A 144,179-nucleotide genomic window follows, 5' to 3' on the forward strand; every position below is an offset into this window, starting at 1 on the left:
ATAGTTTACATTAATTACTGTGTGTGTATAAAATAACTCATTAAGATACATGATTCCATAGTATTTCATTTAAAAGCAAAGAAAGAAATTGAAAATTGTGCCAATGAGTTGGAAGGACTTTGATGAAGAGACAGAAACCAAATGTCTCCAAGGAAAAGACTGCAGCATTAGACATCAACAAAGGAAAACTCAGGAACTGAAACTTGGAGCCATAATCAAACAGAAAAAAAATCTCCTTGTGCACAAAAAAGTATTTGCCTAGCATATAAAAGAGAAATCATTATCCTCCAGGTTATGCAAAGACTCTGCTAAGTAACGTATAATGAAACTAGTAAGGAACTGGAAAGAGGTAATCATCTGGTTCATGGGACGTGAGGGTCTACAGCTGGGAGACTTGGGGCCAAAGTTAAGTGAAAAAAATGTACAAACTGGCTAGAAATGGGTAAAGCTAAAATTAATGTCATGTTGAAATACTCTTAACCGCCATCTGAATGGAAACAAGGTTATGGAGTGTGCTATATCCAGAGTTGCCCAGGCTGTGAGAAAGGACAGTTCTTCCCTGTGCTGTGTGCATTGAGAGAATTTTTGTAGTACTCAGTCAACTAAAAACAAACCACCCTAAAAGCCTGATGGGCTTGTTTCTACAGTAAGAGTTTAGAAAATTCTGGGCTATGTGCACATGTAGATATGTGCAAAGAAGATTTCAAAGGAAAAGAGTAAACATAAAATTCTATAATAACAAGATAGAAAAGAGATGAAAGTGTTGTGTAAGAGAAAGTAGAAAACACTAAAAACTATGAAATCTATATTTAAATCTATAATAACTATATACCAAATGAGACTGGCTCTTAGTAATATTTTATTGAAATGAAAACTTGATGGTTTATGTTATTCTAATGCTTGCCATTGATGCATACGAAAACCAGAAAGAAACACTATGTATTGTTTACATCTAGGTTTGCATTTCAATAAGTGATATAGGTTAAAAACATAATTAATAAATGTTTGATTGGGATTACATATAAGAAAGGGGAAGAAACTTGAGCAGGTGTAGGAGATGTATTTTGTAGTGATGTATGAGTTACACACTGATCATGTAAAAGTGAGACAAATGTTACAAATGGTTATTCTGTAATTATTGTTTCCAGGGTCATTTTATATCATTTAGCCTGTTTACAGTTACTGTCACATTAAAACTTCCAAGAGATTGTGATTTAAGAAGAGAGATCAGTAATATGTTCATATTGTTAAGGGTTATTTAGAATATGTTGACTGAAAACTACAAAATATCCTATATTACTGATTTCTCACCGTGACTTAATGGCTTTTATTATTGTGTCCTTCAAATTTATCACCGCTAAGAACAGCAACATTGGAATATTATTACACGTGAAATTATTTTTATCTGTGTATTTCTTAAACCTTGTGTTTAAGGTTGTTAGCATAATTTTATTTCCTATTGTCTCTTTTAACTGCTTATAGGTTTTGCTTTATATAGTTTGATATGACATTATTTGGCACATAAAATTTCATAACTATCATATTAACATGCTGAATTTTACTTATTTGTATAAGCAACATTTTTCTCTCTTTAATGTTCCTACTGCCTCTAATTCAATTGTATCTGATGTTAGTATAGTCACTGTAGCCCATTTTTTCTTACAGGGTATTTTAATCTTAAAATGAATATATAATTTATGAATTAAAAAATATCTTAACAATGCAAGATGGGATGTCCAATTAACTTTATGAGCAGATATAAATCTGATTGAAACACTGACAGAAACCAGAAATTGATGACACTTTGGCTCCTGAAACCAGAAAAGATTTCCTATAGAAGAATGTCAAACATACAAAGCAAGAGGAGAAAATCATGATTTAGACTCATACAATACAAAGATGTTTCCCTAAAACTGAAAAGTAGAAATAATTACAAATGTAAAACATGATCTTAATAAGTCTGAAAAGCTATCACTTTTTAATTGAAAAAGACAAGGACTTCAGACTTCTCAGTATTTTCCACTTGCTTGTATGTTTCTTATGTGAAAGCTGTATTCAATTAATTGAAAAATATTAATATTTATGAACACAAGAGTCAGAATATCACTATTTCCCGGTTGCTCAAGTCTTACTAAAATACAGGTCAATGGAGTATTAATGGACATCTTAGTGATATTATATTCACTTCCACGAACAAAATGTATTTGTCATTTATTTAATTGTCAATTTTTATTGCAATTGTTTGAGGTCAGAATCTAAACCATCTGTCGGCTTACAACTCTATCACCATCACATGATTTTGGCACAATTTAAGGTTCTTTTATTTTCAATATTTCATTTTCGAACTGATTCTTTCCTAGAATACATAATTGACCTTTATGTATTAATTACTCATTCTACACACTTGTTATGTTCATTTGTTCTAATAACACCTCAGTAGTTTTTAGTAACTTTCTTAGGATTTAAATATATAGATTTGTAGCATTAAAGAGGATCTTATTTCTTGGATCATATATAAACCTTTAATTTTTTCCATTACTAAATAATGTGTTTAGAATTTTTGTTATTTTTACAACATTTATTCCTGTATAATATCTAATAAAAGCAGTGGGGATTAATTTATTTGCACTGTTTTCAGTTTGGGGAGAAAAGCTTTTACATTTTACCAATATGTTATTTACTTTCATCTTTCATAAAATAGATTCTTTCCACTCTTAGCATTCTGATATTTTTACAAATTAAGAATGTGTTTTTCATTTTTGAGTATTTTTCATGTGTTGAGAACATCACAATGTGACAGATGGCTTACTTTTTAACTTATTTTTCAAGATTGATTTTATCTGTATTAGAAAGTCATATATATAGAGAGGAGGAAAGACAGAGAGAGGAAGATCTTCCATCCATTGATTCACTCTGCAAGTGGCCACAACACCCAGAGCTAAGCCCATCTGAAGCCAGGAGCCAAGAGCCAGAGTCTCCCACGCGGATGCAGGGTCCCAAGGCTTTGGGCTGTCCTCAACTGCTTTCCCAGGTCACAAGCAGGAAGCTGGATGGGAAGTGGGGCCGCTGGGATTAGAACCGGCACCCAGATGAGATCCTGGCATCTAGGACTTTAGATGCTAGGCTACCGCACTGGGCCCAATTTTTATTTTTAATTTCGAACTCCATATTCCTTGGATAAAGTCCAATTGCTCATGATCTAAATGTTCGTTTCATGTGTTGCTTGATTCAAGTCAACTTTTTAAATCTATGCATCTGTGTTCATCTGAACTACTGAAGTCTGGTTTGCCTTTCATTTTTCTGTTATGTGGGACCAGCTTAGCAATGTTCATGCCACGTTAATGCTTCTTGTGGAAAAATGCAGATACTCTGCCTAATTTCAGTTTATTTTGGACATTAACATAATCATATATATATATATATATGGCTTTAAAATATTTTCTTTCCAACTATATGTTGTCTTTCTTTTTTAATTTGAATTGTATGGTACAATTCTATAGGGTCAGGAATTTCCCATTATGTTTATTTTCTAGGCAAGAATTTTTCATCTTAGTTATGATCATTTCAATTTAACACAATTTTAACTAGTACTTATGTTTTTCAGTTTTAGGGTGATAGTCGCTATTTGTACAAATAAATATTTGTTAATTTCAATTTCTCACCCACTTGGGTGAGAGAAGATGCTGTTTTTATATTGCTGTTTCACTGCCCAAATTCTACAACAGCCAGCAAAGAGCAAGCCAGCGTCAGGTATCTGGAACTCAGTCTGGGTCACCTGTGTGGGTGGCCAAGACCCGGTCACTTAAGCCATCATCTGCTTTGCAGGAATGGGACAGGAGTTACAAGCAGACTTAACTCTGTGAGAGGTGCCTACACTGTTCGCCTAGGTTTTCACTCTTAGAACCACTTTCCCTTATTCGTTTAGATAGGTCTTCCATTAATTGTTGACATTTATTTGTTTTTCTAACAAACTTCATACCGGGCACACATCAACACACCGTTTATTGCTCATATTCTCTTAGTTTTTGTTTTGCTTCTCATTTTTGTGAAGCCTACATTTTAGCAATACTATTATGTTCTTTTGAATGCTTATGTAAAAAATGAATCCCTAGGAGGTAGATACTGCACATATCCCTGAACAGCAGCACAATCTATGCCCTGCAGTAGGCGACAGCTGTAATAACGTCTACTGCATTCACGGAGTTTCTAGCAAGTGCATGGTAAGCCTTATCTTCTCTGAGATTCCTGTTTCCCTGACGTAGTGAAGCTTTAGGGAAAGATCTGGACTGAGTTTCCTTACCCATCTGGGAGCGGTCCTGTCTGTGACCCCTTGCATTTCGCGTTTTCCAGCTGCTTTTGCAGGTCTGAACTCTCCCCTCTGACTTTAGGAGAGGAAGATCTTAGCACGCTGCTCCTTCAGCTGACACCCAGTGAGAAGCAGATCTCATTCTGAGCAGGTCTGTCTTTCAAGAGTAGACTTGTTTTTTTGTATCTGCCTGAGCTTTTCCTGCCTGTTGAGGTCTCCAGTGTGCATGTGTAGTTTGAGCAGCGTATTTTTCAGGAAGAGTAATAGTTGTCCACATTTCTGAAACGCTCCCATTTCCAATGCTGTTTTGCTTACCTTGAGCTTTTCCGTAGCTCTAGCCAGGAAGGCTCCGATCTTCCACTGTTACAGAACTTTCTCAAAGAGTGCCTTTAGCAAGGAGTTTCTTTCTCACATTTAACTGTTTAGAAGGAGGTTGACAAGGCTTATGTGCATCTCCTTGGATTTTTTTTTCTGTTTTGTTATCATCGTAGTTAGACTTCTAATTATTCTGCTGTCCAAGCGAGTTGCTTTGACTCCAGCAATTACATTTGCTAAAGACCCAAATGACAGATTAAATACAGAAAGGTCCAATGAGCATTTCCAGCAGCAGCAGCTAACTGACTTCATGCCGCTTTTCTAGAGATGCTTTTGAAAACAAATTACCCCTGCTTACCCGTCACTGGACAGCAATTAGTCACACGACTCTAGCTCATCACAATGAAAGACGGGAAATTAGTCCAGCCATCTCTCTTTCCAGTGAAAAATCAACTTTTTGTTTTTACTAAAGAGCAACTAGTTGTCAGGAAAAACAGCTAGATCACAAAGTCTCTTAATAATTACAATAAAAAATCCTGATGCTTGGGAGCCAATGGGCAGATTAGAGATCAGAAAGCAATGATTGGGGATGGAATAGTCAGAAAGCTTGCCCCTAAGAACTCTCAGTAAACACAGATAATATAAGGATCAGCAATTACTAATGACCCCATAATGTCTGCCTGTTGAACAAATGACTTTCAGCACAGGTCCTGTGCATGCTCTAAAACATCTTGGTAGGCCTCATCATGGCTTGGGTGCCAGTGGTCATCTCTTTTTCTTTTCTCAATTTTCAAAGTACTCTTAAAGTTTTATCTTCCCAATGTATTCTAAGAATATAGGGTGCACCTGTCTAGGGTTTGGTGATTGGTTCTTGAGTTCTTATTCAATAATGAGCATTTCACACAGCAAGTCTCTGCAGGTGGCAATGCTTGCTGTGTGGTAGAAGCAGGAGGAACCGAATCTCTGATGTATAGAAACATGCGATTTATCTTCAGGACGAGGCCACATGCCAGAACAACAACAGCTTCAGATAAGTGGCTCAACCAGAAAGTTTGCTAAAATTATCTGGACCAAGAACTTTGGTGCAAAGACCATCTCCTAAAGAGAAAGCTGGTACCCTAGAAATCTCATTGCCATTTCTTTGCTTTTTTTTTTTAATCAGAGAAAGTTTCTTGCTGAGACAACACTCGTTGGAAATGTTTTCTGTTTATGCAAAATGAATAACCTGTTCCTCATTTCATCCTCTTGGGACGATCAGTGATATCCAGCCCATTAAATGTTGCAAGCAAAGAGTTCTGGTTGCCTAGACAAATACTGCGAAAAGAAGAACCTAAAAGAATCACTTCCTGTCTTTGTAAAGAAGGGGATTTTAGATTCTGTGTTTATACCATGTTCAGAGACATTTTGTCCAAGAACTAGAGCAACTCTAAACTCCGTTGTGAGGATTTTTAAAAATTTAATTATATTTATTAGTTTGGAAATAAATATTTAAAAACGAGCTGAATCTATGTTCAGGCTCTACAACATGATTTTGATGCATTTACTGTCAGTTAATAATATAAAGTGAACTTTTTAATAGTTCAGAATTCAGCTTTAAAAGCAACCTAGATTTAATTCCAGTTCTAACACTCATGAGTTCTGGGGTATTGACATCGCTTTGGTGTCCTAATCTCTAAAAAGAACATCAACTTCAAGCAAACTAATAGGGCTTTGGAAGGACAGTTAGAACATGACTGAGATGAAGTAAATGCCAGTAAACATTGGCAGGAGAATAAGCCTGTTATGAAAACACTCAGTGGCTACAGCCAAGCCTTGCAAGCACCAGGAATCCAAAATGGGCACCACGTCCCAGCTGCTCCACTTCCTATACAGCTCCCTGCTTGTGGCCTAGGAAAGCAGCAGAGGATGGTATAAAGCCTTGGGACCCCAGACTCATGTGGGAGACCCAGAAAATGCTTCTGCCTCCTGGCTTCTGGTCGGCTCAGCTCTAGACTGTTGCGGCCACTTGGGGAGTGAACCAACAGATGGAAGCTCTTGCTCTCTGTCTCTCCTTTTCTCAGTAAACCTACCTTGCCAATAAAAATAAACAAATCTTTGGAAAAAAAGTTGAACTTCATGGTCTTTTAGTTATGTCATGCTATAACAACAATGATTTCATGTTTGTTTTAAGATTTCAAAGAGTATTAAAATATCTTTAATGGTTGACTAAATCGCAACTAGAAAACCAGTATGTATATAAGTGGACATAAGCTTTTATAGATGTATGTATGCACCGGTCTATATTTGTATTTTGTGGAAAATAAAATACTATTATATATCTAGATAGACAGATGATAGATAAAATACTAATATACCTAGCGGCCTTCGGAACTTTTCTGAGTTTCCTTGCCAAGAATACTGGAAGATCTCTGTCATAATGAGCTTTGTGTGGTACCAAATCACACACCTGGGGATAGAAAACTTTCCCTCCAAAAGTGACAGTAAGCTTTTGCCTGTCTAAAAGCTTCATTCATGTTGGAGCTGATCTGGTCAGGATTTTCAAAGGAAGTTCCAAAATTCTACAGAGTAAGAAGGAGAGAAAAGAACCCCAACTTGAGAAAATGAGGTACAGACACACCAAAGGAGGAAGCATTATGCAGAGTGGATTCAGGTTCCTGAATTCACTTCTCCTCGTACTTTTGAGTTAAGTAATGTAGCTGTGTTAAGCTGCAGACCAAAGAGGAAGGATGGCTACACATCCTGGGGCTAGAATCTGTTTGATAGTGGAGGTGATGAAGAACATCAGAGCTGAGGGAGAAGAGGAGAAGCCAGCAAGCGAGGGTTGGCCAAGGCTCCTAGCTTCCACTTCTCTGCCCTTCAGCTCCATCAAGCTCTAGCTGCCTGGTTCATCTTCTTGCCTATCGCATTCGAGCCAGTTGATCAGGATTCCTTTCCCTATATGTTCTGAGTCTCCAAAATATTCATTTGCTGTCCGTTGTTTAACGACGAAGGAATTAGATACTCTTAATACACCCTTGTATATCAGCCACTCACCTTCTCAAATGTCCCTGCACAGTGACCCTAAGCTTCCTGACCCACAGATTACATCAGATCCACCATGATCTGGGTTCTATGGGACATCACGAGAACTGGAGACTTTGATATACGTGAGGAGGGCCTCTCTCTTTTCAGCTGTCTCACAAGTGTCTGGGTATGCCACACTCGTAGTCGGTGAAATGACATCAGTGCTAGCTCTTTTCATCTGCATTTGTATTTCAATAACCCAAACTGCACCATCACCTTTATCATTGCTGCCCTTTCTTTGCTCTTTATCTCCCAATGGTCATATTCCTTTAACTACCATCTGGTATACAATCTACCAGCAAATTCTATTAGCTGTATATACCTCTGTCTTCACAGTAGTTTCTGAACCTCTCATAGTTTATGGGCATTGAGTCTGGAGCACTAGGTTGGTGTACATAATGGATTCAGGGGGCAAAAGCTTTAAGGAGCAATTATCTGTCCGTGGTCCAAATGACCATTGTGATTAGTCAATCCACTCCACTGGGGACTCCCAGCTTCTTCTCTTCTCCCAAATTCCATGTCATTCACAAGCCTACAATTTCTGCTACTGAAACTGGACAAAACGAAGAGTTAGTAGCTCTGACCATCAAGTTTTTTTAAACCTGATTCGCAGCAGTTGCCAATCTTATTACTGTAATTGCTGCCTAAATGAACTATAATTGCATTAGGATGTAACTCTGAAATACGCGTGTGCTCTCTGTTAATTCTTAGAATATGTAGGAGAAGGGACTGGTTTACTGTGCTTAGAAGAGCAATTTAAAGATGCTGTCTCTGGGGTCTGACATTTGAAAGAATCCCTTCTGGGGAAAGTCAAGAAAAGACGCCCAAGAATTTAGGCAGTTTCTTGAAAACCGTCAGGCATCTCAAGGGGTTTCTCACAATATGGGTGATGGCAACAGCCACTCCGCAGCAGGAATGAAGCCCAAATTCAAGTCAGACTCTTCTTTAGTATTGAACACAAGATGTGAGCTTCACATTCTAGTAATCACTATTAAGAAGTGTACAGCAACTTTTCAAAAATATCCCTTCGAGACCCCCTGCAGTGCAATTAGACTCACTTGAGAAATGAACAGACAATGCTTTGGGGATGCTCAGTGCCTTGCTTGTGCAGGCTGGCTGATACTCAAGAAAATGGAGTCTCAAATCATGATTTCCTGAGTTCAAACCCATGGTCACTACAGACAGACTCAGAGTCTCATGAAAGGCATTTAATAAAAATACTTGCAGACATGGCAGAGGCCAGAGGAAAATGGGTTAGACTTATGTTGGGATAAATGCATGGTGGAAAAGAAAAGAGAAATTCTGTTCTAAAGAATATGCTCATCTACTATTTTGAATAATTAAATACGTCACGTAACCCACACTTTCGGTCTCCAGGACCACCTGCTTCTTTGCTAAAACCCCAAATTAAGGTTTGGGAATTCCTGACTTTTCATTATAGCTGGCTATTGGGCATTCTCATTCTTCCCTTTAATTGTAGTAATGATACTAATTTCCTCACTTGAAAAGCCAAAAGGGATAAAGTAGGCTAGACTGTGTGGGGAGGGAGGGGGGAACTAAACCCGAATATATGAGTCACAGTGAAAAATAACACAGTTAAACCAATTCCTATGTTCAAGGGACAGGAAACCTCGTGGGTGTGACACAGGACCAATAAATAAGAAAACAAATGAAAACTCTGACTTAAATATACTTTTCCATGGTAGCTACCACCCCCTAACTATGAGTACCTCCTTCCTTAATTCCAAAATAACACCCTTTGACAAAGTAATACTGGCTCCAGCTGAAGTATTGCAATTCAATCCTCCCTCGCAGCAATATGTGATCTAAGTTTATCAATATTTGACTAAGTTTTGATAAAATGAGATGTTAAATGATAATAGGAAAGCTGGATTCTTTATTATTTATTTGAGGGAAAGGGAAATGAAGGGGGAAAGAAAGAGAGAGACTCAATTCTGGTCTTCCACATAAGTGGGAATTTAATTACTTAAGTTATCACCTGCTGCCTCCAGGGATCCATATTACCAGGGAAACTGAATAAAAAAACTGGAGTCCAGAACTGAACCTAGGTACTCTGATGAACATCCTAACCAGAACCTCAGCATCTGTCTCCTTTGTTGCCCTGTTGTCAACGGAGTAGGTAGAAATCCTGGAAATGTAGAAACCAGCTTAAACTGTAAGGGGACTTTAAAGATGGAAAGTACAAGTGTCTAGAAATTATAGGTGTTTCCAAAAGTATACATATATACACATATATTCCCCATCTAGAATCATGAATCTATCTCCAAGTTTTTGGTGGCTGTATCCAGGATTCCATGTATAAGTCATGTGTTTGCATATCTCTGATTCTCTAAGAATCAGTTACGGGGCTTTATCTACCCATGGCAGGACAGCCTGTGGCAGAGAAACACTCTTAGGCAATGTGGAGCTGATTCTCTTGTGTAGACCGCTCAGCTTTACTCCTCCCTCAGGGCCAAACTCCAGCTGCATTCAACAGATCTCTATGGTGCCCTTATTCACACTCTTACCTGCTCTCCCCTGGTGCTCACTGGATCCACCTCCCCAAACTGCTAATACTCAAGCCCTGGTGTTGAGATTGAGTTTTGGAGAAGTTCAAGTTATGACGACTCTAGTAGCTAGTATGTATGTACAAGTACAAGCTCTAGTAGACCAAATAACTTCCTATTTGTCAAATGCAATTACTTTGCTTTGATATTCTCCCTCACACTTTCTTTAGAACTTGACTCTCTTGATTTTTCCTTCTCCAGTGAAATTAGTTTCTCTTGATTTCTTTTTAAAAAACATTTATTTATTTTTATTGGAAAGGCAAGTGTACAGAGAGGAGGAGAGACAGAGAAGAAGGTCTTCCATCTGATGGTTCACTCCCCAAGCAGCTGCAATGGGTGGAGCTAAGCCAATCAGAAGCCAGGAGCCAAGAGCTTCTTTCAGGTCTCCCACAGAGGTGCAGGGCCCCAAGGCTTTGGGTTGTTCTTGACTGCTTTCCTAGGCCATAAGCAGGGAACTGGATGGGAAGTGTGGCCTCCAATGCATACACACATCCATACATTTGGGCATGCACTGGGTGGATAAGTGCCTGAAGTCTGCTCCCATTCCATACTATTTACCCCACTCATGTTCTCTACAGCACCCTCTATGCCTGATTTTTGCTTTTCCTTGAACATAACTTACCCTTTTCTTCTTACAAATTGATCTGTCATCTCTTGTCGTTGGCATCTTCTATTCCAAACCCACCTATGTTCAAAAGTTGACATGAGCTGTTGGCCTCTCCATAGCACCTTCGTATTCTCCAACAGAAAATGATCAATGCTCTTGAGCAGAGCGCTGTCCTTGGGACCTTCTAACCATTGGAAAATATCCTTTTGACTCTGAGTGAGGCTTTTGTAAATATTTGTTAAAAGGGATTGAAACTAAAATTATTTCAAGTTTGCTTTTATCTTACCAATTTCTAGAGGGAGAGCTTTCCCCATTATTTACATTTCATAATTACTTGTAGGTAAATACTATTTTATTTATTAAAAATTGTTTTGAAGTATTACCACATAAGCCTCTCCTTCGTCCTTTCCAGGGTGAAACCTACTTTCATATAGAAATAGAAAATATCTCCTAGGAACTTGTTCTTTCTAGTCAAAGCAGAATAGCATCTAATGATAATTTTTTTATCCATGAAATAAAATGCAGAGTCAAGTTGCAAGAAAACAGATAGCAAATTTTTAGTCAAATAGTAGTAACATGTTTGCAAGAAAATAAGTTAAATGATTCAAAAGGTTAGAGGCAGAAAATCTCATATCTCCTTTCCCCTCTCTCTGTCTCATTTTTTAAATGAGTTGCTTATGTTATTCCTCAATGCACCATGTGTTTCTGGATTTTTTTGCTTAAATTGTACTTGGTGCAACACTTAAGATATTTCTTGGGATATTCCACAGCCCCTTTTGGAAGCTAAGAGTCTTAGTCCAGCCCCTTTCATTTGTAGCTATCTGACAATAGACATCCTGGGGGCAGAAGATCATGATGGTTCAAGTACTTGGGACCCAATCACTGACATGGAACACTTGGATTGAGTTATGAGCTCCCTGTTTTGTTCTGACCCAACCCGGAGAGTGAAAAAGAACATGAAAGGCATTCACCTGCCTGTCTGTCTCTGTATCTTTCAAAAAATAAGTAAATATTTTTAAAAAGAAATATGATTGACATGCTAAGAAATATTGAATAAAATATATTTTCAGTTAGATGTATCAGTAGATTAGCATGCTAAGAAATATTGGCTAAAATATTAGCTAAATATATCAGTTTTCTTTCAATTTAACCTTCCTTCTCCAATGTAATATAGACCTTCCAATTGAAATAGATTTAATGTCCTTGTTTCTGAGTTTGGGTCATGGTTAACTCAACGTCAGATCATCTGACTTATACTGCTGTGCCATGTCTTCCAGAGTTGATCATGGAGATGCTTGTCAACATGTCACAAAGACACTCACAGCTTCATCAAGAATGGTGTTCTCTGGAAGTCATTTAGTCACTGATCTGTCTGAAGATGTGACTCTTACAAACCCGTGGAGATTTCAAATTGGACTGACAGAAACATACTAGCTTTCACATTCTTATACATGAGTAAATATAATTCTATATAAAACTCACAAGACTGCCTCTTGCTGAGATGAAAAATATTCCTGGTAAAAAAAAATGGGGGGGCTGCTGTGTAAGCCATTTATGTTCCATTGCAATAGGTCCACATATGATTAATCAATCAATTAATCAGTCATTAATGCAGCTCACAGTTCATAAATTAACAGAGATGACAACAACTCAGATTATTCAGTATGATAGTTCCATTTAGTGGATGACGGCATCCACATTGATCTTATTTCCGATTGCATGGTTTTGGTAAATTTACTACAACTGTCCATGCATCAATTTCCTTTTCTGTGAAAGGAATATTTAGCTCACTGAGTTAAAAACAGAATTAAATGGTATTAATTATAGAATCCTTGGGGCAGTGCCTGGTACGTAGATAGGGCCATATTGTTAATCAAATTTAAATAAATATAAATAAATAATGTGTCCAGGGTCAGTTAATTGGTTCATGTTATTAAGGGCTTATTAAAGGTTTTATTGAATTAATCTGAAATACGGATAGATATCAATATTTAATAATCATTTAATTCTAAATAATTAATTAAAACTAGCCAACATGCAAAAATATCGGCATATTTTTATACTCGTCCATAAATGATAGCAATTGGGTAAAAGTTCTGATATAAAGTTCACCCAGAGAATCGTATTTCTTGATCTTACAACTCAAAGTGTGGTCTTGGGCAAGAGAGCTAATTTTTCCAAGATTCACTTTCTTCAAATATAAGCTGGAAATCACAATATTATTAATGATGATAACTATATCTGTGGCTGCTTTAAGATTAAGTGAAGAAGAAGCTTCACATTGAGTCAGGCTGAGTATGTAGATATTATTTGTAAATACCAACTGTGGCGAGATTCTAAGAAACACAAGAATTGAACACTTCCAAACATGTGCTCTGGTCTTTGTGTGTGCCCAACACAAGTGGCTGGAGACATTTCTCTGCAAACGATCACTCTTGAGCTTAACTGAAGAACTGCTCTCCAAGAACGGCAGAGGATGCAAGTTTATGCAAACAGTGGACTAAAACAAAAGTCCCTGTAAGCTGCCTGTCGGATTCTGTCAATCCATCTGAGCAAATGCATTATGGCTGAAGGCCAGCCTCTGGCTGAGGTCAATGCTTTGCCCAGTAATTCCCACCTTCACGAGGTATCTGGGGATGGTGCTGTTATCTTGATAAGAGGTAATGGAGAGATTTTCCTCATTAGCTCAGCCTGAAGAGGCATCATCCAGCCACCTGAAGTGTCAATAAACACTAGCCTTTAATGGTGTTGGCTTAGAGATAATGATACTGCCCATATCCGTTGGCCATGACGAGATTTAACGCCGGCTGATTCCCTCTGCATTGGTGCTCATTGTCGATAGAGGATCAGAGCCATTCACAATCCTTAGAATCACTCATTGCCTTCCTCCCAAGCAAGTATACCTCCTTAGCGATTGCTTTGTAAAAGAATAAATAATGTTTTTCTTATAGGCGTGCATATGAATTGTAAGACATTTAAAATGTGATGGCCTTCACCAACTCTAAGAGAGATGAATAAAACTGAAGCTGGACATTGCCAATGAAGGCAATGAAGGAGGCATAATAAAAATAGAAACTCGAAAGTGTAGCCAGAACAGTTGAAGATGACCAGATGGACACATGCTGGATGGAAATGAAAAATGCTTTGTTTCAGGGGACTGGCAGAGTTATTTGGACTGTTTTTAGAGGAAAACAATTCTATTTCCGTGAGTAAACTACGTTTTGACTGGGGTTCTGGCTGCCATTTTGTCACTACCTTTTAGCCACCTTACTGATATATAATTAACATGAATATAAAAACCACCGACTTGAGGGCATGTTTAGTAGTATAATAGCCTAACCCTCCTCCTGCTGGTACCAGCATCCGATATGGGCTTTCGTTCACATCCCTGCTACTCCACTTCCCAGTGCAGAGCTCCATACTGGACCTAGGAAAGAGGCAGAGGATTGCCTGAATCCTTGAGCCCCTGTACTCACATAGAAGACCAGGAAGAAGCTCCTGCTCCCAAGCCTCAGATCAGCTCAGCTCTGGAAGTGGCAGCCATTTGGAGAGTGAACCAGCAGATGGCAGATAACTGTCCCTTCCTCTCTCTCTCTAACTCTGACTTTATAAGTAAAATATATAATGTTTAAGAAAACTCTACTTTTAAGTATGCAGTTCCATGAATTTTAAGCTAATTTATGTATTTGTACAATGATCACTCGATGTTCAGAACATTTCCATTATCCAAACAACTTCAAGCTTCAGGAGACAATGATGTGCTTTTTGCTTATATAGATTTGCTTTTTTCCAGGTATTTCTTACAAATGAAATAGTGCAATATGTATTGTATGTCGATTTCTAACACTGGGCAGTTTGAAGTTAGTCTCTGTTGTAATGTGCATTAAGAGCTTATTCCTTTTTATTGCTAACATATAGATATCTAACATTTTGTCTTCATCTACCCAGTTCATGGACATTTTGATTATCTTCACTGCAGGACTATTTTGGACAATGTTGCTATAGATGTTCACTTACAAATATTTCAGTGGACATACCTTATATTTTTCTTGAGTATATATTTAAAAGTAGAATTACTGGGTTGTAGGTTGGGAGTGATTTTAGCTTGCAAATAGTTCCACCATGTTTTCAAAGTTGCTGTCAGTCATTTGGATTATAAACATTTTCACAGATCTGGAATAAGAGTTTCTCAGTGTCTAAAAATGTTGAGCATCTTTCAATGCACTTATTACAACTTTTTTTTGGTGAGGCAGCTATTCAACTTGTTCACTTATCTTAAAGTTTAGGATAATTCTCTTCTTTCCACTGTGCTATAACACTTCTTTGTGTGTTTTGCATGCGACCTTTATAGCATACATTTGTGATATGTACACATTTTGTCCCAGTCTCCAACTTGAAATTTCAATTCATTCATGCTGTCTTTTGAAGACCAAATTATTTTCATTTTGTTGATGCAGAGTTTGCAGTTTTTCGAATCATTTTTTCGATGTTTCATCTAAGGAATTTTTGCTTAACTCAGAGTCATAATATTTTTCTCCTGTATTTTGCTCAAGAAATGTAGTAACCATTTTTACCAAAATAGGTAATTAACGAAGATTTCAGAATTAGGAGCAAACCAATAAATAGTTGGTACTCAATAGGAGTTAAAAAGACAACATGGAATGAAGGATTGTGGTCCAACCCAAGAAACAAATTTTGGTGAAAATGCATCCTGTGTACAAGATGAAAATGAATATTACTTTAATATTTCTCCTGGGAGGGAAGGTTTCATGACTTTCTCCAAGGTATAAAGTGACTGTTCCTTCAAGGAGCTGCTAAATGCTAGCAGGACATGACTTGCAGTGTTTTGGCCCCTCTGCTGGTTTATGTGAAACATTAAAAACTGCTTTCTATCACAATGAATATGCACTTCTATGAATCGTGGATCAAGTTCACTGGAAACGGAGGACCCTGTACAGTAGATGTTTGAAGCTTTGTCCTGTATGTCTGCTGTTCCCATGTTGATGGACTGGAGATCCTGTCAATGATTTTACATCCAATGCTGTCAGTCTCTGCATTCCCCACGCAGAGTTAGAATCATCCCACAGTTACCTAATGACGATTAAAGCATCATGATGAAGGAAACAACCACAGTAACTGTAGTTGCCACTAGCTACTTTAGCAGTTCATGTCTAGCTTCACATTCCACCTTCACATCAGCTCTTTCTGAAGTCAAGAGAATTCAGAAATTGAGAGAACATATATATATATATATATATATATATATATATATAATTTTCCTTAATTTCCTCATCTCTAACACAGAGAGAGTTCCCGGCACAGTGGTCTAGTGGCTAAGGTCCTTGCCTTGCCGGGATCCCATACATACTGGGTCTAATCCCAACAGTGCTGCTTCCCATCCAGCTCCTTGTTTGTGGCCTGGCAAAGCAATCGAGAACGGCCCAAAGCCTTAGGGCCCTGCACCTGTGCGGGAGACCCGGAAGAAGTTCCTGGCTCCTGATTTCAGGTTGGCTCAGCTCTGACTGCTGTGGCCGCTTGGGGAGTGAATCATCGGACAGAAGATATTCCTTTTTTTCTCTCTTCCTTCTCTCTGTATATCTGCCTTTCCAGTAAAAAAAAATAAATTTAAAAAAAAGAAAAGCTTGACCATCTTAATAAGGTGCCTCCTACCAATTTGGACTTTAACCACATTGCTTTACATCTCATTAGATGAGATATCAAGCCTCATCAGTCTGACCCCATATGATCACAACTTCATTGATACGATTCCAGATTTTCCCCCTTCTCATAATCATCTAGCAGGGGTTTTGTCGAATTCAAAATAATGGTTTCTCTGTACATTTACACATACAAAAATATATAATACATCTAAAAAATAACCAGGAGGCTGGAGCATCTCAGAAAAATCCAGACCTAGAGCACAAGACCCCTCATGCAGGGGAAAACCAGGTAAAGCTGAAAGAATAGGTAAGTGATTTTATGAACAGAGACCAAACACTATAGCAAACATGAGAAGGGTTCAATTCAAACACACATGGTAGACACGCAGCACTTAGGAATTCATTATGCAACAATCAGATGATTATCTACTATTCCTAATGAGAAATCCCTCAACGTTGGGGCCCTGCTAGTCCTCTCTGATACTAGATTCCAGAACAAAGCCTCAGATCTAACATACATTAGGAACTCAAGCAATGACTACTGAATAAATAACAAATGCAAATAACAAATTCTCTAAATGTTGCACAAATCACAGGATAAACTGGAGACTCAAATTCTGGAACATGTGACTCTAAACTAAAATATAACAATTTCAGATGGGTTCTTAAGACCAGTCCATGCCCTAACCATTGTGAATACATCTAATGGTGTGTCCTATAGACATTCACTGGGTCATTATGGTTCACACATTGTACTGATCCATCCACATATTCATTCATTCCCTTAATCAATAAATAGAATCCCCAACACAAAGTGTTGTTTTAACTCTGGGGATAAAATAGTAAACGAAAGAAATTTCAGGGGGCTGGCACACTGTCTCAGTGGTTAAAATCCTTGCCTTGCACATGCCGGAAAACCTTATTGGCACCAGTTCATGTCCCAGCTGCTCCACTTCCCATCCAGCTCCCTGCTTGTGACCTGAAAAAGCAGTTGAGGACGGCCCAAAGCCTTGGGACCCTGTACCTGTGTGGGAGACCTGGTAGAAGCTCCTGGCTCCTGACTTCCGATTGGCTCAGCTCTAACCACTGCAGTCACTTGGGGAGTGAAGCAGCAGACAAAAGATCTTTCTCCTCCTCTGTGTATATCTGTCTTTCCAATAAATTAAATAAATCTTTTACAAAAATAGATTTTAGAGGCCTTGAATTCTGATAGGTAGAAAGGACAAAGAGACAGGTGAACAGATAAATTAGGGTCTAAATCAGTAACCAAGGATCAGACAGTAACAAAGACTACGCAGATGATGAAACTTACAAGTCCTATTTTTCTACTCTGAGAGACTGAGACAAGCTTTACTGACCCCATGCTTTTCCCTTGCATTTTCCAAAGCCTTTCTTTTCAAATCACAGTTGTGAAACTCCTCACACCTTTACACTCTATCTTGAAATTTGGGTATTGGACAAGCTATTCAATACCTAATTTTATTTAATTAAATAATGTCTTAAGTATTTTCATGTACTAATGGTCTTTACAAGTTTTTTCACTTAAGATAGATTCTATTCCTGGATACAGAAAGTATTTTTGAAAGGAACATGTGCTTTTGTTTTTTTCCTATTATACGCATATTTGATAAATCATCCTTGACAAACAGTTGACCAAGATATATTGAAATTTATGGCCTGGGTGATTTAGAGGCTTAAAGTGTTACAATCAGACAAGAAGATACAGGAAAATGATCAGTTTTAGGGCATGCCGGAAATGGAGGGCATGCTGAGTTCTGTTTGAGGGCAATATTTTCAACCTCAGTATTATCAGTAGGTGATTTTGTGATGTAAAGGGTTGTACTGGGCATGTAGGATGTTAAACAGCATCCCGACTCCGTTTAAAGCACATTAGCATGATCTCTACTCCAGTTGTTGTGAACAAAAAAGGTCTTCACATATTTTCAAATGTCCTTGGAGAGCAAAATCAGAGTTAAAACTGAGTGGTTTGCGGCATTTTGAGATTGAGGGGGCATAAAGGAAATGGCAACAGAAGTGTCCAGCAGAGTCAGCAGGGTGAGAATAGAGCAAAAATAAAAGTTAGGATGCAAAGATTAGGAGCCCTTGACATGGAAAAGATAGCTGAAGAACAGGAATCATAGGATCACTAAATGAGGACACTCAAGCAAGGTGGGGAACTTTACTCACACATGGGAAAAGAAGGCATAGAGGGAAGAATGAAAGAGGTGAGGCTGGGCAGTGATCAGAGGAGGAGGAGTGGGATTCAGGATGAAGCTGGGAAAGACAGGAGATTCCAATGATCATTTTATCTGTAGGTACTTGAAACAGTTCATGCAGGAGTGGAATTAAAGATAAGTTTATTGTTATATATAAGCAAATCAATTCAATAAAATGTTAAGCAAATGACAGTAGGAGAAACACAATACTATTTTATCTTTCAAGGAAATAAAGTCATATTTTTTTTCTTTTTTCAAAAATTCATATATATAGTTTTAAGAGCATAATGATGCTTCCCACTGTACCCTCCCTCCATCCTTCAGTCCCTCCTTTCTTCCTCCTCCTTTTTAATTTTTATAATGATATACTTTCAGTTTTCCTTGGGCTCACATGGAAGGCAACCCCCAACGACAAATATATGTCTTCCCTGAATTGTGGTAGTGACTATACAGAATAAAAGTCATGTGTGTATGAGCAAAATTGACATTCTGAGGTCTGATTATTGCATATTGCCCTTGTCTATACTCCTGAATTACGGTAGTTTTTCTATCTAATATTTGTTGAATTATTTATATAGTGGAGTGTTTAGCTTGTCATTATAAGCATAAGTTTACTTTTGTGCGAAAAAACTGAAAATCATACATAATATTTTTGTAATTTTGCATTTCCCCATGAAACGTTTAACGCTTTCTCATCTATTTTCAATTTGTTTAGAATATTGGAGTAAATGCCTCTACATTTGTCATTTTTTCAATATTCAGAAAAAAAAGTTATTAGCTATGATTTCAGTCCACGGCAATGGGTATATAGGTTCTGAAATGAATAGGGTTCTTTGGATTACAATAACAGAACACTAACATAGAAGTCAAACGAGTGGGAAGCTTGGTTTGCATAAATCAATGACAACTAAAAAGTTCAGGATATAGAAGGAACCAGAGCTGGCAGTTTGTCCCCCATCTCTAAGTATGTGTGTTTTTCTTGATTCTTAAATTGATATTCTTCTTTCACATTCTAGACTCTTTAATCCTCTAATAGCAACTCCATAAAACGGAAAATGGCTGCTACTCATAGGACACTAAATTTTCTTATTTTAACACAGCATCTGACAAATCTCTACCTTCTAAATGATGCGTTTGTACTTTAAAGGAAGGGTTTTGCCTGGCTTTATTGTCCTGGGTCAGGTGCCAATGAATTGTGGTGAGATATATATTCACAAGAAAGTACTTATGGTACCTGTCAATGGAGGCTATCGATTAGCACAGAAAGGAGAAGGGATGAGAGGAAATTGCAAAAAGAAGGACTGACATCATGTTCACAGTTGCTATGAAAGAGCTGAAGGGAAATAGAAAGTCACGGAAAAGTTTGCTCTACAGAATGTGTCAGGGGCATCCTAAAATTTGAGTTGATAGAATATTAGGCTAGAGATGACGTGCAATGTTAATGGAGAAGCAGATGTTGGTAATCCCAGGAGGAGGAGATGCAGGCATGGCTGTGGCTACTGGCAGTAACAGTGCAGAGGAAAGAATGACACTACAGAGGATGTGAATCGGAACAAGAACTCAGAGATGCCTCCAACATATCCAGGCTGAATGATTTGGAAAAAGAAGGTTGTTTGAAGCTAGTATCTGTATAGGGACCAAATCAACTGAAAGGGTGAAGGAATAAAGGTATTCAAAAAAAAAAACAATGGTTTTTAAAATGTGGAAATCCCAAATTAGCAAAACTTCCCATTTCAAACATGAATAATCATTATAATTTCTTCTGTGTAGTCAGACCTTACAGGTGCTTGAAAAGAACCTTGCACGTATCATCTGATTTAATGGTGAAAAAGAAGCAAACAAGACTCAGAAACATCAAATTACTTTGTCAAATTTAGAAAGCTGGTGAACACCAAACAAAACAACCAACACAGGATAATCTCACTCTAAGGCATCAGGTTACTTCTTGACAACACAACTATCCTGCCTAAAAACAAAGTTGGAGCCTGTCAGCTTGTTAATCCTAATAGTAGGTCTCTTGGGGAGAAAAGCTGGCTTTGAGAAGATGCTCTCTGTGTGTGAATGCTACTAAGTTTATACTTGGTGAGTCAGGCTGCTTGCTCCCCTGAGGGGTTCTGGATGTGCCACTGCAAAGCCATGACAAATGTGCTTATTTGTTTTAATTGTCAATTTGCGAAAAGGCAGCAGCCATGTGAGGACATGAGTATCCAGCCAAGTACATGGCCACGTGGAAAGGGAAGGGGTGGAAGATGTCCACAGGAATGCTAGCTGTTTCGCCTAAGACTCATAAATCTGTCTGCCTTGTGACTCCTTTGGCCTGGAGATCAGAGGTCTGCAGGTCCCTTCCAGACATCCCTAACTCTCTTTCTAGCTGGCCTCCAGGGCTGGGCTTGTCAAAGGATCTGATGGGGAAGCAGAGGAGCAGCAGGAGCATTGGCCTTGGCCAGTGTGTGGCAAGAGTCTAATAGCAGGCTTTGCTTCTTGTCACTTGGCTTCAGTGAATACTCAATCCTGAAAGTCTTCCAGGTCTGAAACAGTAGAAAACCACTCAAGCCCCAAAGGGGAGGTCAGTGGGAAATAGCCTCCTTGTGATTACATTAGGAATTGTGGCTTGCAGTGGAGGGGTTATGTTCTGTAGGCTGTCGTGCAGCCGAGATGGGCACAAGCACTGTCCTGTCTGTTGGTAGAAGCGTTGAAAAGAAGCACAGCTCTATTCCTGCTGCTGGGACACCCCAGGCTCAGTGGATGCCTCGTTCAACACACACACAGCACGCCCAATGCTGAATTTACCCATGTTCTCCATGCTCAGCCCAGCGGATGTCACTTTATTCAGCCAAGTTATGTCTGATGGATATATAACACACATCCTGAAAGGCACATCTTCAGTGTGTGGACTCACGAATTTTTGAGTAGGTATACGTCTTGTTATCCACCAAATCAAAATACAAACTGTTAGCCTTCATTCTCAATGTCTCCTCATGTGCTTTCATAGTCAATCCACTCTCCATACCCATGCTAGCCAATAAGTAGCATCGACAGTGCAACATGTTTCTTACTCTTGAAGACCACAAATAGAACTTAATACATGATGTGCTTTTTAAACTTATTTTATGCGGAATAATTTCACTGAGAATCAGCCATGCTGTGACATGTACCAGTAGTTTGTTCATTCTTACTACTAAATAGCAAACTACTACCAACATATGTAATAATTTACTTATTCCACTGCTGATGGACATAGGTGTCACTTTCTAGCTTCTGATGGATTACAGCTATGAGTGTTCTTGTATGTATCTTTGGAAGACACGCACAGTTCTCTTGGATTTATCTGCAATGTCTAGAAATTCTGGGACATAAAATCAGGGAGTAGGTTTAAGTTGAATAGATTTTTAGACACTCTCAAATGGTTCTCCAAGGTGATTTTTAAAAATGAAAGTTTCATTAGTAATGAGAGAGAATTAGAATTGCTTCTTATCTTACCAACATACAATATCGTTACAGATGTTAGCCACCAACAAGAGAGTATTCACAGCTTGAAGGAATCTCCTTGTAGCATTCTCTTCCTTCTTTATTTTCTGCAGGTCATTTGACTGCCTTTTTCTTTCTTGTTGGAAATTCGATGTTTAACTCATGCACAACTTATACATCTTCATCACTGAATAAAGTTTGATAAATGAAGAAATGCATCATTGATTAAACTGATACAGATATAACAGAGAAAAAAGAGTGTTTAATAATACCCTACTTAGCTGTACAAACCGATCATCAAAATTTTCCTCTGCAAAAAAAAAAAAGTACATATATATCCTCGCCTTTACGTCTGCTAAATATTCAATCAGATCAGTCCTTGACAAGTAAGCTCATTGTCTGTGAGCTCAGAAAAATAGATGAAAGTCGTAGCTTAAAAGCTTTTGCGTGTGCCGGCAACTCTGTTACATACTCTGCTCAAATTATTTTATTTAATTCCCTCAAAACTAAGTTTGGAATCATTTTCTTTGATTTAAGCAGAGGATGAGTATAAGTGACCTGCCAACAGTCATACAGGCACCATGAAACAGGACTGACCTCTGAACCTAAGTTTGACTAAAAAAGATTAAGAAACTTTAGCTTTTTCACAATGTAAATGTGACTAAAAGAGCAAGAGAGCGGAAAAGAAGGAAGCAGAAGAGAGCGAAGGAAGTGTACTATTATGTTATTCATGGTTGGAAATGAACTCACTATCCATCAAGTGGACATGTGATTTGGCACTTTGGATAGCTATATATTAAATCAGCCTCAGAAGAGTTTAGATCATTTCAGGGCAGTTGTAGCTAATACCATTAAATTACTTTGCATTGTAAATGGAGAAGTTGTCATTTCAATTCTGTTAAAAAGGCTATCATAACACCATGGATTGATTATATATAATTAAAATATACACAGTTATTTCAGTTATTTATTACAGTGGAACAAATCATCCTGAAACTTTGCAGCTCAAAATAAAAACCCAATTTGCTCTTGATTCTAGAAATCTGGATTGGGCTCAGCTGGGTGGCTTGTCTCTGCCCCCTGCGGTAGAGCTGGGCTGACTCATGTGCCTGCAATCAGTTGGCAGCTCTACTAGACCTAGATGATCCAAGATGGCTTCCATTCACAAGTTGGGTGTCTCAGGTTGAAGTGGCTCAACAGGCAGAGCCTGGATTGGTTTCTTCCTTTCTTGGTGGTCTTCAGTCCATCTGAATTTTCCTATTTTCGTCATTGTCCACATTCAAAAAGTCTATCCCAGGCTTCTCCACCAGGCATCTCACTCCTGCCTTATTTCAACACAACGCTCAGATGTACATGTGCAACACTTACAACAATCGCAAGATCTCACATTCTGCTTCATGGAGATGATCATATTTTTGTGTGTGTATCACTTTAGTGGTAATGGGTCTTTCAACAAAGAAAAGGTCCTGTCTTCATTTGCTAGCCATGTCATCAAAACAGGTGTACAAAGAGTTGCATGACTGTATCTCCCCCAGTCCTGTAACGATCCCCTATGCACATCACCATATGCAAGGTGATGACTGCATCTCTTCCTGTAATGTAATTACAACAGGTTCATCAGCAATGCAGTGATCCCAATTTCTGCCTAAAATACAATTGATAACATCATTATGGGCACTATAACCAGCATATCTCTACCATAAATGTAATTAACATATTGTCTTTTGCTCTCTAAAGATTGCATTTCTCCAGGAAATGCAATAATGGTCCTATCTGTACTGCAAGGATCCCATCTCTTTGTGCAAGTTAATTATCGCTTTTCCACTTGCCAAACCATAATGATAGGTATTCCTTGAGGGCAGTGATTGCATCTCTGCCCTCAGGGTAATGATCACATATGGGATGCAAGATAACAAAATTGTCTCTGGGCAATGACCAGGCTCCTTTGCACAGAGTAATAATAACATATCCACTTTAACCTAAAGATAACAGGCCTCTTGTCAATGCTGTGGTACCAGCTTCACCCACAGCAAGAACATCCTACCTCATGGATAAGGCTGGACTTCGCAAGCAGCCAGAATGCTAACATTCCCCAATTCCTCTCTCTCTCTCTCTCTCTCTCTCTCTCTCTCTCTCCCCCTTTCTCTTTACATATATGAGAATGTGCCTAAATCTCCAAATATCATTTTCTGACTCAGTTATTCCCCACTGGAATTTTTTTTTTTAACTTTCTGGGTTTGTTTGATTCTTTTTCGTTTGATTTTTTTTTTTCCCTTGGTGGCTATCATCTATATAGTTTAGATAGAAACCTGGTCATTGACTTCTTACCATGAGTAAGAAGTGTATTTCCAATCAACACTGCACATTGTTGCTCCCACCTCCATAATAATGTTCACTATTTTGCAGGCCTTCAAGCTATCCCCATTTGTACTGCCACAGCAAGGACATCAACATTTCTAGGAGTGGATCCTCAACCTTGAGTTATAGAAATGTTTTCTAATGGAAAAGAAACAGCTTAATATATTTGAATATATAAAAGTTTTAAAATGCCATTAAATCTTAAGTAGCTGAGATTAAAAAGGACAGAGTATTTATCAGGAAATTTTAAGATAAAGTATTATTATTATTGATAAAGAAGTTTTGCCAATATTATTGTATTAAATTCAATACAATATTATGAATGCTTCAATAGAAGATAGGAAGTTATACAAATGAACAATCAAATAAAACCTCATTAACTAATACACATAAAAGAATTTTAATACTTGTAATAATTAAAAGATGTTGATAGTAAAACACTCATGTTGGCTTATTATAGTTTAAATATAACATTTTAGAAACAAGGGACAACTGTTCAATAACTCCTTTATGACCGTAAATTCTTCTGTATCTGGGAAGATAGATTTCTGCATGAACATGCAGATTAAAGGATAAGTATAGATATAAACAAATATAAAAGTGACATACACAGCTTGATACATGGGAAGCAAAAAGTTTAAAAATTCTTAAAAAATATTAATAAGAATTGAGAGCCCGGCACCGTGGCCTAGCAGCTAAAGCCCTTGCCTTGTACACACAAGGATCCCATATGGGCACCAGGTCTAATCCCAGCAGCTCCGCTTCCCATCCAGCTCCCTGCTTGTGGCCTGGGAAAGCAGTGGAGGGGGGCCAAAGCCTTGGGACCCTGCACCCATGTGGGAGACCCAGAAGAGCTCCTGGCTCCTGGCTTTGGATCAGCACAGCTCTGGCCATTGTGGCCGCTTGGGGAGTGAATCATCGGACGGAAGATCTTCCTCTCTGTCTCTCCTCCTCTCTGTATATCTAACGTTGCAATAAAAATAAAATAAAAATAAAAAGAATTGTCATCTGCAGTATTCCAGAGAAAACACAAAAGAAACTGCAATAGTCAAATATTCAGAAACTCATGGTCCTTACATGTGGGGAAAAGAAATAATTAAGGAGAAAGCAGACTCAAAGATTAGCTTCCATAACTTGAATCTTAAATATCACTCTCCAATAAAATGTGAGAATAAAACAATAAATTAAATAGAACGATGTAATTATTTCCTTCCAAAAATAATTGATTTTAAGAGTAGGACATATACAAGATGAGTCTGAGACTTTTTTTTAGTGCTAGAAAATAAGAAAGGATTTCAAGAACGAAAAATGAGGGCCCGGCGGCATGGCCTAGCGGCTAAAGTCCTCGCCTTGAACGCACTGGGATCCCTTATGGGCGCCGGTTCTAATCCCGGCAGCTCCACTTCCCATCCAGCTCCCTGCTTGTGGCCTGGGAAAGCAGTTGAGGACGGCCCAAAGCTTTGGGACCCTGTACCCGCGTGGGAGACCTGGAGGAAGTTCCTGGCTCCTGGCTTCGGATCGGCACAGCACCAGCCGTTGCGCTCACTTGGGGAGTGAATCATCGGACGGAAGATCTTCCTCTCTGTCTCTCCTCCTCTCTGTATATCTGACTTCGTAATAAAAATAAATAAATCTTTAAAAAAAAGAACGAAAAATGAGACTGTTTCCAAGAGGTACAGAGAGCAACCTGAAAGGTCCCCAGTTACTGACACTGGAGCAGCTAAAGCAGCAAAATGATAACACTTGATTGTAATTCACTAGGTTAAAATACACCTCCATAAATCAAACTGAAATAAGTTGAATCACTGAATAGGTAAATACATGGATTTTAAAGACCAAGTGTTTCTTATAGGAGAGTTCTATGTAAAAGGATGAGGGGAATGAAACTTCACTGTGGGAATGCTACAGTGGTGATTGCTGGAGGCATACTTCATTGACAAATGCTAAAATCAGGGAGCAGCACACAAAGAACATTCTCTTTGCATTACCTCCAATTATTTCCTGCAAATTCTCTAATTGTTATGACAATTTTAACACCTGACTCAAAATTATTTGATACACTTCTTCCTAAGAAATGAAGCCTAATCTTTATTCCCAGCAGGTGGACTAAACTTAATGACTTTCTTGTAAGGGGCTAGCACAGAAACAGAAAGATAGTCTTTGCGTGGAGAAAGCTGGACATATTATTAACCAAGCACTTAAGTTAATATCGCTCACAATAAAATTATAGAGATAACAATTCCAGATAAAATGTAGCAAGAAGTGGGCATCACCTCTCTGATAATCTTATCCCCAAACCGGTCACTGTATTCATGATCAGTACTCATAAGTATCGAGTTTGCAGGAAACAAGGAAAGAAACTGGTCAACTGGAGGAGATACAGGAGACGTAGTTACTAAATTCAACCTAATGTCCTGGATTGGATCCAGGAACAGAAAAGGGAAGAAGTGATATCTGTAAAAGATTTCAGGCTAGTTCACAGCATGCATTAAGGCTGATTTCTTAATTCTTGTGCAACAAAGCTCCCTTCCTTAAAGAGAAAGGAGCGAGTTTTGTAACCTGCATCTCTAACTTTTCGCCCCGCACTCTTTATTATATGTATGTATATGTATATATTTTCCTTGCCTTTTATTTTATTTAGGCACTTTCCAGAGTTCATCTGTCGCTCAGGGCATCAAACTAATTTTCTCCTCAGCCATGATTGCCGAGCTGCATGCATAATGAACACAGTTATTGCTCTTGTTATTAAGTAGACTGTTGGGGACATGGATGGGAGGGAGGCCACCCTCAAAAGGTAACAGCTCTTCCTGGTGCTGCCTGCCCTCCCTCAGCGACTGAAACCTCTGAGCCAAGAGAAAAAAGCACAGAGAAAGAGAGGCAACCGATCCTGTTCCTCGATGGGAGGAAATGTCAGAGGTTTGCCTTGGCTCCAGGCACACTGGTTTTGTTATTTATTTAATGTAAAATAAAGTCATTTTTTATTGACCAGTTGAAAGGATTGCATAAAATGAGAAGCAGCACTGTGTTAACTGTTTGGGTGTTTGATGAGTGTTATTGCATCCTAAACAAGGCTATGAAGACGATGGTGTCATCATCTGTTCACAAACAGGAAACTGAGGAACGCTCAACGATCTGTCTCAAGCTTTCCACAAGTAGTAAAATCCCAAAAAGTGGCAGAATTCAGGTATCCCCAGGATAGGTCTGCATATTTCCATGATTTCCAGAAGCAGCAAGCTGGTTTCTCAAAATGAAAAAAAAAAAACAAAAAACAAACAAAAAAAAAAAAAACAGTGCTCCCAAATTTTGATGTGTTTATGAATAACTCAAGATCAGCTTAAACTGAGAATCCTTATGTAATGGGTATGAGATTGACACAGGTTCTTTTCGTGAACTCCAAGGTGGTGATGACTAGCACTCTTAAATGTTGTGTGAAGAAAGCACGGATAAAGAGCAAAGTTGGCATCTCATCATCAAGAAGCCATATCTTAGACTTTTTTTTTTAAATTTTGAATTTTATGGTACAATTTCATAGGGTTTGGGATTTCCCCACCCCCCCCTCCAATTCTCACCCTTTGACTGATTTTCTCCGTATTATTACGATATTATTGTCTTTCATAAGCAGTCCTAAGTCCTACAGTCTGTCATTCAGTGGGACAGTTTCTATTAAGCCCACACTATACATTCACTTGAACGAGAAGCCACGGAACAAAGTCAACAACAGATAGGAAGTTAAAACAAACAAACAAAAAATTTACAGCATCCTGGAGTCGAAAAACTCATCCTAGATTTAAGACAGAAAAATGGCAATTAGTGGTCAAGTTCAACTACAGTGGTTAGACCTCCTTTGCTGTTAAAACTATTGGGCTTCGTTATTTTGGATTTTACAGATGAGCCAACTTTCACCAGGGCATCCAATGTAGAGTAAGCATTGAAAGAAATGAGAAAGATAGAAAAGCATGCCTATGTATTCAGGGACAGACTGTTTGCATGTCTTCACAGTCTAGCAGGATACATGTCCACTCCCCTCCTCCATCAGTTTCCACTACAAAACTGTGTGAGACCAACCTGACTCCCTTCTTAGTAAGAGAAACACCCGGTTAATACTGGTGGGAAAGGTGGAGCTATTTCACTTAGGAAAGAGATTTTGATTTCTCTTACGCTTACGTTCTGATGATTTGCTTGTAGAAACCATAAGGAAAGGTTTAAATGTATTCAGCAGAATTTCAGATATGTAAGTATGCTGGTTTTACCCATTAAAGTGGTTTTAGATATATAGATATTATCTGTACTTTGCTACTTTGTCTTAGCATGCTTTGGTTCTTGATGTAACCAAGAATAGCATCACTGGAAATTTATTCCACTTTATTTTCAGCTATCACACAGAAAGCAATAGATTGCCACACACTGGCTTTATATTGTATATTTTTACTCAATTCATTTCTTAGGTTAGCATGTTTTAAAGTGTTACTGGGATTTTCTGGTAGAATGTCATCTCTCTTGCAATAAAAACAGCTATCACTTTTATCCCCTTCCCAATTGTTATGTCCTTAATCCAATTGTTGTTGCTGTTATACTGGCTGGGAACGGCAGGGGAATATTGAGTATAAATGCTGGAAAACAATCAGTGTTTCACCATTAAGAATGATGCATTTTCACATCTACATAGACTAAAGATTATCAATTTTTTTCCAATAGAAGTTAAATATTTAAATTTCCCTTTACTAGTGCTTTACTTTGAATTACACAAATATTTTCATATTTTTATTGTCAGTGAGTACAAAATATATTTTTTTTCTGCCTATAGTTACTTACTAGAATACATGTTGAAGTATATTACTTACATTTTAGATATTTGATTATCTTTTCAGAAATCTGTTTTTGCTTTATTTTAACATTGTGTTAGAGAACATATTTTGTAAATTTTCAAATCAGAAGCTTATTGTAAAATATCTAATGGACTCATATTAGGTGGAGTACTATTAGCATTGAAATGATATGTCTCCATTTTCATTCACGCTAAAACGTACTTAAATTTTTGAGATAATATCCTATTTGCACCATGGATCATACAGAAAAGACATCTGGGTACTTCCTAGCAATCTTTTTTGTTGATGATTACTCAATGTAATTTTGTTGTCACTAGAAAATATGCCTTAAAAATCTGAATTTTTCAAAATTTGAGGGTTTTTAAAATCTATTTGGTGAATGCTTAGAATACTACTAAAAATGTTTTTCTTACATTTTGGGAGCAATATTGTAGCAATGTCATCAAATTGTTTGGTTATATTGTTTGAGAGAGAGAGAGAAAGAAAGAAAGAGAGGAAGGAAGGAAAGAAAGGAAGAAAGAAAAGAAAAGAAAAGAAAGGAAAAGAAAAGAAAAGAGAAAGAAAAGAAAAGAAAAGAAAAGAAAAGAAAAGAAAAGAAAAGAAAAGAAAAGAGAAAGAGAGAGTGCTCTAGTTGTAACAAATTGAGTGGGAATCCAAGCAAGGCTTATTAGGATTTTTCTTGGCCTCTCTGTGCAGCATTCCCATCCCCTGGGTTTAGGGAAGGACACCTGATCCATGAGGATATCAGGAAAATGGATCAGAGTTCCTTCAGGAACTGCTCTCGCGGCAGGGTGTGGGGGATCACAGGGACCCATTTGTGTGAGCCCCTCCTAATCTCCTGCCATTTGGAGTCGTGTTTTCTGAGTCTGAACACCTGCAGCACTTGCAGATAAGCCATTACCAGCAGCAGCTGTATTCCTTTATAAACATTCACAACTCAGTTTCTCTTTCAAGTTTTTAATCGTTTTATTTCTCTCTGCCAGCCTTTTGGACAAACATTTAAGATGTTCATTTCTACCCATTAATTCCTTATTAATGTTAAAATTAAAATAAAAATAAGTTTTTATTTTACTCACAGAGGTTTTGTTTCAAAAATTGATCTTTTGTGTGAATATGTTTGTGCCTGTTTTCTTCTAAGCTTTTCCTTCCAAATTTTTTTTTTTTCTGTCAGGTTGTGGTGCTACAGGGCCATCTTGATTCTTTTTCAGATCTCATAAGTAGCTATCTACATTCTGTGCTTTTGAGAATTTCAACATATCGGGTTCTGTTTTTTCTTCTGCTCCTAGTTCAGGATGCTTGGCTTTCTGGTATATGGCTTTCCCATTTCAGGGACCTCATTGTTTTTACATCATCCAGTCCAGGTTTGACTTTCCTCCCAATAGAGAATACCCCCAAACCATAATTAGCCTGTTGACTGGGGACAAGAGTCCCGGGTCTTTTTGCTCACCTCAGTATTCCTCCAAAGTTTATTGCTAAGGGGATCTGAGTTAAGGGAATCCAGGTATTGGAGCCACCATCTGCTGCCTCCTAGGTGCGTTAGCAAGAAACCTGAATCTCAAGTGTAGCACAGATGAGGGCAGAGATACTCTGATAGGTGATGGGGTACCCCAAGTGGAAGCTTATGCTGTGACACAATGTTTGCCCTAGATTGTTTTTACAAAATCATATTTATTTGAAAGATGGCGTGTCAGAGAGAGAGAGATGAGGAAAGAAAGTGAGAGAGAGAGAGAGAGAGAGAGAGAGAGAGAGAGAGAGAGAGAGAGAGAGAGAGAGATCCTGCAACAGCTCAGATTGACTAGGTTGAAGCCAGGAACCCAGACCTGCATCTGGCAAGAACTAAAGCACCCGAGCCATCAGCTGGTGGTCTCTGGAGTGTGCATTTTTAAAGAAACTGGATCTGAAGAAGAAAGGAGACTTTTAATCCCTGACACTCCAAATTGGGATGTGAGCATCTTCATCACAGAGCTAAACACCACTCCTGTACCTATGATCATTCACACCCAATCAAATCAGATCTTTTTCTTTCCTTTCTTCTCGACAATATTAAGTGTACTGGGCCCTGGAAGCATATGTCATCTCGCCATCATTGCTACTACATGATATTTTTTAGTGAATGTGTATGCAAAATATCCCTGACACCTTCCAGCTTTAAGAGAGACACTGCATATGATTTTAATTTCCTGTGTAAGAACCTAACTTCCCTCTATTCTTTTCTTTGCACTCTCAGATGAAAGAGACTATCATTACCCAGCCATTCTCCTCTGTCAACAGCTATGATTATTTTTATTTCAAATCAAATGATGGAATAAATAATATCAGTTACTCAAATGATCTGGAAATATGCATTCCACCCAATGCCAGTTTTTGTCATTTCCATACACGAAAGAACCAAAGGAGCTTCACTCTTTGGGTTCTGACCTTGGAAACACACCCACAGCTCGTGCCATCTCCCAGAGCCACTCCTGCTGGGAACAGCCCATCAGAGTCCCCCAGACAGCTGCTAAAGCTCAGAATCAATTTACTTTGGGGTGAGGACTTGAGGGACACAGATGGGTTAATTACAGGTGTTCAGCTTAGTGGCAGACCCTGCTTGGCACAATTTACTATGTGCTCCAACCTGTTTCAGCTGCAGGGCAGCAAAGCTGTCACTCCTGGCCCTGGAGAGGGCTGGTGCGTTTTGGCTGGGGGCCATATGCAGTACTAGTTACAAGGTCAACTGTGTGTTTTTTGGTTTCTGGAAGCTTTTATAACTTGAGCTAGTCACTGACTATACCCTGAGCTTGAGTCAGGTTTCTGCCTTTAGATTTTAATTGAGAGATCAAAGTGACTATTAGTCACTTTCAGTTGTGCTGTGTAAGAACCTATTGCAATAGTCCCTGCTTCAAGTTGATGTCATACACACAATGTTTGCTAAGTTTATTTTTTTTCATTTTCTACTTATTTACAATTTCTAGTCCTTAAAGTGCACAATGTAATTCAGCTCCTCTGTTCCATCAAGAGTTTTCACACATTCTCTTGCTGCATAATTGCAAACTGATAAGAACACAGAAGATGAGAAAGTTGATCTATGAAAACTTGATCTATTCCTCCATGAATATCCCCAGTATGTAAGAATTCTAAAAATCAGAATCGCCTTGGAAATAGAGAAGCCATTTCAAAGGCAATGATGACCCAGGCCCTTGGATGGGATTCATTTCGCTAGAAGCATGTGAATTTATGGTTTGAAATCATGCCAGGAGTGCCCTGTCCAGGCCATACATGGCCTCTGAAAAATCATATCTCTCATTGCTAAGACCCAGCTTTCCGTAACTCTTTCTGATATGCTGCCAAAAACTCAGAGCAACTATTCCGATTATACTTTAATTGGTACTTTATATTCCACACATAAGAAAACTCACCATAAACAAAAGCTGTTCTTTTCTGAACTCTGTGAAGTTAAAGTATCTGGATCTTGTGTTAACTCTATAATATTTATGGAGTTCCGCATGGGGGTGAAGTCAGCCAAGGCCCATTTCTCCTCCTTATGGCCTTATATAATAAGGAATGCTTTATGTACAATGATTTTGAAGTAGCTTTGAAATCCCCAACTCTCAGAAATTCTTGCAATGGTAAAAAGTAGAAGGAATAATAACTAGTCAATTCAGCTGACCTTTTTTTTTCATTCTTTGAGAAATCAATACTAATGTAGTTGCCACTTATGTAATCAATCTTCTACCAAGAATCTCAAAACACACATAAACTCCCCTAGTTAGTTACTTTAAAGTAATCACTAGCCCTGAAACCATAAACCAGGGCACATATGGAACTGGTTGTGAGAGCAAAATGCCAGGACTTAAAATTTCTACCAGTGGTTCATGCAATCTTTTACTCCGTCCCATTCACCTACTCCCATGCTAATACATGAGGGCTATTAGGGAGTCTAAGGGAACAATGCAAGAAGTTTGTATTCATTCAAAAAATTCCTGGACATCTCCCTGCCAGAATCTGTGGGATGCACAAAGGACACAGTGATAAATAGTAAGTGGAAATTCAGTTTTGGGTGTGTTACAGTGATAACCAACACAGAGTGAGCACCTGCTTTCTTGTGTAAGTCCTTTATATTCATTTAACTCACTCGTCCTCACAGTCACTCCCAAAGTAGGGCCTTATATTACATCTGATAGACACCCTCCATCTGGACACCAAAATTCTAGCTTTGAACCTCAGTTGCCTCAATTTTTAAGCAGGTAAAGATTTTCAGATTTTGATCCTCATAGTACTGCTTCTTGGTCCAATTTCCTACCTTTTTCCCCAGAAGACAGCTGAACATCTAAAGTTGATGTATATAATTTCTGTTTCTTTAAAAAAAAATAAATTCACTACACATACCTATATAAGCAGTTTATTGTGTTATTTTGCTGTTCTGCGTGTTTTGATAATTTATACAAATAGCATAATTCTCAAACATCTATTCTTTAAGGATTTATTTATTTGTTTGAAAAGCAGATGTACACAGAGAGAGGGAGATAGAGAGAGATATTCTATCAGTTATTTCAGTCCCTAAGTGGCCCCTGGGGTTGGACCATGCTAAAGCCAGAACCCTGCAACTCTGTCTGGGTCTCCCATATGGAGACTCATCTTCAGCTGCCTTACCAGGCACGTTAGCAGGGAACTAGACTGGCACTACCAGGAAATCAGCTACTACATATATGTGATGCCTGTACTGAAGGTGGTAGTTTAACCCACTGTTCTGCATCATGCAGCCCTCTAATATTTTTTGTAGAATGATTTTCATTTTTAAAGACATTTCAATAATTTCTTCATTTGGAAACCAGTGTGACAGAAGGAGAGAGGGAGGGAGGGAAAGAGAGAGAGAGAGAGTTTTTCATCCACTGGTTCATGCCTTCAATGGCTGCTTTAGGAACAGGTCAAATCCAGGAGCCAGAAACTCCATCTGAGTCTCTTACAGAAGTGGTAGAAACTCAAGCACCTGAGCCATCACCAAGTGCCTCGTAGGTTTTACATGAGCAGAAAGCTGGAATCAAGACAGAAGCACTTTTTATGGGATGCGGGCATCCCAAGCTAATCTGTTGCACCACAACAGATATTTTGTATTTATATTTATATTCATTTTATCTGAAAGCAGAGGGACATGCAGAAAGATGGACAAGAATCTTCCATGCACTGCTTCATTTCCCAAATTCCCCCAAATTGCAGGACTGAGCTAGGAGGAAGTCAGGATGCTTGGTCTTCACCTGGGTCTCCAGGTGGAAGCAGCAATGACCTAAATAGTTGAATCATCCATTCTGCCTACCAGGGTGTGCACCAGCAGGCTGTTGTATCAGCAGTGGAGTCTCCCAGTCTCTCAGCACTCTGGACCAGATGCAAGAATCCCAAGCACCAACTTAGCTACTGAGCCAAATGTCCGTCTCTTTAATCTTCCTTTGCAGCTCAGCTTATGTTTCAGTCACATTTTTGCAATTTGTGACTGCTGAGTCATATAGAAGGGTATATTGATGATAAGTTACTCAGCATCTTCTCATAGGAATGTACACAATGCAGCACCTCATTTCCCCATTACTCACATCTACGTTGTTTTCAATTTTTCACTACCACATTAATGCTTCATTGAATTTCTTGGGTAATGTCATCATTTCAAGCAAGTTTCTAGCATTTCTTGTGTGCATCCTCCTTATATTTGTTTCTTATTTGAACTTTTTCTCCTTTCTTGGCCTATCTTTCAGGAGGATTCCTGTTTTGTTAGGAATTCTTGAAAATGACATTTTATTTTGGTGTCGTCCTTCATTGATGGTATTCTCATTTTAAAATTTCTATTCTTTTGTTATTAGTACTAATATCTGTATATTTAGAATTTAATCTATCTGTATTTTTGACTCCTTGAATTCAATCTTTCTTTTTGACTCATCCAACTCAACCCATTAAATTAATTGGTTATTTCTCTTATATCCAAAAGCATGAATGACAAATATGAATTATAAGAATTTCCTAGACAACCAAGAGACCATAACAAAATATTTACAGAAATTCCATTAAAATATGTCAGCCAATAGGGAATGTATCCTGAGAAAATACTACCAAAGTGCTTCCGTGGTATTTAAACAGAATACAATGTTTTGTTAAGGAGATAGGATGAGTATACTTTTTCTTTTGCATAGGCAGATTGGATGTCTGAAAAACCGAATAAGCATCTCAATTTTATAAAAGAATTGGTTGCAGGTTCAGGATTTAAAATTCTATGAGTGGCTGTAATTTTATTATTTTTGTTAACTTTCTGTTGCTTTTTCTCCTATTTTCTGTCTCAATAAAGGGATCAACAGGCGTTTGCACCTAGACAAAATGCATATTATTCTCTGGATCCTGCTTTATGAACAGGGTCCGAGCTGTCAGTGAAGGGGACAAAGAGTCTGAATACAGATTCTGTTAAGAGTGCTGATCTGACGGCCTCCTGCCCCACAGGGTGGCAGCTCCGAAGCCTGCACCCAAGCAGTAACAATGAAAGCTTTGTACCAAATTACCCTCCAGAAACCTTCAAAATTTTAAACCAGGTTAAATAACCAAAGATTTTATGCTCAGGATTCTAGCAAAAGCAAATAAATCTATTTTCTAGAGGAAGATAGCTTTAAAAAATGTTTAATATTAAATCAGTCTTGAAAAAACAATTCAGAGGAAGATATTAAGCTTAGGATTGAAGATACCAATTGGAGTGCCTGGGCTACAAGTCCTGTGTCAATTGAATGCTCTGATCTCCTACCAGGCATATTCGCCAAGGCAGCAGGTGATCTCAAAAGGAATCCTACACCTTGCACCCACGTGGGAGCCTGGATTTAGGTCCCAGTTTCTTCCTTTCGCCTGGCCCAAACCCAGCGCTTATTCCGTGCGTGTGGTGAGTGAACCAATAAATAGAGTTCTCTTTGTCTGTACCCCTTTGTACCTCTTTCCCTCTCAAACTATAAAATAAATGAAACATTCAAAAAATATATACAAAGATAACCAGAGAGTACATGCATGAAGAAATAATACCAGAAGAGAAAAAAATCATTAAAATAATACCATATAAGAACAGGTGCAAGATCAGTGGATAATTTTGCATAGTGTAACAGAAACTTTTTGACAAGCCTCCGGGATCCTTCTAGCGGGGACTTGGACTTGAGATATGACGTCTGCGCCAAGAAGAAATTTGGGACACAGGAGATTCAAAGGTGAGATGAACCAATGCACACTTTATTGTATTTTTCTGGGGCAACTTATACCAATTTTTTTTGCGGGGCAAGCAGGTAGATAAAAGTTACCATTTAATTAAGCAATAACATACAAGCTCCTCCAATGATAGATCACAAGGAATTTGGAAGCAATCACTAGGTCTCAGGCATAGTTCGTTTTAAGAAAACAACTGGAGAATTAAAGAAGGAAACCTATTAATTACCTGTTGCCATGATAAGCTGCACTATCATGGTAAGAATGTAGGCAGGAAAACTTCTGGAGCAGTGCCACAGGGAGGCAAATTGCCATTATTTCTGTGTTTTGTAGGAGTTGAGGTGATGGACTGTGCCGGGCCCTGTGCTTGCTAGAACATACAAGAAACTAGTCTGGGAATACCTCAAAGTTTCTTTGGAGATCTCCCCAATCGAACTGCCGGACTCAGAACTCTAATCAAGAAAAGACAGAAGACAGAGCAGATCAATCATTCATCTCAGCTATATGTTGGCAGCGAAATATGGGGCAAACGGAGACTTTATGATGGACCATATCAATCAGTGGACGACCTCATCGAGCGAAACTGGCAGCGATTCATAACTGGAGAACTATTAACACCACTCGAGCACATATCTCAGAGCATGCCCCACATCCGGGACTCGGGGTGGGCGGGAAACTGGGTGGGGCTTCTCCCTCAATATCCCCCTTTACCTCAGATACATGATGGAAACAATATGGACATAATAGTATTACCCACTTCCCTATCCCCTTGAACCTTTTTTTTTTCTTTTTCTTTCTTTAACTGTAATTAACTATGTAAAGATTGTCAACAACAATACAATAAAAAAAAAAGAAAAAAGAAAAAGCCACTTCTATGTGGTAGTACTCGATTATGTGAAAACTGACTACAAGTTGAAATTGGTTTGTTTGTGCGATTAACTTGTCCTCTGGGGCAAGAAGTACATGCCTCCCATAGAATATTGTAGAGGACTAGCAATAAGCTAATCAGCCTTAATACTAAAAAAAAATTTTTCCACAAATGGACTTAGGTATTCATTTGTTAACCAACACTGGCTCCATAAGGATAGGATTTCCCTAATTCTCTCCTTTTTTGAAAAAAATATTTTTTTCTTTGTTTGTTTGCAATAGCAAGCCAAGGGGTCCATCCCATAGACTTTGCCATCTCGGAAGTGTTGGGTTTTCAGGTATTTAGTTTGGTCATGGTGTGGCCTTTGCCGGTCTTGATTTGAGTTTTATGTAAGGAATTGGAAAGGTATGTCGAGAGCATTTCCTAATCATATGTCATTTTTCTTTAAATTATTTTTAAGTTTCATTTTCCACAAACTGTCAAAATGTTTAACTCCACTTAGAGAAAGTGCATGCTTTTAGAAGTGAAATTTGGATGGAATACAGTATTTGAGAAATTGTAGACCTTATGTGCTCCCATACGACTCAACCAGAGTTCCTATGGTAGCATCCGCTCCCAGCACTGTATGTGAAAAAAAGAAAAATCTCAAACATGTTGCAAAGTTGAAGAAACGTTGTGGGGAAAAGAGCCTTGTACCTACCATCTATATTTTATCCTACATTTAATCACACTTGCTTTACCACCTCTTTCTCTGTCCATCAATTATTTCATCAATTATGGGTGCATTTCCAAACAGACTACTGATCTCAGTCTACTTCCTGCTCAGTATGTGTGCAAAAAATAGATCATTATTTGGTTATATTTTCTTTTCTGTTTTAGACAAATTTCACACGTAATGAAACACAGAAATTGCAAGCAAGGGCATGCTCACTGCATTTTGCAAACAGCTTCCCAAGCTGCCCGGACACAGAGCCCCGTCACCACCCTTGAGCTCCTTCACCAAGGAGCAGTTTTAGGATATAATTATCTGATCAAGATCAAAGGGGCGGGTGTGGGGAGTGGTTTCCTTCAAAGAATCCCAGGTCCATCTCAGCCTCCCCACTCCCTGCTATGTGCTGGGAGACAGAGACATTTTTTCTTATAGTTGCTTAGATTTTTTGCCCTTTGGGCTCAGAATCTAGTGCTTGGGAGTGTGGCGGATAAAGAGCCAAATAGAGGCTGCAAAGGCTGTGTCATCATTAAAAATAAACAGAGACGCAAATATGTCAGAGGGCAGAGGCAGGCACTTCATTGTGCAAGTGATTTATAGGGGAAGCTAATTTTAAACACGCTGGGGCTGTGGGGTGCCTTGCAGCCAAACAAATAGGCAAGCATCCCTTGGACAGCAGACGAGGGCTGCGGAGCTCCTCCAGGAGCAATCTCATTTTCTTGGTAGCGTAAAAGGCAGTAAGTGGCTGTTTACAGACTAAGGAAGCCCTGGCTGAGTCATTGAAGCAGACCCTGTGAAATGCCAGACAGTAATGAGGATTATGACTAAGAGACAATGGCCTGCCCTTGGGGAGGCAAACCCACCAAACACGGACACATCAGCAACAAATACAGCTGGGGCTTTCCCTCCACTTATTCCACGGTCTACATTTTGCCCACATCCCCACCCAGTGGCATTAGGACAGCAGAGTACATGGTGCCCCTGCCTGGGTATTCCTGTGCATTCTGTCACACATATTAGGCAAGGGCTGATGAATTATACTTAAGGGATGGGGAGAAGGGGCCACATCCAGGTAGCATTTCCATGTAGCCAAGGAATAAAGAAACAGGGGAGGCAGGCTGGTAGAGGGGGCCCTGCAGTGCCTCACAAGGAAGTCTGTCCAGGGTTTACAGCATTCTATCTTAAGTCGGAGACCTTGGGTTATTAATTTCCTCTGCCTTCAAGTTTGCAGTTTTTCCAATGCAGAAAAAGCTGCAATTCCGCAGTCTGCCTCTGTCTGAATTCCTTGTGGCCAAGCAGACTTCGGGGTGTGTGTGTGTGTGTGTGAACTGAGAGTTCATAATATTTTTATGAATGAACATTTCCATGAAAGCTCAAGATGTATGGGGAGAGCCTTACCTGAGAGGCATTCGCAAAGACTGGGGTGGTGGATTCAAGGGAGAATTCCCTGAGAGAATGCATGGGAGTGTTTTCCCATGGCTACCCCCAAGAGGAACCATTGGGGAGAAATGACTCCCTTGCTTCCCAACTAGTGAGAGGTGAGAAAGATTTAATTAGGGAATAGGTGGCTTCCCAGGGAGGCAGCGAACAGGGCGGAGGTGCCAAAGGTTCCCAACGACCAGTGAGGCCTGTACACTCATAAATGACAACCAAAGCCAGCTGTGCGGTGGGAGCTGGCTTCTGCAGCGGTCAACTTTGCCAAGTATTCACTCTTAGGTTCCTGACTAGTGGGAGGTCTGGGAGCCCTGTAAGGAGCCTAGGAATCCCAGGGCAGGGACAGAAGTTTTTCGGGAAGCTCAGAGCAGAAGTTTGTGACCCGTTGTCACAGAAGCACACGGGCAAACACACAGCCAGTGTAGCCTGTGACTGCATACCCAACTCACTAATGGATCTGAACAGGAAGGGAATTGGGGAATATGGCTAGGGAGTGCCCTCAGTGCTGCCAAGCAATGGTAAAGGAACATGCTTTCCAGAGAGATGCCAGTCACACGAGCAGGAGAGAGAGGTCTTTAACACCTGAAGGTACTTTATCCCAGAAGGTTCTCTGCTGGTAAGATAAGAAAATAGCCAAGACAGGTGTGGTAGAGTTTTCATACCATAGCCTCTTTCAGCAGTCTTTTCCTATGGTGACCAATTTTCAGATTACTATCATCCAGGGCATATGTTAAATTCTTAGTACTATAAAAGAAGCTGATCATACACATATAAAATTCCTAATATATCAAGTAGCCTAATCTAGCATCAGTTCCAGTAATTGCTGTAAGGGTCATATTTTTAAAATGTTTGTTGATTTTTTTCTTGGAAATACAGATTTACATAGGAGAGACACAGAGAGACAGACCTTCCATCCATTGACACTCCCCAAATGGCTGCAATGACCAGAGCTGAGCCTGGTCAGAGAAAACCAGGAGCTTCTTCCAGGAGAAACCAGGAGCTTCTTCTAGGTCTCAAACTAGGGTGTAGGGTCCCAAGGCTTTGGTCCATCCCCTACTGCTTTTCCAAGCCATAAGCAGGGAGCTGGATGGGAAGTGGAGTAGTCAGGACATGAACTGGTACCCACCCATATGGTACACTGGCACTTAAAAGCGAAAGATCAGCCTGTTGAGCTATTGCATTGTCCCAAGTGTCATAAAATTTTGAAGCTCTGAGGAGTGTAAACATTTTGCAGTGGCTTCACTATTGCAATGTAATCTGAGCAATCTGTCATCTTGTTGGTGACAACATTACTAGTGCTGCCAATAAAACCGGGTCTGTAATGCAAAGACATGCTGAATTTCCATCTGAATTTTCACATTTATTAACAATGGACCTAGCGAGTTTTACTTAGAGGGTAATGACAACACACATATGGATTTCCTGTCCAAGTAGAAGGACTCTGCAGATGACTAACTGAGGCATACGGCTTCCTTGTAAGGACAGGTGAAGAGTACAAGAGTGCATCCAAAAACTTATGGTTTAATAGAAGTTCACCTCAATGAAAAAAAAAAATTAAGATTCCTGAGTGGTTTCAGAATATATTTCATGCATGAACTTTCTGGCCTTGTGTATGCAGAGATCACAAAAATTTTTACACCAAATAAATATCATCTAGCTCTACTTTCCATGAATTTTTGGAAATACCCTTGCATCTCACCTGAGTTAAAGACATGGAGGTGAAAATATCACCAAAACACCCCAGGAGAAAGAATCCAAAACAATCAACATGGGCAGAGGATCCCAAATATATATGGATTCTCACTGGCTAAGGCATCTTCAAGCCTGTTGGTTTTCTTCCCACCGATGCTATACCCAAAATGATCATACGCCAACACTAGGCTAAGGCAAGGGAAGGTGGAGCTTGCGGAATACAGAAGAAAGGTGTCCTCTGACCCCATCAGTGAATCTCCCACTGTGACAGGTTCAAGTGAGAGGAGGGGCTTTTCCTTGAGTGACGCTCAGAGTTTCCAATATTTGCTCTGAACTGGGAGTTTGTTCATCCCTGAATACAAGCTGTCTTTTTGAGTCAGGGGTCTCACCCCCTTAGTGAGCCTTGACCACCACTGGGTCAGCCTTGCGACATCCTGGATAAAAAATGTCATGAACCCACCAAGGTTCAAGATGAAACCTTCCAAGCTCTCTAAACGGAAGGTAGTTGTCAAACGTCACAGGCAGCTAAGGTCTTTCTAGTTGCTAAGGGAAGTGCTATACTTTAAATTCCAGCAGCAGCCAACAAAACAGCTGGTGGATACAACTGATGTGTGGATAAATGTTTCTGAAAGTTGTGGTGGTACCGAGGGATTATTGAGCTGGGGTCAAGCAATCTGAGACTTAAAATACCATTTAGCGCTCTTCAGCTGGGTGAAATTTAGTATGTTCCTAAAAGCGTATGAAACTTAGTTTCCTTGAAAACATGATGTAGATAGCCAATGCCTTCTTTGTGCCATTTCTGTGAGAATTACCATGAGATGAGGCATCGGTGTTCAGTTGGTGAGGTATATTCCCTTTACCTAACTCAAATGTTCCTGCAAATTTTGTTTCAACGGAGAGGAAGCTAAGCATGGCTCCATCTATGCCTTCAAACTTTGTGGATTCAGTTGTCCATGGCATTCTTCACTCTCTTCGGTATTTTTAACGTATATGAATTTCACACTAGAAAAGCAGACTAATTTAGCATCCCAAATCTTTGTATCACATCATTTTCCCTATTAGGAATTGGACGGTGGATCCAGTGGTTGTGTCACTAAAGGATGTGGACGGAGTCCCTGGGTTCTGATTTGAACCTGCTCTAATGCTGGATGGTGCAGATACCTACAGAGCGAAGCAGAGGATGTGAGATCTCTCTCGCTGTCTCTGCAATTCTCCCTGTCAATTAAAATAAGTAAATAAATATATAAATAAATTTCTGGCAACGCAACAATCTACCTTTGTTCCATATCCTTCAACCATTTTGTAAGCCTGAGAGCTCTGGGCTCTCTTCTTGATGGGATTTGCTGTAAAATTATATTAAAAAGGAAAGCAAACACAAGAAGAAGAAAATGAGCTCCATTTTTGCAGCCCACTGTCCATTCCCTGCCTCATCTCCATATTGGCTCTTGAAGGTATTTTCACAGAGACAGTTTCCTCTGTGGGAGAATTTATGGTGCTATGCTAGCTTTTCATATCACAAAGCCATTTACCCACTTTGTTAGAAAAACACGACTCAACTTCCTGCTAAAGAGAAAATCACAAAGATCACTCGATTTGTTCTCCTGTGCCCTGTTTCTGGACACAGCCTTAAGACTACGCGTTTAGGGCCTGGCACAGTAGTCTAAAGTACTTGCCTTTATGTACCGGGATCCCATATGGGTGCCAGTTCTAGTCCCAGTGGCCCTGATTCCCATCCAGCTCCCTGCCTGTGGCCTGCAAAAGTGGTCTGGGACAGTCCCAGGGCCTTGGGCCCTGCACCTGCATGGGAGACACGGAAGAGGCTCTGGGCTCTTGGCTTCAGAGGGGTGCAGCTCCAGTCACTGAGGCCACATGTGGAGTGAATCAACGAACAAAAGATCTCCTCTCTGTCTCTCTTCCTCTCTGTAAATACAACTTTCCAATACAAATAAACAAATCTAAAAAAGAAAAAAACAAGAGACTATTCCTTTAGTGGCCTAGATACTGCCTTCCCCTGAACAAAGGATAAATTGAGAAAAGTCCACGATACTTCCAAGATTGTGGAAAATGGAGTATCATTGTGCAGCCAGCTCCCAAGGATGGTTCGTGAGGTACAAAGTAATTATCTGTGGGTTGAAGCCAGACATGGCAGTACTTTGTAGAGTTGTGAAGAACTGTTGAAACACTTTATCTTCTTACCTCTCTTCACTGTCCCCTTGCTTGGGGATTAATATAAAAGTAAGTATTAAAGATTCAAAGCTATTAAGGTACCATTTGGGGCACAAGGGTCTATTAAAATTTTTCTATTAATATTGCATTTTCCCTGTTTAATAATTGAATTCAAGTGTTTTCCAAAAGAAAATTGTGTGAGGTATGGTCAGAAATAAATAAAACTAGTTTTTAAACCATAATAAATGCTTTTAGTGCATTTCGTGTAAACTATTTAAAAGTCTTTGCTAAAACAAAGATATACCTTGTGGCTTAAGAAATAATTTAAAGAGGATGTAGGCAAATTGGTCTTCTCACAGATAAAATATAGCAAACTTATAGAGAAACAATTTAGCTATAAACTATTCTGCTAAAAAAACTGGCCAGTAATTCATATTCTGTATAGAAATTAGAAATATATCTAAATATGTAAATAAGTTATATATGCACACACTATGCTCTGAAAAATAAATGTTATCATGAAATATGTTATTATGAAATAAGTTATTATCATGACACACAATTTAAATCTAACTTTTATTACAGAGAATAAATTACTCATAATTAGGGAGATATCATGAATTATACACCATGAATTTTCAAACATCTATTCATGCCTGCCTACTGTGAACCTGAAATTTCTTTCTCTTTTTTTAAAATTTATTTATTTTATTGAAAAATCAGATTTGCAGAGAAAAGGAGAGACAGAGAGAAAGAGCCTCCATCCTCTGGGTCACTCTCCAAGTAGCCACAATGGCCATAGCTGAGCCAATACAAAGCCAGGAGCCTCAAGCTTCTTCCAGGTCTCCCACGTGGGTGCAGGGTCCCAAGGCTTTGAGCCGTCCTCTACTGCTTTCCCAAGCTACAGACAGGCAGCTGGAAGGGAAGTAGAGCAGCCAGGATACTAATCGACACCCGTATGGGATATCAGACATGCAAGGCAAGGACTTTAGCCACTAGGCTACCGTGCCTAAGGTAAGGGATAGTTGTCAAAAATTGCTAAATCATTCTATGTCTTCATCATTCTTCATCTTATTTTCTTTTCATCATTTATTTGTTCTTTCATTCAAATCTCATTGAGTCCCTACTTTGTGTCAGAAACGATGTATTTTGGAGGAAGTATCTTAATCAGTCATTCTAATGCCTTAGATTAAGTTATTACTCCTACATTTTACAGATTTGGAAATAAATGTTTAGGAACCTTAAATAAATCTTCAAACTAGTAAGAAACCTAGCAAGGATGCAAGCTCATGACTTATAAACCCGAGTTTTCACATTGAACACATAGAAAATGAGCTCACACTTACACTGTGTGCACACACTTTGTTGTGTGTCAAACACACTATATGAAAACTAGAATCCCAAGCTTTCCTCAAATTAATAAGCTTTCTCCAGCGCTCATGTGTGATCATACAGAAAAAGACTCGTTTTTAATGAAAATGATAAACTGCTTTTCCAGACCATAAGCAGAGAGTGAATAAGATGTCTCATGGCAGAGGTCATACCATCACACCGAAGGTCTTCCTGAGCTTCCCTGGCAGTAATCTGGTTCTGTGTGCTATAGGCAAACTGATCACAGAGATAAAGAAGCAAAATCCTTCATCTTACTGACCTCAGCCAGTCTTAGCTCACACTTGCCCCAGCTAGACGCAAGATGTGGATGAAAGAGAGGCTAACTACATACCCCTCGCCAAAGGCAAAAATCGGGACAGTCTGAATAATCGAAGACAACCAAGTGCTGGGGAAGCGAACGGCAGGTACCTAAAGCAGCAGATTACAAGGGAAGAAAGGAGACAGGTTGAATATATACATCGTATATACGTCATAACTTTTAGTCTGGAGTCGGCACGACAAAACATTCTATAATCTGACCTCTGCATTTTCACGTGTTAGGTTTATGTGATTTCCCACAGATGTCGGCTCACAAACAAAAATTTACATTGGTTTTTATAACTTACAAGAAGGTCCCAGTTAGGGCATGGTGTTTGGCACAGGGACTAAATCACCATTTGGGATGTCCACATTCCATATTGGAGTGCCTGATTTGACTTGCAGATCCTCACTTGCTATTTAGCATCTCCCTACTGACTGTATAACCTGCAAAGCAGCAGATGCTGGCTCCTGTACTTGGGTCTCTGTAACCCACACTCAGGCTGAGTGCCAGGCTCCTGGCTCAGTGTGGCTCAGCCCTGGCTACTGGAGGCATATGAGGAGTGAACCAGCAAAGGAAAGGCCTCTATCTCTCTGCCTAAAAAATAAAAAAGAAGGGTACAGTTACTCTGTCTTCATATATGGGCATCCCAAGGTCTGTCTGCAGCTCTTTCTGATGAGCCGAGGTCCCTATTGTGTATATTGTCTCTCCATCTGTTTGCTGTATCCCACTGGACTTGCCGTGGCCCTTTCCCCCTTGCCTGCCTATGTGCCAGTTGCCAATGACTCTCTGTTAGTAACTCCCATCAAAGCACAAGAGTATATCCATGATCCTCATTTATAATATAAATAATAACATTTTACTTTTCAAGATCATAAGAGTGTCAGACACAGATATATGTATAAATTTCTTTCAAACAGCAGTAACACTGGACTGAACTGATTTATATGAAACCATTTTCATTATTAGGGGATTTTTAATGTGATCACTGATGTAGTAATAGAGTAGCACACTACTTCCTTGGGTTTACAAGAGATCATATAAAAAGGAATTGAGAGAGGAAGTATCACTATTAGCAATGGTAGAATATCCATGTGCGGTAAAAAGCAAAAAAAAAAAAAAAAAAACTTCTTACACTGTTAAAGGAAATGTCCTTGGAATAAGGAGAACACAGGTATTTATATAATCAATATTTAGAAACTGTGTTATAAGCACAAGGTCTAAAAGGCATGGGGGAGTCTACAGATGAGAACAGAAATTTGGCTGAAGTGGGCTCCTAAGGCACTTTTAGAAGGATGTGTGGAGGCTGTGTTTTCAGACTGTGGATCTCATTTTTTGGGCAAGAAGCCTCAGTAAACAGACCCTTCATGGGAACCTGGGAGGGTGGCTTGCCCTTTGGAATGAAGCTTCTATGGACAAAACGCTATTTCTCAGGATAAGATGTGGTTTTGAACATCCTGGAAAAATACACCTACACCTGATTCACTGGAACAGCTCTGGCCAAGATAGGGTTTCATCCTGGCTTGAACTTGCAGCCCAGATGTTCCCCCAGAACACAGCATATCCCCTTGGCTCTAAGGAGTCACTCACCATGCCCCATAATCCAAACAAAAGCTTCTTTGTGCAATGGGAAGGGAGCATCAGGTTGCGCTCCCAGCCCAGCTGCCAATTCCTCACAGCTTGGGACCTCTCCTACCCTCCCCTGGGCTCTATCAAAAGTTTAGCAGAAATATTTGCCTCTAGGCATTGACTGTGTCAGAGACCTGACAGCTTGTTTTTATATATATTTTGTTACATTCAACTATGGGCACTGTTTTAGCAGGGAGTAAAGATAGGAGATGAAAAGTCTGTTAGCTTTGCTCTGGGCATCTTTCTGTTGTTGCTGCTCCTGTTTTTTGTTTTGTTTTTTTATTGCCATTGTTTTGAGCCCTAGTTAACACATAACCTCTAAATGACCTTACTCCTCTTTCTAGAGTGATTTATTTGAGGGATAATTAATAGATCAATAGTAAAAATGTAGGTATGGTGGTCGACTTTGGTATCCAGAAGAAAAGAAGCAAAGCTTTGTGGTTGACCCAGACTCAAGAAATGTGAGAGGGAGTATCTGAACTCTGTCTCTGAGCTCCTTCCCTTCTCTTTGGGACTGATTAAACCAGACTCCAATGTGAGTTAGGTCATAGTGCTATATCATGGCAACACATGTGGCAGTATCTCTCCTTCTCTTTCTGGTTTCTGTGTCTTGCTTGGATTGCTTATACCCCGGGAAGTTTATCAGTTAGCTATCACTGCGTAACAAACTGAAAACAGACTCAGTGGCTTCAGAATACAGCATTTTCATCGATAAGTCTTTGGATACCCCAGATGGCGCTCTTGATGTCAATTCGGATCACTACCCATGGCCACCAGCAGACAACTCTGCTCACCATAGCTCTCCATGGTTGGGAATTCAGCTTGATGAAGCTGGTCCAGGATGACCAGTTGTTACTGAGCTCCTTTGTTGTGTCTCATCCTCCAGCAAGGTAGCCCAGGCTTCTTCCCAGGTAAGTCACAATTTTGAAACAGTGTGCAAGACAAGTGTAAGACTTCTTGGAGCCAAGATTTAGATCAGTCACTTCACACACACTTTATTGGTCAACTCAGAATATCAGGCTGGGCCGGAGGACCTCTGTGAGAAACATAACTGCAACGGTGTGGGAACAGGAAACTTGAAAAGCTGCAGTCACAATGTTTGTGTATGTGGCATTATAACAGAAGAATTCTACTTTCCACAGCCTGCCTTAGAGCTGAGTAAGTTCAAACTGGAGTGAGAGAGGAGGCCCAGCTTTCCTAGCACATGATGTATTTTGATTCACATTTGGCCTTAACGTTCTTTGATTAATTGGTTAGAACCCATTAACAGAACTGAGTGATTAGGCGCTTCCTAACCTCCAATACTTACAAAGAAAAATGAGGACAAACCTTCAGAGGAGATCAATGGTTCTTCAGGTACATTGGTACCATTCTCACCTGGATGAATGCCAAAGAACCGTATCAGATCCTCTGTTCTAGTCTTTGCCTACTCTGTTCGCTTAGTTGGCTCCCTCCTACTGAGCCTGGATTACTCAACCACAGCACTCATGCCATACTAACATGCCTATTTGGGACTGACCTGGTGCAGCAGGTGATGTCATTGCTTACACCAGCTTGAGTCTCATCTACTTTGCTTCTAATTCAGTTCCCTGCTAATGAGGCTGGGCTAGTAGTGTAAGAAAGCCCAGTGCTTGGGTACCTGCCTCCCACATGGGAGATCAGGACAGTGTTTTAGGCTGCTGACTTTGGTCTGGCTTAGCTCTGGCCATTGCAGCCACCTGAGAGTAAACCAGTAGATAATAGATCAGTCTATCTCTCTTGCTCTTACTCTGCTTTTAAATTTGAAAATCTTAAAAATAAATGCAGTGCCTGTTTACTTGTAACCATCTCCCACGCCCCCTCTACACACACACATCAGATCATAAGTTCTGTAAAGGCAGAGACTGCCTTGTTGGTTCAGCACTTTTTTCTCCAACAATTGGGAAAATGCCCACATGCCCTATCTTTTTTTTTAAAAAGATTTATTATTTTTATTACAAAGTCAGATATACAGAGAGGAGGAGAGACAGAGAGGAAGATCTTCCGTCCGATGATTCACTCCCCAAGTGAGCCGCAACGGGCCAATCCAAAGCTGGGAACCCTGGAACCTCCTCCTCCTCCGGTATCCCAATGCATTGGGCCGTCCTCGACTGCTTTCCCAGGCCACAAGCAGGGAGCTGGATGGGAAGTGGAGCTGCCAGGATTAGAACCGGCACCCATATGGGATCCCGGCGTGTTCAAGGCGAGGACTTTAGCCGCTAGGCCATGCCGCCGGGCCTGATCACATGCCCTATCTTAACTACAATGCACAAGAATGAACAGAGCGGTGAACAGATGACTAGTTCAAGTTGCTGTTCAACTTGATTACTTGATATCCCTCCAATGAAACTGAAAATTTAATCCATACAAGAAAGTCTAGATTCATGTTAAGAAACAAAAATTTCAAAAATCAAAAACAAAAGCTATACAAATTAAAGTGACAGTTCAGCAATACATGACAGTTCTAGTAGTGACATTTTGTATATAGATAATTGGTACCCATGACCTATGACCTGACTTCAGTGAAGATGGGCGCAGTGTGGAATATTTGGGAGTAAAGACGTCTCAGAGAAGTCTTGCTTAGAGTCCAGCATCACACTCCTATGAGGAAACTTAACACCAGTGAGGGAAAGAAATGTGTTTCTTCCTTCAGACAGTCAGTCCAACTTCTTGGTCCTTCCATGTCTCTCTGCCCGAACTGGTTCTCCCATTATCTCAAGGATTACCTTTCTATTACTATATTTTCATTCTGTGATAAGAAGACCAGCAAGTGTGTTTGAGATGATTCGTGTAAATCTTTCTGCAATGGTTGGTTCAGATCATTAGAAGACTTTTGGCTGCAGTTAATCTACTCAAAAATATTCCTGGTTTGCATGAATCCCTTGGTAAATGTCGAGAAAATAGGAAGACTCAGAATAGGTCTGAAATTTGTTCAGAGTGTAGAAAGTGACTTGATGCCAAGCCAGGTGCCATTGTTTCTGGCACTTGGATCTGCACGCACTGCATCTGAGCTGGCAATGTGAAGGGAGCTGCTAGAGCAATGGGTAAGCAGAAAGGAGGACAACTCAAGTCAACAAACTTGGCAATTTCCAAATTCCCAGTCTAGAAGTTCTGTTTTGCCAGAATTGGTCTAGACCAGGAATTGGCATTTTATCTGTTACCCAATAATTGTTGATGCTGTGACAACATGTTGAAAACTATTAATTATCTGATAGCTATTTTTTTATTTTGGTATTCTAAAGTAAAATGTTAGTTCCTTTAACAAGCAATCACAGAGAAACGTTAGCATCTTCCATAGATACCCCTTTGAATTGTAATTTAAACTTCATGTCTTTTCATTCATTTAGAAAATTAATGCAATCAAAACCCATTTTGATATATTGGACATTGTTAACTTTTTTTATTTATCCAAATTAAGTCAGGATGGCTGTATGCACAACATTCCTTAGCCTGGTAGTTGCCTTTCTTAACATTTCTGAAGGCATCATGTAGTTTCTCATACTCTTATTGGTCATGGACTCAAAAGAAAATTACAGAAATGGCTGATCCAGAGCGTGTGCTGCAACACAATGTACAGAAGGAATGGTACAGTTTGAATTGGCCTCTGACCTTGGTCATGGTTCAGTGACAACATCAGTGGTGAGAGGCTGGGGAAGATAATTCTGTGAGCATATCTTTAAGAGGAAACAAGAGATGGTTAGGGGCGCCTCTTTTGAAAAAAAATAAGGACTTGGTAATTTTTTTCTGGAAAAGATGATAGACAACTTTAAACTTACAACTGACTTCCAAGTCAATTCAGTTCAAACAGAGAAAGGAGGCAATGCGTGCTGCAGAGTGAAGGGATATTCAGCTGGGTGGAGTTTCTCAGGGATGGGGGAATCTCCCTGAGCGGCCCAAAGTCAGTGCTAAATTCACAGTCATCTGGTAAGAAGTGGAAAGCACTTATAAAGACCTAAGTTCTACTCCTTACCCTCAATATGCATTTTGAACATGAAAGATAGTTTAAGTTCCTATGGATGAAAGTGGAAAATGAGCTGAACATTTGCTAAAAAAAAAAAAATAAGTGAGTTACGATGTGGTCGAGGAGGGGAACAAGTCTAGATTCAGGCAACTTGGGTTTCTGCCTGTCAACAAGCTGTGTGATCCTGATGTCTCTCACTTCTCAAGTGTGTGGTAACTAGGGACTAACCAAGAGGAGCTGTACCGTTGTGCTTAGCACACAGGAAGCACATAGTCAATATTATCTCCGGTTGTAAGGAGCGGTGACATCAATGACCATAGGAATTCTGAGAGGAGGCACTGAAACAAACACCCTCACTTCCCTCCTTCCTCCCAGACAGGACAATCACGAATCCATTCTCTGTTTCTTTAGGATCCACCCTTTTATTTTGTATGTTTTTCATGTGAGGGCGATTATGTAGTATTCATTGTTCTGTGCCCAACTTATTTTACGTAGCATAATGTCTTCCAGACTCAACCATGTTGTAGCAGATGACAGTATTTCATTCTTTTTACAGATCGAATAGTACTTCATTGTGCGTATCTACCACATTTTCTTTGTCGCTTCACCTGATGACGCACATCTGGCTTGATTCCATATCTTGGATACTGTGACTTGTCCCAATAAATGTGGGTTTGCTGGTGTCTCTTCTCCATAATGATTTCATTTTCTCTGAAAATATATCCATGAGTGGGATTGCTGAACCATATTGTATTTCTTGAAATATTTTGAGGAGCCTCCCTACCTTATTCATGTTGGCTGTACTAGTTTCCATCAATAGTGCGTAGGCACTCCCTTTTCTAAAGATCCCTGTCAATATGTATGCCTTGTTTTAGAATAGCCATCCTAACATGAGTGATATGATATTTCACTGTGGTTTTTACGTGCCTTTTCTTGATAGTTAATGATGCTGAGTGTGTTTTATGTGCCCATTGGCCATTTGTTTGTCATGTTTTTAGAAATATACATTCAAGTGTCTTTGACAATTTCAAAAAAGTACTTTTTCTTGACATTGAGATATTTGAACTCTTAATATACTCTGGATATTAACTCCCTAGCAGGTGCATAGGTTGCAAACATTTTCTCCAAATCTGTAATTTGTGTCTTGACTTTACTGACTTCTGCTGTCACCCCCACCCCCTGTTTATGCAGCTTTATAGTTCTAGTTGTTTAATTTTGCCTTACATTTAAGATTTTTATTCATTTTGTGTGTGTGTGTTTACAGTGAAGCATAAGGATTTAATTTCCCCAAATCTGTGTTTCAGCCTAACACCATTTATTGAAGAGACAGTTCCTCACCTATGTGTATTCTTGATACCTTAGCTGAAAATTGATTGTATGTTACATGTGAACATATTTCTGGGCTCCCTGTTTCGCTCCGGCTTCCATGTTTCTTGGCAGGTAGCATCATGTATGTTGATTACAGTAGTTTTGTAGTGTATTTTGAAGTCATAAAGCATTATGCCTAGAGATCTATTCTTTTTATGAGAATCATACTTGATATTAGAACAGATATAGACTGGAAAGAATTTAAAATGTATGTACATTATTATTATTATTATTGAATCCATGGTGAAATTTTTGTGAGATTGGTTCATTCTTGTAGAAATATTGCTTGCAAATTAAATATAATTTGTTTACAGAAAGTAGCTATATAACAAGTCACACAGTTCTCGTTTTTTACTGATAGATAATATCTGTACAACGTTATGGGACACAATGTGTTGAAAGTTGTCCTAATGAAAGAATTCACCCAAATCAAAACTTGGCTTCATAGGCAACGTATGATTCCTGGACATAAGCTAAGTATTTGATGGCAAAAGAATGATTTAGTGAATAGTGGAATTTTCACTCACTGTAAAATTTCATGTCAACTAAATCTGTTCACTCAAAGACACTTGAAACACAGAAAAAAAAGTAAGCTTTAAAGTTAAAGGAAAAGGCAATAAAGTATAGGACATAAGTTTGCTTATAGCTATTTTAAATATATGTTTATACATGTATGAAATTAACAAAAAATAATAAGAATATGAAATTATTGCCATAATTATGTGATAGGCATTTTTCCTTTATAAAAAACCTTTAGCCTAGCAGCTAAACTTTAGCTTAGCAGCTAAAGCCCTCGCCTTGCACATGCCGGGATCCCATATGGCTGCCAGTTCTAATCCCGGCAGCCCCACTTCCCATCCAGCTCCCTGCTCGTAGCCTGGGAAAGCAGTTGAGGATGGCCCAAAGCCTGGGACCCTGCACCTGTGTGGGAGACCCAGAAGAAGCTCCTGGCTCCTGGCTTCGGATTGGCTCAGCTCCAGCCATTGCAGCTGCTTGGGGAGTGAACTACTGGGCAGATCTTCCTTTCTGTCTCTCTTCCTCTATATATATCTGCCTTTCCAATAAAAAGAAATAAATCTTTTAAAAATATATTGAATAGACTTCATGTTGACACTAAAAGTTGCAATTAATGATTAAAAAAAAAAACTAAAATCTTACCATTATGTGAACTAGCCATGGCTTGTGTTTATTAAAGAATATTCCCTGAGGCTGTGTTAACACAGGCTTCATTAAAGCAGAGACACCAAACTCCCTCTCTGGTTCTGATTCTGTCTCTCTTGAAATCAACATGGTCCTTTAGTCCCAAATTCCTTCTCTTTTTGGCTCAACAGCCAAGCCAGCCCAGGGCTGCCTCCACTGATACTGTGAAAATCCCCAACTCAGCTGTCAGCTGGAGAAATAACGAAAAATAAAAGATTCCCACCAGGGGCAAATTCCAATGTAAGGACAGGGATCCACAGCCAGGTTGTTGGGGAGAGCCCTTCACTCTGTTTTTCCAAGAGGAACAGTAGGCACTGGGCTTGCACAACTTGAGACTTGTAAGCAGATTCTATGCTGCCATCTGCAAGGCCTCAGGGAGTCTGCCTCCTGGGAACAGGATGGGGAGCCTTCCCATATGTGGATTTGTCTGCTTTCTTTATTCATGTCTGCATCTGTGTCTGTGTTGTTTTGTTTGCTTTCTGCTTGGTTTAAATGCTTCTTGTCTTTAAAGATCCAGGCCCCACCCCATAAAGCTTGCTCTGGATAGAGTCTTGGGGTTAGGAATCTCAGAGATTGGAGTCTATTCTTTTATTACAGAATCAATGGCTGGGATAAGGCATTTCCCACTGCCTACCAAAGATAAGAAATCTCACTGTGATTCCTTCATGGGTTGTTTTTTTTTTTTGATGGCTGACAATGTTCATGGCACTGTGCAACATTCCTTCAAGTGTTAGCATCCACTTAACTTGCTACCACTCAGATTTTCTCTTCATTATAACCTATGGGTTAGTTGACAGTGTAAATGGCTGTGACTTACAAGTGTTGTCCAAAGGGCTGTAGCCATGAATCAGGTTAAAAAAAAAAAAGAGGAGAAAAGAAAACACTCCTCAGATTAGCCTCACAGCCAGAGAAAACATAACACTAATAAAATATCCCAGGAGTAAAAATGTGTGGGTGAATTGGAGTTACTAGCAACCCAGCTTCTGGAAGAACCGACTCCTTCCTTGAAACTTGGTCCACTGGTGTTGAATGGGTTAATGCTGTTCCTGCTGCCCTGGAAAGGGGAGGGAGGCAGCTGGTGGGTGCTGGGCTTGGCACAAGACACCAGGCCTACATCTCCTCTCTCCTGGGGCTGCTGGATCCTTGCATTGCGGAGCAGCTGTTGCTTTCTGGCTGCCAGAACCACCTTTGGAAATCTAGCCCCCCAAGGAAGGAAGCAAGGCTGGCTGTTCCAGCCTAGGAAAGGTGAGCTGAGGAAGACCTGGGAATCGCACCTTCTGAGGAAGATGCAAAAACAAGATTTGTCACAGGCCTCTTAGGCCCTTAAGAACACAGTGCAGCCTTGGGAGGTCTGACAGGAAGATCACACCGGGTCTCCCGAGAGGTGAGAATGAGCCACATGTTAGGCACATTCTAAAATAAACTCAGAATAAGTTTACAGAGGCAGGGAACATCGAACAACAAACTCCTCCCTCCGCTGCTGGCTTCAACACAGAGGCGGGTGTGAGTGACCAGCTCAGATCCATCACAGCTCTGTGTCTGGCCAGCAGAATAACTATAAGAACAGACTCAGACCCAGGCCATGCAATTTGAATTTTGTTTCAAATATTGACCGACTTTGGGACCTTAGGTGAGTTACTGAACCTAGGTTACTCTCAGTTTCCTCACACATTAATTGGGAACAATAATCCTATTTGCCTCAAAGGATGATGATTGATTAAAGTCCTGAATGGGAATCCTTCCAAAACGTGTATTAGAATAAAGTGAGAGTTCTTCTCCGGAGCAAAGAGGGGGCTAAACTTCTGTCTCTTGGGCTGATTGTGCATTCTGAACTGACGGGAGGCCAACAGAGAGAAAGATGAATGCTGTGGTAGAGTGGGGCTTCTGGAAGTGGGCTGAGGAGACACATTACAATCTGCCCAGCCCCTTCCTCATGTGTGGGGTCGTTGTCTTGCCAACCTAAAATTGACCATAGTGGAAGTACTTACAGTATGCCATTGTGTCTTCCGGATTTTCTTTAAAAGCAGCCAATCATTGAACATTCTCCAGATGAAGGAATGATGGGTTCTAGGTCTCCCAGGAGAGTTTAGCTTTGTCTAATTTGGTTCTTACCTGAGCATCTCTGGCTTAAGGAATAATAAAAGCTCTAAGTTTGTACCACAGTAAAATGTGATGTTTCCCAACCACCTGTGGCCTGGACATTGCATAAATGGTTTGCATGCTTCACATCATTTAGTGATTACTTCCATCTTAGTGGTATTTCTATTGAGAAGAGAATTGAGCTGTCATTTGAAACCACTTTGTTTGTACCAATGGTTCTACAAGTGTAAATTCATTATTCACTCAGATTTTATTAAGCCGTGGCATCCAAGAATTCCATCCTGGACACACTCTTTATAATGGGATTATCATGATTTAAGGAAATACTTGCCACTTCTAAGATCTATTGAAACTAGGCTAATGTTATGTTGCTGGCATAAATCAATCATCCAATATTGGTATACCAAGACTTTTTCCATGTATACAATGCTATCCCAAGAACAGAGGTTATTATAAATAATAGTAAATAATAGACGTTATTAAAGAGAAACATAAGCAGGTTTCTCAGCACAGTGGTGCTTGAAAGGCTATTCCTATCCCAAGACAAGTGTTTCAGAAATCTTTGAAGTATTTGAAATCCCTGGGAGCCAAGGTGAGCAAGGAAACTGTTCAAATGTTTGATACTCATCTATGTAACAGGACCACAAACATAGCATTGGCTCATAGCTTTGTTGTGGGGGTCAAATGACATAGTGCACTTATAATCTTATTTCAGTTCCAGGCAAATAATAAGAACCTTGTAATTCATCAATTTTCACTGACATTCACCATTACTTTTGGAATTTTAATGACAGTTCAATAGGATGAGAAGTCTGTGGGGGTCTCTCATTTCACAGCAAAGACAAATATCCAACCATAGCAGAGAAAAACACGCTTGAGACAGCCCTTCATTGTTTCATCACTGTCTAAACTCGTCAGGAAACACAATCTAGGTCTAAGGAGCAAAATACGGTGCAATTCTGGCTCTGTGGCTTCACAGGCAGGACCTTACAGATTAGTTTTGAGTCTTCTCATAATAGCTACCAGTTGATCTTTCAAGACGCAAACCAGATGAAGTCATACATGTGATCAAACTCTCTCGTGGGTCTCCATTTCACCAGTACGAGGTCTTTATGCGGGATACCAAGGTCCCATTCTTTTTCTGGCTTACCTGGTTTGACTTTCTTTTCTACTACTCTGCCAATCCACCCTTTTATTCCAGACACATTAGCATCTGTCCTACAGGTGCTACCTCTGGGCAACTGCACTTGCTGTTCACTCTACTTTCTATCTCTTCCCAAGATACTCACGTGATTCTTTTCTTCATTTCCTTCAAGCTTCTCCTTAGCTTAGACCTTGCTGTCAATGAAATACGTATGGATCTCTATACAACTACAATCTATTTCCCCTGTCTACCATGTTGGTCAGATATCTAAGTAAATTTCACTACCACTTTTCATTATCCAATATTCTACAGAAGCCATCTAATTGTTACGGTAATTTTTTCTCACTGGAACATAATCTCCATGAGGGCAAATGCTCTTTGTTTTGTTAATGATATATATTACAAGTCCTAGCAATTGGCCAGAGCAGAGCAGACACTTGTAGGATAAACAGATGAATTCCTCCACCTACGTAAATCTCAATTACTACTTCTATAATACAGGAATTATACTCATTATAGAAGCTCAATATGAGAATTACATGAGGTGATATAAAGTAGTCACAGTGCTTGTTGCCTGATGAATGCAAACTAATTTTGATCATCCTTATTTATTTTTATTTTTTAATATCAGATATTATCACTACTTGTAAAGTAGCTCGTATCTTAGTAAAAGGTTGTTTTAACTAAAAGTGGAAGAGAATTAGTCAACATTGAGGCTGTTAGGATCAAGAATATGATCAAAGATAGAAAGCAAATTTTATCCAGTCCGTGAAGCAGTCAGCTTGAGTATCAGGAAGAGAATCTACTGCTTCCACTTCCTGGTTTCCACAGGTGTCTTTGGTCTACGATCTTCGCTAGACACTATCCTGTCCCTGCATTCCTCTGAGAAGGCTCACATGCCCTCTGGTTTGAGCGTTTTGAGGCCACTTTTTTGTAAGTGACCTATTGTCATCTTTTATCATTCTTGCAGGTTCTACAACACACACCACAGCATACACTCACTTCATGAATCCATTCTGAATTTTCAGGAGAAAATGCATGGCTTATCTTGGTTGAACAGTAGCCACCAGTGTGCCATTTGGACAGAGTGTTTGTGTATAGGCTTTGCTTTTCCTCCTCCTTGCTTTTGGGTTGTTGGGGAGTAGGCAGCACAGTGTGGAATGTATGGAAAGTAAGGGAGTGGTAACTGTCATAGCTGCCCTGACATCAGTGTAGCCTAGTACCCCAGGGTGGAGACTAGTTATCTGGCCTCATGCAAGTCTCTAAGCCAAACCAGATAACAAAGATCCTAATATCCTCCTGGAGTGACTTTGAAAGAAATGAGCTTATCTCTACAAGTGATCTTTAAAATAGAGGTATCTACATGAACATGATTCTAGAAAAACCAAAGAATACATCTGCAGTGACCAAACACACATAGTAGGTACTCAACATGTACCAACATGTGTAAGATGCGTGCTTTCTCTCTGCACTTTCTGCAAGGCACATCTAATGAATTCACAACCAGGTGTGAGCAACACCCCCCACTTTCTGCTGCTTTGAGAGATGAGCACACCTCCAAAAACCATCCCCTCGTAAGGGAAAAATCAGGCCCTTGAGTTGAACTCTATACATTTATTGGAAACTGCACGCTGGAACACCTCTACCATCAGCATCCCTCACAGATTACACAGTTCTTTTTCTAAATCACTGCCCTGTATCCCAGACCCGAGCCTCTCCTTCTGTCATAAAACTGAATAACTGTTCCTGAAGGCTATCAACTTCTCCCTCCATGCTACCCTGGCCAGCTGTTCCTGGAATGGTGAGTTCCCTGAACACCACTATCTACAAATTCTCATCCTGAAAGGAATTGCAGGTAAAACAACATCCATCCATCTATCCATCCATCCAAGCTTGCCTCATAACAGATGGCAAACAGCCCCCCATGGGTGTTTCTGTTGGCACAGGTGCACCTGTGACATACAAACCAGTTCATGGTGTTTCACAGAAGCCTTCAGCATCAACAGGTGGGTGTGGCGAGCTCCCTTGCTGAACTAACAGAGGTCAAGTCTGGCTACTCCAGTGACTGAGAAGGGATTGAGACACCCTGCTGCTGAGCCCGAGGCTGCAATTAATCAGAGCCAAATGCCGATTCAGGGTCTGGACATTCAACCAGACAGTTAAGCAAAGGGAGCAATTAGAAGTCAGAATCAGGGTACTGGGCCAGGACTGGAGGCATGGAGGTCAGGGCCTAGGGGAAGCACAGGCTAGAAATGGAATTCAAGGTCAGGAGTGTAAGAGAATGGAGTCTGGATGTCAATCAAAATGAAGAACACCTGGGAGCAGAGTGAACAAGGGCCACAGTGACAGCTGTTTGGTTCACAAGCTGTGAAAGTGCAGACCCAGAGAAACGAGGTCCCAGCCCCACCCCACCCCTGCCCGAATGGAAGAAGTTTCCCAGTGGCCTGTTGTCTCTTTTCCTAAGTCATCATCTTTCCCTCTGTTGTCTCTGGCTCCTCAGCACTTTAGTAGGGTCTGTTGCTCTGGATCTGCTTTAGCCCCTGCTCTATGAAGGGGCCACAGTGGTCAGATGTGGAATCCAAAAGCCTTGAGATTAAATCCTGCTTCCGCCCAATACTCACTGATTCACTTTGACAAGATACACAACCTCTCTGGGCCTCAGTTTCCCCAGGTGTTCCATGGACTCATAAAAGGGTGCAACTGTAGGGTTGCTGGAGGTATGTGAATTGTAGCCAACATCTGGAGAGTCCTTGGAAGAGTCTGGTGTCATATACGTGTTTGCTTATTATTATGGAAGAAATGCCTTGGACTGCAGAGAGGGTCATGAACAGGCTGTCTACACTATACCAAGACGGACAAAAGTTTCAGATTTGGGATATTATTATTATTACACATATAGAAGAGGGGGGATTGCATCTTTCCAAGATTTTGCCTGATTGTCCCAGAAAGAAAACATTTGTATTGTGTGGTCATTATTGGGAACACATGTGAACCACACCCCACTTAGCTCAGCCCGTTCCCGCCTTTGCTGTCTGTTTCCCTCTCCCTCACTCTCTGTTCCTAATTAGCAAGCAACCAAGTAGAATTTGGCCTTTACTTCCCAGCCATGGTAGGGAAGACTGTAGTGGATTAATGACCTCAAGTAGTTCTGGCTTCCCCAAGGAACAATCAGGGAGGGGGCATGGGGTCCAGTGGCTTGGGGAGGCATGACAAATTTAAATCTGCACTCGAAGGGAAAAGAAATTAATTTTAATAGGAGGCAGTGTGGTCTGAAATTTCGTGGAGGAGGATAAGTAATCAAAAGTTATGTTTTCTGTCTTAGCTCAACCACAAACTTCTTGTGAGACTTGGCTGCATTGGAGAATTGAGCTTGTGGGGGAAATAAATCTACCTTTCAGCCAGGGAGTGCTGATGGTGGGCAGAGACTACAGCAAACATTTAATGAGTTTGTTTTGAACAGTAGGCATGGTATTGATAGCTCTGATGTGTGTTTAGAGTAAATATAGTCTAGGATGTATTTGTATAGTTAAAATACATTTAAATGTATTCAAAGTAACCATGTTTAATGTGCTTATATTATATATACATTAGATATACTTTAATTAAACCTACTGTATATAAAATTCTCAGCGCAGGGCTGCAATTACCTTTATCTTAGAGAGGAACAATCAGAAACAGAAAATGTATGTGGCTATCCTAAGGACCATGACCTGGATGATTTCATCTTTTTTTTTTTAATTCACTTTATTATTATTCTTATTATTTTATAGTACAGTTTCATATTCCCTTATCCCCTCCCCAGTTCCCTTCCCCCCAGTTCCTCTATATCATTACTAACATATAGTTCTTCATACTCAGTCTTATGTCCATCATTGCAGGCCTGGACAATGGCAGAGAGTCCAGAATCCTATTGTCAAGAAATAGTAAACAGTTTCATTGTAAGTCCATCTTTGTCTGGAAGCAGAAATGCATACCACACTACATCCTCACATCTGAATGTTAGTCTCCATTTCACAGCTACTGTACATCCCCTTAAATGAAAAGTCATGTTTCAAAATCAACAATAGAAAGAAAAGAGGAAATTTACAATGCCATGAAGTTAAAGGACATGTTACTAGATATGATAGTCTCCATTACACAACTACTGTACATCCCCTTAAATGAAGAGTCGTGATACAAAATCAGCAAATAGAAATTTACAATGCCGGAAGTTAAATGACATGTTACTAGATATGACAGTCTCCATTACACAGCTACTATACATCCCCTTAAATGAAGAGCCACAAAACAAAATCAACAACAGGAAGAAAAAAGAAATTAACAACACCAAGAAGTTAAATAACATGCTATTAAATGACTAATGTGTAGCTGAAGAAATGAAAATCAAGAACCTTCTTGAAGAAAATGATGCCACTGTATGATATACGAGTCATTGAAAGATTTAATCAGAAGGAAGTGTTTTGAAGAGATGAAACTAACAGAGAATAACAAAACCCATGTGATACAGTTTCCGCTAATCTTTGTTGAAGTGTGTCTCCTCCAGACAATAAGCAGATGGGTTTTGTTTTATAATCCAGTCTACTACTCTATGATGTTTGATGAAGCTTAAGCCATTTACATTCAGAGTTTAATATACATGGGTGTGACGTTGGTCCTGTCATTTTAGGAATGGGTTGTTCATTGGTTTAGTTTTCTGTTGTCATTTTACTGGGATGTTCTTTCCGTTTGCCTTTGGTTTTGGTAGGTGCTATTCCTCTTCTCTGCCAAGAGAATATCTTGAAGTATCATTTGTAGGGCAGGTTTGGAAGAGGCAAATTCTTTTATCTTTTCTTTACCGTGGAAGAATTTTATTTCATTTTCAAAGACGAAAGAAAGCTTTGCTGGATATGTTATCCTGGGCTGACAATTTTTTTCTTTTAGAATCTGGAATATGTCACTCCATTCTCTTCTTGCCTGTAGAGTTTCCTGTGAGAGATCTCCTGTGAGCTTAATTGGCATTCCTTTATATGTCAATTGATTTTTTTCACGTGCACATTTAAGGATCTTTTCCTTATGTTCAATTGAAGAGAGCTTGATGATCATATGTCGTGGTGAAGATCGCTTTTGGTCAAGCCTGTTGGGAGTTCTGTGCCCCTCCTGGAACTTGTTTCCCAATTCTTCCTCTAGATTAGGGAAATTTTCCTTTATTATTTCATTAAATACATTTGCAAACTCAGCTTCTCTTTCTTCACCTTCTGGGACTCCCATAACTCTTAGATTTGGCCTCTTAATAGTGTCTTTCAATTCTTGAATACTTTTTTTGGCCTGATCCAGCTCTGCTTCCAGCTTTTTGTTTGCTTCCCCCTGGTGACAGGAAATACCTTCCAATTCTGAGATTCTTTCTTCTGCTTGCTTCATTCTATTTTGGAGACTCTCCACTGTACTCTTCATTTGCTCTACTGTGTTCTTAATTTCTGATATACCAGCCTTGATTTGCTTTATTGCTTCCTTAAATTCTTTGAACTCTTGCATGAGCTTCTCATTGTTGATCAGAATCTTTAAAATGAGTCTTATGGATTCTGTGTGCCCCATTTTCTTGATGTCTTCCTCCGTTAACTCTGAGATTGGAATAGGGTTTTGCTCCCTTGCAGGAGAGTTTTCGGCAATATTCATTGTGCCTTTGTCTCTTCTTTTGCTCTTGATCATTGTACTTCTGGTTAGCAGAGTCTTCTCCTTTTGGCAGGTTTCTAAGCGGTGTCACCCACAGGTCTACAATGCGATTTTACTTATTGCGGTTGGTACACAACTCTGCTTGCAGCCACTTGTGCCACAACCTCCACCAAGTTCCAGGTCTGGGTTCTTATGTCAGATTTCCACTGTGGTCTCCACAGCCCCAGCTCTTGGCTCACCACTCACCACCTCCTGTGATACCATGGTGAGGCTGCACCGTTGTCTCTGCAACCTTTCTCCCACTTCTGCTTGGAGCAGGTCCCAGGATTACAGAGACATCAGGTGTCCTATATAATTAGATTGTTGGTGGCGCTGATCTTGCTGGAACCTGTTGGACATTAGATCTGGGTGCCACACGGACCTATTTTGACCCGTACGATGTCACAGTCAATATTATTTTCCTGCGGGACCAGTGCAATCTCGGACCTCAGCAAGTTCTCGCAAGATCAGCATATACGCAGTTCACTGTTGTCCCCTGCAGTCTCAAAGCTATTGCCACAGTGCCCAAAATGGCGCCTGCCGTACAACCACTAAGGTTCTTGATTTGCTGGCCATCAGATCCACGGGCTATCCCAGACCTGCCCTGAGTGGAACTCGTAGAATGCCACGTCGTTGCAGTTCACCCAGACAGAAATGAGCTCACTCCCAGCTCAGCGCATGCTCATTCCTCTCCCTCACCCTTTCCTCCTCATGCAAAATGGCGCCCAATTCAGCTCTAGGGGGCTGATTGGACTGTGAAATCCACTCTGTTCTCGCACTGCCCGTCTGAGATCTGCTGCTCTGTCTCTGCTCCTGGTCAAATCAAACGGACCAGGCAGTTCTTTGTCTGGGTTCACCACCCGAGCTCCCAGTGAAAGTCCCTTTCCACCTGGGTGCTGGCGGAGTTCCGGCTGCTGTGGAGTTCAGATCGCCGTGCTGGAATATCAGTCTCTGCAACACCACACCGTTGTGTCCGCTGCTTTCCTGTGTCTGTCAGTCTCCAGGTACCCCTCTGCTGTTGTTCTGTCCTTTCCTATTTCCTGAAACATGTCCTCTCTGCTTCATCCTGGTTAAATGTTTTTCCGTCTGTATAAACGTGTCCTTACCCTATTCCGCCATCTTGATTCTGGATGATTTCATCTTGAGACTAAGATTTTAACTATTCTATCATATTGCATACCAGTGCAGGGTGGTGCAATTATAACTTTTAGACATAGTTAAGAAAATAAAACCAAGAGTTGCATTTGAAGGGTTAATGAGGTGATTCAGTTGGTTGCAAAGTCCAGTCTTCCAACAGTCCAATTACTCTCTGTTGCTCTACTAATTTACTTGGGAGATTATGTACTTGGCTTCAAGCTTTTAATAAATGTAACTAACCTTAAGAAAGCTTTTAGAAATCAGCAAGTTGCCTTCATTCCTAGGAATACAATATTTTTTCCCAGAAGGAAGATTGGAGGCCCATGCTTGGAGCAGGTTTTGAGCAAGAAGCCGATTGAAATTGGGATGGCAGCTGTAATGGAAGGCACAAGTAGACAATTCCAAGAGCCCTTCAGAATTCATAGGGTGAAGTCCCTACAGCAAAGCAGAGGCAGATGTCAGAGGGGCCATCCAGAGGAGGGGAGACATATAAGGGGTAGATTGGATGCCCACACATCACTGATTCCTTTAGTCCTAGGGTCCCTTCTAATTGGTCCTACTTTGTGTTCAAGTCCATGGCACAGTCCCTCTCCAGGGCTTGATTCCTAGAACATTGCAGTGGTGTGTCTTTGCGGCATCACTAGGCTCTGCACTCCATGGCCCACGGCTAGATTCATAGTCTCCTTAACCCTTTCTCTAAGGGTAACTCCCAGTTCATCCTTGCTTCAGGCCCTGGAGATAAGAATACCATATAGAGCCTCCTTTTTCCTCAACCTGCCCACTCATACACTCAGCAGAACGCAACAGAAAGTTGTTAAAGGATAAAGAATTCCCTGGGGACCCTGAGAGAAACAAGATAATTTCTTTACTGGAGGATATTGCACGCCCCCATTAAGCAGCAGTGAGAACCCCAGAGAAGAAAGTGTACTTAACAGTCTAAAACGCGGCTCCAAACAGAGGAGAAAGCAGCCTTGTTTCAATCATCTGCCCCTTGTTCTATAATAAAAATGTATTTTTTTTCCCTGAGAACAATTTAGTGTGGCCAATAAAAGCCCAGCTAATTTCTAAATCAGCATGGAGCCAAGTCAGCCACCCAGGAGCTCTCTCCTAGGGCAATATTTCTGAGGCGTGCGCAATCTATACTAAAGAGATCAACTTTCCTCCGTCCTGCCAAGGGGATGCGTTAGCAAAGCCCAAAATATGACAAGAGGAAATTTATGTGCAACTTTTACACATAATATCTCATTATGACTCTTCCCAATCTTTCAATTTTAAAAATAAACGGCCTTTGTAATGATTTTACCAAGAGAACACCTAAAGTAAGATTAAAAAGCAAAGAGGAAAATGGTCAGGCTGCTGTGATTTCAGCTTTTCTTTGGAGTTTCCTTTGCAGAAGCTCATTCTTTCTCTCTTCCTTTTTTTTTAAATTTTGCTTCCTCCACTCCTCATTTGCTCTGTCTTCTTTCCTCTCAACTTCCATTTCTTTTCCTTCCCTCTCTTCCTCTGTCAGGGTTAGGATTCAACTTCAGGTCTCTGACATGTCAATCTTCTCACACCTGCTTGCCACTGTCTTCCATATCAAGCAGCTTAATTCTGGGTTTTTCTTTTCATTACCTATATTGTCCCCTTGCCTTCTGTTGGCAGTTTGAATCCTGTTTGCTACGGGACATCTCTAAGCACAGTGAAGCCCTCCTTTTGCTGGCCGTCTTCACAAACACGCACTGAGTATATAGTGCATAGTAGGCTTTGGACACGGTGTTTTCACATGTGGCATGGCTTGAGTCCTCATACTGGATGTATGAAGTATATCTGGAGGCATGCCTCCACCACTCCATTAAGCAAAAGCAGAAATGACAATTCATAGAGTTCCGCTAACATGTTGAATATCACACACTGTAAATGATGAGCGCAAGACTTAACCCCCCACACACACACAGCTCCATTTCTGTAATGCTTGAGCAGATATGACCTTATTCAACATTGGCAGTCAGAACAAAAGGCATGTGAAAGAATGAACAAGTGTGTTTTAGGAAAGATTTGTCATTCAATGCAAAAGAAGTATAGATATTGAAATCAGTATTTCCGGGACTGTTTAAGACCCAGGCTCTGAGAAATTATAGGATCATGGAAAAATGGGTTTTCCCTTCTGCCTAACTGGTTGGGACACAGCCACAAGTATGCTCATGCCCAATCACTAACAAAAGCATAAAACTAAGTTTTGAGACCCATCTTTGTGCACTGATATCCATTTCCTAATTTAAACCTCCCAGTCTCCCTTCAAATAGAGAATTAATATGCTCATAGAAAGGATGAATTTAATCTGTCCATCATCACATAATAAGTAAGTGTCTGGCCAAGGTGGATGCCTTTCTAGTTTCAAGCCCACTGATTTCCTAATTACAGAATTAGAAATGCTTGCTTTCTTCATGAAATTAAGTGTAAGGCTTGAGGTCAGAAATCAAAGTCTAGGTGAGAGTTACCAGACAGTAAACTCTAGATCTGGGTTGGTCCTCAGTGCCAGAGGGCAGAAAAATGTCAACACATGTCATCGGGAAGTGAATTGCAGAATTGTACTTCACCATCTTACCAAGAGTGAATGGCAGAGTCAATATCCTCTGCTTTTTAAGAAACACTTCAAGTGAAAACACTCAGAGAGAAGGAGTTAACTGTCTGTTTTCCCACCCCTAAATATAAACACAGTGTTTTTTCCCCTCTCTTTAAGTGATAAATTGGAGTCTAAAACATGAAGTGAAGAACATTATGTAGACAGTGCTTATTTTCTTCTGATGTTTGAGAGGAATTAGAATTGGCAAAATCCAAACTGTTTCCCCTTTCATGCAGATTGTCACTTTTGTCAAACAAGAAGCTGATTAAGTTTCAATCAAAAGAACAAAAGGCTCCAAAACAATTCTTGTTGAAAAAAGCAGTGGCTTCGGAAATCAACCCATGGAAAATCAAGTCCCTTTGTCATCATTCTAAGGCTAGTGTAACCTTTCTGGTTAAATGGTGAGTGTTAAGAACAGGATGACCAGCTTCATTTGACCCAGACCCTAAGGGCTCTTGACTCAAAGTCTCTCATCATCATCATCATCAATTATGCATCAGACACACTGGGTAGATTCCTTTTTAGTGGGTGTATTTCATGCCAGTCATTATCAATGGACACAACAAGAGATGTGTTCAGTGAACAGAGGGGTGAAAGAAGACAATTATGGTGTATTGTAGAATGGACATACATTATTTCCCTCCCTCCCCAAAGCTCCCAATAGTGCTTTTCCACATTGTTTCTGAGTTACCCTGATGACTTGCTTTGACCAATGAGACCCAAAGCAGATGCTCAAAAAGTGAATGCATATTGAGCTGGCCCTCTCTGGACAGCATGCAGTAAATGTGCCCAAGCCAAGCTATTGGATGATGAGAGACACATGGCTAAATCATTCCCACAGCCCCATTTGACTTTGCAGCAACTACTAGATATACGAGTGACGTCATTCTAGACCACCCAGCCTCAGCCATGCCAACCCCTGACCACACCCCCCCATACACCCAGAGAGTCGTGCATTTCATGAGGCTCAGACGATCATGAGTGGTAATAAATGTGTACAGTAATAGAGGTTTGGATGTGGTCTCTTCTGCAGCAAAACAAACCAATTCAACACTTTCCTCTGTTCTGCATATTCCAGCCTCAGTCTGTTGGCCAGGACAGAGGGAGGGTCTAATCAGAATTTAGAATGCTCTAAGATATGCCATCAGCAGCTTTGGGGCAGAGTCTGTGTTTAGCCTTTCAGTAAGTTAACCACCTTGTTTACAGGCTTCTCCTCTTGCAACCCACATGCAGCTTTGACCTAAGATATAAATTCTGCATCACTAGCTATTAAACTCTCCCCTTTTCAGAAACCGTCTATTTGCTTCTGTGTGATTTTTTTGTTTGCTCTAACCCATCCAGTTTTCAAACTGCTACTGCCATCTGTAAGAGTCTGTCTGTTAGGAAGGTAGACGAGTGAAACATCAGGGTACCCAAGTCCCCTGTCTTGTATTTTCTCAGTCTTCCTTTCCTTTTCTTTCCCTCCCTCCAAGAAAAAAATCCCTTATTCAACGTTGAACCATGTGGAAGGAGCTGAAGATTCAAGCACTGGTGGACTCCAAAGTTCTTTAAGCTTCTCTTTCATCATCAGCAGAGGTTTGACTGATGGACACATCAGTCCATTATCTGGCCTCTTAAGGGAGTTTGACTTCAGAGAGATTACTTGATTCAGACTTGCATGGACAACCAGTCAAACCTGTGATCTTTTATTTTGCTTTATTTTAGGAGACCTACCAATCCTAATCAAGTGAATTCTCCTGAGATGTACCACCATTCATTTCAGAGTCATTTCTAGCATTGGGAAGTCCCCCCAAATTAAACATTCAACCAGCCTGGGAAAATCACCAAAACCACACAACTTTGAGAGGGCTATAAGTTCCAGAAATGTCCTGCATTTTCTGTGAAATCAGGAGAGGCTCCAAGTCTCAGTGCCAAACCAGATGAGCCCATTTTCCCATATTTACTGGGAGAACCAACACTTCTGTTTTTCCTGCCAGTGGTCTACGGCCCTAACTGGCCTCACTACAGATTACCTCCTATGGTTCAGTCAGGAAAATCTTCCAGCTCATGGCCTCATTTCATTTCTCACTTTTTTATTTTAAGAAAGTCGAACAAATGTAACCTGAGGTTCCACGCGGGATGTTTTATATTCTTGTTATTGTAAAACACGGAGTGCACCAGTAACATGGGGAGGACACCAGTATCATAATAGAAGGAATGATACCTTCTTACTAGTCTATTGGGAAGAAAAAGTAATGGGGTTCTGTGAGCATCAACAACTTCCGGCACTTATTTTTAGTAATGGGTATGTCATTGGATTGTTGGTTGTCTGTAACATAACAGTTCTAGAGATGTCTGGAAAGAGGGCAACCAAAGCATGGACCCAGACACCTAAGGCAGCAGGACTTAAGGTAGAGCCAACTTTGGAGGGCTCCCATTTGCCATGGTTATTTTAATTCTTCTACTAGATCATTTCCCAAAAGGCCTGAATCTTGAGGACTGAGGGTAGAATGGCTTTAGACGACAAATCATGTGGCCAAAGCCAAGAATGCAAAGCGCTCTGTACTTCTGCAGAAAAAAGCTTCCCCCTACCTATCTCCTCTGGAAACATGAAGACAATATTGTCAAGGCTAGAGTCTGATGAAGCCAGCTAGCGCCACTTGGTTCCACACCTTTACACATACACTTGCACACACATAGACACATGTAAAACATATATGTACACGTGCCAATATGTGCACATGGACATGAAACCAACAGATCCTCAGAGACAACCACTCTTCCAAGGTTTTAACACACACTGACTCCTTCAGTCATCACAACAACCCTATGAGGCAGGTACTGTTACTAGCCCATTTTAGAGATGGCGAACTGATGCTCACTGACTTGAATAAACTTACCCACTGTTACACACTGATAACGGGTAAAGTCAGGTTTGAATCCAGGTTTTTGGTTCCAAAGCCTGGGTTTTTAAATTCTATTAATACTGTCTCCTTTGAATCAGAACAGCAACTTCTCCTGTTTCATTGCATGTCCTCTGGTATTGCTTATGACAAAGATCTCACCTACTGTATGTACAGGGGACACTGACTACAGACAGGTGCACTGTACAACTTAAGTGCTTGGAAACTGTAAGCGTCAACTGTCTACCTCAGGATCTTTGTGAATACCCATTCTCTAAAAAAAAAAAAAAATTAACTGATTTATTTTAGTTGCAGGGTGTCCTAGGGAGGGAAAAGGAAGAAAGTAGGGAGGCAGAGGAAAGAAGAAAGGGGAAGGGGGAACAAAAGGAAGTGAGAGAGAGAGAGAGATTTTAGATTGAAATGACTACAACAGGCAGATCTGGGTTAGGCCAAAACGAGGAACTCAAACCTGCATTTGGATTCTCCACATGGGTGGGAGCACCCACACACTTGAACCACAACTGTTTTCTTCCCAGAACACATGAGCAGGAAGTTGGTTTGGGAATAGAATAGTCATGGCTTGAACTGGCTGTCCAACATGGGATGCCGGTGTGGCAAGTGGCAGCCTAACTCACTGTGCCAGAATACTAACCCTTGTAAAGATGCATTCGATGTAAATTTCTATATCTTTCTCAGGGAGAGGATGGGAGTAGAGCATGCACCTTGCCTCTCGCTCCACACCTTACTACTGGTCGCTGTGCTGTGCTGTGGAAAGGATTCCTGTGAGGAAGCCCACGGTCAGACTCTTTTTGTCAGCTCTCCCACACTCTCCCACTCACCTTCCGTTTCTGTCTCAGACTCTCAGCACAAGAGTAGTTAGCTTATCCTCACCCCCAATAGAGACACATGAGGTTCACCCCTCATCATTCCATGACTTTTTCACCCCATGGGTAGGTCCAAGTACCCCACCATGGATGCATTCATGTAAGTATCTTGTTGATCAACTTTCACAGTTGAAATATTACACTTGTCCAACTATAATTTGTCTATGAAAGCAAGAATTATGGTGCACTTTGTTTTGTTTTCTTTGCTGGTATTTTATCTTCAATACTCAACATAATATTTGACAGAAAGTACACAGTAAATAGATTTTGAACACATACAGGCATGACTAATTTGATTATTTTATACGCATAACCTTATCAAACCCTGCGTTTGTGAAGGACGCAGTAATTTGATAATACAAACAATGTGATAGGTGTCCCGATAGTAAGCAAATACACACATGCAGATATCCATATGATTTATACTAACAAACTTGAAGTAATATATGCACTCATAGACACATACACACAGTAATAATGCTGTTCAAACATTGATTGTTAGGACTCGAGAGACCTCAGGCCACATACGGTGAAAATGGGGCTTTCTCTCAAGCCTCCATACTAGTCAACAGGTTACTATTGATCTAATTTAGTGGTTCTCATCCAGGGCAAATTTCTCCCTTAAGGGACATTTAGCAATCGCTGGAGATGTTGTAATGGTCACACCAGGGTAGGGCTGTGCTACAAATATCTATTAGGTGCTATTCCGGAATGTTCCTAAGTACCTATACCTCACAGGGCAGCTGTGTATACCACAGAATCACACAGCCCTCAGGGCAACGACAGTGAGGTTGAGAATGCCTAAGCTCACACTGCCACAGCAATCCTGTTTATCCTTTTGTAGCCTCATGGTCAGCTGAAGGAGCCACATGACCCTAACCAGCAAGACTTCACACCAAAGTCATTTGTTGATCAAGAAATCAAGTTTAGTAGTGTTTGCATTTCCAGTAAAAGAGAAAATGCTTGATTCAGAGTACCTCTCCTCTTTTCATTTCACCCTAAACCCAGGCCTTCTGGCTGGAATGTCAGTAGGCATCCTGTGAAAAGGACTCAAAGAACTAAAAGAGTCTCTGTCACTCCGTAGTGCAGCTGCTAAATCAAGTCCAGCAACAACTTGTCTCAATTATTGTCAAATACTTTCACAAAATTCCATAAAAGGGGATTTTATTTGTTAAATGACCATAACAATTTTGGCTATCACTTCTAAATATATTTCTGATGTTTAATATGAAAGTGTGCATTCGTGTGCACGGGCACGTGTATGTGTGTGCAGAAGACAAGATATTCCTTCTTCATTCTCACAGCACACCCCGCCCTGAGTCTGCTTCCACTGTGAGCAGGTGTAAAAATGAATAATTCTACTTCCTTTCCAAATGAAAACAAAATATTAGGATCCAACATTGTGGTCCCTACAAGAAAGTTCGAAAGAGCATGTAAAAAAGTCGCATGCTGAGCTCAAGAGTCTGCAACTGAGGACGCTTGAGGGTAAGGAATTACATTAGGGAAAGCTGGATGTATTTGTTATACATTTGCTGGGACCCTGGATGGGGGGCACTGCTGGAGATCAGGAGAAGTGGGTGTTCAACTGAGGCATTATTAACAAATGAGAAAACTCATCCAATGATTGTGATCTTTGGTAATTCACAGTTCCTGGTTATCCAATGCCAATTGTGACATGATAGAACTGATATAACACTGCTTTTTGTAGGTGTGTGTGTGTGTGTGTGTGTGTGTGTCTTTGTGCTTGTGTATGTGCTTATACGTGCTGGCAGTGTATGTATGTGTTAGCTTTGAGAAGTGTAGGCTGCGGTAAGACACTGTGAGCTTTTTTAATAAGCAAAAATGATTCTGTCTTGCCAGTGTCCTCTTCACTGAGGTGTATGGAAGGGCTGGGGTGGAGCTGTCTGGAGTAACTCAGCAGGAAATTGTTATGAAAATATGGACTCCTACTGAGATTGCTTTTATTTCAAATTAATTCAAACAGCTGCAGTAACATCACTCATGAGTGTGAACTGAAAGGATACAATTTGCTGTCTTTTCCCTTGAAGAAGACACTAGCTTCTCCCAAGGGCTCTACAGGAAGAGATCCCTTGAACCATCCTGCAAAGTTGATACTTCGGCTTAAATTACTTTTTTTGTCTGCAGCAAATGCACCATGCTCCATAGCAGTGGATTTCTGCCAGTTGACGCATGTGTAGAATGAGGGTGTGCTGGAGGCTGGGGCTGGCCGCAAGATCCCAGATGTCCAACAGAGGGAAGTTGGAGGGGGTGGAACTTGTTTACTTCCTGCAGGGCTGTGTTGCTTACCACTTGTTTGCACTATGGGGTTGGAGTGCCTGTTAGCATTTCACTCCAGCTGCCCAAGGATGTGGCAACCAGCATCTCCCTCCTACTAAACCCCACCACTTCTGAGCTCTGTAAAAAGACCAGAATAGGAGTTGTTGTAGAACCAACCGTATGATAGGAAATCCCTTTTGATTATATTCAGTAACTGCTCCTCCCAAGGAGAGGTTGAGCCTGGTGTTCTTTCAGGAGAGAAAAAGAAAACCCAACCTAGTCACTCACTTATTTGTAATTATTTTAAGTGGACACACATGGCACAAAGCACCTGCTCTGTGGCAGTCGCTACACAAAGTGCTTTGTACACTTTTGCTCACCAATCCCCACCACCCTAGCATGAGCTCTAAACAGAGGAGACATGGGACACAAGAAGCTTGCCTGCTTTTCATGAATAAATCTTGAAGCCGGGCAATCTGGCTCCAGACACTGCACTGTGTAAAACTGTAGCATTTAGTCACCTGGTCAGCACGACATTAGCTTTGGAGAAATTCCAATTTTAACGTTCCCAGGGTATACCTAACGTTCACGCTGGAGTATAGAGTACTTTTTTTTTTAAAGCTGAATTGCTGGAAGAGGGAAATAAAAAATGTCTGCTTTGATTTGTATTAGTTATCGTAAAACACCCAGATGATTGTCCTTGTACAGGGCATAGGCAAAGAGAGCGCAGCTATTACAGAGACCTCCAAAAGCCAATTGCTGTTGGAAAAAATGGTGACACTGATTCTTCCGCTGTTGTTTTGCATCGGGTCTAACCATAACTTTGTGCAGACAGGACAGAGGCAGTGAAGTAAGTCTACACGGCCTTCCCTGGAGGTGACACAGATACTGTGGTCAGGGCAGATTGAATACAGAAGCATGTGCATCTCCCGCCCGAAAATACAAGAAAAAGAGATGCTCCCAATTGCCTCCCAAGAGGGAACTGGGGCAGTAGAGATCGGGGAGAACCGTGCAAATCAGCAAGTATGGAAGATCCTCATGTTGATTCCTTACTAACCTAATCCCCCCACTTGTCTGCAGTGGTTGATCCCTGCTCCTTCTTGAATAACTTAGCACATGAGGTAAAGAAGGGCCTCCTTGGGTTTTCTCCAACGCATTTCAATGCAACACAGGTGGAGCAACTAAAGGATGACTGTTGATTCGTTTTTCCTGCATTAGAAAGGAATAGCTCCCTCCACACTTCACTGAAAGACGCTGTTCATTCATAGATCCACCCGTCCATCCACCCGTCCATCCATCTGTCCATCTTCCAGCAAATGCTCACTCAACATTGGCTATGCAGACACCAGGATTGAGGCAGAGTACCTGCTTGCTCAGAGCATATACTCCTGGACACGAGACAGAATTAGTATCACATATAAAACAAGCAATGCAAACACCTGGTTGGGTTGAGAGGGACCTGAAAGCAAGTGGTGGGCTAATGAAGTTAGACCTTGTGAGCAGGCAAGGCCTCTCCTATGTGCAGCCACTATCCATGGTGGGATGGAAGTAGTTGTGAGGAACATAGTGAAGGGCATTCCAGGGGAGGACAGCTGCTTGCACCAAGGTGGACCCCGCCAATTAGGTTTACAGTATAAAAAGAAACCCGGTAGTCAGCAGTCTTCAGGGCCAAGTCAGAGCACACAGATACGAGATCAGAGCATAGACAGGAACAGAAATCACAAGGTTTTAAAAGTTCAACTGGGGCCCTGTGAGGTAACCTAGTGGCTAAAGTCCTGCCTTGCAAGCGCCTGAATCCTATATAGTCACTGGTTCGTGTTCCAGCAGCCCCACTTCCCATCCAGCTCTCTGGGTGTGGCCTGGAAAAGTCTTGGGACTGTGTGGGAGACCCAGAAGAAGCTCCATGCTCCTGGCTTCATATCAGCTTAGCTCCGGCTGTTGCAGCCTCTTGCAGAGTGAATCAGCAAGCAGAAGATCTTTCTCTGGGTCTCTCCTCCTCTCTGCATATTTGTCTTTCCAATGAAAATAAACAAATCTTTTTTTAAAAAAAAAAAGAAAGCTCAGCTGAGGAGGCTCACTTAGTTGTTTGCCTGGCTGGAGACTACTGGTGGATGTTAGCTGAGAATACCATGGCCTGTTAATGCCTCATAAAGATGACTGTGTCTGGGGTGCGGATGCATAAGAGGTGTAGAAGTCAGGTGATTAGTGAGCATGGCAGCTTAGGTTTGTGTAAGTCTGTCGAATTCAGGCAGGTGTCGACCTGGGTAAGTCATGGAGAAGCAGAGAACCAAAGAAGGAAGATGTGCTAAGTATATAGTGGACAGCATGAGCTCTTGTGTATCTTTTCCTTCTTCAAAAAAAAAAAGGTATTGAGCATCTAATTTACTATGCACCTGGAACGCAAATATCCTTGAGTTATAAATCCCTGACCTCAAGAAACTCCAAGTCCCAGTGGGGAAGATCAAAATACAAATAATTAGAATACATATTAATAAACACTGTAATTAAAGGGTATGCATGGGGGTTGGAAGAGCTCAAAGGGAAGAAAGATTAACTCTGTTTTAAAATTAAATGATGTCAGTCTTTTGATAGACATTATTTTTATTGCATTCTATCCATTAGTCCATTGGGTTAGATTAATATAAAAAACAAGCTCAATAAACTTCATGTCAGTCAAATGTAAACTGGATGTAAACTGATAACTATGCACTAATCACTTGTATTTCTCCACATATGAAGAAGAGTTTAAGCCATGATGGCCTCCATTTTAGCCAGAGACTTTTTAGTGGTCACAACCTGGCCTTCCCATCGCAGTGAGCCCTTGGGAAGGGAGAGAGCCTGTGGCAGTTAGTTGAGGTCAAGGTGATGGTGCTTTCTCATATTTTGTTTTGCTTGTTTGTTTGTGATCAACCTGAGGTTCATTCCTCTCTCTCTCGAATAAAATCCTAAGAGAAAATTCTGGGTCACGTGGTATGTGCACATATAACTTCAAAGAAATTATCATACTTTTCTAATAAGGTATTATTTTGCATCTCCAGTAGAAATTCATGAGTTCCAGTTGTGTTAGATTTCCATTTGTCTCATTATACATAAAATGACATTTTTCTTCTTTCTCTTTTGTTAATTTTCTTTGCCTGGTAACTTACAACTATGCTGTATTTTAAAATCTGATTGTGATCTCCACTTTTCATGATTATAATTCACCTATGTTTTTCCACTGAAGCTTGCTACACCATCTCCTTCATGCCCTCTGTGATAAACATCTTTGTATGCTTTAAGTTCCCGCCTCAACAGATTTCTGGAATTGCTGTAAGTCATGCCAAACATGAATTTGAAGATAATGCAGTTACTGAGTGGCTCCTGACATCCGTCCAGCTTCAGCTCTCAAGCAACAGTAGGTTAAAGTTCTCATCCTTTATAAGAAGTGGGTTGTGGTTAGGATGTGACTGCCTGTGATTGTTTGGGACTTTGTCAGCTCAGGCAAGTTTCAGTTATATAACATACACTTTTTTATATATGTATTTTCATGTATCATGTATGTATAGATTTTTAATTTTTAACAGATTCAAGATCTCATACCAGCATAATTTTAAGAATATAATGATATCACCTATACAGTTCTTCTAAGAACTTGCGTTACATATTTCTTTAAATTAAAACATTATGAACCTACATTTTATAACAGTTAAGTATTCTTATGAGTATACCTTTGCACCGCCTGTCTTTTCATTAGTCCCTCTCTATTATGAAGTCACCTTCATCAACACTTTCAATTCATTGAAGTCTCTCGTCTTACTGCAGTGAAATTTGAATGAGAATCCTGTTATCTGAGATTCGTTCTCATTCTTTGTCACCAGCAGACAGGTGGTACTATTCCCATGTGTAGAAAACTGTAGTTTCCATAAAGCAGAAAATAGTAGTTTTAGAGTAGAATAACCTGGTAAATGCCATCTTAAACAGGTGACAAAAGATAATACCATACTAGATGGGTGCGATGAATCCCCTGTGGTGTTCTATTCCAAACTCCATCACTTTTGTCTAATCAAGAAGAACGTCAGACAAATCCCTAACTAAGGGATATTCCATAATATATCTTACCAATGCTCCTCAAGATGGTTAACATGAAAAACAACTGGGGTGGTAAACTATCTATAGTAGTTTACAGACTATAGTAGATCTCAGAGATACAGTAAACAAACCAAACAACAACAACAACAACAATGTAGTACCCTGGCTGTGGTCCCAAAATAAAACAAAAAATACCTTCATTGGAAAACTAGTGGAATTCAACCAAAGCCTAGAGTTACAGCAAAGTACCAATGTCACTTCTTAGTATTAATGAATCAAACATACGAATACTTGATAATACTGCTGAAGCATGTTAGATAAGTGGTGTGTAGGTCTCATACTCTTTTTGCTTTTATTTTGCAAATTTTAAATCAGCCCAAAATGAAAAATTTATTCAAAGAAATCTTCCCATACTCTAAAGAGTGCAATTCACCTCTCCCAAGTGTTAAGCTAAATGTACTTCAATTACTAGCCATTTAGATCCAAATACCTGAAAAGAAAGTGTGCTGAAATCATATTTCTGCTGATACAAATCGGCATTGGGTGCCTACTATGTGCTTAATTTGCATGATGGCTCAATTTGAGTGTATAATTTGTTGTATGAGAAGGGGTAACCATTGTCACTGCTGAGGAAATAATTTCCTGGGGTCTATTTCTACTTGAGTTGATTTCCTCACATTCATACTTAAATTAATCTGGAACTTTGAACACTATATGGGGATTGCCTTTAGTCACTCTCCTTGGGCTTTGCTATTAACGCCTCAAGTAAACAAAATCTCCAGAATGAGTTCTCTGTGTAAAGATTCGGTTGTTGAAAGACCTAGGAATAGAACTGGAGGCTCATCTTCATCCCTGCTCTCCGTGAAGCCCGTGCCGGATGCTGAGTAGATCAACGGAAGATAGATACCATCACTTTCCTCACAGCAAAATGTGCAAGAAGTAGTGTTTCCTCTTCCCGCATAACATGATGGGAATTCAAGAATCAAGGATGTGCTGGGGGTGAGAGCAGAGGGGCTTTAGCTGAGCCAAGGGTCTTGCTCTCCTTGCTTTCTTCCTCTGCTGGGGCAGATGTAAAGGAAGGAAATGGGCTATTACCAACTATTTGTCCACTCCTGACAAATTTAAGATAATTCCCATCAATCTTGGTCCTTCTCATTGTCGGGTGGGCTGCTGGACAGTGGGAATACCCTCTCTGCCTTGGAAGAGGGAGGAGTAGATTTGGGCTGCAGCCAGATTCCCTCTGGATATCAAATTAAAGCAGAATTTTCTCTAGTAATCCAAAATTGGGTAGGAACTTGTGAATTTTCTTTATAACCAGGTATTTAAAAATTATATAAAGAAGCCTAGATCAATTGAAAAAGTTCTTACCAAAGAACATTATTTTCCAGAAAGAGAAAACATGAATTTGGTTAACATATCCCTAACCGTTATTTATTGGGAATCCTCTTGGGTGGGTGGGTGTTAGCAAAACTAAATTTCCAAAATTTTTACAAAGAAGGTACTCAGAAAAAAAACCTAGATGTTGATGATTGTAAGGATGCATTTTAAAATACAATACAGGTTTTTGATTGTGAGGTTAATGGTCACCATCTACCGGGTACGGGAAATGGAGATGAAGGAAGTCAGACTCAGAAATGAAGGACAGAACAGGTAAATTTTAAAATTATCCAACCAAAGGAATCAGAGCACCTATGCATCAATATTTATATAAGAAGCATGAGCTGAATACGTATGTCTTACCCGTGTAAGACAAACAGGTGTTGGAACTAAGTTCTAACTAAGCTCTATTATTACCTTATACATACACTCCCATGACTTGTAGGTCAGAGCAGATAATAAGTAGACACACAAATGGCACTAACAATCTTATTCTTGCATTGTGTATCAATAACCACAGGTTCCTGCAACAGAGGATGATTTTAAGATGCCTTTATTAAAATATTCAATGAGACAGAGTTTATATCCATAGTGATAGTGAGACATATTTGATGTCTTGAATGTTTTACTGTTTACTATTTCATTTTAGAATATAACTTTTATTTCTGAAACATTGTTTCTGGAATTTTATGTTGGGACAGAGGTTGTCTGGGCAATAAGTTCCTTTGAAGCGAGTCCAAATTTACATTTCTAACCAAAAAATGAACCAAAATAGAAAAAAAATTGAACTCAAAGCAGTGATTCCATTTTTCCTCTTTCCTATGCCAACAATCTTTTTATTGGTTGCATAAAAATTTCAGGATTGTACAAATATTAAGAAACAGCACATGGAGAAATATACCTGAAAGAAGAACACGGTAAAGGGGTCATTTTTCCCCCAATCTCTTGTGAAATCAACACAAGCCTAGGGAAATAGACACTTCATTTGGGTTCAAGAACAAACGTTCACATTTTATTGGTTCCTAGGAATTAAAGTAAAACACTCCAAGGGGGAAGCCCAGATAGTCTGATTAATGTTGAATAATATACAAGGGAGTGATGAAATCAAATTCAGTGAACATTATGTAAAACAATCTGAAATCAAGAAACACGGATTAAGGGGAAAATGAAAGGTACATTATTGTCCTGATTTCTGAATAAAGGGACCATGGTTACGTACGGAAAAATATGAATATCAGAAAATATCGAGAGAAATTCAAAAGCTTCTGAAGAGAATGTAAAACATAAATGAATACATTTTTACAAAGTCAAAAGAACTTTGAAACTTAAAAACCCATGATGATCACCCTAGTGGGATACTGATATGTACAAAACAGAATGTCCATATACATACGTGATATATATATACACAAATATACATGCATACATATATACACACATGCAAGCATGCACACATATATGTACTTAAGTATACAAGAGAAAGGTAAAAAGAACAAAATAGACAATACCAAATACAAAGTAAGGACATTAAATGAAGGAACAATGAAAGCATACATTCCTAAGAAAATTATCTCATCTGTCAGTTAAACTAGTTCATCAATCTTGCAAAAAATGAATAAAAACAAAATCAGAATCATGACTTAACCGGCTCCTATGTTAGTAATTCAAACATAAAGGATATATAGTAAATACAACTGGGAAAACGGTAAGTTGTTTAAAACATATTATACTTTATAGAAACTTCATATTTTTGATATCTGTCCTAACTAGCATCTGAAAAAAAAATCAGAAACTAGAGAATTTGAGAGGAAAAAATCATGACCCCAAATTCCATACCCAATTCTTCTGTGCAAGGGCAGACGGCAAAAAACATCCTCAGACAAGCAAGGGCTCAGGACAGAAGCAATCCGTGTTCTCTTGCGGAGAAAATTACACTAAGTCACTCTACCTGAGCAGAAGATAAATCAATATAAACAACTCAAGAACGAGGAAGTTGTGGTAATCCAGGATTGATGGTGTCCCTGTGGGCATTGTACTTCTTAGCCTCTATTGAGTTTTTTCCGCTGCTTGACTAATAGTGGGGTATATGGCATGTGGCAAGCTCTTCCTTTTAAGAGGGAAAGACATTGCACTTGTAAAACAGGACAAATGGTCTTGTCCCCTCCCACCGGCCCCAGAGGGAGAAACCAAAGGAGAACTCCATCAGAATACACTCAGCCTTTTCATCTGCTTGAACTGCGGTCAGCAAGGGTCTACTCAGAATCAGCCCCAGGAGTGAGCCCTCATCTGACTTTTTGCAGCAGGCCTCACAGGTCTGTCTGCATCACATTGACATGAGAAAGGAGAGGGCAAGGGGTGGATTTTCTATCTGTCATTCTATGTCTGCAATTATCATTTTGGATTTTTTTTTTCAATCAAAAAACACTCTCTCGGGGCTGTTTGGTACAGTGATTAAGATGCTAGTTGAGACACTGGCATCCCACATCACAGTGCTAGGGTTCAAGTCCCAGCACTGCCTGCAGAAATCCAGCTTCCTACCCCTGGACCCTCCGTGATACAGTGGGTGATGGCTCAAGTAGCTGGTTCCTTGGTACTCATGGAAGAGACTGGCATTTAGCTTCCAACTGCTGGCTTTGCCTGGACAAGTCCCTTATTTTTTAGTGGAATTTTGGGATGGGAATTTTCTTCTGTCTTTGACTCCCTCTGTCTTCCAAGTGCTAAATAATTAAAATGCAAAACAAAATAAAAACCAAAAAGAAAAAAATGGATACTGTCAGGACCATTTTTTCCCATTATCGTTCTCTTTTCTATATGTCATGAATGCGACAATGACCATTCGTATGAGAAGTCCATTGCTGTGTGTAATGGAGGCCTCCTAGACTGTGGCCCAGGTTTGCTTCTACAGAATTATTTCTAATCACTTAGAAGATTTCTCTGTAATAGGGAAATGCGTATTTTGGTTAAAAAAAAAAAAAAGCAAGAGCAACTGATCTTTCAAAGCAATGGTTCCTAATACATTCATGTTCCAGCTGGAATAAACTATGTTTTGAATGGTGCTAATGAATGTACAAGTATTCCTTTCTCAAGACACATGTCACAACCAGTCAGAGGCTGTAGAATAATCAGGAGACAGAGTTTACACAATGAGAAGGCAGAAGAAAGGTCCTTATGTAGTTAAAACGGGCTGGGGTAGTCAAGACTTCCCTTGGCCAATTGGAAAGGCGAGAGACTTTTCCTACGTTATGACTCTTCCATCAGCACTTATTCTGTAACATCTCATCATCATGGAATTTTGGCATTTTAATCTCATTCCTGGGGGAAAATGTAGATACTGGCATCAGGACAAGTATAACAGGACAAAAGGACAATTACCTTAGGCTTACACTCTCCTTCTTTCAGATTTCTAAGTATGAATTGAATTTCAAGGTTCATGGCAGAAAATTTTGCTATGGCTTCCTATGCAGGAACTTTCTCTCAAATAAAAGCTTAATAAGTCCATATGTTCAAAATTCAGTTTCTTCTCTGAGAAGTCTAACTCCCATTTATTCACTTTTGTAAAGTCTATACATGTGCTTTTGCATATCTTCTACGTGGCAGGCACAATTTGAGCACCTGCAGTATGCCAGGTGATCGTTGAGAAGCCGTGTGATACAGCAAGGAAAAAAGCAAGAATTGTGGGAGGACTCACGAGCTAGATTCAAATTCAGATTATCGTTTGCTACCCTGTTTGGTCTTGAATGTGTCCTTCAACTTCTTTGAGACTTATTTTTTCATTGATGAAATGAGGGGAAAAAAGCAGTATCAATTGATTGTGAGGCTTACATTATCATTGTTGATGCATTCCGTTCTCAGCAGCTGCACTTCACCATTCACATCCTCAAAGCACGCAGAATACCCCTATTTATCAGGTGTCAGAAGCCCATACAGAAATTACACTATTCAAAAGATGCCACTGTTGGATCTTCCAGAAATGACTCAGCTTCTCTCTTTAAGATGTCTCTAAACCAAAGCATCTCTCGTGTTGTCAAGATGGGCGGTTGTCACACATCAGCTGTAGTCTTCAGTCACTAATGCAGATATTGGCTCTAATAAGTACAGTAACCCAAGGATTGTAAACATTTATGAGGCAGTATTTAGAATGGCTCCAAGCCATCCCTCTACTTTGGCTGGGAATTCACTTACAGTGTCAGCATTAAACAGTTGGCTTAAACCATGTGCATAAAAGAGACTACGACAATTCAATTCACAGCCAACTGAACACCAAAATTGCTTAACAAATCTCTGTTGCATTTTTTAAAGACCTATGTCACTCACTTTCAAATTGATATTTAAAGATTTCTCAAATACCTATCTGTTTTGCTTTTTGTTATCTTGGAAGAACATATTTAATGTAATATTTCTATGAACAATGCAATGCCTTTGTCGGGAGCTTAATTCAGGTGGAATGGGGACTATAAATAGCAGGATATGGGGGTTGGTATTGGAGCAACCAAATTGTTTAATATTCAAAATTTTTGTAACCTGGTTGTTGAAGTTTGTTAGCTTGAAACTCATTATAGTAGGAAACTTTGTATAAAAAAAATCAGCGAATGGTAAAAAATAAGTGGTCTCTAGCCTTCCCCTGCCCTCACTCTGTAGTCCCCACAAGCCACCTCCTAGCAAGTAGTTTCAACTTATAAACATGTCGTTGAACTTGAGTTTCTCTCCCTTGGAAAAGTTCTAAAGTAGGGTATGTATCAAAAATTTATGAGGATTTTTTTTTGCCTAAAATATACAATCTTGGCTCCTACACACATTCTAATGAATGATAATCTCTCCTTTTGATCTGGAATGTGTATTTTGGAAAGGAAAGGAAAAGCCACTACAAACTGGAATACACATTGTAAAAGAATTCCTGCAAACAAAACATGTACATCAAAGATTTTATGAGGACGATAATGAGAGCGAAAAGGTGGGGCTAAAATCAAATTGTAAGCAGTGACACGATGTAGGAATCTAGCTGAGATGCTAAAACAAAGATTAGTGTTTAAAAAAATTGTATCCTTTGACCATCAGGCATTAGCCAAGGAATAGGAAGTTGTATTGAGGAAATTTCACTGTAATGTAGAATGCATGTAAACATGCTGATGCCACTGAGGGAAAGCCATGTCTTCTCAGGCTCCATAATTCCCAATACACTGACACAGAGAAAGTTCTCCAGTTACATTTTGAGGATATGATAGGGTGACTGAATAGGAGGAATGACTTTAGTCATTTGGTACAATATTTTGCATCCTAGCTACCCATAAAATGATTTCAGATTAAGCAATAGATGGTCTTGCTGCTTTGTTTGGAACCCTTCCTCTATTTCCCAACTTGCTCAGAATCACAAAGGCTGACTCCAGCCTCCATCCTGAGCAGGCACCCACGTGATTTTCACCCCTCATTCTTTGCCTCTCCCTCACCAGGCTGTGTCTCCCTCAGCTAACTTCAAAGTCTCCTTCCTTGTTCAGACTCAGTGATGTGACCTACAGTGTTACATTCTTCCTCTTGACACCTACTTCTCTTCATGCATGTCCCTGTTCACATGACACCTTCTTAGGGATAATCAAATTTCCACCACCATCTCAACGATGTAGGGTCTCTTGAATCTGTTTAATTGTTCTATGTAACATCACTTTCTAAAATTTGCTAGTGCAACAAGTTGTAATTGTCTCCATCTCTATGTGGATTGAAACTATGAGGCCAGAGTCTTTCTCCACTTTATCTTCTGCAGTTCCTTGGTACTAAATATTGAACAAAACAACAGTGTCATTTCTTGTAAGCATTGGAATCCCATATGGATGTTGGTTCATGTCCTGGCAGTTCCACTTCCTTTCCAGCTCCCTGCTTATGGCCTGGGAAAGCAGCAGAGGAAGGCTCAAAGCTTTAGACCCCTGCACACACATGGGAGACCCAGAAGAAGCTCCTGGCTCCTTGCATCAAATCAGCTCAGCCACAGCTGTTGCAGCCATTTGGAGAGTGAACCAGCTTCCTTCTTGGTATATGATAAATTCTTCCCCAAGTCCCACCATTGCCTCAAATGGGAAGCCTGTCCTGGGAATAAGAAGCTTACTGAATTGCCTCTTCTTGATGATCCTTTGGAAATATTACAGAAATTCCTACTTCTAGAACACTTTCTTTTGAAAAAAATCTAAGATAAGTGTTCATCTCCAGGGTATGCATAGTTAACCCCTGTCACTGGACTGGCTAAGTGTGTAAGAAAACGCTTGGCAAATGCTGAGAAGAGAGGTCCAAAGGCCTAATTAATTTTTCAACACTGAAGTATGAGCTTTACAATTGGTCCCTTTTTATGGTAATAAATTCCTCTACAAACAATCAAGGCTGATGATCAGACAAGAGGCCAGAAATTCTCTCCTGGCATGTTTTAGTGACTCACGCTATGTGTATTTGAAGAACATCATTACAGGTCAAGTGTCAATTCTGGCCCATTCCCTTCAGATAGAAGCAAAGAACTTGTCTGTGATTTCTGATAGGAAACATCCATAGACATCTCTATGGCTCTTATCCCATTCTCCAGAAGCATTTTGGACATCACTATACTCTAGGGTCTTCAGATTCAGTTGACCGCCTTGTAGAGTTAGTGATTTGGGAGAAACCTTGAAAGTTATTTATTTACCTATTAAAATAGTTATTTACTTATTCCATTGTCACCATGACTTTTCTTTCGTCTAGCATTTGTGCTTCCCCACACATCTTTTCCTGGAAGTCCTTATGGGCCTCTTGACCTTGGCAATGTCCTCATTGCGGAGGTGTTACAGAGTACAGGGAAGAATTTGGAAAGACAGACAAAGCAGGAATATCAGAGATATGTTGGTCAGATTGAAGTACACTGATTGTATCTCCAGTATGGTGTGATGACACGAAAGGGTTTTAGGTCAGATCTAATGTGAACAGATGTGTTGGGAGGTGAATGAGCGGATGTGAAGAAATCAGTGCAGACTGTGTGAGTTCAGGTGAGAGATATCAGCAGCTTAAACTAGCGAGATGTCTAGGGTATAGGAAGGAGACCTCGCTCACTGCTGATGACCAACTAGACACAGTTCAACTAACTCTCCTCTCTCACGTGGCTCATTAGGGTATTTTTGATCCTCTGTTTATCTTGCCTCTTCTCCTCTTCACTGTCTGATGGCAAAGTGCCCTGGCATAGTTACTGGCATACAGTGGGCAATTAATAGCTGCTCATGAATTAAATAACATGTATTAACACAATAAATCGCATCATTAGATTCAGCCACCTCGGTTGGGAAGCCCACTGCTACACTTGTTCCTCCTGTCCTGGTCCATTCAGCGGACATCTGACCCAAGGGGACTCAGTTTTCTATTGTCCTTCCTCCCTCTCAGGCTCCAAGGCCATAAGTACTGACCGTTGAATCGAAAGTGAAGTTCTTTCCTCTCAGATCCTCTAGCCTTTAGGTTAATGATCAAGACTGAACAAGCCTTATCATGCTTCTGATTAAGCCAATATTATTAATTAATATTTATTATTGTCTTCTCCAGTCTTGGAGACAACCAGGAAACTCTGGTATTCCATCTTCTCTTCTCTCCTCTCCCAGTATTGGTGCAACCTAAGTCTCTCCTGGACCAATTCAGCAGTGCAAGAGCAAAGAAGCTTCCATGACTCCCAGATGCCCCAGAACAGAGCACTATCTTTAATAGATCTTTGCTCCCCAAATCTCCCGTGAGGCTTGATGCTTCTGTTTGAAATGCTTCCAATTTCCCCTGATCGATCTTCAATTTGACTATTGTTCTCTGCTGGGAGTGTCCTGTGAAAATGACTTCACTTGTGGGTTTAATTGACTTCGCTTGGATTTTGGTGTCTGTCCTGTGAGAAGACAAGCCAGTTGTTCCTGCACCACACCCTCCTCCTTGAAATGAGTGTCAAGGGAACTATTTGTGTTTTGTTACTAAGACTGTTGTGGACCTCAGGCTCCAGCAAGAGCAAGATCCTCTTGAGTCTTGGCTGCCAAATCCCACAAGACCTCACTCTGTTGGTTTAGTCCTTTCAGTCCTGGTCCCTTGTGGACAGTTTGCAAAACTTAGGATATTAAGAAAACAGAGACCAAAAAAGATCTGAGAAATGCTTAGTAAGGAAGATTCCCTTCATGGGGATGGAACCTCAACAGCAACTTTGCCCAGGGAATTTGAACTGTAGGTACCTAAATGAGGTTCTAGAGCTGATTCTCCTCTCTTCCTTCTCTCGCTCTCCCACTCTTCCTGAAAAACATAGTAGATGTAAAATGAAGGTTAATTTATTTTTCTTGGTCTAAAGCAGAGGAAAACACTCTCAGATTCAAAATAGCAATTTCTGGATAAACACACTGCACATGGGATGGGAGCGCAGATGGGGCGCTGATCTGTAGTTTGCTTTTTTTTTTCTTTTTTCTGCAATATTCCTTGGACTCCTGCATCTTCCCCCAACCCTTCCTTCTTTGGATCCCTGTATTTCATCTTCCTAATCCCAGAAGTAAGATGGATGTTGTTCAAATGAAGTGGCAGATCCTTCCTTTGTTGGCACTAATATGATCCTCTCCTCCTTACGAGAAAGATCACACTTGTAAACATTTTACCAGCACATTTATTTGAAAAGGAGGAACCATTTTAAGGAAAGATGATGAAATTCTGGTTCTTATTTTCTCTATGAATGTTCTGAGTCAGCCCAAAGGCTACCTACACCCAATGGGCAGCCAGAATGGGAAAGAAAGGAATTCCACATAAACTTGTGTGAGACAAAAAACAAAGACAGGCTGTATCTTCAGTGTGACCACAACTTTCACTTTAAATCAGTTTTACTTAAATCACGTTGTTTGAAATGCACATCCAGGATCTGACAGGCATTAAGACTTTCTGCTTTTACAGGAAGATAGCTCCCTCTTGACCGCCTCACGAGGTACAAAGGAAGGCATCTGGGTACCATGTGAGGCATAAACACCCTTTAATGTCACCACTCCCATGCAGAGAAGCCAGCCCTGTACTCTGGCATGGGTCTCAGCACCACCTCTGGGGTATCTACTTAAAGACCTAGGGGACAGGGCCTGGCACGGTAGCCTAGTGGCTAGTCTTTGCCTTTTATGTGCCAAGATCCTATAGGGATGCAGGTTCATGCTCTTGTCGCTCAACTTCCCTTCCAGCTCCCTGCTTGTGGCCTGGGAAAGCAGTGCAGGATGGCCCAAAGCCGTGGGACCCTATACTTTTGTGGGAGACCTGGAGGAAGCTCCTGGCTCCTGGCTTTGGATTGGCTTAACCCCGGCAATTGTGGCTACATGGGGAATGAACCAGCAGACTGAAGATCACTTTCTCTGTCTCTCCTTATTTCTGTAAAATCTGCCTTTCCAGTAAAAATGAATAAATCTTAAAAAAATTTATAAAACCTAGTGGCCATAAACTGTGGCTTCCAAATGACAATGAATTTATGAGGTGTGCAGTTGTATCTTATTCAGTCTTGCCGTCAATGCTTACAGGCAAAGGACAAAGACACAGAGAGAGGGTGAGGAGGGAGACCCTGCAGAACATTCTTCTATAAAGGAAATCAAATAAGAAAGAATGGAAAAAATTCATAAAATCCACCAAATTCCCAGTAATGCTCATTCCCTTCATTAAGCAAACTAGCACAGCTCAGCAGGTGCTGAGGCTTACAAAGCCGCGGGGATTGGCTCCTGTATCCTTGTCACCAGGGCTATCCTGACATCAGGGATGAGCCACCACAGCATCACCACCTCCCCACTCCAGGGACAGGAGCCTGAGAGCTGTGAACCTGCTACTAAGAGAAAGAAAGCAATGGAGAGAAGTGATAATGATGTATGAAACACAATTATCCATTTATTGAACACATTAGACTCCGCCAATTTTATGAAGTTTTGCAACTTTTGCTGCGAGCTGAAGCTGAGAGATTTAGTTGATGTTTTATATGTCATGTTCACATGAACTTTCATCATATGAAGAAACATCATTATGCTGTGTTACAGAAATGTCTTCGGGTTCATATTAGGATTTTGGATGGAAACACTCAATCACATAATATCTCCACAGTGGAAGACTGCAATTGAGCTTCTGGAATATAATACACAGTTTCAGAGTTTTAGGGACCAGATGCTCTTAAAAAAAACTATAAATTATGTGACATGTTCGGCAAACTTATTTCACCGACTTATATTCAACTTTCAGATAAGAAAATAGAGACTCAAAAGTTTGAATAATTTCTCTAAGATCATGGAGTCATCTTCCGACAAAGCTAGTATATAAGATTAGATCTGTCTGCATTTGAAGCCCATTCTTACCATCATATCACTCAGTCAACATATGGAGTCCCATAGAACTTAATCAGAGTGTGTTTCTAGATGCCCCTATTGAGACAAAGGTAAATGTTCTGGGGCTGAGAAAGTGTGAGAGGTCCCTAAAATGTTGATCCTCCCTAAACTACTGATGTTACACTTACAGGCTCACCCTGAGCTCAGTGTTGACAAACAAAAGGTATGCTGGGAAACTAGTATTCTTCTGAGTAAAATTAGGGAAACTACCCATGGAAAACCATGCGTAGAAACAATCTTAAATGCCAGAGGATAATGAGAGGCAAATAATGGTCTCCTCCCCCTACCCGTTTCCCTCTCTGTCTTTTCTTATTCTTTCCCTCCTTCCTCTCCAGTTCTCCCTCCTTGTTTGTTTACTTCCTGCTCTTCTGTCACTACTTCTCTCTGTGTCTCTGGATTCCACCTGAATTGCTGACACTCTCTCCTGCTAACCTCCTCCATGGAAAGCCCCAGACACTACACTCTCTCCTTTCCCCCTCAGTGTCTTACTAAGCATGTCACAGTCTGGTCACAGGACTGCCATAACAGAAGACAGAGGCACCTTCCGTCTTCCTGGATCAAGATGTTGTATCTTTTGGGATTTTCACAGCTCATCCCACAAGCTAATCACTATGGATAAGGTCCATGACTGGCAGCTCATTCTTACGTTCAGTTGGATGGGAAAATGTCACCTGCTTTCCTTAGCAGAGCCACAAGGAATAGAAGAGGAAGTGGTCAGAAGGAAGGGGAGGCTGCCACGAAAAGGGAGAAGTAAGATGAAAAGATTCGTGCAGATACATTGTGGGCTTAGCTTTATATTGATTTCTAAAATAATTCCTATTTAGAAACCATTCCCTGTGATTCCTTTTTAAAATGTAATCTGATAATCAATGCTACAATGCAATATACCAACTATCTAGGAAAGAATGAATATCTCTTATGGTAGGATCAAAGCTAGTGATGATAATGATGCATGTGATAACAGCTAGCATTCACCAAGTACCCATCGTCTGATTATGAATTTGTACGCTGAAGACACAGATTAAAAAGCCCTGGTTTGGAATCAAAACCTTCCCCATCCCCCCAACACACAAATTGTGGGATTTTATCACTGACTTTCAGGTTCTTGATTTGCAATATGGGATAGGGACTGATAACAGCATGTGCCTCAGAGGTCTTTAATAACAGTTTATTGAGAATTAAGGTTATGCCAACTAAAATTTGTGGGACTCAATGTTTGGCATATATAAAATACACCATTACACTATGGATACTTTTTTATATCTCAGTCACTGCTATAGACATTTATTTGACCCTCAAAACTGGATGGATTGCCCAATTTTCTTTCATAGGTGGCAAAGAAGAATCTGAAGAGGCGTTGAATAATTCATTCAAACACTTGAGGCTCATCAGTAGCAACCTGGGATCTGAAGGCAACTCTTCCACTTCAAAGCCCTAACCTTTCAGCCACCAAAGGTTGGCTGTCATCTTTGAATGTAAGTTATGTCATCATGTACTAAGTAATGAAGCATATGAAACTGGTTCCACGCTGGCACATCCAATGTGCCTAGAAATCTAACTGGAGTCTGTGACTCTCTTTCTGTCTCCACTACACTCTCTCCTTTCCCCCTCAGTGTCTTACTAAGCATGTCACAATCTGCTCACAGAGTGTTAGCGCTCCAAGGCTCCTGGAAAGTCATGGAGTCACTAACTGGTGCGATTTCTGCATAATCGCATGTGCTTATTAAGGTATTTTGTTTGAAATGCAAATAGGCAGAGGCAGACAGAGAAGTCTCTTTCATTGACTCACTCCCTCAAAGGTCTACAATAGCCAGGGTTGGGTCAGCCCGCAGCTAGCAGTCAGCAAGTCAATCTGGGTTCTCCATGAGGGTGGCAGTGGTCCAGGTTCTTGAGAGACCATCCTGTGCTTTCCCAGGCTGTGCGTAAGCAGGTAGCTGGAACTGGAACACAGCCAGGACTCAAATTCAGGCACTCCAATGATGGGGTATTCCAAGGGGTGACTGTAACAAATGCCCTCTTCATTCTTTCATGCACATTGCACATCCGATAGGGTGAACTAATTGAGACCAGGACCTGTGCCAGAGATGTGCCCATCCCTGTCAGAGCTGTTTCTCAGGGTTACCCAGCTGAGGGCAAGGATCCTATGAGAAAGCAGTGTTGGCTAGTGAGGGCTTGAGAATGGGCCACGCTGCCTCTGTCTGCCTTTGACTGCTGCTCCTCTGTGTGCCCAGGCTAAGTGTTCCCATCTGTGTTATTCTATTAACTGAGAAGGAAGGAATTCGTGCATGAACTTGTCACATCTTGTGACCTGTTGCATGCTGAGATGGAGGTCATGGCAGAACAAGCAGCATTCCTGATTTCAGCACCTTCCAGACTCACTGAGGAAAACAGGAGGGGCGCCTCCAACACCACGAAACACACAGCACCTTCCCTCCATGCTGCCCCATGTGCAGAGCTGAGGGGAAGGACGGCAGAACCTCAAAGGAAATTTCCCCTCTCTGCCAAGCTCCAGATGGAAGACCTTCCCATGGAAATACTGGCAGGAGGTGCTTTCTTGGCATAGAGCGCTGCCAGGGAAAGGGGCCTCTGGTGGGACTGCCTTTGCCCTTTCTCACTTGGGAATGCAAAGCTGAGAAGGTGGGAATGGCGTGCAAACAACCCATTTGGGAAGGATCCAGTTGGAAGGCCCTCACCCAGTGCTCAGGGAAAAGCGCCTGACATTCAGCTGATAGCTCTGGCTTGGTTCTTGATGCCCGTTCCTTTTTGGAGGCAACAGGACAACCCATCACAGGGGCCTTTGATCCTTGCTTCCTTTTAACAAGGCCTCTACAGGCATCCAACCTTCACTAGGGCTTGGATGCACACTTACAGCAAGAATACACATGGGGATGAAATGTTCAGGAGAATTGGGCTCCATCTCCAGGTTTCTGATGGCGCCGGTTTGTACCTGTTTGCCTTGGCAGCAACTCAGTGAGGAAATGAGAGAAAGACAGAAAAAAAAAAAACATAGAAAGAAGAAAAGAAATTCTTTTTTTTGTAATTTCAACTAAAATATACCCCCTGGTTCTCTCTGTCACCAGGGGTAGCAGGAGATAAGATTCATGTTCTGAGTGTGTTGTTCAAAACTGGGAATGGGCTTCCTAAGCCTCCCAGTTTTGCCCAGAAGAGGGGGCACCCTGCCAAGAGGCATTGTCTGCTTCCAACTTCCCATGCCCTCTCTGAAAAGAAACACTTTGCTCCATGAAGACAAACACTGACTCCAGGATTTCACAGTCCCAAGCCCATGTCATGACCTTCAGAAATAATTTGCATCAGCAACTATTCACATAGTCTTGTTTCCCCTTTATTTCCGCTGTTTTGAGAATTGTACAGCATATCCAGGGAGTCATTACTGAGGTAGTTCCAGGCAAGCTCTTCTCTCCCTCCCCCCTTATCAATAAACTGCATGGTGGGAGTTAGGGCTGAGGCCACGGACCTGAATTCCAGTAGCATCTGGGCCACCAAGTATGCTACAAAAGCTCTGCTCTGCACCAGTTTGCACAGAGATTCCACTTAGCTCTGAATCTATGGATAATCCCACCAAGCCAAGCTGTTCTCCTGTAAAACAAGGATGTATTGGTGATGGGGTGGTGGTGGTGGTGGTGGTATGGTTGCACATCATGCTAAGCCTTTCCTTGCGATACTGGATTCCCACTGGGCATCGGTTCATGTCCTGGTTGTTCCACTTCTGATCCAGCTCTCTGTTAATGGCCTGAAAACACAGTGGAGACTGGCCTAAAGACCTGCACCCCTGCACTCACACAGGAGGCCAGGAATTAACTCCTAGCTCCAAGCTACAGATTGGTCCAGCTCTGGTTATTGCAGCCATCTGGGGAGTGAACCAGTAAATGGAAGAGTTTCTCCCTATCTGTGACTATCAAGTATAATAAGTATTTTTTTTTTAAAAAAAAGGATATATTGGACCCTATTGTTAAATATCTAGTAAACCCTTGTCTAACTCTGATTTCCAAATATAGAATACAGTCAACTGTACAAAATTGATGCTGTTGATGTTCACTTTCTACCCACAAGGAAACTGAACTCAGAGAGGCTGGGTCATTTGTTCCCAAGCATCCTGCCGGGAAGCGATGCTGTCCTGACACTGTCCAGGGCACCTGTTCTTTAAATGTTGCTCCATTTGTGTCTATGAGGAACTAGTGGAGGCGTAAAAAAAAAATCTACCCAGAACTGATTTCACAGGCATCCTTTTCCTTTATTTATTACTTGGCACCCACAAATCCATGACCTTGTCTTCTGCCTGCCTTCCACATTGCCCTGTCCTACTTGTACAGCTCACAGCATCCATACGTCCAAAGATATCAAGGAGGCAAAAAAAAAAATTCCCAATCTATCTCAATCTGGACTGATTTAACTTTTCCTCTCAATTTTTCTTTCCTCTTAGAATGTGTAGTCAAACACAAAACTTAGTCTTCTCCTTGCAAAGGAAAATAGAGGCTACTATGTGTGGCTTGGTTCCAGTGTAAATGAACACAGATCATAAGCTGGGAGTCAATAAAAGGCATGGCAAATCTTCCAGTGAAAGACACGTTTCCCACTTATAACTGAAATAGAATCATCCTCCATATATCTATTCATTTCAGATCTTTTTCATCAACTGGACATATAAGAGATACCTCAAAAAGCCCATGGAAATGGAATTGAAGGATTAGTTGATTTTGCTGCATTTTTTTTTGCTAAATCTTGCATATGAGGGGTCTGCAAAGAGTTAATGAAAAATATGTGTTGTGCAAAATTACGCATGGATTTGAAAATCATTTCACACCCACATAAACTTACCTTTAATTTCATTGTCCATGAAAAATCTTACCTGCCTCCATATTACTGTTTGAGGGCAAGACTAAGATTATTGTCATCACACACTCAGTACACTCCTGTTAAATGTTTTATATGTATCACTGTGTTGGTAAGTCAGTTTCTGTGGCAGGCATTTGGTACAGCAGTTAAGATGGTGCCTGGGATACAAGTTTGATTCCAGCAGTAGAACTTGCATGTCCTGGGGCTGGAGGTAGATAGGGAAAGTCGGTGGGCTCGTATGTGTTGCAGTTGAGGGTGACCTGTCTGTAACATCTGCTGCCCTGTTTATCCCTAGGGTTGTTTATCTTGATCTGGCTGGCCAGGTGTGTGTCCTCTTCCCTCTCTATGTGCATCCCTTCACAAACTGTTCTCCAATCAAGGGTAAAGGAGAAGCTGTCCTCCCCTACTAGAACCTCCTAGCCAGTTCTTCAGGCAATTTAAAAATATCATTTACGATTTTTGTGAAGATTAATGTGTTTACAGTTGTACTGACTAGGGAAAAACTGCAAAAACCTCTTTATATTAAAAAGTTGGTGAATTTCAAAAAGAAACCAAATGAATGAGAGACAATCTCAAATATAACTTATTACTCTGGAAACATTTTGCATGGAGTCATATCCCTCACAGTACGAAGTCTGAACTTCTTAGTGTGGCTCAACAGAATGCTTCTCCTACCCTCTTCTGAAGTATGCAGGCCTGCAATCCGCCATTAAGATTCTAAATATATGCAAATAGCCAAAGTTATCCCAAAGAATAAAAATCAAGCTGGAGGAGTCACAATTCCACACCTCAAAACATACTACAAGGTAACAGTCCTCAAACAGTCTGCTACTGATAGAAGATCAAAGAAACAGAATAGTAACCCCACATAAATATAGTCAGCGAACCCTTGATAAGAGAACTGAAAATAACCCTGGTCTCTTCAACAACTGCTGTTGGGACAAATCGTTAGCAGCCAGCAGAGGCGAGAAACAAGATTCCTGTCTGTCACCTCATACAAGAAAATCATATTGAAATGGATCAAGGACCTAAATCTGCACCTAGAAACTATCAGGTTATTAAAGGAAAACCTAGGAAGCACTCTCCAAGATACAGAAAGAGGGAAAGACTTCTTAGAAAAGTCATCAAAAGCACCGACAATCAAAACCAAAATAAACAAATGGGACTATATCAAACTAAAAAGCTTCTGAATAGCAAAGGAAACAATCAAAAAAAGTGAAGATGCAACCAACCGAATGGGCAAAAAACCTTTGTACACTACACAAGTGATAGGGGACTCATATCCAGGATTTACAAAGAGCTTCAGAAACTCAACAACAGCAAATCAAACAACCCTGTGAAGAAATGGGCAAAGGAAATGAACAGATATTTTTCAAAAGAACTCATTCAAATGGCTAATAGACAAGCAAAAAAATGCGTAGGCTCCCTAGCTGAAAACCACACTGAGGTTCCACCTAACTCCAGTGAAGTTGGCCTTCTTGCCAACGAGGAACAACAGCGATGGCCTAAGCGAATTGGGTCCTGCCACCCATGTGGGAGAAATGGATTGTTCTGGTCCATAGTTTCAGTTCTATCCCACTCGTAACTGTGGAGGACATTAGGGCAGTGAACCAACTCATAAGAACTCTCTCTGTCTCTTGCCTCTTAAAATAAATAATGAAGCAAAAATAAATTCATGGGCCTAGTGCTATGGCCTAGTGCCTAAAGTCCTCACCTTGCATGCACTGGGATCTCCTGTGGGTGCCAGTTCATCTCCCAGCTGCTCTACTTCCCTTCCAACTCCCTGCTTGCAGCCTGGGAAAGTGGTACAGGATGGCTCAAAGCCTTGGGATCCTGTACCCATGTAAGAGACCCAGAGGAAATTCCTGGCTCCTGGCTTTGAACTGGCTTAGCTCCAGCCATTGCAGCCACTTGGGGAATGAATCAGCAGATGGAAGATCTTTCTCTTTGTCTCTCCTTGTCTCTGTATATCTGCCTTTCTAATACAAATAAATAAAGCTTCAAAAAAATAGAAAGAATTAAAAAAATTAATTCATAGCATCACTGGCTTTCTGACCAAGGGAGCATATTGCATCAAGAGAAGTAGAGACAAGGCCATAAAATCAGACTGAAATCTTTCTATTTGACCCTTGAGGGGAGGTGATAAGGAAAATGAACTTGCCCTATTAATTTCATGCTGACAGATCCTACAAAACAATGGATTTTTCTCCTGTTCACATTTGCCTTCTTTTAACTGTGTGTGTGTGTGTTTTAAGGTTTACTTGTTTTTATTGAAAAGTCAGACACACAGAGATGAGGATAAACAAAGAGGAAGATCCTCTGTCCGTGATTCACTTCCCAAGTGGCCGCAACGGCCTGAGCTGCGCCAGTTTCAGACCAGGAGCCTGGAGCCTCTTCCGGGTCTCCCACGCAGGTACAGGGTCCCAAAACTTTGGGCCATCCTCGACTGCTTTCCTAGGCCACAAGCACGGAGCTGGATGGGAAGCGGGGCCTAGAACTGGCACACCCAATGGGATCTAGGCACATGCAAGGCAAGGACCCTAGCCACTAGGCTACTGCTCTGGGCCAATTTACCTGTGTTTTATCCTAACAGGTTTTAGTTTCTTTTTGTTCTGTTCTTCTCTAGTAGTGTCATTCTTTCATTCTAGCTCAGCATGGATCCAAGTATAGGAAGGTAAGGACTAAGTAGGTTAGCACGGGGTCCCAGGAAGTGTGGAAAGGAGGTGAGGAGCTCTCTTTTGTTCTGCTAGGTAGAGAACTTCCTCCCTTCCCACACTTATAGACTATAATATCAAACCGGAGAAGGGCAATGCTCCAAGTCTAACAGGGACCTGGAGTGGGAGTCCAAACCATGTACATCCTGAGTACTCAGACATGTCCGGGAATGCCAGGAGGGTCAGCCAGGCAGGCAGGATGTGAGCCAAAGATTCACATGGGTGGGATTCCGACCTATCTGATGATCCTCTCCCCTGTTTGGCCCACAGCCTTGTTAGCATAACTGTACTCTTCTGATGCAGTTTGAAACTTGTCTGTTGGTTCCTTACCTAGTCATATTCACTCAGGTCTCTAAGCTTGTCTACTTCAGGCACTACTTAGGGTAGCACGGTGGTGTTCATCCAAATCCCCAGAGATTCCAAATCACACAACACACACGATCGAGATAAATGACAGGGAACAGAAAGCTGACATGCTTGTTCCAAGGAAACTAGCTTTCTTTATGAAGAAGATATCTTGATTAAAACAAGCATGATGAATTATTCAAATGATGTGCTGGCCACTCTTGCCCTGAAGAGCTTGTGCAAAGTATTGCAAAAAAACATTTTTTTTTTATTAGGGCAAAAAACCTCATGAAGCTCTATAATCAAGGACATCATTGAATATCACCTCAGATTTATTCCCACAACCATGTGGGAAGGAAGCACAGAAAAGATTCATTCTTTAGCTGGGTGATTATTTGAGGACACTGAAAAAAGAGAAGTAAGAAGCTATTACCATATTACTTTGCAGAAGGGAACGTCCCTGAAATGACCTGGGAACCCATGTAATTAGCGATTGGGAAGTAGTCTACATGGTGGATCCTAGAGAATAAAGAAGAAAAGGTTTCCTACAATGAAAATAATTCTTAAAATACCTGCCCTACTCTGCACTTGATCCATAACCTAAGCCACAAGACTCACTCTATTCATCAGTAACTTGGAAACTTTAATTGTATCTTCCTTAAACACTATCGTAATGTAAAATTACATTCTATGTGTCAAGCATTCTGCGTGATTGCCAGTGTATGATAATCACAGAACACAAGATGGTTGTAAAAATGGTGATGGGAATAGGAGGTGGTGAGCATGTTGCAAAGTGTATCGGAACATCTTCATGGTGATCAGAGTTGGAAAGACTTAAATAGGCTTATTACAGTTCTGGTATATGGGTAATGAGCCATGGGGGTGGGGGAGCTCCTCTGTAGTATTAGAATCCAAGGGTGTTTTCACATTATTGTGGACAGAAGAAAAAATCAACTTTGCATTTTAAGAGCTTATGCAGATGTACTGAGTACTACTCCTGATGCTAGAGCCAACTTGTCATTTGTAAACAAAGATACAGAGACACTAAAAAGATACTACTGTGAGAGATGACACTGTGTGCCTTCACGGTGACACCCAGGGAAGGAATGCCTCCAAAAACCTGTGCAAATATTAACTACTGAAAACTGTTGAATAGAACAAGGTGTTGAAAGGGAGTTTTTTTAAGCTAATATCCCCAAGATGGAAACCTAGGGAACCCGTGAATCTCCAGAACCCCATCAAAATCCTATAAGTAGAGTGGAAGATTTTTCTAGAACAGGCTAGATCCTCGCATGGGACAACACATTGTCGGAGCTCGGTCCAGAATGTCACCAGAGAGAAATGACTATTTGGTAAGACAGGAGAGAGAGAAACAATTTTATAGCCTTTAAAAGCATAGGTCCAAGCAAATGAGAGCATTCTTGGGAGAGTTCACTTCAATCCAGATGTAAAAACACATACAAAAAAAAAAAAAAACAACAGTGAAATGAGTACACTATGCAGTGTACATAACGGGTATATTTTATCATATTTCTAGAGCTTCAGTGTGCTTATCTACTTTTGCCTATTTGATCTCTCTGGTGGAAAATAATATGAAAAAAAATCTCAAAATTGTTCCTTTGGTTTCCCAAAATGTTCTATCTATGTATTACTACTATGAAAGTAGCAAAGTGTTGCATGTGTATTTTTCCATAATAGATCATAGCCTCAAATCAATTAAATCCTGTCCTGTTTGCGTCTTCCTGTTGACCCCCAAATCTACTCTGAGGTTTACACTGAAACATCCATTTTCATATTAGATACTTGTTATACACAAACTATTATGCATAAACTTTGTAAAACAACTTTAAAAGAATTTTGGTTTCCCAGATGTGTATTTTTGTTATTCACCTGAACAGACAATTCATAAAAACTAAAACTATTACATTTACTTTTATTATCATAGAGATACCTGCATTTCCTTCTATGATTTCGTTTGCCATTTTCTGGCTTTTCTGCTTTTTTTTCACCATTTCCCCTATTTCCTGTCTTTTGCTACATGAACTCTGCTTTGAATTCTTTAATCACCAGCAGTAATTTTGGCGGAATCATCCTGTTTTTTATTTGTATTGAACTTTGTAAAATAACATAGTTGATACAATATTCCTGTAATTATCAAGGTCAAGATGAAACAATAGCTTTTGACTCAGCCTTGTTTTAGTTGATAAAATTAGTGACTATTTTTTCACTTCTTCAATTTCCTAGTATTTCATAGTACAACGTGTGATTTTGGACAACTGTTTTTTTTTTTTTTTTTTGTCAAAGCAGTTTATATTCCAAAACATATTTATTTGGAAATTTCGAAAATCGCCTCTTCCATTTCTTTCAGAAAAATTCTTGGCCTTGTGTTCATTAATTTCCCCATCGTTCTGATTCAAATTTTTGTTTTCATTGGCCTTTTAGGAACCTCTAAGGCGGCTGTTTTTCCAAAACTCAGTATTTTTTTCTTGTGAGATTTTATTTGTTTTTATTAGAAAGGCAGATATACAGAGAAGAAGAGAGACAGAGAGGAAGATCTTCTGTCTGATGGTTCACTCCCCAAGTGGCCACGTTGGCCAGAGCTGAGCTGATCTAAAGCCAGGAGCCAGGAGTTTCTTCTGGGTTTCCCACGCTGGTGCACAGCCCCAAAGTCTTGGGACATCTTCGACTGCTTTCCCAGGCCACAAGCAGGGAGCTGGATGGGAAGTGGGGCTGCCACGATTAGAACCGGCACCCATATGGGATCCTGGCGTGTTCAAGGCGAGGACTTTAACCACTATGCTATCGCGCCAGGCCCAAAACTCAGCATTAGTGTCCTGGGGCTCTGCCTATTCCTTTCTGCCTCTTACTCACTGAAATCCCTGGCTACTGAGTGTGTTCATCATCACCACGCTTGAGCCTATCCAATGTCTAGGTTCAGAGCAAACTTCTAACCTGGCAGCAAGACGGGCATAACTAACCACCTTTAATATCTCAGAGATACATCAAAGGACAGAGTTACAGAAACACAGATGTCTAACTTTTTTGTTCCTATTTCTGATACCGTGTGGAGAGCAAGCCATTCCTGAGGAGGACCTGTGAAGTCCATTTGTGCCACTTTATTTTTTAATCGATCCATATTCATTGACAAGTTCTGCAGTTTCCATAGAGGTACCCACTCGGGAAAGACTTGAATGCTTAATTCAAGAGTGAGGACATTCAGTTCTGACAAAGTTAAGACTCAGGGTGGAAACTGAAAGGCAGACATTACCTTTACCTCTGTGACCTGATTTCCTTTCTTGATGAGAAAGAGTTTCGTTTTTACATCCACACCTGTCCTTTAGGGTTGCTTACTCCTTCCTGAGGCGGCCTGACTTCATCAGCTCCCAGTGACCGGGAGAGCATCTAACTGATGCTAAGTGGGACTGGGGGCCTGTCCCAGACTCCTCAGTTGTCAGGACCTGGAGTTCGAAGAATGGTACCCTGCAGGCTTCTGAGAGACGTGCCGATACTGTTTTACTCCCAGTCTTTACCATTTGATCTCCGACGCTGGGTGGAATAGAAAAGTTTATTGAATATGGACTTCAGGCAATGCTTCCGGTGCCATGCGGGAGCTGCTGGTTGGACTTCTGGTGTGTGCTTCCACATTTCCCGTTTAGTTTCTGGTCTCTGGCACTTCAGGCCAGCCTAAGACGCAGGATGTCACGATTACGGATCTCAAAGAGCTTCCATGTCAATGGACCACACGAGCAGAACTTTCCTTTTTTTTTAATTAATTAATTTTTTAAATGATCTTACTTAGTTGATTAGGGTACAAAGGGTCAAGGACTACAGGAAAATGGGTGATACAATTGTTTCCATACTAATATCATTTTTTTCCCCTGTATCTGGGGTCGGGGGAGAAACAAAGGGAAAGCCCCGCCCAGCCTCCCACCCATCCCAGGTCCCCGATGTGAGGCAGGAGGAACGGAAGTTTCCTGTACCTGTGTTTCAGACAGCACAAAGTGCCTACATTCCCGTAGCCCACTTGGCAGACCAAGGCAAACAGACTGTCCTTTGAATGTCTCCAGAGCTCTTTTTTTTTTTTATAATGCCAAATGCAATATTTTTTTGAAAAGGCACCAGAAGTTTCCCAGCTGAGAAAACAGGCTTGTGAAAAATGGTTTCAGAAAACGTAATAAACCATGCAAAAGTTGTTCAGAGTGTGTTTGAAATGAACATCTGGATGTGAGCTGCTAAATTACCTCCTTCCCACTCCTCCTTTGGCTCACAGCTGTTTGAAAGAGTCCTGAGGGCAGGGAAACAGGTCAGTGGACCGAATTGCACCTTTTTGCCCTTCCTGGTCTTTATTGCACCTTTGCAAGGAACTCTCTCTCACATGTGTGTCCAATAAGCAGGCACAAATGCAAGGAAAAAAAAATATCCCTATTCCATTTGACTCTCTTCAGCAACACCAAAGGAAAAAAAAATAAACTCTGGATTTTAAAATTTCCCCAATGAAACTTGTGTTTCTCATAAAACGTTGCTTTAAAGTTGAAATTTGTGTATCAAAAACTGAGTAAACTGCTTATTTCTCTCTGTTTCTTCAGCATGAAGAGTAATGACGTCACACCTTGCTCAAAGTCAAGAAAATTTAGTTCGCAACATTTTGCTTTTTAACTTATCAAGGTTCTGTATTTTCTTACAGAATGCATCATTTGTATGTGTTTATTACAACTGCTTCCATGACCGCACTGCCACACACACACAACCCCCTAGGGAAGGCATCTACTACTAGTTAAGTTAGTCAGAAAAGAACAAGCTGACATTTAATAGATCTTCATGAGGCTATCATAGTCCACAACTAATGCAGCAAATATGAAATAATTACTTCATATCTGAAGAACATGTAGGCAAGTCCTTGGGGAGATATGATAGATGTTTTCACATAAAAGGAGACGGCTGCATTAATTCTGTGCTGTTAGAAGCCAAAGTGGGTCTGACAAGGGGAAGGAATCAGGGCTTGACACAAGGTTTGCGCCTCGACTTCCAGCATTAGTTTAATCTTTTGGCCTGTCTGCTCCTCTAGGACAGGACACCAGTCCTATTCATCTCTAGTTCATAGCCCTCAGTCTGTTGTGCATGCTCATTTCAGGGACAAATGACTGAATTCAATTCCTCACATAGATTTTTTCCAATAACTGGAAAACTTAGAAATGAATAAATCCCCATAAGGAATTTAGAGAAGTGCAGGAGATTACTTGGATTAGATAGTCTCCAAGTCCATGCCATAATTTGAAGTGTGAAATTGTAAGTCTTCCTTCCTAATCGTTTGGAAGGAGATTCTTCTCCCCGTGCCAGCATCATGGCTTGGATCATGTCCATCCCCATGCTATTTGCATTGACGCATTTGAGTTCTTCCTATGAGCATTGCAGACTCAGAGCTGCATTGTCCAGTCTCCTGGTCTTCTTTTGTTTTGGAACTCCTACCCTGTGACAAGCACCATGCACAGCAGGTGCACAGCACATGCCAGGGTGTTGAGCTGCATGGTAGAAATTGCGTAGTCCCAGAGAGCAGATGAATGTCCTAGCATGGTTTCCGTGGACTGCCCACTGCAATCCTTAATCCCTGCTTGCTACCACAGAATCCTGTCTGTTAGACAGTCTGCTCTAGAACCGCTTCAAGGCTTCTAGGCAAAAGCGATATGTGAGGACCACAACAATGAACTAGATGAAGAAAGCATCAAGGAAGAAAACAGTTCAGTAGGAAAGAAAATCATGTGTGTTATTGTTGAGTTGAAACTGCATGGAAGGTTAGGAGTTACTACAACTAACTGGAGCTGGAAAGTGGAGCACAAGAGACAGAACTGTGCCATGAAAAGAAAAGAAGCTGTGACTGGGGAGTTCACATATGGCACATGGGGACATGTGAACTTCACAACAGTTTAGCCCCGAAGGATTATCTGAGAATTCAGACTCACTGTATACTCCTCAGGCCCAGGCCATCCTTCAGACCATTTCCTCTTCCAGACCTAATCTCTTAATTTCTATTTTTGTAACTTTTTTTTTTTTTTGCCTATCAAAATCAACCTCTTGAGGCCACCTCCTCCAAGAAATCTTTGGTGATTGTCTCAAGGTGTTGCATCTTATTGTACCTGTTTGTCAAGGCCACCTCCACATGCAGCATGAAATGTTCCATGTAGATTGCACTTGTGGTATTCCACCCATGGAGACTGTTTCATGACAGAGAGGTCATCCTGTCGCTGTCCCGCAGCGATGGACTTGGTGCACGGAACTGATAATAACACGCGTGGACTCTGATTGATGGTCGAAAGCCGAGGTTTATTAGAGGCATCAGACTTTAAACACCAAGGGTCATATAGGATAAGGGAGAAGGCAAAGAGCTCATCAACTGTTTCTATACTTTTGTTTGGAACTCCTTTTGTTTTGTATATTCCACCAAGTGTTCTTATTCACATGGCGTCCACTCAACTGCTTTCATACAAATGATATCCAATCAGTCACACAAATGGCATTCATTCAGTTGTTCTCACACAAGTATTATCCAATCAATTATAATCCTGTGCTCCCCGATGGGTCCTTGCGTTCTCTCTTTCCTCGAGACCAGGTAAGTATTTCCTAATGAACTATTCATAGTGGTCCATTCAGAATAGAGTATTTATCAGGAGATCCACGGGACAGACTTTCTAAATTAACATCACAGCCCTACCCTCTGTTCTATGTGGAATGTCGGATCCATGGGACAGACTTTCTAAATTGACATCACAGCCCTACCCTCTGTTCTATGTGGAATGTCGGGGCAGTTGCTTTATCTCTTCCACTGTTACTTTGTTCACCTGGAAAATGACGTGTGTAATTATGTTTATTGCTACACTTTGCGTTCCCCCAAGGTTTGTGTATTGGGAACCTAAGCACCAAGTTCATGCATTGGTGATCGCATCTGTGATCCTTGGGAAGTAATTAGGGTTAAGGGAGTTCATGAGGGTAGGGTTCCTAGAACTGGATTAGTGATGTTTTAAGGGGAGGAAGTCTGAATGTTCCCTGGACTCACAATGGGATTTCGCCTGCCAAATTATGACACAGAAAAGGCCTCCCCATATGCCAACACCATGCTATTGAACTTCCAAGCCTCCCAAACTGTGAAAAATACCCTTCCTTTTTTTAAAAAAAAATGAGATATCACAATCTATGGAATTGCATTGTCACAGCAGGAAACAAGGTATGACACTACATCCTAGGGCTTGTATGAGTATTCAGAATAATACTTGTGATTGTCTCGGCCAAATACCCAAAAGAATGCTTGTTATTGCCGACACTGGGGTAAGGATTAGGAAGACAGTGTTAAGCCAGTGGAGGCAAAATCTTCAAAAGACTGTGTCTGAATGCAATTTGAGGGAGCACATTAAGAGAAGAAAGGAGAATCCCAGGCTTTTGATTCCACACCTATCAGGGGCAGAGGGAAGCACAGGCCATGGAAACTGCTGCCTTCCTTAACGGTCAAGGATGTGTAAGGAATTAGAGGATCTTTCTTGATCCCATTCTTCCTCCAGGTCTGTTTCCTCTTACACCTGAAACTGGGCCTTCCCAGTACCTGTTTTGTCCCCATTTGATTATGACCCATCCTGTTTTTCCTACTGTGGAGCAAACAGGAGGGGCGGATGCTTTTGGTTATCCAAGCCAACACACTATTTGGGGGGAAATGGTACTCTGATAAACATTGCACAGTGACCACAGGTACAAACTGGACAATCAGTCACAATTCAAACTGGCTATCTGAGACAAGGACAGCGATCTTGCTGACCTGCTCAGGCTGCTTTCAGTATCATTCAAGTTTCTTTAGCTACCATTCAAGAGGCTCTGTCTCTGATCCAATTTATTTTTAATTGTATCAAGCCGGTTTAAACTCAGTGTCACACATAAGTTTCCTGGAAGGTCATATCAATATATTGTGAAATCTTTGGGTATCTGGATGTTGGAATATAATGAGCAATTTTCATCCCAAATCTTTAGAGTGATGTAGATAAACCGATTGGTTTCGATTCGGGGAACTTAACTGCCAGTTTCAATTAGCCAGCCTTCTTTAATATATTCTTTCTCAAACGTAGTAGGCAAATTCAATAAATTATTATTTATAGAGTACTTATTAAAATGCCACAGGGAAATCATTCCTGGAAACATCTCACTGTAACTGTAAATGATCAAGCCCTTGCTTGCTGATTGAGTGGCTGAGGACTTGAGTCAGATCACAGGATCACAGAAATTCATGTCTTCATAACACCTACAGCCATATTCAGGCCAGAGACCCATTTCATCTCAAAGCATTCAACGACATCTGTGTCATGGAGGTACCCAGGAAAAACCTGACGTGTCCATGTCAGAGGGACTCATTCCTGCCCAAAGTGCCTTTGTCTTGCTGAATGTCTTCATCAAATAAGATCTGGTTCCTGATTTCAAGCAGAAATCTCTCAAACTTCCATGCATTGAGTCCCAATCCTTAATGTCAATGGCACTCCGATAAAATCAATCTCTTGATCCCTTTGCTGTCAGTCCTTGCAAGGCAGTCACCAGCATCAGCTGAGCTGGCGAGAAAGAAATATGGACCAGATGGTGACAGCGGTACAAAGGGACTTATCCTGTGGACTAGAGACAAAGGCCTTGAGTTTGAAACCTGGCACCACATGGAGGCTCTTAGAATCATAATGGAAAATATTACTGGTACTTCGGGACACTAAAAGGATATAGAAGGAAATGTGTATAAAGAGCTTAAGCTAGTGTCTCCTGGAACATGCAGACACTGCAGAAATCATCACATAAAATCCAACAATTATAATCCGAAAATTGTCCTCATATTATAAGTGGGCAGCAGGCACAGCTAGACAGTTCTGTGCACTATGTAACACACCTGGCCTGTTCAAGACACCTGCCCATCATTCCAAGTTTACTTTCTGGAGGAAATCAATCCCAATCATTAAAAGTTAGAGCTTAAGAAACTCTACTCAATTCTAGACATACATCGCATTTATTGGACTTTTTCTTTGTTAAAATCATGACATTAGAATTCCTGAGAAGTTAAAAAAAGGTATTTTCTGAAAGTTGCTCAAAAAATTTTTGCGTGCAACCAGATTAAGAACGGGGCCAGTGCTGTGGTAGAAAGGGTTAAAATGTTGCCATCATATATGAGCACCGACTTGAGTTCTGGCTGCTCCTCTCCCAATCCAGCCCCTTGCTAATATGCCTTGGTAAGCAGTGGGATGTGGTCCAAGTATGTAGGCCACTGCCAGCCATGTGGGAATCCCAGAAGGAGTTCCAGCCCTAAGCTGTTTTCGGGTTTATTTAGCTGAATAGTTCTTGTTGGGAACACAGCACTTGATATTTGTCTTGTAGGGGTCCTGGGGACCAGTGCCCTACTTAGTCACAGACAAAGCATTGACTTAATGCACAGTCTCTGGTTGATATTCCTCTTCCTATAATTTTACACTCTATGGGTCTGTGATCTTCAGGAGACCAAGGACTGCTGAGTCTAAATTAACATAGAGACAAAGATGAACCTGACTTTGGGTATTCCAGGTTTTGCTAAAGGGGCTCTAAGGCCAAGTCAGAGAAAAGTTTATTCAATTATCCACTCCTGTATCATCATGACACACATAAAAAAGATCCCTCATTTCACCAGATTTCAAATAACAGAGGAAAGATGAAAAGAGAGAGTGTGCAGTGCAACGGTTAAGATGCTGCGGCATCCACAGCCCAGACAGAGTAGCTGGAGTCAAATCTTTTTTTTTTTTATTAATTTCATTGCATTATGTGACACATTTTTTTTTTATGCACTGGGATTCCCCCCGCCCCTCCCCAAACCTCCCCCCCCCCCCCCACGGTGGATTGCTCCACCTTGTTGCATTTCCATAGTTCAAATTCAGTTGAGATTCTTTCATTGGAGGTTTTGACCAATCATAAAGTCCAGCATCTTATTGTCCTGGTAAGTTCAATGGCTTCTTGGTGAGACCATCTCTGGTCTGAAGGTAGAACCAGCAGAGTATCATCCCAATCAGGCTGGATTCAAATCTTAACTCATCCACCGTGCTGCTAATGGACAGGCTGGGAGGCAGCAGGTGAAGGCTCACGTCCCTGGGTCACTGCCACCTATGTGGGAGACGCGGATGGAGCTCTGGTATCCTGGCTTGTGCTTACTGCAGCCTTGATGTTATGGACATTTGCAAAGCAAATCGGTGAATGAGGAAGCTCTCTCTATCTTGCTATTTCTTTCTCTCTTTCAATAAAATGAAAATACTTTTTAAAATGTACTTTTTAAAACTCTTTCGAAAATGAAGGGAATGAATTAAATATAGAGTCCTAAGGTCCAACAAATATCTGTTGCCTTTACACACGTGTGCAAAGACAGGTTCAAGTCCTAGGAGAATGGATACAACGGAGACAGGCTTGCTCAAGCAGCGCCAAAACCGAAGGGTGGAGAGAGTTAACCAGGCCAAGGTGGGTGTGACAGGAAGAGGAGGCCCAGCTGGTGCTGAAGTCCTGTGACCAGGAGAATGGGTGCCTTTTTGAGGAACTGAAACATGTGTGGAGTGAGTGAAGTCCAGATGAAGGAGGGGGAGAAGAACTTCAAGCTGAATAAGCTGGGGTGGTGGTGGAGAAGCAGGTCCTCACCCTAAGAGCCTATGAAGCTGTGACAGGTTTGCTGCAGGGAGCACCAGGGCTGCCTCTGTGTCTTGGAGAGGGCAACCTTACCGCCACCTGCAAACATACTGGAGGGGACTGAGAGGACGGGAGGAACTGAATTGCAGGGGTTGCACTACCATCTCCCGAGGTGAAAGGCATGGTGTATACATCGTAAAGGTATTGGTGGTACTGGGAAGAGGTGGAAAATTCCAAGAGATGGGAATAGGACAAAGGGAGATATGGGACAAAAGGAGACGACAAATAATTTGTCTAACTGCCTGGTATTGGTCCCTTCACCGAAGTAGAAAGCTCTGGACAAATGTGAAGCAGATGGGGTGGTTGGGGTTTTCATGAGGTAGATTACAGCTACTTGGAGTTGGAGGTCTTTCTTGAGCAGCCACAGACACTCAGGTCTGGAGTCTGATCAGAGTTCGAGGCTAGTGAAAGACCATTTAGCAATGATGGCTTTGAAAGTAGAACTGCTAAAATTACTGATCATTAGTAGCTACTCTGTGCCAAGGCTGTCTACCGTTTAGTGCATCCAGGACTCTGTAGGAAAGCACCAATTATTCCCAGGTTACAGATGAGGAACAAGAGGCCCAGAGAGAGCCTCTAGTTCCAGCTTTTAACCACTGTGTCACACTGCCCCCTGCTGAGCTCCTACTAAGTGCCAAGTTCCTATAAAACAATGATACTTAACACACAGCCTGTCAATTAGTAAGGTATGTTCATTGGCTTGTATGTGTTTTCCAAATTGAAGTGCAAGGTGAATAGGGAGAAGCCATGGTGTAGGAAGCTCTGTTCTTTGCCCCTTAAGCTGCCTCTTATCCACGAGTCCATTTCTACTGACATAAACACACACAAGGACCAAGGAGTACTCGTGCACAGTCTCACCCATTCTCCTTGCTTTTTGACTTCAGGACAATTGTTTTCTTCCTCTGATCTCTAGTTTCACGTTACTCAGGGGCAGTAGGTTAAGCAAGAAAACTGTATGTATTCAATCCACTCCATCAGCCTTCAGTTCCAAGGTTTCAGATGTAGAGGAAGGTTGGGAGCACAACCCGTCTCCCCTTCTGAAGGGTCAACTAAGACTCTGGCCAGTGGACAGCTTCCCGAGTCACTCGTTGGAGGGACAGCAGGAGTGCCGCTGCTGCAACAGGCTATGGGCCACACAGACTACTGTTGCAGCAAATGCCACAAGAACATTCACACAAATGAATCACTTTCAGAAAGTTCCACCTTGGCCTAGACACCGAACATAAATATGGAAGACTTTCACTGCTCCCATTACTCAGAAGAGTTTGAATTCTGAAAAACTTCCCATATTTACATAGAGCAAAACATGTGATTGGTCTTAAGAACATAACTCATTCTTAAACCCTTGTTTCTTATAATTTCAGTAAAAAAAAATCACATTGAAAGATCCATAAAGTATGCTTGTTTGTCTATATATGTGTGGATATAAGGTATAGAGAAATACATTTAAAGTGCCCTACTTTGGGCCCTGCATGGTAGTCTAGTGGCTAAAGTCCTCACCTTGCACATGCCAGGATCCCATATGTGTTCCAGTTTGTATCCCAGCAGCCCCGCTTCCCATCCAGCTCCCTGCTTGTGGCCTGGAAAGCGGTAGAGTATGGCCCAAAGCCTTGGGACCCTGCACCTGACTCCGGGTACCTGACTTCGGATTGGCTCAGCTCTGGTCATCACAGCCACTTGGGGAGTGAATCAGTGGACAGAAGATCTTCCTCTCTGCCTCTCTTCCTCTCTGTATATCTTTCCAATTAAATAATATATATATTTTTAAAAAGTGCTCTACTTTGGAGTTAGCTAAAATTGAGTTCTATCCAAGGCCTGACATCATGGTACAGATCCACAGTCTAGTGTCTTTTTCTCTGGCTGGCATCAATAAATCTGCTATCTAAAAGAAAAAAACCCTCTTTGTAGGATCAGTGAGAGTGATGATGAGCACCAAATTTTAACGGGAAGGGAAAGGTCTCGAGCAGTTGAATCCAGCGTGATTTTCATCAGTGGATACCCTAAAGATTGCCTTCCTTGTACTTACTCATGCTCTGACCGCATTTAAATTTTCCTTTAGTATAAACAAACCAACGTTAGGATGACCAACCCAGTGTTAGATAAGTCAGATCAACACCACCTTGGACCAGATCATTACTGCACCCTGGGGGTATTTACCTTTAGCAAAAATGAACAGCAATATGCAAGCCTAAACTCAAGCATATTGTTTTGAACATAGATTCCCAGGGATAATGTTATGATTTATGTTACTCAAAGCAGAGTTCATTATAACTCACACATACACAAACTGTATAGGAGTCCTCATTTGCATGCACTTGCAATGATAGGAGTACTAAAAAACTGAGTTTCCAACTGAAACCCGTTCCATCATCCTGTTGCTTCAGCAACAACTATGCACTCTTGCTACAGTGGATTCTTGAAAACAAACAAACAAACAAAACCCTACCCAAATCATTTTATAAACCCCTTGGATTTTACCCTAACTTTTTCTCCGTCCCCACTTTGAACAGTAACATCCGCTGAGGACTGGTCTACACTGCTATGTCCAAAAATTGCACTGCCTCCTCCACATGTGCCAAATTTGATTTTCTTTACTGTTCCACCAAGAAATAATCTCCTGTCAATACTGTGTCATTAAATAAAGTGGGCACATTTCAATCTTTTTTGTGTGCATTTGTTCATTCATTCAGTAAATATCTATTGAGTATTTGCCACATACCCAAATTCTTCATCACACATCAAAAACAAGTATTTAAAAATCAGCGTTGGGCCTGGTGTGGTAGCCTAGCAGCTAAAGTGCTCGCCTTGCACGTGCTAGAATCCCATATGGATATCAGTTCCCTTCCAGCTCCCTGCTTGTGGCCTGGGAAAACAGTCGAGGACGCCCAAAGACTCAGAACCCTGCAACCATGTGGGAGACACGGAGGGGGCTTATGGCTCCTGGCTTCGGATTGGCGCAGCTCCAGCTGTTATAGCCACTTGAAGAGTGAATCATCTGACGGAAGATCTTCCATCCTATCTCTCCTCCTCTCTGTATATCTGACTTTTCAATAAAAATAAATAAAATCTTTTTTAAAAAAATAAAAACCAGTCCGTGCTACACCCACCGAGCCCCAGTTAGATTTCATATAACATCTTTCTTTTCAACTCCACCTGCGCCAAAATACATAGTGAAATGGAGCTTACTAGGTTTCCTTAGGAATCAATTTATTTCCTCCTTGTGATAGACTGCTAGCACCAGGAAGATCAAGCACTTTACACAATTATGATGACAGCACTGCTTTTAAGTTTGGCACACCGAATCTACAAAGAGTCTGAACCCTTCCGCATAACTTCCTGATGATATTCCTTTTCTTCCCGATGTGTTGGCTACCTCAATCCATGTAAGAATTTGCCATGCATAAAAAGATGTGCCTTTGCTGGTACTTGTTTAACAAAAATCTAGAACCAAACATCTACAAACATTTGTCCAGACCAGACACTACTTCCTAAGAGCCCCAATCCAGCCTCCTTTCAACCTCTCTTTGGAAGAGACTGTAAAATCAAGTTTGTCTCCAAACACAAGAAAAAGCTCCATGTAAGAGAAACGTATGCAGAGAATACGGGGTGAGAAAAGGTCCCCTAGACACGCTGCTGGCAGAAATCCCATGATCATATTACCAGGAATATTTACATTAGCATATATCTCCAACTTGACCAACAGCTCAGAGGTCAAGATCAAAATCCTGCCTGGGAGTTCTGCAGTTTTATTACCGTTTGGCAGCTCAGTCTTTGGCAGTGATTTCTCTCCCTTTTGAGGCAGGAAGCAAACAGGGCAGTGGAACGTGGAACCGGCAGCCCTGATGATGTGTGGCAAGCATGAGGGGCTTCTGAGAGTTTTCTGTAGGAAGTGTCCAGTTGTGGGATTGGTCTTTTTAATGTATGAAGAAATCCCCCCAAAGGTGAGGAGGGCAGAATCTTGCCTTTTCTTCTGGGCCCTACTTGTGGAGATAAACTAATGTGGTCACATTTCCCAAATGCCTGGGAGCCCCCCAGAGGCCCTACCAGCTTTGGGAGTGAAAGAGGGAAAGATATATAGAGTTTCCATAATAATTATAGCTCTGGGTTTTAGTAGTAGGTTACTACTCAGTCTTTTTTTTTATTTATTTATTTTATTTTTATTGGAAAGGCAGATTTAGAGGAGGAGAGAAAGATCTTCCATCCACTGGTTCATTTTTCCAAGTGCCTGCAACAGCCAGAGCTGAGCTGAGCTGATCCGAAGCCAGGAGGCTGGAACCTCTTCCGGGTCTCCCACACTGGTGCAGGGTCCCAAGGCTTTGGGCTGTCCTTTGCTGCTTTGCCAGGCCACAAGCAGGGAGCTGCATGGGAAGTCGAGCAGCCATGACATCAACTGGTATCTATATGGGATCCTGGCACTTGCAAGGGGAGGATTAACCAATTGGGCCATTGTGCTGGGTCCATACTCAATCTTAAATACTTCATCCTAGGGCCAATATTACTAAACATTGTTCAAGGAAACAGGTAAAACATAATCTCACTATTAATATTATTTTGTTTTAGAATAACTTATAGATCTTTGATTACTGAAAAATTAAAGAATACCAGTTTCGATCTTTCAAGTAGCACCACCTATCAGAACAATTCTGTGGGAGTCATATGACAAAGAAGAAGATGAGACTCATATAGGTTTCAAATCAGGAAATGCTATCACACAACACACAGCTCGAGTTCATGTGTCACTCACATCCCTGGTCCTAGCGCTGACTGTCCTGCCCCAGACCAGGCTTCACATTGCACTCAGTACAGCTCTGTTTTCCTGCTGCTTCGCTTTTTCACCAGTACTGACCGTCCTTTGCAATTTGTGGCTACAACCACATATGTTCTTTCTTTGTGTTTCATGCAGATCCACTCTCCAGATTACAGAACCTCTCTTCATCTATGTCTGTTCCAGGATTTTATTTAGTCATCAAGGATTGTAAAAGTACTCACATTCTCCTAGAAGTATTCCCTGCCCCTATTGTTTCTGATGCCATATTTTCATTGCATTATCAATTAGATTATTCTTCAATTATATTGTAATTAATGTTATTAGGTGGACCTTTAAAGACTGTCATAGGATGTTCACTCCTTGAGGTTACTGATTCGTGTATGTAGGTATGAGTCTATCGGCTCACTGGCTTCCTTCCTCCATTCAATCCCACCTGTCAGCACTCCTAAGGGGGCGCATGTTCCATCTAGACAGTAATAAGGATAGGAAAAGCAACCAACATGCAGGCAGAAGGCTGCCCAGGGCCTCCAATTCCAAGCTCACAATCCCGTGGAAGGCAATTTCTTTTGCATTTCACTATTTCACAATTCCTTCTGGTCAGTCAGCCACATGGGTGAATGTGGATGCGTACATTTCTAATGAATTATCTACAAACTTCTCAGATAGCACAGAGGCAGCTAATAAATACCAGGATCTAGAAGTTCTTTTAAGTTCCCACCCCAGATCAACTCTTTTTTTCACTGTTTACCATTTTACTTACGTAAGGTGAGCACATTTCATGTATTTCACAGTATTGATTTAGGAGCATAGTGATACTTCCCCTCACACCCTCCTTCTTGCTTCTGCTCCCACACTCCCTCCTGCACCCTTATTTTTTTAAGTCTTCCTTATTTTTTTTGTTAATCTTTACATTGTTTCGGTTCACTTCACAATCACAGGCTTAGCCCTCCATAAGATGAGGAATTCAACACGTGGCAGCTAGGACGGTACTGTCCTTCAAGTGTACAGACGACAACAAGCAAATCTCCAAATGTCGAGGTCGCCCACCAAGACTGCACTTCTGTACTCAAGTTACTGCAAATCAGAGAAAACAAGCGGTAGTTGTCTTTTTCAGGGACTTGTTTATTTCACTAAACATGATGGTTTCAATTCTTTTTTTTTTTTTACTGTATTTATTATTATTATTTTGCAATGCAGTTCCATAGGTTCTGGGGTCTCCCCTTCCCTCTCCTCCTCACTGATTTCCCCCATATGATGGCAGCAGTATAGTCCTTCATAAACAGTCACATGTCCATCATTCTGCTACTTAAGTATAACCTTGTATTTTAGGTATGGATAATGGCAGAGAGTCTAGCATCCTATTGTCAAGATATATGTAACAGTTTCTTTGGGAGTTCATCTGGTTTGGAAGTAGAGATGCAAACTGCACTACATCTTCACAACTGGTTATGATGGTTTCCATTGCTATACACAGAAATCATGATTTCACTGTGGGAATCACAACCTTTTCCTTGGCACAGCCCCTAGGGGGCGCTCACCAGACTGCAGGTGACTCGAGAAGAAGAAATCTGTGAATCGGGGCATCGTGAATTGCAATTCCTGTGGGTCGCTCTGCTGTTTTTGACCAAACTTCAAGTGTGATCTTGACTCATTTCATTCTCGAAGGTTCAGGCATAAACATTTCCTCTCTTTATTCTGTCTTGAGTGACTTACAGAAACTCCATTGTCTCCAAACATGGAGGAAACAAAGGCTTAGAACAGTAGGAAAAGCTTTCCCCAGATCACACACGGAAGGGAACCTGAGCCTGAACCCTCTCCTTGCTGATCCCAGACAGCTGATCTCAGCAGCGAAAGTGAGAGGGCCCGGATTCACAAGTCTTCACACTGGCTCAGAAGCTTTTCCCAAACGGAATTTAGGCCAAGCTGGCTTTTTAAAAAATGTCTTTTGTGCAGTCTTAAAAATTCTCATGAGCTTTGTATTACACTTCATACAATTCTTCGCTAGTTTCAAAATGAAGGTGAGATTGTTGTAATGCATTCCCTAGGTTTTTATTTTGATTACCTTCCTCCCTTTGTTGAAGCCTTGTCAGGCTCTCCATGAAGATCCTGCGCTTCTTCCTCTTCCTACGTCACTGCTGATGGCATGTGTCTAAATCAAGAACAAGCTGCACCTGGATGGGGTGATAGCTGAGGATGCTTCAAAACATTAACGGAAGTGGAATTTAAAGTGAAGCTCATCTTGGTACAGATAGTTTTGAAAGCAAAGCAGCTTTCACATAAGATGCATTTTCCATGAATTTCTGGAAAAAACCCTTGTAGTCTTAGGTCACAGATAATTTTGTCTCAACTTAGACTTATCATTTCATTCCATTTTCCATGAACTTTTTCAAGTCCCTTCATACGTCCTGGACAGATTGCACTGTGGAAATTCCCAATCAGAACGGCCCAACTCCCTCTCATCTCCATCTCATTGCCGGATGCAGATGTCCGTCGCAAGCTCGTCAATCACACAGTGCAGACGACTGAGCTTCAGTCAGTAGAATTCTCACGGAACTGAACGTCCAGCTTCACCTGCCACTGCTGGACGGGCTCCGCAAGAGAACGATGCAAATGACTCCTTTGCTAAGGGCACTGAGATTTTACGATGTATCTCAGGTAACCACTGACTTTGCTATGTCTCATTCCAGGTCAGGTCTTTCGGTTGGAATATGACCAAGCCTCAAGCTGTGCTCCAAGGGACGAATGTGTTAGCACTACTTCCTTTACTAATTTCCAGTGGGTAACGTAACAAATTACTGCAAATCGGGAGTCTTAATACAAATCTGTTCCCTCACGGTTGCAGAGGGTAGAAGACTAACATCGGTTATACTCAGCTAACATTAAGATATTAGCAGGCATGACCTATTCCATGTGTTTCACAGCTTTTGGTGACTTTTTAGCCTGGCTTGGCCTCTGGCTGCATCACTCACAGTTCTGCCTCCATCTTTTCATAGCCTGCTCCTACGTGTTTATTAACTGTTCTCTGCTCCTCTCCAAAGAAGACATCTGTGCTTAGATTCGTGACCCCCTTGATAACAAAGTGTTTTCTCTAAGATCCTTTAGGTGATCGCCTAAGTATAAAGGCATTTTTCCCTTACAAGGTAACATTAGCAGGTCTTCAGGATGTAGAACTGATGCTGCTGGGGAGCCTCTATTAGATTTCTATTCTGCCTAAAAAGGTTTGAATGGAGCACCAGAAGAAAAGGAGAAGCAGGAAGAAGACGCTCTTGAAAATGGGAAGATGCTGGGTTGGACAACAATAAAATCTTTTTTCAGTGAGGATGAGGAAATAGATTTTCCATACACATCTGCACACTTCGAGATTTCAGGAACTCTTCAGAGGAGACCTAACTCAAACCAATAACGCCACAATGACCTGACCTAGAGAATATCCTTACTAGGGAGCAAACTCAGGCTCAACTGTATCTCATTGCACTTACTAAATCAACACACATACTTAGGACCTATTATTAATCAGAGACTGTTCTCTGTGCTGGGCTCCATCAACAAACATGATGCAGAGTCCCTGTCCTGCTGGTGCTACGGTCCAACCAGGATGGGAAACGAACAATACACTTAATGAATAACTAAAGCGCACATACATAAAAGCATCAATTTCCAGTTCCCTAGAGTCTCTCCTATTTCCTTGGCCCCCTCAAATATTGAAAACAGAAATCAGAAATCATTAAATCACGTCTTGGATTCCCTCTTTCGCCGTCCTTCACTATACCTGTGTTTAAAATAACCGGTTCTTCCCCAAGCATTTTCCAAGGATGTTTGCTTTGGGTAGTTTTTGAAGCACATAGCAGACTGTTGTATAATTTCTTATTAAATTTGTAGGTTGGAAAAAACTTTTTAGCTGTATGTCAGACAGCATTAGGTACATGACTTTGTATTTTAGCACTTAACATGTTTGTTCATCTTTTCTTTCATCATCCACTCTCCCTTAGCCCCCTCCCTCGTCTCTCCCACGTCTGCTCAAACTGAGCTGAACAGGCAGCTCAGAGACAGACAACCTATCACCACCCCACTGAAACCCCAGCCACTCCCGCGTGGCCCTGCTCTCAGCACAAACTGATGAAAAGATGTCGCTGCAGCCAAGCGTTTAACCTCCTCACCTCTCCCCTTTGACCTCTGCCTTGTCCGGGCAGCAGTGGGAGAAGGTGGGAGTGAGAGAAGCGATTAAATCAGGTGGCTGAAAGCTAACACTGTCGCCCAGCAACTCTCAAAGTGAGCTCAGGAATTTAAACTGTAATATCACTCCCTAGGAAAAAAAAAAGGAGCAATAAAATGAAAAAATCAGTGTTTTCCTGGGATCTGTGTTGAGATGTCCAGGCAAAACGGGTGACAAGACTGGGACAGCAGCCTGGAGAGAGGAGAGAAAGACAGTGCCTGTGCAGGTATCCATGTGGGAGCAATCAGGACCTTGCTCCCAAGCCTCCAGGCTCAGCAGCTCCAAACACACACGGAAAGATGGCCTTTGTTTTCTTTTTGCCCCAGCTGAGAAATGCTGCCCGTTGTGTTTCCATGGGAGGCTTTTGTGGCTAATTTTGAAAAATGAAGTGAGCAGGTAAACTGGAGCTAATGGCCTCAAGCCCGGGGCAGACATCTGGGACCGTGTTGACTTTGTTGCCAGAGAGCCAGCTGCCCTTTGCTCTGCTCTGCCCCTGCAGCCCTACTCTCTGCCGGCCTCCAGGGGGGCTCCAGTGCCTAATAAGCCAACCGCAGAGGCCCTGACGCCACTGCATGGGCTCAGGCTGCAACTTCATAAATGTGCTTTATAAATGAGTGTGTGCTTGGCACACCTCGAAGATGCCTCTCCTTTATCCCGAGGGGTGATGTCTTTCCAACCGTCCTTCCCTCCTAATCTCTGATCTAGCAGAGATCCAAAGAGAGAGTGACACATCGTTCAAGAATCTCTCTTAGTGACCAAGACATGGGGAACAATCTACCTCCTAGTTTCCAGGCACAGCTCTGGCTGGGTGTTCATCACAGCTCAGCCGATAGAAACCATGAGACACAGAATTTTGTTTTCTTAAATTTACACACGAAAATACAGACTGGAGATTTGGCATGTGACACAATGAATAACCGCAAAGTCAATTAGAGCTGAAGTGTGACATGAACCCAGGCTTAGGTATTTGATGCAATATTTAAGTGTGTTATTCGGGAGACCGACTCCCTGGCTTCACTTCCCCCTCTCATTGGTTTGCTGAGTAACCCCAGCAAAGTTAATTTACTTCTCTGGACTTTATTTCCCTTGTGTGTTAAATAAGAAGATCACAGTGCCTGCTTGTTAGGTTGCTATGATCATTACAGAGTAGATGTAGATTTTTAAAAACTGCCCCATGCCAATAAAGCCTCAAAATGAATGTTATTGATGTTGCAAAGTCACGGGCCTTTCCTCACAATTGCAGATTTTTTTCCCAGTGGTTAGAGAAAGGAGAGGCTTTTAATTAATACTGGAGAGCACTAAACGATGCATTGCCTCTGGCTGACCAGGTTTACATGAATTCCACTGGGTAGGGCAACTGAAAACTTAGCCTAAGTGTGGGTGTGTGTGAGAGAGAGAGAGAGAGAGAAAGAGAGAGAGAAAGAGAGCGAGCGCTGAGGGGAAAGAAACTTGCCACTTACGGGATGAAGAGTGAGGTCAGTTTCCCTATACCACCTTATTTATGGTTATCCATCTCTGCATCTGAGGTCACCAGCGGATCACCTTCCCAGGATTTGCCAGGATATGTCCCATCAATACCTGGCAGTCTACAAGGAATTCCAGAATGAAATCCTCCATTGCCACTCCCTTATCTTTTCCCTCCAACTTTTGCCAAGGACAGAAAATAAAGTGAAAGTAAGTCCTTTCATCCTGCCCCATCTTTAGGCCATTCATTCGGTAATTCATTCAAGATATTTTGTTAATACTCACCATATACCAACCATGGAGCTGCACAGCAAAGAGAGGGGAAAGAGGCATGAGCATGGTTGGACATTTGACCTGGTGGTCAAGATGTCCTTATCCTGTATCAAAGTGCCTGAGTTTGACTCCCAGCTGCAACTGCACATTCTGGCTTCCTAACAATGCAGTCCTTGGAAGGCAGCGGCAACAGCTGTCACCCACGTGGGAGGCCTCAACTGAGTTGAGCTTCATTCCTGGCCCATACCCAGTCCTGGTCATTGTGGGCATTTGAGAGGATGAATCAGCAGATGGGGCTATATTCTAAGTCTCTCTCTCTCTCTCTCTCTCTCTCTCTCTCTCTCTCTCTCTCTCTCTCTCTCTCATTTAGAAACCATTTACAATGTCACATGTATGTATGTCTTTTACAAAGGAAGCACTCAGCCCCTTCACAACTTTGTCGTGTCTCTGTGGACATATGTGTAGCAGTTTGAATGCACATACTCACAAAAACACACAAGAAGCAAAGAGCCGTAGGAAGCGCCCTCCTTGTCTGGATGTCAGTAACAACGCTGTTATTTGCACACAGAAAAACTGCATGTGTTTTCCCTTGGACTCCCAGTTTCCCCCATCTCCAATACTTTCCTGCTTTGATTCAATCATATTCCCCTGACTCCAAGTGTGAACTTGCAAATCCACCATGAGGAGCCCAACGTTGAACCTCATGCTTTCACAAAGAGCATTAAAGAAGAGCATGTTCTTCATCCAGAACATCAGACTGCTGTCTCCCCAAGACCCCTGATATCCGTGTTGCCATCTCGTTAATGACTTTCTGGGAAAGGTTTTGTTAGGTATCAGGGCAGATGTGAGCCAACACAGGAGAATGCATATCTTCTTGCCTGCATGACCACAGGGTAAGAACTACGCTGACCTTTCTGTGTATCTTTTCAAGTCTCCAGCATGAATCCGCTGGGTTTCTATCTTGCGTCCCCCATTTGTTCATGAGTCTGGGAGAGCCAAGATGGCACCATTGCTTGGCTGGAGTGGAAGAAGTTGATGGTTCAGTCTCAAAGCGTCCTACAAACCCATGTGAGGTTAGAGCTTCAGTCCTTCTTGCTGAGTGAGGGGTTACAGCACAGTTAACAATGCCACAGTGTCTGGCAAAGCAAAGGCCTCGTTGGCACAGCTTCCAGGCAGCATTATCTGGTGGCTGTGGAATGAGTCCCCACTCAGCCATAGGCGGATGCTCAATGAAAGTCAGTTGGGATGAGGGCATCAATGAGTGAATGAATGAATGAATGAGTGATGGGAGAGATGTGGCAGTCCCCACATGATGGCAGTTTGGAAGGCAGGGTAGAATGCACCAAAGACTCAGTCAACCCAAGTCCAACTGAGTTCTTAGGTCCTTCAAAAAGGAGCAGGGCAAGTTTCCCATCATTGTAGGGTGACTACAGCATCAGGCCAGTCATTATCCTAAGCACAAGTACCCGGGTGGAGTAAAAGAAATAGCAATAATCGCTAAAATGAGCGTAACTGGTTTCTGTTTATTCTTCGTAAGGGTGGGTAGATGGTTAGAATGGCTACATCCCACAGTGGAGGGGCGGGGTTTAATTTCAGGCTCCAGCCCTTGATTCTAGTTTCCTGCTAACTGGATTCCGAGAGAGTGTGGTGATAGTCCAGGTAACTGAGTTCTTGCTACTCAGTTTCAGCCCTGGCCCAGCCCTGGTCACTGTGGGCATTTTGGTAATGAACCAGGACACGGGAGTTTTCTGTTTGTATCTGGTTTTCTGTCTCTGCCATTCTCTCTTTCCACCTCAAGAAGATAAGGGTGGGGGCCTATGTGCAGTGTTGTTGCTGACTAATCCTCCACCTGTAGTGCCGGCATCCCACGTGACGACATTCAGAATCTGGCTGCTCCATTTTTGGTCCAGCTCTCTGCTAATGGCTAGGAAAAGTAGCAGAGGATGGCCCAAAACATTGGGGTCCTGAGCCCATGTGGGAGACCCAAAAAAGGCTTCTGGCTTCTGAGTTTGGATCAGCTCGGTTTGGGTAAATGCAGCTATTTAGAGAGCGAACCAGAGGATGGAAGGTCTCTCTTTCCTCTCCACAATGCTGCCTTTCAAATAAAAATAAACAAATCCTCTAAAAAATTTAAAAGGCTGTAACAGGCTTAAAAAAAAACCAAAAAAATCAATTCTTCAATGTTTTAAGTGGTGAGAATTAAACCCAAGCAATCTGATTCCACAGGCTACATTTTTAAAGACTGATTTATTTTTATTGGAAAGGCAGATTTATAGAGAGAGGGAGAGACAAAAATATCCTCTATCCACTGGTTCACTCCCCAAGTGGCTGCAACAGCCAGAGTTGAAACAATTCAAAGCCAAGAGCCAGGAGTTTCTACTGGGTCTCCTACGCAGGTGCAGGGTCCCAAGGCTTTGGGCCATCCTCGACTGCTTTCCCAAGTTGCAGCAGGGAACTGGATGGGAAGTGTAACTGCCAGGACACAAACTGGTGGCATACGAGATCCTAGTGCATATAAGGTAAGGACCTAGCCGCTCAACCATGGCGCCAGGCCCAGAAGCTACATGCTGAAGACAACTAATAGGGCAGAAAAACAATTCAATTCAATGAGTAGAAGAGTGGGGTCTTGGGCCTGGTGCGGTAGCCTAACAGCTAAAGTCCTTGCCTTGCACATGCCGGGACCCCATATGGGCACCAGTTCTAGCCCTGGCAGCCCCACTTTCCATCCAGCTCCCTGCTTGTGGCCTGGGAAAGCAGTGGAGGATGGTCCAAAGCCTTGGGACCCTGTACTGTGTGGGAGACCTGGAAGAGGCTCCTGACATCGGATCGGCTCAGCTCAGCTCATTGTTACGCCTGCCTGGGGAGTGAATCAACGGAGGAAAGATCGTCCTCTCTGTATATCTGACTTTACAATGAAAATAAAAATAAATCTTAAAAAAAAAAAAGAGTGGGGTCTCTCAAGCCAACAGACATGACTGTGTCCAAACTTAACCTGGGGGGGGGGGGTGCCAGATCAAGGAAAGGACAGAGATGTAACTGCAGTTAGCCATCCTTCAGGGATGTGAAAAGGACTGCTAAATCAAGTTGTGGACAATGAGCAAGAGGATGCCCAGGAGCTTGCTCTGCCTGCCTCTCTAGTCTCTCCGCTCACGGCAGATCTCCGTTCTCTGCAGATGCCCCAAACCACATCTCCTCTCCTCAGTTGCCTTCTACTCTATCTCCACTGCACATTTTCAGATTCTTTCTGCCGACAGATCAAATTAAACTCATGGTCAGTAACTGGACTTAATCTTGCCCGCACCTCCAAGTGTCCACCTTCCTCACTTCCTTTCATCTGTCCATGACCATAATTCCCTTTTGGCTTCTAGGGATTCGAACCTTTGTCTCAGGACCTACTCTTTTCCTTTGCACACAGAAATCACTTAAGAATATGCAGTAATCCCCCCCCTTTTTGCCCATAAAAATTATGATTACAGAGGGGTTTTTTTTAATCCTGGCAACTACCTTTTAATCTGCATCTCCGTGCTTCTGTTTCCCCAGGAGTTCAACTGCTCCTTTTTTTTTTAAAATCATGCATAGTTATTGGTTGAGTCTGACCTCCAGTTTCTCTCCTTGGTTTCATGCCCCACATCCTGCCAAACCAATCTCTGTGAAGTGCATTTCCGAACATGTCACTCCACTGAGCAAGAAGCTTCAACAGCTGCCCATTGTCTGCCAAATAACATCCAGATTCTGCATCCTGGCTTTTCACATCCACTTAGATCTGGTCTCAGCCCAGTGCACATTTATTGAGCCCTACTTAGTGCCAGGTCTTGCACTAGGTGTCGTTCATGCAAAAAAGAACCTGGGATGTGTCCTGCCTTCAAGAAGGAAAGAATGAAGAAAAGTTGCTCCCCACATCTCTTGACAGTACTTCTTCCTACTCCTGCCTCTGCTGCTAAGGTTACAAGACTACATTTGCTGTTCTCCAAAAACTTGCTCAGTCCTTGCTAGCCGGAAGAGTCAGAACATCCCTTACTTCAATCTTCAACACCCTCTTCTGCTTTAATATTTCTTCCTTGGTAAAGCAACCACAAGTCTATCAGAATATTCCTCAGTGTCACCTTCGACCTTTTCCTGATGAGTCATGATTTATGAATATCACAATTTTATATCCACCTGATATGCCTTCCAGATTATCATTCCTCAAATGTATGCACAAAGAATGCTATCCCACAGAGTAGCAACTGATGCATATTCTTAAAAAGAAAAGCCAATGGAGTGTGGTACTGTTGCATTCAACCAATTAAAAAAAAATTCTCTTCTGCATGCCTTCCTAGAGGCTTTGCAGATTGCATGATATATATACACTTAAAAACATCTCCAGAAAAAAATGGCAATGAGAGTTTTTAAAATATACTAAAATATGGGATTGTTTTCTCATTCTCAAAATGTAGTAAAATATGAGATACTCTCTTTGTAAGTTTTAATGCATTTTTCATAAGGTCAATTGACTTTTCCTGGAAATTATATTACACATAAAAAAACAGTTCAGGAAATACTTGCCTGGAAAGTAAGGCCTCTGAAGCAAAATGATTAAAATAATCTTAAGAAAAGTCATTGTTTAATGAGCGTTTACTCTGTGCGTCCATTGCATCACACATCTTTGCATTCAGACTTTTATCTAATTTTTACAATTCAGTATGTATGTACTCACATGTATGTGTACTCCATTTTGTAGGTAAGGAAACAGGGACTTCGAGTAACTCACGAAGCGTTCCCAAGGTCAATATCATCAGGGAGGTAGTTAAATTATACTGTGAACTCAACCTATCTCACCCCACAGCCTGTGCTCTCTGAGGAGGGTATGTGCTTTTAAAATATCTGTGATGCTATCCCTCAAATACACACACACACACACACACACACACACACACACACACACACACACACACACTAGCCTGTGGTTCTTGAACACACTAGTGACCTGGGTTTTGCAGCCTGATTTTGCACATGGGCTTTGATGCTATGCAGCACAGGGAGGGGAAAGAACATTGCTACCCTGCTCCTAGGCTCATGAGACCTGAGTTTATGACCCCGAATCTGCCTTTAATTAACCATGTGTCATTAGGCAAAGAATTTCTCCCCTCTGGGGCTCAGTTTCCTCAGCTGTAAAATGAAGCGAGGTTGGACTTGTTGATATCTGAGGTCCTTTCCCCTTCTGTTACCATGCTCTTCACTTTGCCAAGTTGCTATGATTAATAGAATTAGATGAGCCCTTTGTTACCCATTGTGTCTGCCCCTGAAAGAGTTGGAACTGTTCCTCAAAGCAATCCACGACACGGCCAGTGCACTGTGTCAACTGTGAGGCCACGTCAGTGACCCATGGTAACTCCAAGAGGGGCAAAAGAACTCATCTTTCACCACATACGTTCTACCGTTATGATACAATTTTTTAAAAAAACTATAGAATATCAAATAAATTTCAAATTTTCATTTGGATAACATAAGTATAAAAGAAAAATAAATAACACAGATGGGATACATTTCTCTTGCTATATATATATATATGTATATATATATATGATTCAAAATTGAAAAGAAAACTTTGTAGAAAATATGGTTTGTATTTCCTGAACCAAAAGCTCTTTTAGAATAGTTTGAGACTTGCAAAGGACCAAAATGCAGCTGCTTTGGCCATCCTTCAATGAACCATCAAACCCCCAGTTGTCTTGGAAACCCGCCTGCATCCTGGGATGTGTTCTCCAGCAAGCAACTAAAATGGCTTAAAGTCTTCCAGGATAACATGGTTTGACTGTAGCTCACCCCTGGGGAACCTTCATAAAAACAAGATGTCTATCTCCTGACCCAAGAGCCGTAAGTGGCATGGCTTAAAGAAATAAAACAACAATAGACACTAATATTAGTTTGAAGATTTTTTTTTCTGAAGCAAAGCACAGGATTTCTGAAATGGAAAATTCAGTCTCCAGAAATGGTTCTCATTTAATTATTCCCACCCAGAGAATTCAGAGTGGAAAGCTAGCCCAAACCTCCATAGGAGTTCAGAGCAGAAGAACAAGCAATAAGAAACCTGAAGATTCTCCTGTAGATTAAAGTCCTCTGAGTACGGGCTGTGGACATTAGTACAAGTTCTGCACTAGTTGTAACAATGGGAATATTACCATAATTATGACAGGGAATATGCACCGAGCACTGATGCTTGGTGACATCTTTAAACCTGCATCGGTTTACACACCTTCTTAATATCCGCAGCGCAGTCTGCAGTGGCACCTTGGCCCTTTCCAAGGGTCAACATGAGCATCAAAACAGCCTGCATTTCTTGACCACTGGCTAACCTCTGGCCACAGGAGAGCTCTGGCTCACTTTGCTGGGCAACCAGAAACCACAAAGGGTTAATCCCAACAGGACAAACTCCCTCCTTGTCAGAGGCAGATTTGGGCAAATCAACAACTCAGCTTTGCTGTCCCAGAGTGAAGCATTTCTGAGGTGTGTCCTGCACGGGTTTTCCCTGGGTGTCCCCCACCCCCGGCAGCTGACCACTGGTTCCCACAGAGGTCACACATTCATTAACACACGTTTGAAGGCTTTCCTTCTCTTCTCTCATGTCCCCAGCCCCTCACTGCGCTTCCTGGGGCCACATCCCAGGTAAACCGCTCTGCCTGAAATCCTGCTCTCATAATTGGCTTTTAGGGACCATGGCATTAACACATCCAATTCGCAACAGTAGAAAGTGCGGTAGAGTGAGGTTCAGTGGCTTGGTCCAGGAGCGCTCAGTTGAGAGTTTTTCTGGAGAGAAGCTGGGAACTGAGTCATTCTGGCCTGAGCATCATGTAGATTGGAGCTGGGAGACTACCTGCTTTCTCCTTCTCAGCTTGGTGAGCTCTCCCTGTAGGTCTGTGTGTCTAAAGAGACCACGGAGAAAAACCTCAGTGCCTTGGAAGAGGCTTAGAAGGGCTGGGGTTTCACATCAGTTGCAGTCAGGGACTGCACTTCGGATGGAAGAAGAAGCAGAAGAAGAAGAAGAAGAGGAAGAAATTAAACCTAGCACTTTCATTGGCTAAAAAATAAAATTTTATTTTACGTTCTAATTCTAAACATGCATATCCTACAAAACCGAAAATAATTTGCTTAGAACAATGCCTGCCACAGCGTCAATATTCAACAAAGCTTAGCAACTGTTGTTTTCAAAATATTCCAAACCTTCTTGTGCAATTCATAAGATGCCCAATTTTGTCTTTAACATTGTCTTTTGAAATGTTAAAGCATATATATATATATATATAACCTATATAACCTATATATATATATGTTAAAGCATATATAAGCATATATATATATATAACCTATATAACCTATATATATATATATATGTTAAAGCATATATAATACATGCTTACCCATATTTCAACAGAAACAAATGAATAATCTCAGAATAAATTGTTTTTAATGTTTTACAGGTAAGATATGATGAAACTCATGTTTGCTGTGCTGTGATTTTTTTCTCTTGCTATTACTTACCATTTGTAAACCTAAAAAATATGATTAAACCTTTGCTACTTCCATGTTTGCTGTCTTTGTTCTTTTTTCATCATTTCTTTCCAGTTCATAATTAGAGGTAAAACCATGAAAACCAAAGGGACCAGTATTTGTCTCCTTTTTGACAATAAAGCACAGGGGAGCGGAGTTGTTCTGGGTCACTTCGCTCTGCACCGCTGGGAACTTGCTCTAATGATCATCTGCTATCCCATTTGCTTTTAAAATTCATCTCCCACAGCACCCTTTCCAAAGATTCTCTACCACAAAGTCAAAGAGTTCCCAATCTATGGAGAAAGATTTCTTTCAAATTTCACACCTCACACAGCAGCAAAGAGTAGACTACCTGATTTACCAAACAACTCTGAAATCTGAGTGATCATGTATGTTGCAAACTGACTACGTGTTTCCAGCTGAGTCAGTGTTGTACGGAGGGACCCTGTCCAAGCAGACATTCAAGACATCCTGACGCTGTTCATCTTGCGGTCCTGTTCTGCTCTGAGCCCTTACATTCCTCTTTGTTCTGTTGCAAGAGAGTGAGCAGCAACGGGAGGTTCTAGCTCAGGATGGTAAGCAATGCACATTAATTCTGTTTACATTCCATTATCCAGACACAAACAGACATGTTGTCCCACCTAGAAGCAAAAAGGCTGGGATCTAAACACAAGTAGAGTGTCATAGGTGAGAGAAGACACAAGATTTCATGGGCACTATCATCTGTTTCCAGCAGAAGGTTCTCATTGCTTTCTGCTCTTCCCTTCTGTAGCACTTGACAGGAAAATAAAAGTTACCTATCTCTTCCTGTTTATTGTGCTACAAAATTTTTTAAATATTAACTCTCCTGTCTTCTCATTCTCCTCAACACATGAATATTGAGGGCTAGCTTCACTATCCCAATTCACTCTTCTTGAAGACACCAAAGACCCAAAGAACAATTACATCTGCATAAAAAATCTAGTGCCTACTAAGGAGCCTGGCATAACATAGATGCCCAGTTTGTTCAATACTTAATTTGGATGATTCCCACTTGTATCTTCATGCAAAATGGCATTCACATCTAAGACCTTATTCTAGACACTGAGATGGCTCCACAATTTGACTGTTTGGGGATGGACACCTTCAGAATGCAGAGGCAGGAAGCAATATTAGCCAAATGGGAAAGTCACCATATAGAAATCTGACAGAGTTGGGCAATTGTACGGAAAGCTATGGAGTGAGTGAATCCCTAGCAGTTTTCCCATGGATGACAGCTAGTTCCCTATACTCCATCTCAGTCAGTTGCTGGTCACGGGAGGCCAAACAAAAGATGTATCATTGGGGAAAATGCATTCTTATAGCTAAGGCAAACCTTGAGGGAGCTGAGACAAGACAGACTTTCATAAAGCTACTGAATGGTGGGATGCAAACAAAAGCAACATGGCCCATAATTCAGGAGTTGACAAGAGAGATGTTACAAACCAGGAATTGGAAAATAACAGAGTAATTGTGACCACGGGACTTTAATGGGGGAGCTTTGAGTGTTCTGAAGGACACTTGGATCTGTCTGACTGAGCAGTGAAGCTAGGTATAGTTTCTTGGAGTCCACAACCCCTTTCCTAACTCTCCAGTCAACAAGTAAACAAGTTGGGGATAGGCTACCCAGGCTCTGTTGTGGCATGGCCAATGGTGAGGAAACAATTCCTCCTCTTTCCTTGTACTGCCATTCCTTTCCCAGTTGACATTTTCAATTCTTTATTCTTCCTCTCGCTTTCTAAATACCAGAATCTTCTTACCCTAGCTCCACTTTCACAAGAATTACTCTTTTTTCCCTAACGTCCTCACTAATTCTCAGTTTTAATCATCATTACCTCAAAACCAGCTTTTTAAAAATACAATCAAATTAGAAAATTAAGTCCTAGAAAACTGAGTGGCTTTCTTCCCCATCTTTCCAAACATGGCGTGGAGTTAATCCCATTCTGTAGCACAAGAAACGAGTTAGTTCTTTATACACACAATGAATGCCTTGGGATATCAGTTTCATTTTGGAAACCCTTATCAACCAGGTTGATTGTTCTATGCTCAGTCTCATTATGGACCTCCAATGCTATATAGCTGATTTCCATTTCTCCTAATAAATATTTAGTGCTGCAAATTGTGCATGTCCTGGGAACTCTCTCTGCTTGCTTCCAGTTTGGTTCTCTCTGTTGGGTTCAGTGCCAACATCATCCATCCAGACAGCAAAAATCATTAATTTTCTCTATTGGCTAACACATCCAAGGGACTATCAATTCTGCCAAAAAAATCTTTCTATATCTCTTTTCCATTGCTAAGTCCATGTTTCCTATCTATGAAATTATTCATTTTCCCACTCAAATTCTTGTAAATGCACACACACACACACACACACACACACTGTTCTTTCTGCTCTAGCCTCTCCATTCCAACATCTCATTGTTGTTGGCACCACTAAGTTTACCAAATTCAAACTACCGAGGCTTTACTACCCCATTTAAAATGCTTCCAGGCTGCCTTGATTGCTTCATACACAATTCTCTGCTTTGAGAGCCAGTGGCAAGTTGGGCATCATCCTTGTCAGTGTGACAAAATTCTACAAAATTCCTAAATAAGGAGGACTGCTTAACACCATCTGAATAGCAAGAGATGTCTTCATTTGTTCAGAGTCCCTCTGCTCAGAAGCAATGATTCCAAAAGGAAACCATTCCTGCTCCATGATCAGATTTAAATCCAGAGACTCAGGAGATGACCAATGAATATCCAACAACCATTTATTGATAAACAAATGAGGCATGAATGAACGATTGAATAATTTAAACAAATAGAACTCCTTATCTGTATTTTCAAAACCGTCTAGTACAATATTTCACTTCCTTTTCTATCTAATCCCCCATGCTTTCATTATTTGTAATCTATGATCCAAACACAATGGACTGAAATTGACTGCCTTCAAACTAGTCTTGTTCTAGGCATTTGTCATTGCTACCCCTCTTTTTTTTTTCACAGTCTTTGTTTTGCACTTCTCAAAAGTCCTATCCTACCATGTCATCTTTCTCATGATGTGTTTTCCTCATGCTAATTCTCCATTCCTGTAAGTACACATTCTTTCTTGTAATATAATGGCCAAAACACAGATCATGAGGTCCACCCTGAGAAAGTTGTCTCAGAGTCTACTTACATAAAAATTGTATGATCCTTGTAGCAATAGGAGGAGGATGGGGAGTAGGAAAAGGATGGGGAGGACACGGAACTCCATGTCCCACTTCACATTCTTCTTGCAGGCAATTACACCTGCAATTTGAATTAACTATTTTTAAAAATGCATGTTAAATCCTACATTGGGAAAAAAATAGCATCTATCCTTTTCCCTGAACAAATACAAATGGAGTTCCTATCATGTCAATCAAACTAAATGGTCTGCCTAACACATAAAGGTGGTGACATGGGTGAGATTTCAGTATGGGACTGCTTATATCAGATCCTGGTCCAGTGAGGACTGTTCTTTTTCCTTATTTCCTCCTCTCTCTCTCTCCATCCCTCTTTTTCTTCTGCTGCTCTAGACTTCTCTGTCACCCTTTTAAAAACATTTCTTGAAGCTATCTGCTACCCAGGGCTGAGATTCTAAGCAAATACTCCAGCGAATGTCCTAGAGGGTACTCTGTGACTCAGGTCTTGAAAGATGGCGATGAGGAATGAAAATATCTAACTTTGTGCAAAGAGCATGAGCTTTCCCTGAGGCAGGCACAGTTGGACTTCTAATTCTGTCACTTGCTGCCCATTTAACCCCAGTGAATATATCACCATCCTTTATGTCCTACTTGATTCTTTTAATGAAAGGCTCACGTGGTTGTACACATTCCACTGCCACCCCTTCACAGGGCAGGGCCAGGACTGGAATGAAGCAAGAAGTGTTGAATTTAGGGAGGCACTCACTCTTCACAATTGTGACAGTGGCCTTTATTTTTTTTAATTCCTAGGATTCTCAACCCCAGATCTTAAGTATTGTGAAGTTTGTTTTATTGTATATAAAGAACCTATAATAGAAAATGGTATGTATTAGGTGTTCAATAAGCACTAAATATTCTGAGTTCACTATAATGAGTGTAATTTTTATTACTGTTACACAACCGCAAGCACTGACATTTGTGCTACCACCACCACTATTATCAGTAATATATCAGTTTGGAATGAGGAGAAAATGACTCCAACTTCTCAGTAGGAAGGGCATTTCCCATGTCTCGTACTGTTTTGAGCAGAACACTCAAACACAAAAGCCCGAATGATACAGCTGATCAACAGAAACCTGGAAGAATTTTCCTGGCCAGTAGCAGTGCAGAATCAAGCCCAGAGCCTGCCTACTTTGGGGACTGTGTGCTTCAGAAAGGGGAAAACTGGAAGACTCAAGTCCCAGAAGACAGAGACATGATGATTAAGAGCTCAATCTCTGTAACACCTGGGTTCAAAAACTTGTTTTACACCTCCTAGCACCCCTCAAGGCAAGCTAATCCTCCCCTGCAAGCATACAGACACCAGCTATGCCGGCTGTGTGGGGATAAAATGTGACAAAACCTACAGACTGTAGACTAATTCATGAGAGATGGCAAGACCAAGTGTCCCCCTGAAAGCCATTTTCTGTTCCTGGATCTTCTGGTGACTGCTGCAATCCTACCGTGCTGCCAGCCCTTCCTTGATCTTTTGTTCTTAAACCCAGTGTTCATTTACTTTTCCTAAATTAGTGAGCCCTGGGAAACCATGCCGCCCAAACCTCCTGCCCTTCATGAAGCAGTGTTTCCCGGAAGGCTGGCCCCCTTGTTATCTTCTGCCGATCCTGACACCAAGTCAGCACTCAGGACTGTGAACTGGATTTAGAAATTCAGGTTCTCTAGGGCCCGGCGGCGTGGCCTAGCGGCTAAAGTCCTCACCTTGAACGCCCCGGGATCCCATATGGGCGCCGGTTCTGATCCCGGCAGCTCCACTTCCCATCCAGCTCCCTGCTTGTGGCCTGGGAAAGCAGTTGAGGACGGCCCAATGCATTGGGACCCTGCACCCGCGTGGGAGACCCGGAAGAGGTTCCGGGTTCCCGGCTTCGGATCGGCGCGCATCGGCCCGTTGCGGCTCACTTGGGGAGTAAAATCATCGGACGGAAGATCTTCCTCTCTGTCTCTCCTCCTCTCTGTATATCTGGCTGTAATAAAATGAATAAATCTTTAAAAAAAAAGAAATTCAGGTTCTCTAATCCAGGGAGAGTATCACAGTAACTGCAAGGTTTTCAATTCCAAGTCTATCCAGAAATTCTTGCCATTGTTTATTCTGGGTCTCCAACGGCCTAGTTGGGCTAAAGTAGCTGATACATTGATGCTAGCTTTTCACAGCTGATCCTCAGTCCCCAAATTGGATAGGGTGTTTGCCTCCTTATAGCCCCTGTATTCCTGGCCTGAAGACCATGCATCTCCCCTAAACTCCTAGGAGGGTGACTTGTCTCTGAGCCATAACTGAGCTGTTCATGTACATTCAGATTCCAAGTGAGTGAAAGGGAGGAATGCTAATTAGATGTGACAAGGATCTGGATGGAACATTGGATGGGTGTGCACTTGCAAAACAAAGTCCATGATTCCCCGAACTGTTATTTGCTATGCCTTCCATGGTGGCGCTGGGGAGTGTCTTTTACAGTGTTTTGTAATAGCTTCATCGGGCACCTTTCCTGAAAGATACCTCCAGCATTGAAGCCTGTCTCATCCATATAAGTAGTCTTTGGCATACTCCTGATGGAAGAGGGAAAAATAGCCAGAGTGGACTTAGGACAATTGCCTCTGCATTTTCAGCATGGAATACAATCTTGCTCCCTGAGAGCCACAAAAGAGGAGGTTGGTCTAGACCGGGCGGTGCAACACCAGGCTTCTTGGCTGAGATTCCACACGCACCAGTGTGTTCCTTCCCTCCCACATCGCTTAGGGAACCCACACAGAGAAACATCTGGCAAGATGCAATCTAAAAAACACGCTGTGAAACATATTAGCTCCCTCAGGCCAATGAGGGCCCACCTAGTAAATGAGCAGGAAAGAGCTCTGCAGTGAATTCTAGAAGCTGAGATCCATCTCACATGGGACCCATCTTTCTGTAAAGACTGAAGTCCAAGCCAACAACTTGAGCCTATTAGGTCTTACGGTATCTTGAAAGTTGTCTCAGCAGTCAAGGCCATGGACATAGTTAGAACCACTAGCTGCCCATTTGTCACAATGCAGGAGAGGGAGGACCAGATAGGAGAAGCAGCCCTGGGTTGTCAATGGCAAGCATCCCCAAGGATTCAGTCTTTCTTCAATAATTGCTTCATCCTCAAGTACTGTGCTAAACTGCATTAGAGGCAACATTCCATTCTCACAATAGCCACGAGGTGCTTCTATCTTTCCTATTTTGTGCATCCGACATCTGAAGCAAGAGGTGAATCAAAGTTTCCATTTTCATTTTTCTTTTATTTAATGTTCATTTATTTGAAAGGTAGAATCATGGAGGGAGGGAGAGACAGAGATCTAGCCACTGGTTCACTGACTAAATGGTCTCCATGTTTGGAGCTGGGCCACACTGAATCTAGGAGCCAAAAGTATCTTCTTTGTCTCCCACGTGGGTACAGCGGTCCAAGCATTTGACCATCCTCTGCCTCTTTCCCAGGTGCATGAGCAGGGAGCTGGATCAGAAGTGGCTCAGCTGAGACAGGAATTGGTGCCCTCTAGCATTTTATGTACTATGCCACAGCACCAGCCCCACAAAGCTTTCTTAAGGTTATAAGATTGATGAGTAAGGAATTAATTAGGGGGAAAAACACCTTTAGTCTGCCTGTCTTTCAAATTTTTCCTTATGCTGGAAACAAGCACCAATTTTCCAAATCCATGTGCCTCTTCCAACATCTCACGGCAGCTTATCATTCCCCACCTCTGGGGAGGCTCATCTGGGATTCTGTCATGAGCCCTCTCTCCTCTACAGCACCGTGGCCAGGAGCAAGGCGAATGTGCATTTCTGTTTTCCTGGATGACAGCCAGGATGGATAGTTGTGGTTGATTTCCTGGGTTAAAGGAGGCTACTTGTGTGCAGAGAGGGCAATTTTTTCACTGGCCACGGCTCAGGTGTGAAGGCACAAAAAGGAGGACAAGAGAGGAAGCTCCCCTAATGAAATGAACGGCATACAAGGTTCCAAACTTCTGATTCCAATTAACCTTTGAACTTGATTGGCTGACTTTCAGTGTGACAGGATCCAGTTACTGACTTGAGGGCTTTTCTCAGTGGCTTCCATGGGCATCCAACAAGGAAAGGCCCAAATGATTTCATGATTGCTGGGCAAGAAAAGTGGCTAGTTCTTACAGCGCAGGAACTTGGGCTTTGGGAAGTTGATATGGGGCCAGCACCTTGATGGATTTTGACCACAGATTATTGGAGGACAAACAGATGATTCAGACCCCCTGAACCTGAGTTTAGAATCAGCAACATCCACAACCAGTCATCTGGTTTGGACTTCTCACCCCTGCTTAAATGTCACATTGTCAATACCACGCCTTTCATGCCTCGTTGCTTCTCATGGGGCTGCTGATGGGTAGTCAACGCTCCTTGGAGTGACTCCTGAGGGTTCCATTGACCTTGGATTCTCAGGGATACAAAGTGAACCAGATCCTAAGACCAGTTTTCTTTTTCACATCTCTGCGACCTTGAGGATGAAAGTTAAACTTTTTTTTTCTCTTTTAAAGATTTATTTATTCTTACCGGAAAGGGACATTTACAGAGAGAGACAGAAAGAGCTTCTGTCTACTGATTCACTCCTTAAGTGGCTGTAATGGCCAGAGCTGAGCCGATCTAAAGCCAGGAGTCAGGAGCTTTTTCTGTATCTTCCATGTCGGTGCAGGGTCCCACAGCTTTGGACCATCCTCTACTGCTTTCCCAGGTCACAAGCAGGGAGTTGGAGGGGAAGTAGAGCAGACAGGACACAAATTGGTGTCCATATGGGATCCTGGCACATGCAAGGTGAGGATTTAACCACTAGGCTATTGTACCGGGCCTGAAATTTCAACTTTTAAGCTTCCATCTTCAGCTTTATTATCTGCAGAATGAGGACAGTGAGTATATTTCTTTCTTGATATTTGAAGGCACAAAATTAAATAATGCTGATATGAAGATCTAGCACATGGATGGTACATAATTATTGCTTAATGCAGAGTATTTTATTACTTTTCTACTTTTGTTATTAATAGCATGAAAACAATTATAAATGTGCTAGTTGGCTAGACTACTGTAGCAAAGTATCACACAACTAATGGCTTAATTGATAGACATTAATTATCCCACCATTCAAGTTCAAGGTGTCCGTAGGGCAAATTCCTTTGGATGAGTGTGAAAGGAATCTTATCAAGCCTGTCCTCTGTCTTGGAGAGGTTTGTTGTAACCTTTTGTTTTGTGGCTTGCAGATGCAAGATATATCCTACTGCTTTCTGCCTCCATGCTCATATGGAATTCTTCCTTACTATGTCTTCAAACTCTTCTTCAAACCCTTCACTTTTCTGAGGGCACCAATCATACTGCGTCACAGCCCTTCCTTCTCCGGTAGGTCCTTATTTTAATTAACTTCATCTTCAATCACCCTATTTGCAAATCAACTCATATTTCGAGTCACAGAAGGTTAGGACTTAAGCATATGCATTTTAGAGGAATAAAACTCAACCAATAACAACAAAGCAATATTTACTGTACTTCAAAAATTGCAGGCCTATGAAATTATTGCCTTGTATATTTTGAAGGGTATCACATTCAACTTCCTTGAAGTTTCCTGTTTATAATTCACTATGTCACCTTATTTTGGACTAAAGCATTAAAGATTGGTAATTACAGCAAAGAATCCAGAGTTAGAGGTTCAGATAGCTCATACAGAATTTGTGGGTCAGTGGTGAGACTATCCATTGATGCTGCAAAACCAAGCTTCATTCATATTCACGTATTAAAGGCATTCTAATCCAAAAAGACTGTGAGAAAATGGTACTTCTCCAATTTTAGACAGACAAGGCTAGACAGTTTAGGGCCAGCTGGTGGATACCACTGGTGTACAGAAGATGCTCTGGATCCAGATAAAAAGCACAGAGTTCTCAAAAGTTCCCCATCTACCAGGCAGAGTCATGAAACTAGGAAGGGAAAGGTGCTTATCATTTTTAAAACATGCATAAAACGTGATGAAATGTTACAATGCATGACAGCACCATCAAAGGATGCTGCAATGTTTGAAACTAAATGTTTCATTTTAAAATTACTATTTCTGCTTTTGTGTCTTCTGCAGCATGGAATTTCACAATTATTCACACATATATAGTAAACATGTGTGTGTCTCTTTCAAAGCATTTTCCAGAATTCTTTATTTAACTTACTTCTCATAGCAATGCTTTTATATAGTCCTATTCTTATTACCACTTCATAAGCTTCAAGACTGACATACAATGATAGTTTCACATTACTCAGCTATCAAAAAGAAATAAAGAAGAATCAGAGGTAAAAGATGAAGAGAAAGACAGGAGGAAGAAAACTAGAAAGAATTTTTCTTTGGTCATAGGTGTGACTTCAAAATTCTTAGTCATTTTATTATTTTATTTTCGATGATTTTTACATAGTTGACCAAGGTGCAAGGGGCCAAGGGTTAGGGGAAAGTGGGTGAGACAACGGTTTCCACATTTTCTTTTTTCCTTCCTGTATCTGGGGGGAGGAGGGAGATAAGGGGAGAAGCCACACTCAACCTCCCAGCCACCTCCGTACCCTGGGATGGGAAGAGCCTCCCGATGCCATCCCAGGGTCTCCAGTTGGGGCATGATCCGAGGGTCCCACTCAAGTGGTTTTGATATTTCAACAGTTCTGAATTGCTGTTGATTTCACCACGCCAAGCACAATGAAATCCCTCTAGAATCCACTGGCTGACATAATCTACCTTAGAGTCTCCATTTGCCCAGATACTCACTGCCAATGCTTGACTGTGGTAGTTGATCAATTTGTTCTGTCCTCTGTCATCTGCTATGGTACTAGGTGTCCTCTGCAGGCTCCAATGTATTACCATATTCTCTATGTGTATCTGGTTAATGCTGCCCAATGCTCTGTCTAAGCCACTGAGGAGGCCCAGCTCTGAAACATAAACTTCATGTCAGACCATGGAACCCGCAATTCTCCCCATGGTTGAAGCTCTGAGTCCAGTGGTTCAGCTGGGGGTGGGGAGCAGGGAATCGCCAAAGAAAACTCATCTGAGGTGATCCCAGACCTGATTCTTGTGTGTGCTTACCAGTACAGGGTCCGGCACAGTCCATGGCCCAAATCAGCCTACACACAATGGTGGTTTCAGTTGCTAGGTCAGTTCTGTCTCCAGCCCCGACTCCTACGCAAATCAATGGATGTTGCAGTCCAGCCTGATCCTTCCCACCACACACCAGCCTTTACATAAACCAGTGGGAGCTTTAGCCTATTTGGAGCAGCCCCCAATAAGTCCCACCAGACCCGCTCCCTGTTCTGGTTCCCGTGCTTGCCACTATGTACAGAAGACTGGTCCAGTCTGTCCCATAACCTATTCAGCTCTCACACATTCTAATTCAACCCAACCAGCCCCGTTATCCAGCCTACACTGGTGTTGGCGGATGCCGCTCTCTGTCTAGCCATGTCCACCCCTAATCCTGGTTCTCATGCTCACCAGTGGAAGTGGCAACCCAAGAGGAAGATGCCCACAGTTTCCCTAATGGGCCTATTCTCACTACTGGATCTTATACTCTCCAAACAGTTCTGCTGTGCAGCTTGACAGAATTTGCCTTCCATGCTAGCATCTGTCAGCTGATTGTACTGCAAAGCCCAACCAACCTACACCTACTCTGGCTTATGCATGCACCAGTGGATACAGCCAGACCAGCCTGGTTTGTTCCCAATCCATCACACATGAAGGTCGACAGGTGTTGTAGCTCTCTGCCTGAGCTGGTATACCCCCAATCCCAGCTCTCATGATCACCAGTGGGAAAAGTGGCCCAGCAGGGGAGCCTTCTGCAGCCCCCTTACTGGGTTTGCACCACCCCTGAGCCCCCCCCTCCGGTCTCATGTGTGCTGATTGGGTGCTGTGGCCCAGTCTCATGTGGCCCACCTCACCTTGGCATTTGCCATTGGGTGCTGTAGCCGGCCCAGCCCAGCCTACCCGTGTTTGCAGTTCAGGTTGGTGGGGGCTAGAGCCCAGCCTAACCCAGCCAGCCCCGTTGTGGCCCTAATGGTAACTGGCTGGTATTGTGGCCAGATGCAGCATGTCCCACATACCATTCTTATTCTCAGATCTGCCAGAAGGTGATATGAACTGACTCAAGTCTGGCTTGCCCCAGACCTGAGCCAAATGTATGCTGGTGGGTACCATTACCTGGCCTGCTCTGGGCTTCTCCCTGACTTGGTTCTTCCGGTCAAGTGCATGGACTGTGTCCCAACAGAGGAGTTCCCCAAGGTCCTCCATCAGAACCTCTCCCAGTGCAAGATCTCGAGCACACTGGTGGGCTCATGGCGCAGCCCAACTTTGTCTACCTCCTGTCCCAGCAGGAACATGGCCTTCCCTGACCGGCACTCACTCATTCTGGTTCTTACTGTTGGGTGTTACAGCACAGCCAAACCTGGTCCACATCTAGACACAGCTCACGCATGGCTCAGCAGGGGCAGAGACCTAACCCAGTCCGTTCTACTCCTGTCCTGGTTCTCACGAGCACCAGTGAGTGCTGGAGTCTAGCCCAGTGTGGCACACCCCAGACCTAGTCCACATCTGTGCCGAGGGATACTGCAGTCATGTCCAGACCAAACTGCAGCCCCCACTCTGACCCTGGCTCTCATCAGTGGAAACAACAACCCAGCCGGGGCATCCCCTTAGCCTTAGTCATTTTTCACTCCATTCCAAGATTATGTAAATCTGACACTAAGAAAAAAAGCCCGTAATACAAATATATCACCTTCCTATAGATTTTTTGGTAAATAAAGTTTTATTGTAACACGGCTATGCATATTAATTCTTGTATTGTCTATTGCTATTATTGAGGTATGGTATTCACTAGTTACAGCAAAGACTGCATGGCCCTCAGACCCAAAAATATCTATTATCTGTTTCTTTACAAGGAAATATTGCTGACTAACCTCAACATTGATCTTTCATGCTCATTATATACAAGTGTACTATGAACTCCAGAATGAACCTAGATTTGCCCTGAACTATGTTTTGTTCTTCATCGTCCTTGAATTAAAAATAACTCAGTGTTGCAGGATGAAGTATGCAGCCCATAGGGCAGAAAAAATGCAAGCCAGGTACATTGGCGCTCTCTGCCTGTCTCCTTCCATCCCATGGACTAATCATGATGGATGCATTACCCAGTGACTGACACCTTTGGGACAGCCTTCACAATCAATTGCTTCCATCCAAATTGCCTTTTCTAAATATTGCATAAATTATCACACAAATGCAAATATGACTCTGACTTAATTACTAGTGATGATTGGTGATTAATTTCTTGATTATGATCAATCATTCCTCAAGAATCATAAAGCAACAGCCAGGGCAATCAGCAGGATGCAAAGGATGCAGATTTCCTTCAAATTTCATGAAGATTTCCAAACAACTCATATAAACTCTTGGTTATAATCTTCATTTTGGAAAAGAATTACCTAAAAACAGCAGTTCATGGAAAAGTTCGCTCAACTATAATTAACACTTCACTTAACTCATAAATAAAGAATGTAACATAAAAGGAGTAATGATCTTTATTCCTCAAAGGGACATTTAAATGTTAGTAATAGTTCCAAAGGGGAAAACAGATTTCAAGGATTAGATCAACAAACAGCAATTCAGGACATCAAGATGAAATCTCTACAGATGAGGAAAACTGGGACTGGATTTCTTAGCCAGAAAGAAAAATGCAGTGAAAACTACAGAATGCCATCTTCATAGATACTAAATCTGATTTGTAAATATTATAAAGGGCAAAGAAGTGGTAGCACTAGACTGGAGGGAAGGCTTGGGATAAACTATGAAGAGCTTAGTGCACCAAGAAAAGAATTTGAACTTTACACCACAGGAAATATAAACCAGTAAGTTTCTTTCATAATAGAAGACTATAAAGATTCAGATCTTACAAGTGTCTGTCTGGACCGAGTTACAGATCACCACCGGAGACATTGTTGGCAGGGAGACAAACTGGGATGACTATCAGACGTGAAGGCAGAGTTAGTGAAGGCAAAATCTGGCAGCCATTTCTATGGATGATAAAGAATGGGCTCAATCAGTGAGATGTTTGAACAGTGAGTAGGAGCTAGAGTGAAGAGAGAAAGAAAAAAAATGGCATTACAGATACCCCTACTGTGCATGGGAATGTGATGAAATCTTTCATGGACGTGGGACTGATGGAAAGCTATGTGAAAAGGCAATTTATCATTCTTACAAATGGTAAAATCGGGAAATGTTGTATCACTTTGCTATTGAGTTGTAGGAATTTCATTAAGTAACCCTTTGTCAGAGAAGTAGTTTATAAATACTATCCCTGCTCCTCAGGCTGACTTTCCACTCTTTTGGCCAAGTCCTTTGCTCTGTAGAAGCACTTCAGTTTGGTGTGGAAACTGTATGGATTTGTTCCCACAATCACCTCTGCTTTAGGTGCCATCTCCATGAAAACACTGCTTTTCCTTCATACATTGTGGATTTTTGTTTGTTTGTTTGTTTCAGCAAAGAACGCAAACACAGGATGAGCAGACATTCAGGGAGAAGCGTCAGAGACATGGAAATTTACCACAGTGCAGTATCACGTCACACCTGTTAAGATGGTTATTCTCAAGAAAACAAAGATAAATATTGGCTAAGATGTTGAAACTGGAACCTGTGTACACTCCTGATGAGAAGGTGAAACAGTATAGCTATATGGAAAAACAGTATGGGATTCCTCAGGACATCAACAAACAGAACTATGATATGCTCTAATAATCCTGCTCCTGAGGATTCAATCTTAAATGTAGAGGAAGTAAAATCAGGATCTCAAAGACTTCTTAGTACATTCATGTTCCCTGCAGCATTGTCTACAAGAGCTAAGATGTGGAAATCACCTAAGTGCCCATGGACGGATGAATGCATCTCCTAAAAGCTTTATGTACATTCAAAAGGATCGTAGTCAGCTTTACAAAAAAACAAAACACGACATTTTGTAATATGAGGTGGCATGAAGGAATGCTATAGGCGATGTGCTGAGTCCCTTAAGGACAAATCATGCAACATATCTAAAACAGCCATACTTCCAGAAGCAGAGTGTAAACTGGTGACTGTCAAAAGCTGCGGAAAGCGGGGAATGGAGAGTTACGAACCACCAAGTGCAGAAATTGTTATGTAAGATGAAAGGTTTTCCAGATGTCAGCTGTACAATAGTGTGGCTATAGATACCAAGATGCATTTGGCTGAGTCGGTAACACACTGTTTTAAACGTCCATGTTCCACATCACAGCGTACCTGGGTTTGAATTTTTGCTCCAGCCCCTCATTCCAGCTCCTACCTGTGCAGATCCGGGGGATGGCTCCTGCAGTGGGGTCCCTGTCTCCCATATGAGAGACCTGAATTGGATTCCCAGTTCCAGTTCCAGCTCCACCCCACCTTCAACCCAGTCCCCAACCAATGCAGTCACTTACAAGAGTGAACCAGAGTATGCCTCTCTCCCACAAACAAAAACTTAAAAAATCAGTTAAAAACAGATAACATGTCAAGTGTTATTTTAATCAAAACTAGAACACACACAAAAAATAACAGTAACACCCATAGTGAATATTTTGAGTGTGTTATGTGGCAAACACTTGCGTTGTTCTTTACTATCTTTTGTTTTGTCCTAAAATTAGCAAGTAGAGTAACCATTTGGCTGGTATTTTTCAGAATGACGACACTGAAACAGAGAGGTTGGCTAACTTGCGTGTGCACACACAGGGAACAAATTATAATGCAAGATTCCATTGCCGTGTTTAACACCCAGAACCTGTGACTTGATTACTATGGATTCATCATTTCATAGATTCATTATTTCGCCCTGGTTTCAACAATAAAGGGGGAGGCAGGGAGACAGACTATTGGGGTGACAGACAGTCTTAAACCTCATCCAGAGTGCCGACAAGGCCTCAAGTTCCATCACGTGTCTTCAGAATAAAAGATGACGCTGCTGTATGGAGGTGACAGTTTAAGCCTGCCCTGCTGTTAGGGAGCTGTCTTTACCTCTCCACCCAATCCAGCAACGAAGACACATTTACTCTGAACCTTTAACCCTGTCTGGCTGGGTTACCCTGGTGACTAATGGTATTTGCAAGGCAGCTGGATAAGGTCACGGGTCAGGCCCCAGCTATAGAAAACACACCCCAGGCCTTTGCCTACTCAATAATCAAGCAGCTCTTACCAACTGAGAGGGCTAATTGGCCCCATCCCTTTGAAATGAGGACCCAGCATCGCTGGGACTTAATAAAATGTATCCAGGAGGGCACAGTGCGGTGCTTTCCAAACCTGGCTCACATCAAAATTACTGGGAAGGACCAGGGCACACAGACTTCAGACTAACCCCGGCCTCTTGAATCAGGATAACTTGAAAGAGACTTCAGGAACTTGCACTTTTTTCCTAAGTTAGCTAGGCTATGTTTAGCTGTGCCTCAGAGAACAATCAGGTGGAACTGGTGCCTCCAGGTGTTGAGCTGCAAGCATGGAAGGCGCATCAGTGCACACAGTCATTCCAGTATGTTTCTGGGAAGTGCTGGTGAAGGCCGGAAGTGGATAGTAATGGGAGATGGTGGCACAGGAGTGAAAAGACAGCTTCCTATTTCTGCCTTGATAGGAAGGAAGCTGCTGTTGCTTCTGTTCTTCCGTAACATCCAATGGACATGTGCTGAGAGAAGAGTGCCCTTAAACACACAGAAGATGCAAAGGCACTTGTCAGACCGCTGGAGGAAGGATTCTATTTGACTAAGGCAGTGCTTTCTGTAACTTTCTGTGACTCCGTAGGACCCCCAAGTGCAGTAGCTCATGGCTGAACTCTGCTCTCTGGGTGTGCCACCCTTGACTCTCAGGGTGATCCATGAAAGTAACAGGCAAAATTGCAGTTGGTGAAACTGGCATCTGGGCTCAGGCCTCCTGTTTCTGGAAGTGCTCGCTCTGGAAGCCCTGAACAATTCTACATAAACTCCAGGACTTGCTATAAGATCACAGAAAGAAAGAATAAAATCCAGTTAAGCCCAGGCTCCTGAGAGAATCTGTGCTCTTCAAGGTGCAGCCACACGAGCAAAGTCATCTTGGCAGGTGAGACAAGCCCATCCCTAGCGGAGCACCAGCTGGTGTCGCTGCCATGGTTGTGAGGAGCACAGCAGCCCGACAGAATCCTGTGCGACTTCCCAGCTCTTCAAATCACAAAGATACAAAAATGTGGCTGTTCTCGGTCACTTGATGTCAGGTACTTTGCGACACACTAATAGACACTCCGTCAACACATGTTCCTCCTCTTCTGTTTTTCTTGGATGGGGATGGAGGAGATAAAGAAACCAACTTTTAGGAAAAGCTGGCCCAAGAAGCCATTCAAAGGGGAGGGTGCTGTGGTGAGAGTGTTAAGCTGCTGGCTGAGATTGCTTGCCAAAGTGCAAGTTCAAGTCCCGGTTACCCATGCTTCTGATCCGGCTTCCTGCTAACGGACTTGGGAGGCAGTAGACAAGGGCTCAAGTCCTTAGGTTCCTGCCACCCACGTGGGAGTCTAAGATGGAGTTCCTGACGCCCATTTCAGCCAGGCCGTTGTGGTCATACGGAGATTGAACCAGCAGATGCAAGGTCTCTTCCTCTCCAACTCACCCTCTCTGTAGTCTACCTTTCAAATAAAAATAAATAAGTCTTTCTTTTTATAGAAAAAGTCCTTTTAAACAGTTTCCCCTGTTTCAAAAGTTTTTACTGAGATGGAGTCAAAATAAAGGAAAGTCCCTGGAAGTCCAAGAGAGGGAGGCTTGGAAAAGCATCACATATCAACTTTCATTATCAGGATTCAGCTACCCAGATCCTGAACCTGGGTGGACTGGGTGTGGGGCCAGACCTGACCTGCTGGAATCTATGGCTGTAGGCAGATGGATTCACACAGAATCCAGGTCCTCCCAGTCCCCACTTGAGTCTAGAGGAAACTTAGAGTGGGTTTCCAGGGAAAATAGGCATGCAGCACTCTCTGGGTTTCTCTCTGTTTTTCTGTAACCTTCTTGTTTGATGCAACCAAAAGTACTCAGCTCCCCTGAAAACTCCTTGTTTAACCAAACCACAAGCACCCAGATGCCCTAGAGCCCGGGTTCCAGAATGACGAAGACCAACCCCCCATTCGTTCTGGCCAGAGCAAACCAGATCTGCACATGCCGAGAGTAAGTGCCAAGGCAAGGGTCCTGCTAGGATTACGGGCTGTTAATAAGGAAAGACAGAAGCCAGGGGTTTTGATGTACAACTCGACAAGCAGAGGTTAAGGGGAGAGCCGGGGCAGGCTCATTTGCAAACTTGGTCCTGTTTCATTAAGTGAGAGCAGAGACAGCCTGTCTCAGTCCAGCAGAGAGGGGACTCATTATCCACGTAGGGAGCAAGAGATAAGAATCTTTTAATAATTGCTGGGAATTTTTTTATTACGATGTGGAATGCCAATTTAGTGCTCTCCTCACAGGCTGGATGCAAACAGGCTCCTCGGGAGCTAAAGCTGCTCCCTCTGGCTGTGGTCATTAAGGACAAAGAGGAGAGAGACTGATGTTTGCGCTGGGAAGGGCAGCTGCGCAGGAGGCCTGGCTGGCTGACCTGGCCAGCTTGCCATCAGGCAACTCTGGGACTGCCTATCCTGCTTCCAGAATCTTCCCGGAGCACCACAGTTCCAGAACATGGCTGCCCTGGTTCCTCAAGCAGCACTGTGGTTCCATACCCCCAGGTAGCCCTGTCTCTCCTCCAGCTGCTCAGGGAATCTGCCAAGGGCTGAGCTGCGATCTGCCCTCACCTTTAAAACCTTTGGGTCCCAGAGCCAAAGCAGAAAGCGAATGTCACAGCCGACGGGCACAGCACATGTGCTGCCGCTCTGAGCGGGTGCTTGAGAAGATGAGAACTGCAAGGATAGGGCAGTGGTCAGCGCCTCGCCTGGACGCTGTGGGCAGTCCGAGATGGGACTCACTGCTTACAGGAGAGCTTAGCCAAGGGCTGGCAGTTTCAGATGTGAGAGAACCCACTACCAGCCTTGAGGCCATCGGAGGAAATGAGAGAATCAAAGAGGAAATGCCTTTTTAAGTTTTTGGATGAGATTCTTCTCTCCTGGAAGGATGACAATGGTCACTCGCAGGTTTTTGTAAGCAGGGCTGGCCCCAAACTGGACAAGGACGCCAGCCTCAGCCATTCCTCCCATGCAAACGTAGCTTGTCCTTGACCGCTGAGAAAGATCCAGGCCTGGTGAGGTCTCTAGCTGTGAGCAGCTGCCTCTGGACTGAGCTGGGAGTTCGCCTTTGACCTGCCCCACACCCAACACCAGATTGGGCTTCAAGCCTCCACACTCAGACAGATTCCCACAAAACAGTCTGAGAGCCTTTCCCACCAGCTGCCTGCCCCCTCGCCTGCCCTGGCTCCCCACAGCCTGCTCTGGTCGCTCCCCTCCCCTGCCTATGCGTCACACGCGGCGGGTTAGATGCTGAATGACAGTGATGGTGGGTTTTAAGTCCGAGGTGTCAGGAGCAATGAGGCGTCTTCAAGTCAGAAGGGCCTGGCTGTTTCCATCTCCACAAGTGACGGCACCGTGCCCAGGGCCGGAGGCTCCAGGAGCTGTCTGCATGGAAGCGCACTGCCTGCTCCTTGGCTGGCTTTCAGAGAGGCCCGAGGAAGTGAGGGGTGTTGCTGGCTCCCCGGTGGAGCCTGTGCTGACAGCTCTAAAGCTTCCGAGGGTTCCCGGTGTGCTGATAGCAACAGCTCCCAGGCAGACAGGACAGAGTGAGCTGCTGCGCTTTTCTGGCCTACTGGCTGCTGCACTTGGGTGTCCCCTCCACACACCACTATTTAATCGTAAGGCCTATTACTTAACAACCAGGGCTCCCAGTTCTGAAGCTAACAGCACGATGTCCCTGGCTCTGAGCAAGGCATCAGCCACTTCCTAGCAGCACAGCACTGGAGGATCTGCTGAAAGTGTCTGAGCTTTGCACATGTTTAGGAAGAAAGAACAGTGGCTCCTACCTGCTGGGATTCCGGGAGACAGCAGCCAAGCTGACTGTGTCTAAATGCAGATCCTGTAAGACAAGTGACCCGAATGTAGATTCTGCTCCCATCACTCAGTTAAGCCCCCTTACATGTCACCTCCCCTTATGACTTTATGCCACTAACCTCTGTCCAGCACAGACCTGTGTGATCTGGCTCCAGAAATGCATGAATCATATCATGCATGCCTGTACTGTTCCATCCTATTCATTCACGACAGTGTGAAACCCTTAAGTCACCTCCTC

This window comes from Ochotona princeps, chromosome 22, assembly GCF_030435755.1.
Source record: "Ochotona princeps isolate mOchPri1 chromosome 22, mOchPri1.hap1, whole genome shotgun sequence".
In the NCBI taxonomy this organism is placed as follows: Eukaryota; Metazoa; Chordata; class Mammalia; order Lagomorpha; family Ochotonidae; genus Ochotona; species Ochotona princeps.